At 37.3% G+C, this 121,896-nt stretch overlaps 2 long non-coding RNA genes across 3 annotated transcripts; both read right to left on the reverse strand.

The window, feature by feature from the left end:
• Positions 1-51,952: 51,952 nt before the first annotated feature.
• Positions 51,953-54,348, reverse strand: LOC134486007 (uncharacterized). Its single transcript, XR_010064528.1, has 2 exons — positions 54,264-54,348; positions 51,953-52,340 (listed from the first exon to the last, which is right to left on the reverse strand). It is a non-coding gene; the product is annotated as an uncharacterized LOC134486007 (long non-coding RNA).
• A 23,349-nt stretch (positions 54,349-77,697) lies between these two features.
• Positions 77,698-115,479, reverse strand: LOC102548042 (uncharacterized). 2 transcript variants are annotated; one of them, XR_591401.3, is made up of 9 exons: positions 113,943-115,479; positions 110,344-110,529; positions 98,029-98,178; positions 94,258-94,370; positions 92,199-92,483; positions 89,228-89,385; positions 81,718-81,804; positions 79,317-79,342; positions 77,698-77,785 (listed from the first exon to the last, which is right to left on the reverse strand). It is a non-coding gene; the product is annotated as an uncharacterized LOC102548042 (long non-coding RNA). The 2 variants fall into 2 exon arrangements; XR_005501400.2 differs by lacking the exons at positions 77,698-77,785; positions 79,317-79,342; positions 81,718-81,804 and adding an exon at positions 88,529-88,790.
• Positions 115,480-121,896: the final 6,417 nt, after the last annotated feature.

Raw genomic sequence — 121,896 nt, forward strand, 5'->3', positions numbered from 1 at the left:
TTGTCTTTCTTAGTAATGGAAGACACAAAGAGGCAATGGAGAAAAGGGACTCGCTTTGGGGGGATCAGAAGGCCTGTCACTTTGAAGGCTGGGGCTTTTTAGTTAAAATGTTTCCCTAACAACACAAGCTGGCTGACTAAAGGAAGGCACAAGCATTTAGATAGCACGAACAACAAGACGACAGCCTTTGCTGCTTTTTCCGGGGGGAAAATCAAAGTATAGCTGAGGGTCTTCTGCTTCCTGCTGCTTTTGTTTTGCTAAAAACCCGTATTGATTTCTCCTACCTCGCGGATTCATAAACGTTATTAAAAATGAATGGCAGGCCTGATTTAAATTAAATGTCAGGTGGTTGATAGGTTTCATAATATGTTTTTTTAAAAGTATTAATGACATTCTTGCCTGATTTGGTTTTAGAGGCATGCAGAACATGAACGCCAAATCCAACATGACACTCACCACCAGAATGCATGAGTAATGGCGCCTCTGCTCTTCAAAATTAAGTAGAAGACTGGGATATCATATTTGCTAAGCTCTTCCCAGTGGCACACTGCCTAAACCAGGCCAGATTCCATACATTTGATCTTGTCATTCTTACTTTTACCTTCCTTCAAAAATAAGCACCTTTCACAATGAAGCCATGTCACCTACCTTTTCATGCCTTTTTAATCGGGAGAAACATGTGACTAATATCTAATCCCGTGCTGATCAAGAAGATCCTTATATCAGGCTATAAAAATTAAGATGAAGGGCTACACTTTACTAAAGTCTATTATAATCCCTTCAGGACCAACATCACCCTTCAAAATGTCACATTCGATGGGAGGAGGGGAAAAAAAGTTGTTTTATTTGCCCAAAATGGCTTGTCATCTGTTTTAAAGGTCCAGAAGAGTAAAATAGAATTTTTATGTGCTTCAAGGCACGCCAGTTTACTTCCAATCCCTTTCCTTTGCCCAGATGAGTGCTCACTGGATATAATAACTTCAACGTCATACATTTGTGGATTACACCCACACCCTTCATGACTCTAAGTATCACCCTGTACCCAGTCACTCCACGTGGAAAGCCCTCAATTGACCAAAGGGAAGAAGCGACTTCGAATCTGGGTCTTGACTAGTTTATCTCCGGCAGACAATTTGTGTTATTTTCTCTCTTTGTGGAGTTCACCCCATGCTGCTCCTTGTGATCCAAAGTACCACTTTCATTTTTCTGACAGTGCTTAGGGAGGATGCTGGCACACTCTGCCATCTCCACTTAACTGTGTGCGATTCGCCCCCCTGTGAATTATCTCTGTTGAATTTTCTTTTTCTTTTATCTTTATCTTTTTCATTTTTCATTTTTTTTCGTCCCCTGCTGACAAAACCTGAAAAGGCAACATACATCCTTAATAGACAGAGCGCCCTGTTCCCAGCAGGGTGACACAGACATTCGCTGCTCACACATGTTCATGCTCCCTGGGAAGAAAAACAAAAAAACAAAACAAAAAATAAACAACAAAAAACCCTAAAAAAACAAAATAACAAAAAACCAAAAAGCAAAAGCTGTCTTTTTGTCACAAGCCAACTGAAAAATGTTTCTGCCTTTCAGAGATGCCATCTATTCATCCACACCAATTATTACTATTTTCTACATAATGGGAAGGAAAAGGTGCAGGGGTGCTGCCAGAATTGTTGCCTTAAAATCTACTTGATATGTGATTGTGGTGCAAAGAAAAAATGCAAAAGGAAAATGCATTCATTGCATCTGCCAGGTGAAGAATTACAAGGAAACAACAGCTAAGTGGTTTTGGCAAACACAAGGGCCTTGTAGCTCAGATCTTGGGAGACCACTGACTGTAAGAGGATTTTGGCTTTTATTGAATTTTGGGTCTCCCAGTTGATTATTCCTCCTCCTTCCCTTCTTCAATTGGTCCAACGTGACAATGTATTTGGTCCCTGCTGCTGTCTGGATGCACAGAAATACCTGAATTGTTTATTGCTTGTATAAATGCAGGCAACCCAACATTGTCTGCCCTTTGAAGAGAAACAGATATGAAAGACTAGCCCCGTGTGAGGGAAAGATGCCTGTGCTTCAAAGAAATAGACACTTAATGGAGGGATGGATAAAAGAAAAAGCCATAAAGCCCCTCAAACTCTCTCTCTCTCTCTTTCTCTCTCTCTCTCTCTCTCTCTCTCTCTCTTTCTCTCTCTCTCTCTTTCTCTCTCTCTCTCTCTCTCTCTTTGTGTGTGTATGTGTGTGTGTATGTAGGTGCGAGTGTGTGTGTGTGTGTGTGTGTGTGTGTGTTCCTCCTAAAAGCCACAGCTTCATCTATACATTCTTCCCCACCCCACCCCCCGATGAGAATAATTTCATTCTAGAATGAGTCACAAGGAAATGAAAAAGGGACTGTCAAGAGAGCTGAGTGGGTAGACACCTGCTTCCAAGGTATATGACCCAGCTTGGAACACTGGAATGCACATGGACCAGAAGAGAAACAGCTCCTTCACATTGCCGTCTGGGCTGCATATGTGCCCACATACACATATACACATAAAAGAAAAGAGTAATACCTGTGATTAAATCAAAATGTCCTTAGTTACTCTTCAAATACTTTTTTCACTGTTTTATAATTTATTTTCCCAAGAGAGCTTTAAAATCCTGCTGTTGGAAAACCATGCTAGTAAGTAGCAGTCCACTAATGTTCAGATAACTTTCTATCTTGATGCAAAATGGAGGACTCTGTTTCTCAATGGAGATTCCCTTTCTTCACTGACCTTATCTAGAGGGCATATCTAAACACAAGTGCCTGACCTTTTCTGGAGGATGATCCTGCACAGGGCTTCCTGCAAGCGCTGCATGATTTAGTAATTAGTTCTTCTCAGCCCTTCCCAGTTGTATGATAATAGGTGTTTTGTTATGACCAATCAGACCTTCCTGCCTGTATGATAATTAGGTGCTGGGTAATGGCCAATCAGCCCTTCCTACCATATGATAAATACTGTGTTATGACCAATCAGCCCCTTCCACCCACATTCCTAAGAGCTTGTATAATCCTAGAACAATAAAGACAGCTCTCAGTGAAGCTGCCTCTGGAAGTCCATCCATATATTCTTGGCTAGCTGACTGATTGCTTGCTAATTCTGCCTCCTCATCGCTTGGGGGCCGGAGGCCAATGACCCTGAGGAAAGGGAGACCCCCAGAATACTATTATCTACCATGCACAAAAGAGTAACCTGACAGGTTCTACTAGAGTGAGCAGCATCACTGCTTTCCTGCGTGATATAGAACAACCCTGACTAACGGACTAGAATCAAAAATGTAAGAGGACTTTGTCTTTGCCATTTCTATTAAATATGAACGAATGCAAATTCTTTGATGTGCCATGGGTGAAGATTGTGTTTATGTGTGTGCATGCATGACTGCTTGATGGAGGAGAAAGAGAGAGAGAGAGAGAGAGAGAGAGAGAGAGAGAGAGAGAGAGAGAGAGAGAGAGAGGGAGGGAGGGAGGGAGGGAGGGAGAGGGAGGGAGGGAGAGAGAGAGAGAGAGAGAGAGAGAGAGAGAGAGAGAGAGAGAGAGAATTTGCGTGTGTTTGCAGAAAGTTCACAACTCTTTCAAACATGAAAAAAGAACTAGTTCTCGTGGGGTCCCACTTTTGTCCTCCATATAAATCTTTACAGGGAAATTGATTGAGTTCCAACTCACATTCATCAAGAACTTACTTGGTCCTGGAAACAAAGCCATTAGATATGTGTTCAATACCTTTGAATAAATTGTCTAACAATATTTAAAGTCCCAAAAATGTGAGAGTGATTAAGCGCACAATGAGGCATTTTCACAAACAGTTTGTGCAAAACTCTGAAAAGAAAGTTGCAAAGTCACTTAAGGTTGACTTCTGATCTTGACCAAACTGTCACAATTTTAGCTTTTAATTTGACCTCGTTTCCGGAAAAAAAATATATGGACAATTTTCTGCTTGCTCTACCAGACAGATCTCAGCAGAGTACCTTACCTCTGTGCTTCACAAACTCTTATGGGCTGTTCAAGTAAGTGCCACATGCACCTGCCATCCTTAATATTCACACAAGAGGCTCAAAAATGACAAATACAGTCATCCCTAAAATGTTTCGACTCTGAAGCTACTAGACACAGTCTTAGACTGAAATTTACATAATGATAGGTTTCTTTTTTCACTCACTTGTATGTTTGTCATTTAGTTTGTCTTTATCTTCCTCAGAATCATTTGATTTTAATTTTAGCATTAATTCAAATCCCACGCTACAGCCTACCTGATGAGTACTAGGTAAAGTTCTCAGTTCTGTCATTTCCTCCAGTGCTGTGTTTATTCTGGTCTTGGGTCAATTATTTTAGTCCCTACATTTTTGCCCCACAAAACGTAACTTTTTTTTTTTTTTGCTATTCTTTTGTTCTATAAGCATGAAACGCAAACTTGTATTTTATTCTTCTCCTCATGCTTAAAATACGCCACGGCAAGTTTGGAAATTCTACATTTCTTTCATTTGTCAGTTATGTACCAATTTGGCTCTTCTTAATGGGATGGAATGTGTATGTAGTGTATCCCTGTGTAATGCATGTTGCTGTATTTAAAGTCACCGAATTCTATTGATTATCACCCACTATGTATCTATCTATGAGTGCTACTTATGTGTCCATAATCTTTTGTAAGGTCTTATTTATTTTACTGTACATTTGTGTGAATATTTTCTTTGATCTTCTTCAAGATCACTAACCCTCTACTCACCTTTGCCTAAGTGTTTTGTTGATATCTTCATTTTTGAATACACTTTCCTGCTCTTAAGATGGTTTTGCTTACTATTTTTTAAACTTTATGATGCAGAAAATCAGTGTAGATTATGTATAAAGTATATGTTGAACATTGAATTTTGTTCCTAGAGTAACAATGTCGCAAAATGTATTTCCATGAGTCCTGTCTGTGGCAGTGAGCTACAGAGTAATCACTCTGTATCACACATGTAATCACTAAGGTAAAGAACTGAGAGTCTACAGAGGATAAAGTTGCCAGTATTCTTCAGATATAAGTGTTTTATTAGTGACAAAGCCTATTCAACACTTTATTTTGCATTGTGTTTGGTCATTTTACCTAACTGTCCTGAGAATGTTTACAATCAACAATGCCAAACAATGAGACTGAGTAGATTAAACAAGTTTTTTTTTTCTTTCTTCTTTTTTCTTTTTTTCGGAGCTGGGTACCGAACCCAGGGCCTTCTGCTTGCTAGATTAAACAAGTTTTATATGTAATATTTTCAACTCAAAATAGGTCTGATGGTGTACAGCTCCATTGTAATTCCGTTGTGCCTAGTATGGGACATGTGGCTGTGTTGGATTCAGTGATGCAGTTCCTTACCTCATACTCTGAGAAGTTGTCAAAATTTGGAATTTCAATTAGTAAAAATAATGATGCTGTGTAGAAAACTGAACATATAATATAGCATGGATATGAGAGGAAGGAGATTGAGACAGGAATATAGAAGATTTAATTTGAATTGATGAAAAGATTAGGCAGTGTCCATAGTTTGTAAAACGAATTGCTTGCTTGTTTAGGTGTGGATGGGATAGGTGGTTTATGGATGGAAAATCAAGAAAGGGGATAACATTTGAAATGTAAATAAAAAACATCCAGTGAAAAAAAGAAAACCTCAGTCCTTTCCCAAAGACATTTAAGTGAGTTGAGAAACAGTATTATGTGGATATTAATCCGCTATGAGTAAACTGAACAGTTATTATTGGTCTTTGCAAATACAATCACAGCAGCATCAAAACTGGGGTTTAAGACTAGTCAAGCCACAATAGCCAAGTCTAGTTCAGATATAAAACTAAACAGAACATTAGGCAAACAAAGCTATGAGTATACTAATACTAATTCATTCAAGAGAAAAATAAAATAGCCAATCTAAGAAAAGTGCCATTAAATATATAACAATTATGATAATGAGGGTCACAAGATAATAAAGTTTAACTGATATAAATAAGTATCAGATATTAATACTGTAAAGTTAAAAATATAAACACAGCAAAAAAAAATGAAAGGAATTGGCCTTGCCACCAATGTGGAATTCAATATCACAGCTATAATAGAACAACACAAAAACTAATTAAATGTGAGTGAGAACACTTAAACTTCAAAAGAAGAATGGCAACAAAGGCAACTGAAATTATGAAAAGAGAAATGAAAAATGAAAGAGGCAAGGGAAAGGGGCAGGAAGAATGGTACACACAAAAAGAAAGACATGGAGAAGGGAGGAATTGTAATAGATGAAAAGAAATTGTGGCTGAAATGAAGCTGGTGTGAGGATCAATAGTCAATGCCTTCCAGACTGAATTTTGGGTCAGGAAAGAGACACATCTTAGGTATACCAATGAGTGCATTTCCAGAAGGCTAGACTTGGAATGAAAGCCATACCATGATTGTGAATAGATCCATTCCTTGGACTTCAGTCAGAGAATCAAGAAAATGAGGAACATATATTGAGCACCATTATTGGTCTGTGTTTATTGCTGGGGATGCAATGTGGCCAACTGTTTCATGCTCTCTCCTCCATAATGTAATATATTCCCAAACTGTATCTTAAAATAAACCCATTTTTTTTCAGAAAACTATATTGCATATTTTCCAGTAATGCTACAATAGTCTTACATATTTTTTGCTACATGGAAGCTGACTGAAATCCTTATGATCATATAATCTAAATGATGCATTTACAAAATATAGTTGTATTCTCAGAATAGAAGATAGCTCTCCTAAGTCTCTACAATTTTATATTTTCATTGGGATCTGATGAAAAATACCTAAACTTTGAAAATCCACACAGCTGTGTTCACTTCCTAACTCTGAGATTTTATTTCAAAATTTTTTTAATGGAAATCTCAGTTCCTCAGAGTTCCTACCAGTCAGGCTAGGCCTTACATCCTGATATATTGATTAAAATTGGTGATCAAAGTTGAGGAAGTAGATTTAATCAATGCAACCCCATTGAGATATAGGTGATGGAATTTCATGATCCTGAGTCTGTCTTTGGTGCTCTGACATGAGTTTAATTTAAAGGATCAAAGAGTACAGGAGGTGTTCATAATTAAACAATTTTGATCGAGGTGTAATGTTGATCATTATCTCAATTCTAATTATATAACATGGATTAAAGTAGCCCTTATTGCATGAGGTATGACTTCTTTCCTACAAGGTGATTTCCTCAGCTCAGGAACACCTTTTCCATCACACACCTTTGCTCTCATCGGGCAGTGACCTGATTTGTTTGCAGTTATGAGGCCACCATGGTTACTAAGATACTTATAAAAGACAATTTTACTTTGAATTCAAGTTACCTGCTGAAGTCTACTACAATGACTAGAAATCTTCAGATATTTATGTAAGGACATTGTGAAAAGCTAGATTAAGATTTCCAAAGGGGAGAGGACCAATATGAAGGTAACAACACCGTTTTGATCTGGCATTTTGTTACCAATAGACACGAGTGATCAGTCAAAGCTTTTGAGCAGTGCAGATGTTCAAGCATGTGTTATCGTAACAGATTCCGTTTCTCTCTGAAATCCTGGCTTTTCCTCTCAAAATGTAGATTTCTGTCTGAAGCATGCAGACTATCCTGAATTGATACTTGTTCTCAGTGACCTGTCCAGGTTGTCTCTGGGAAGTACAAAATTGCAAGATATCCTAGCACCCTCGTTAGTTTCCAAGTCAAATGCCAAGAGACTTATTAATGTGATTTTCCATAACATAAATATGGTGAAACCAGACAAATGCATGAGTCTACTTCTCAGACTACAGCTTGTAAGATAGACTGCATCTCTTCTTTTTTCTTTTTTCTTCTTCTATTTCATGGGTCTACTGAATCAAACTCTGGTCCTCATGCTTGGTGGAAAGTTCCTGTACCCACATAAACTTCTCCCATGCTTCCTTCTCTTAGGTGTAATAGATTGTTAATGTATGTTGTTGACACAAGCTGTAGAACTTAGGGGTTTCCCATGAGCCAGGAACCAGCACCACCATTCAGTTTCAGTGCTCCCAACTCTGAATTTGCTTCACATTTGACATCAGAGTCAATTAGAATGTTGTTTTGGTCCTCAGTATCTTCTATGTAAGGTTTCCCCAAGTCGTAAAGATTAAATAGAATGTTGGCTGACTAACATCTCTGCAAGCTCTCAGTTATTCCTCTTTGGCAATATCATTAATGTCTTTAATAATATCTAAGTAATGTAGAAACAGAAAAAGAACTTCCAAGTTTCTACAATTGTTATTCATACATTGGTCCCATGTTAATTAAATATTGAGCTATTTCAGTAATTCAGATTGCAGCTACATAAAGCTTAGAGAAAAATCAAAATGTGGTTTTCCCTGGGAGAGGGGGAGAGAGAGAGCAAGAGAGAGAGAGAGAGAGAGAGAGAGAGAGAGAGAGAGAGAGAGAGAATATAGTAAGACAAACAGTACAGTAACTTAGCTCATATGCACATACTTTTCTTATAAATGGAATATTTTGTTTTCTGCGTCCCCCAATATTAAAGTAATATTAAAGTGAGTATAACACTAGGAAAACCACTATTAACCTTTCTAAAATAGACAATGGATAAAAAGTAGAATTATATTTTATTAATTTCTAATGCTGTATGATTGGAATTTGGCGAGCCTTTAAATTGTCTTTCTGGAGCATGAAGATGTCCCTTGTTCCCAGTTTTCTGCATTTGAGTCTGGACGTTAGGAACCATCTTAGCACTTGTTCCACTGCAGAAGTGGTTCTTCCAAAATCCTGAGCTAACTAAGCTATTTTCATTGACAGGTGAAATCCAGCATTTAAGTCTTTCGTACCTAGAAATTGCAAATATTAACTAAAATTTAGAGCACTAAAGATGATACATCAATTTTCCATTTCAGAGATTAACCACATATTTGGGTCATAGAAATATTACATTAATGTGTCTTAGTACCACACTAGATAATTTATCATATTTGTTTAAGTAGTTCCAGTCTGAAATTATTTTATGTATTCATGTTGTATTTATGTATATATGCACATGCATTTGCATATATGCATGGTTTGTGTGCAAACATGTCCTTGGATGCACACCTTCACACATGCATGGAGGCTGAAGAAGAAGTTTGGTATCCTGATCTATCACTATTTACCTTATTTTCTTGAGACAGGAACGATCAATGAATATTTCCCATGTGCTTGGGGTTATAGGCACACATATGCTCACACCCAAATTTTTATGTGAGTCCTGGGACCCCCAACTCAGGTTTTCATATTTTTGCAACAAATGCTCTTTCCATTGAGAACAGTGAATTGGATCTCTGGGTGGTGCTGGGCTACCATGTGAATGCTGAGAATGGAACCTGGAATTTCTGCAGAACACCGTGTGTCCTTAAGTTCCGAGAGAAGTCTCCATCCCTAGACTAAAGTTATGAAAGGCATTTATCTACTAACTGCTTTGACTGTAGATCCTTGTTGTTTCATTGTTCGTTTGCACATGTGTTGAATGGAAGCTAAAACTGCAATGTATTTGGCCACACACACCCCATACCACCTTGTGCAGATGTTGGGTGGATTTTAGTTCCCCAACAGCATTGGCAAATATTCTCACCAATCATCAGATGACAGTCACGGGATTGCCATCACATGCACATTATTCTGTATTGGGCAACAAAACATGAATTCTTAGTAGAAGTTCATGAATTCTCAAAGTAGAGTCTTCTCTTTCTTTCATGACCTTTATTTCACTTTACCATAATTAGTGCATCTGGAACTTTTTAGGACATATATAGATTTTTGTACTTACTTCATAATATTTGCCAATAGGTTTCCTCAAGCCACTGGATTTTATAAGCCCAGAATATATATTGTTTTGATTTTTTTTAAACACATGCTCTTTCCTGAATTTCTTATAAGCATGTGATAACATTATGACACTATCTTGATACAAAGGCAAATTATAGATTAGGGAATAATATAGCAATTAATCTCTCGGGAGGACACATGAATGTTTGACATTTGTTTATTTATTTATTTATTTTTGTGAACGTACACATTGTTCATGTTGCTTCTACTAACCTACATTACATCTTTACAGGGAAGTGGGCTGTGCTTTGCATATTTTATTGGTTACAGCTTCTGCAGCTAATTTCTCTCTCCCTGGCTGTGTTTTTTTTAGGCTCACTGTTGACTTTGTACATAGCAGAGGAGTTGACATAGATCAGGAGATGAAGCCTAGTGGGGACATGGCTTTCGTAACTTCTTTCATGAGTGTTAAATTTCAACAAAGAGAAATGGACCCCTTCTACTAGTTGAGTATAATATGAAGTTCTTGCGTGGGGTTCTATTTTTCTCAAGTCAGTCCCTAATTTCACCAAATAATCCTGCTTATTTTGAGACTATGTAAAAATGTTGTGGGGGATTTTCATCTTTTAAAATTAAAGTACATATTTGCTCTTTGTTTCGCTAGGCCTTCGGGTTACAGATGATAAAATAGGGTTCGAAGATCTCCCTAACCCTCATATTTGGCACGTCCTATAATCACTACTATACATACTCTACACATGCTGTTTCAGGGGTCCCTAGGTCTGTGATGAGGTCAGGGTCAAAGGGCTTCTCTGACTCTTGGACATCCAGGAGCCACTGGGAGTCTCAAAAGAGCCAAGGGAGTTAGTCCCACAAACCCAGGGCTGAGAGAAGAGGGAGCTTCAGCATAGCTCACAGTCCTTAGCTTGGTGGAGGTTGTCTGGGAGTGCAAAGAGGCCTTCTATTGGAGATTTAACTGAGCCCTGTAGGTGAAAGCCTTGTCTACGCTTCCCATGGTGGATCTTGAGGAAAAAGAGAGTCCATGGTTCTAAACTGTGTATTGGCCGTTAAATGCAGAAAATGATGCAAGCCACACTTCCCATGGTGAAACCAAGATTAAATACCTTTTGCAGGGAGGAAGGTCTGGGAGGGAAAGGTTATTGACTGAGCCCTCAGGGCCTCTACGTAGCTCATTAGCATGGGAAACTCTGTATTGGACCATGTGACCTCAATTTGTGGGGAATCTGACAGGAACAGGAAGTTGTCTAAGTCTAAGGTGTTTGTCCACCAAGTCTGCGGGCTCCACCCACTCTACCCACCAAGCTTCTTGGCATGGTTTTACAGCCCCACATCTGTTGGAAGCTGCTTCTTCAGGATTTCAGTTTATACGGAACGCCAGCTGAAACACCTAACCTAGTAGGACTGAGAAACTACTAGATACTTGGACATCCCATTCACGGATGCCCATCGTGTTAGTTGAACTGCAAACTGTAAGTCATTCCAACACGTTCCCTTAATAAATAGCGACATTCCATAAGTTCTGTGGCTCTAGAGTACCCTGACTAATATAGGCAGCTTCTAGCTGAAAGCTTTATGATGGCTGTACTTTCCACTAAGAAAATAAAACCTTTCCCCCTGCAGGGAAATTGAGACAGATGAAATTTCGTCCTCCAGAGAGAATGAAGCCTTTGCATTATGGGTTCCACCAACCTGCACCAAGTCACAATCTTATTCTTCCTGGCTATTTAGGGTTTCTTTTCCATGAGTCATTTATTTTCAATTTTAATCAGAATTATTTTGTTTTATATTTAACGGCAAGAACACTGTCAACCTATACCTATACACAGTCCAGATATACACTCTGTGCTGGAGCCATTCTGACTCCTTGCCTTGTCTTTCAGACTGACAGTGAATTATCTCAGTGAGTGGAAGGCTTTGCCTGTAATATTACCCAAATTCATAAAATGTCTGCTTTGATTTGTGCTTTGGGTCTCCTGTTGGAGAACTTTTATCTGTGTCGAGAGCATAAAGATGTTCTAGTATTTTATATTGCCGGGCTCTGTTTGATCACATTTTGCTATTTACTACTGGTACAAATATAAGAGAATTTTATTTGCTTCTGTATGGCTAGCAAATGTCACAGCAGCCGTCACTGACTGGCCATCTCCAGCTTCTATCCCACATTAAGGAAAACAGTTATATACTATGAATCTGTCTTATGTTTCTGCTTTTCTTCCTTTAGTTCATTCGTTCTTCCCAAAGGAAATTCCACTCTGATTTATATTCCATATACTGAAAATAAGTCCTGAAAACTAGAGCAACACCTTTCACTGGACTTTTTTTTTTCCATTTTCTTCACCCTCTCAAGATCAGCTTTAGGAATTTTACTTATAATTTTCTTGAATTTTACATTCTCTTGTGATAAATGCCACCTTTAAGAGACCAAAATAACTGTAGCTACTTAATTTCAATTTTCCTCTTTAGAATTTTCCTAAGATTACAAAATAATTGTGTCATTTCTCACTTCCATTTTCCCCCTTCAAACCCCCCATATACCTTAATCCACTCTTTTTCAGATCAATGCTGCCTTTTTCATCAATTGTTGTTGTGTGCATACATGTAGATAAACATATGTATCTGTAGCTATATTCCCACTCAGTCTGCATGTTGTCACTGGTGTGCATGATTTTAGGATGACCATTTGGTAGAAACAATCTGTGCACTCTCCCGCAGTGAAGACTATGTCCCACACTCTTAGCATTCCTTAGTTCCCAGTCGATATTTTAATTATCTTCATGTATGTTAGAGTGACATATGACCATGTCCTGCTTCTACTCCGTCCTCTAGCTTCCCTTGAATCTCTCACATATGCCCACCACCCAACTTCATGTCTTCTGTTTTGTGTTTTCTAATTCCACTAAATCAATTAGCTCATAAATATAGTATTCAGAATTGAAAAGGATATTAATATTGACTACCCACTTGTGATTATACCGTGCTTTCGTTTGCATATTTGTTTCTCAGCCAATCACATGTTGAATGTTGATTCCTGCCATGGTGATATTTGGAGACTGGACCTTTGCAAAGTAATTAGCTGATAGAAATGTCACGAATCAGCTTAGTTTCCTTATCATAAGAACCAATAGAGTAATGGTCTCTCTCTGGAGAAGTCATGTGGATAGACTCCAGGATGTTTACCATTTGCACATTCAGAAATAAGACTGTCCTCAAAAATACAGACTCATCAGTTGTTTCTTTTTAATTTTTTCCTCTCATTTTTAAAAACGTAAAAATGTTTTTAGCCATGGTACCTTTTCTCCGGACCTCAATCTTCACTTTGATCTTCACCTTTCTGTACAAAAGCCTTAGTAAATTATTATTTGCTGTTTATGGGTTTCAATTTCTGATACTTTTATAATTACAACTTGAAGTGGTTAGTGTATGACATTATTATTTATCAATGTTGCTGAGGAACATCCTTTAAAACAACAGATAATGAATGGTATAGTTTATTAATTGTTTCGTATGTATCAAATATTTTATGTACATTTTATTTTGTCCATGAATTTTGACATATTTTCATTAATGCAATCCAACTATAGGACACATTGACTGGATTGTGACAAACTGTATTAGCTAGGGATAAACTCATTGTTATGTGGTTTTGCATTTTGATAGTCTAAATTTTTATAGTGTTAAATATTTTATACACATATACAGATGTATTTATAAAAAATATATCACTGTGTGTATATATACATATATACACACACTCACTCATGCAAATGTTTAAACACACATTCACACACATACACACAAGCACGCACACTCACACATGTACCCACACACACATAGATCTATATATACTCATTCATACCCTCTGTGAGGATGCCTTGTATCAGGTTTCATCGTTTCCCTTTAAGAATGAGATGCTTTTGACATTCCTGAATGGAATATGATCCAATAACAGATTTTGATAGGATCTCATTACAGGCTAAAGAAGGTTGCTGTGTTATTTCTAGCATTACAGGATCCTATTATATTAGACTAGGAAGTCCTACTGAGTTATTATTTTTGATACTACATGTTTTAATCTGTATTCCATATTTGTTGTGTTTTAAAAATCTGACGTTAGTTACATGGATCTATTTGCTTGAAGTGAATCATAGAAAGCTTCCAAGAAGAAAATTTATACTTGCTCTAAATAATAATTTTGCTGATGCTATATGGATATTATGTGTTTAGAACCCAAGTTGCTGTGTGGATGTTCTTTAATTTTTGGTATTCTTTTTTTCTGAAATAAATGTGCATAAATACTTATAATTTTAATTTAAAAGAAGCTATTAACTTAACAGAAAATTTGCCAGGTGAGATGGTATAAAAACTTACATATATATATATATGTATATACATATATATGTGTGTGTGTATATATATATATGTAACTCTCTCTTTTAAAGATGTATTGGTTATTTTATTTATTTATTTATACATCAATTGTTGTCCCCCTTCCTGGTTTCCCCTCTCAACACCCCCATTCCACCCCTTCCCCAGCTTCTATGACAGTACTCCTCTACCCACCCACCCACTCCGGTCTCTCTGCCCTAGCAGTCCCCTAATTTTGATATTCATATCAGATTCTAATATTAAGTTTACATGTCAGTCTCCTTAAAGAACTATCAGTCACTGCAGTTTTTGCAAAGGTTAAAAATGACTGATGTGCAGTAGAAACCGCTCACACACTTGCCAGGCTTTGCTAGATGTACAGAGACAGCACATTTGCGTGTCACCGTGGTTCTATTCGCTCACAATAGCAAGATTACTGAGCATTTTGTGTTTGTTTAGAGCCTGTTCTAAATAGTAGATGGGACGCAGGGTTGAAATCTGCTTTTAATACTACTCCTGCCAACAGTATCCGTGTCTGTATTATTTTATCATTTCAACTTCCTTTGCAACACGTTCCTTATTAAGATCTTTTTAGTTATCAAAACTGTTTATTTTCTTTAGATTTTCTTGACCAATATTGGCTATTTTAGTAAAAAGAACACTCCATATAAGCTTTTGCTAATCTCTATTTTTTTTTTTGTTCTTTACTACTGTTTCAGCTTTATACGCACATATTTTAGCTACGTGTATGTGAAAAAGTATACTGAGTGCTAGGTTTATTAACAGTGAACCGTTCTCTAGCAAACATTTCATGCTCACTTGTATCTCTGTATTCTCTAGTAAACTTCATTCTGTAGAAACTCAGTCCTCGTCAATAAATAGTGTCTGTTTATTCATCAAACAACCGTTTTTGTTTTAAAAAATAAATAACAGCAGGTAGGTTGATGTAATCATGCAGGTGAAGGCAGACACAGGATAAAACGAGCCCTTCCATTGGACGATAAGGAAGGGAGGCGGGATCAAAGCTTTAGAAGGAAAGGGCGAGGCAGAAAGAGGAGGAGAATCAACGTAGAGGCAGACATAAACGATCCTCGCCATGCATCTCTATACAGACCCAGGTTGTTATGAATATTTCTTAAGGGATGGATTTCTATAGGTCAATTTATTTTGTCTAGGTGGGTGATTTACATATTTATCATTTTGTTGTGAGTTTATCGTTTATTGTGGATTGAGAATTTAACATATATATCTGATAGTTAAGTTACAGTCTATTGAGTCTTGATTTCATCGGGTAGTTGGAAGTTTATACTTTAACTGCCAGGGGACAGTTGTTGGGAGTGTGGACAGAGTCCGTGGTGGGGACCCACGATAGGCTAGCCCCATGCTGGACTTCTAGAGAACTGATTTTATCAGGTAGCTGGAACTAGAGAGGTCACAGTTAGCAGAGAGCCGCCAGGAGAGATATTAACCAGAGATGAATTATGGTCAGCTCCATATGCACCTCCGGTGCTGGAGGTAACTAGACAGCAGCATGGCAAGGCGCCACGTTGGAACGGCCTGAGGACATCCTCAGCCTACGGTACTTGGGGGCAGCATGGAGCCTCTGAGATAGAATCCCCTACCCCGCAGTGCCATGTGGCCCCAGGAGTGCCTGCACTAGCACAGGAGAAAAGGTTCCGCCTTTTCTTTAGTATTCACTACAACAACAGCATCTCATTTGCGTGATATGTCTTTATAACACTATGTCACAGAAAGATGTTCCATACATATTATCTCTTGGTTATTGATATATTTAGATTAATTTTCTCGTATTATGTTTCCCCTTTACGCTTTCACTTTTAGAGATCCCATTTTCCGCTAAAACTTTTACTTTCTCCTTTCAGATTTGTGGGTGGTTATTTCAACTTGTTAGGTCCTCTACAATGCAATCATTGTGCTCTTTGTGTTCGTCAGCTATAGCGTTCTTTTCTGCACGTGTGTGATGTGCATGTGGTGAGTTACCTGTGAGTTTGTATGTCTCAGGATATGGAAATTTGAGGAAGACCATTACTACCCTATTATATCACTGTCGGCTTTATTCTTTTGAGAAGACATCTCTCAGTGAACCAAGATTGGCCGCAGTAAGCCTCTATTTCTGCCTTCCAAAGCTCTGAGGTTGTAGGTCTACAAGGCCATTCCTTCTTTTCTATGTGATTTGTGGGGATTTGAACTCAGACCACCATGCTTCGTCAGTGAGAACTATTCCACTGAGTTCCCTCAAGCTTTGACCATTTTCAGGTTGTGCTGGATTCCCTTTCATATTTATCTACTGGATTCACTTCCATATTTATCTATCGATGACTCATTTTTCCTCAGTGAGCATGGGAGAGTTTTTGGGTAATACTTTTGTCAGTGACGAACGTTGTTAGTTTTTTAAAGTTCCCATTTTTCTGTGAACTGTAGACTTCAACAATAAAATAGGCATGAATCACTAGAAAGGTAAAAGGAAAAGTACTCAAAAATAAAAGCTAATCCTTTCCAGATACAAAATTAGTCTATAAAAAACACTTTTATGGTTCTTACTTGCATCCTGTTGAATCATGAATCAAAATAAACACTTCCTCGATTAGAAATTTTTCCACAGTGATAAGACAAGATAATTCAGGTGTCCAGGTCACTAGGAATCTTTAGACTTACAACTACTGAGTACGTTTTATAAAGCCTATGCTATGTCACTATACAGAGCAGTATACAAGTTTATTGATCATCATTGTATAAACAAGGTCCATAAAATTTGTGGTTTTTCCTCCCAGACACTGATAGAAGAGGCCCCTTTGGTCCTTTATCTAGTACAAAAATTAACAATTAAACTATTCTCATAATTTGTGTCCTGGAAATACGTCATCTGTCACATCTTATGGAAAACATTGCTTTTGCCATTTGTCATATGAGATTATACGCATGTGTGAAGGAGCATTCCCTCGGCCTATCTTGGTCAGTGTGCACTCCCACAGTGGTGCATGCGCACTTTTGTCTCACAGGACCTAAGCTGTTCTCCATTCACCTTTTGTGCTTCTCATTGTGACCTGCTGTGCTTTTATCACAGTATTATCAGAGCTCATAACACACCTCTTGGTATTGTTAGCACTTATCCCGGTCAAGCAAGTCGCTGAGCAAACTCACTGGTCTGCCATCAAGGACGACGTTTCACACCGCATTTAGAAATCGCGAACACCTGTGAAGCACCGAGTGAAATGTATTTTTCCAAGTATTTTCTTGACGTTAATATCTAGTTCATCATTTCTACAATGAGTACCGTTCTAATGGCACCTATATCCGTTAACGTAGTGCTTAAAACCATTCGCGAACAACGCTGATATTTCCTCCTTGTTCAGCGCGAATATTTAGTATTGGTGTAGGTTAGGATTTTTGACAGGCACAAAGTTAGGAAGTAGAAGTGCCGTGAGATACCTCAGGCTCATCACTCCCAGAAATAACATTGCATACAGTACAAGTATAAGATGAGGGTGACGACGACGACGACGATGACGATGACGACAACGATAACGACGACGACGATGATGATGATGATGATGATGATGATGATGATAGCAAATCAGTCCTAAAGGAAACAAATGATTAGTTGATGAAAAGTTTTCTATGTAATAGGAAAATCCCTGATTGAACTTTTAATTTCTGGTACTTTGGAAAAGTGTTTTAGGTTCTGCAAGCTGTATGAGAATTAAAAATACATATTTATCTTTACCTTATATTTTATTTGTGTGTGGGGGGGTACATATGCAATGGAAATTTATGTTCTTAAATCAGAATAATTGTTATCTAGAAAAATTATATTATACTTTTGGAGGGAAGTTAGTCAAATGTAACCATTTAATCTTTTATGCGGAATTTGGAAGCCTATTATGCAATCCAAAGAAAAAAGGAAGAAAAAAAACAGATTCAGTTCTGTGGGTTTGTTTTTGGTTTGACTTTTTATTTTACTTCATTTGTTTCTCTGTATTTTGTTTTCTGAGACAGAGTTTGACTGTGTAACCCTGGCTGTCCTTGAACTCACTCCTAGACCAGGATGGTCTTAAGGTTCTCTTCACTCTGCCTCACGAGTCTAGGGATAAAAGGCATCTTCCACTATCAGTGGGCTGGCATTCAGATCTTAACAGACGGTGTTATAAGCCGCAGAAGTAGCTATATTAATATTAGCAAGACAATAAAATGTTACCCAGAGAATAGAGATACATATTGTCCATGTTTTCTCTTTAATAAACAATGGTTTCCAGAAATCTACCAATGATCCAAACTTAGAACAAGGGTACATGCATAAAAAGCCAAGAAAATCCTGATCATAAAGAGTAAATTATTTCAACAGTACACAGTTATACGTTTTAAATTTTATTTATTTATTTTAAAATTTTGTGTTATTTTCTAAATAGTTTTTCTTTCTTGAATTTTTTTATTTACATTTCAAATGTTATGCCTTTTCCTGGTTTCCCATAAATACAGTTTTTTTTAATGAGCTGCTTGATGATGGGCTGTGTCCTCTACAGGAATAGTAATTTCTCTTAATAATTAATAGCTAATCATTAATACTGGTTGGTTTTGTGTCAAATTTGACACTAGACTCATCAGAGAGAAAACAAATGCTTCCATGAGATTTAGTTCTAGGGCATTTTCTCAGTTAGTGATAATGGCAGAAGACCCAGTCCATGGAGGGTGAGGCCACCCCTGGGCTGGCCCTGGGCTCTATAAGAAAGCAGGTTCAGCAAGCCAGTAAGCAGCAGCCTTCCATGCCCTGTGCATCAGCTCCTGTTTCCAGGTCCCTGGCCTGCTTGAGTTCCTGTTCTGACTTCCTTTGGTGATGAACAGTGACATGGAACTGAAAGCCAAATAAACTCCTGATTGATTGATTGATTGATTTTTGGTCCTGATTGATTGATTGGTCCTGATTGATTGATTGATTTTTGCATCAATAGGAACCCTAAGACAATTAGACAGTCTTGTCAGCCCCATATTTTGTATTTTATAACCATCTAGCTTTCTGTAACAAGGTCCTGTGCACAGTCAGCTAGCCCGCGTGTTGCTCATCTCCAGCCTTTCTGACTTTTAGCACCCTGAAACGCTATAGCCTTCTACATTTCTAACATTGCTTTCCGCAATCACTTAACAATGTGTATATGCAACTGATAATGTATTTTTCAGATTAATTGAGGGTTCCTCGTATATCAATAAATTTGGAGTCTACACTGCTGTATTTGATGGAGTAAGAAAAACCACAATCCTATTTCCATCATCCCCAATGTCCTCTTACCTTAACTTCTATTTCTCTGTCTCCTAAACCAGGTGATCTTGTATGTCACTTCCTCAGAACTCAATTTGTACTCTCGATACCAATCTTGAAATTTCACCTAGGTAGAATCTTTCATGGTATTCTAGGACACCGCTATGAGATTCGTGTAATGTTTTAAAACTCTTACCTTTGCAGATGATACGTGGATTGAATACACATACCTAAATTTCACCCATTATAATTTTGACTTTTAGGCACATTATCCTTTCACTGGTCAGGCAAAGGAAATTGTTGTGGACGGCATCCCTGGTAAGATAGCTTGGAAGGATAAAAGCATGCATCACTCAGGAAGCCATAATCGTGGGACTTCCAGTTGGCTGTGATTCCCCCTGAGGGGACTGGAATGAGCTAACACTGGAATGTGGCATCAACATTACCTAACAATTTATTTTTAAATAAAAATATGTATACTAGCTTTCGTGGCAATGGGCTTCTCAATCTTTCATCACAGAAGAACCACAAAGTCAAAGATATGCATACTGTATGTTGACATTTTTATAATTATGAAAATATAGAATAAGAAGTAAGAACTAACCTCTTAGTATGGAAATATGAACAGCAGCATAAGGATGTTTCAAATTTGCACAACTTACAATTTCAAAGTGTTGCTATAGACACTTTAGGTCGATGTACATTGAGGAAAATGTGTTGCTCTCTAAGTTTTCCTTTGCCTATCAGATTAAAAGCAGTAACAGTATCTGCTTGGATTTATTTTAAAGTTGAAACAATGATACAGATATTTGTGGACATTAAAATAAAATTATGCACATTAATGGCTGAACAGAGCAGAGTAGCTGGTATTTAGTAAAGCATCAATGTTATTTGTTGCTATGGTGATTCAGACAGAAGTTTACAACTTATCAGTTTTATACAGTCTGTATTATTGATTTGTTAACAGTGAATTAGGTAACACAGATACTTTATTATTTTTCATTGTGGGAAATTGAAGATGAAAAGTTTATGCCAAAAGTATCTTATATAGCAGAACTCCAAACTGAAACCATTTTTGGTGGACCTGAGAATTAATATATTCATTTAAAATATTTTACAAAATAGTCTGTTTCAAAAAAAAACACTATAACATACAAATTTCAATTTGCACTTATTTGGAATGACCAGACCAATAGTAGTTACAGACACAAAGTTTGAATTATCTTCGCTATTGGTTTACAACAGTAAGTTTTACTCGTTTGCTGTTAGAGTCTACTTCATAGTTGTCTGCTCCTCAGAGCCCTGTGTCTCAGTCCCAGATTCTTTACTCCATGTTTCATAAAAATTCCTGCAGATGGAGGCCTAGGATTGTGGCTGATGCTATGAGACCACAGAGTGAGGTAAGGTGTTAATGACATCAATTGCCGTGAGAGTCTTTGTTGTTGGAGAGAAATCGTCAAGTTTTACCTACATTTCAGATGTCAATGTGTATTTTATGTATTAAGAGTAGGTGTGAATTTTTCATAATTACTGAAATCTGCTCACTTCCCATGTATGTTTTTCTTGAAATGTAAGTCATGTGGTAAAGGAAACCAGCTAGGTCGCCCTCCTGGTCTTCGATTTGGGTTCTTGCTCTATTTTCAGTAGGCCAGCCCCCACTCCTGCTCCCGTGCTGCCCCAAGTTCAATAATTCTCTGACCTGTGGTTAAAATGAAATTAAACGAGGACCTTTGTGACTTGCAGAGACTGCCATAAAGACAATGGCAATGCTTGGTCCTCTCACTCTTCTCTGAGGTCCATGATGCTCTGCTGTCACACTTGACTTGTATTGATCCTTCCAGGCCCCCGTACACTTTCCCTCGATCTGAGAATTCTACACCCTCGGCCCAACCTCTGTGCTGTGGAACAGTGGTGACACCAGACATAACTTTCAGAGAATATCTAATTTCTGAGGAACAGGAGCATCGTCTTAATTTTAAGTGAGAACTCGAGGAAACATAACGTAAATCCTCGCCTAGTCCGTAGGTTTTCCTTTTCTAACGGGATCGATCAATGCTTCCAAAAAGACCTTACGTTCTTGCTGTGTCTTCCTGCGTTTTCTGTCACTGAAGCATACATTTTTAACGTTTTCTATGCCTATAAGTGTCTAAATACTGGCCAAGGCACAGCGCTCTGCATTTAACACATTACATGCGAGTACTTTATTAAATTTATCTTCTCTTGATCCCACTTAATAAACATTCGTATTTACATATCATTGAGAAATTATGACATTGTAATTTTCTAAAGCCTGAGAGAAAATGTGTTCAAGAGTAACACCTTTTCATGTGTAAATTAATTCTAAAATTACTTAATGAAGCCTAATTATGTCCTAGACATTGTAAACAAGAAGGTTAGTGAGTTGAACACAGTTCATCCATTCATGTATTCTGTTTCATGGGGAAGCACATTCTACGGAGACAGAAACAAATTAATTGGGTTTGCATTTGGCTTTCAACAGCCCGACATGCTCAGCTTCCTGCCTCGTTGATACAGAGATAGCTTTTTCTTGCCGTCTAAAGTCTTCCCTGGTTTTGCACTTGGTATACTCTGTTCTCACGCCTTGAGTAAGTTTTCAAAGATTTACTTTCTACTTCCTAGAGACCTTAATCAAGTTGTGTGCATCCTCCTACCAGCCCTCTGCCCCATCCTCCATCCCCCCTCCCCCAGGAGGGTCAACTTTGCTGCGACAGCAGCTTCTGGCATCACTGGGATTTGACCTCAGCTCGGCACATGGTTCTTCTCAATCTGGAAGTAAAAGCCCAGCTCTGGTGTGCAGTCAGAGAGGATGTGCATGCAAAGCCACTCAGGATCCACAATGCAACCCTGGTGCTTTCACCTGACACCACACTGTTGCCAGGGAAACAAATGGCTAAAAGTTGAAACTTCTTTTGTGGTCCATCCACAAGAGGAGCAGTCTTGTTTTTGTTTGTTTGTTTGTTTTTTTGGTTTTTTTTTGCCTCTAAAACTATACACTTTTAAAAGATACAGAAAGTATAAATGAGTGATGTTTTTATTTTGGATATTTGGCTATTTTAAAAATTGGATATTTTAAGTTTCTTTCTAAAATAACAGAACTCATGGTTTTCTATGTTGGGTAGTGTACATTCATGCTTTTAGCAAAATAGTAGTAGGAAGATTAGCTGTCCTTGAGTTAGCTGAGGAAGAGCAGGTGCCCGCATTGGAGGAAGATCTAGAACATTCTATGGAAAGCACAGATTGGATTGCCTGCTGCATTTGGTTGTTAGGGTTTAATCCTATATTCAGATTTCCATCAGAGAATTTCTTTAAAATCTACCACAGAAACAATTGATCTTCACTCCAAACCTCCAAGAATCATTTTCCCATTTTTCACATTTCTGCTGAGGTGAGGAAATGAGCATAAATCTGAGGGCACAGGGAGTTGAATATCAGCATGTGAGGGTTGAATCGGGCCCATAATGGGCAGAGAAATAAAGAGAATAATGGCTTGAGTCCTGTGTGTGCTTAAACGTGTGCTTACTATTCCTGACTGAAAGCGCTGTTCATGTGAAAGCCAATTTTCTTTTTATGAACTGAACTCACAATTAGAAACTTGAACTCTAATAGTCACCAAATGGTGCTTATAAAATAGACATATTACATTTGATTAGATTTTTTGTGTGTGTGCTAGCGAAAGTTTCCTTTGTGTCGTCTGGGCATTTGATTCCAACACCGCAGAAGGTAACTTTAAAATTGCAAGTTGAGGACCGTGCCCTGCTCCAGCACTCAGGCAGGGTCACGGCAGCCCGCAGAGCGCCAGGGTCAATCCCGCCTGCTCTCGATATGCCAATTGCCATTTCATTCTGTCTGGATTTCATTTTAAGTTATTTTTGATTGGTGTGATTGCTTTGTCCAGTCTTAGTCCGAGAAGGGGATTTGCATTTAGAATGCTGTAAAACATACTGTTCCTTTGGGTGTACTAAAGAGAGCAGTGTATACCAATTCACATACATTAAGATAAGAATAGTAAACGCAAAACAATTTGATTAGGTACTAAATGAGAAACATTCCGAGGTTGCGGTCTTACAGCCACCAGGAACTTAAGTCATCTTTCATCGATAGCGTTGTCTGGTGTGGAAATTAAAATGACAGCTTTAAGAGATAAAGGCAAACTTCCCCCATTGAGCTTCAGTGTGCTTGCCGGTGCCTGGGTTAGGAGGTGTAACATGATATTATGTACACATGTACTATAAACACTGAGATTTTTATAGGCAAGTCAAAAGGGGACTACTCCATGTGAAGTAGAATGAATTACAGCCTTGTAAAATTCCACAATTTGCTTTAATATGGGACACTCTTTGATGCATCCGAAAGCCCCAGGAGAAACCGAAGGTAGGTGAATTAAATCTCAGCTTAAAGGTTATCGAACTAGTACTTCACGGTATTCCAATGGCAAGATTAGAAAATCTCCCTTTTATAGAATTGAAGACACAGAAATGAACGCACACACCTATGGTCACTTGATTTTTAACAAAGGAGCCAAAACCATCCAATGGAAAAAAGATAGCATTTTCAGTAAATGGTGCTGGTTCAACTGGAGGGCAACATGTAGAAGAATGCAGATCGATCCATCCTTATCACCCTGTACAAAGCTTAAGTCCAAGTGGATCAAGGACCTCCACATCAAACCAGACACACTCAAACTAATAGAAGAAAAACTAGGGAAGCATCTGGAACACATGGGCACTGGAAAAAAATTCCTGAACAAAACACCAATGGCTTACGCTCTAAGATCAAGAATCGACAAATGGGATCTCATAAAACTGCAAAGCTTCTGTAAGGCAAAGGACACTGTGGTTAGGACAAAACGGCAACCAACAGATTGGGAAAAGATCTTTACCAATCCTACAACAGATAGAGGCCTTATATCCAAAATATACAAAGAACTCAAGAAGTTAGACCGCAGGGAAACAAATAACCCTATTAAAAAATGGGGTTCAGAGCTAAACAAAGAATTCACAGCTGAGGAATGCCGAATGGCTGAGAAACACCTAAAGAAATGTTCAACATCTTTAGTCATAAGGGAAATGCAAATCAAAACAACCCTGAGATTTCACCTCACACCAGTGAGAATGTCTAAGATCAAAAACTCAGGTGACAGCAGATGCTGGCGAGGATATGGAGAAAGAGGAACACTCCTCCATTGTTGGTGGGATTGCAGACTGGTACAACCATTCTGGAAATCAGTCTGGAGGTTCCTCAGAAAATTGGACATTGAACTGCCTGAGGATCCAGCTATACCTCTCTTGGGCATATACCCAAAAGATTCCTCAACATACAAAAGAGACACGTGCTCCACTATGTTCATTGCAGCCTTATTTATAATAGCCAGAAACTGGAAAGAACCCAGATGCCCTTCAACAGAGGAATGGATTCAGAAAATGTGGTACATCTACACAATGGAATATTACTCAGCTATCAAAAACAACGAGTTTATGAAATTCGTAGGCAAATGGTTGGAACTGGAAAATATCATCCTGAGTGAGCTAACCCATTCACAGAAAGACATACATGGTATGCACTCATTGATAAGTGGCTATTAGCCCAAATGCTTGAATTACCCTAGATCCCTAGAACAAAGGAAACTCAAGACGGATGATCAAAATGTGAATGCTTCACTCCTTCTTTAAATGAGGAAAAAGAATACCCTTGGCAGGGAAGGGAGAGGCAAAGATTAAAACAGAGACTGAAGGAACACCCATTCAGAGCCTGCCCCACATATGACCCATACATATACAGCCACCCAATTAGAGAAGATGGACGAAGCAAAGAAGTGCAGGCCTACAGGAACCGGATGTAGATCGCTCCTGAGAGACACAGCCAGAATACAGCAAATACAGAGGCGAATGCCAGCAGCAAACCACTGAACTGAGAATAGGTCCCCTGTTGAAGGAATCAGAGAAAGAACTGGAAGAGCTTGAAGGGGCTCGAGACCCCAAAAGTACAACAATGTCAAGCAACCAGAGCTTCCAGGGACTAAGCCACTACCTAAAGACTATACATGGACTGACCCTGGACTCTGACCCCATAGGTAGCAATGAATATCCTAGTAAGAGCACCAGTGGAAGGGGAAGCCCTGGGTCCTGCTAAGACTGAACCCCCAGTGAACTAGACTATGGGGGGAGGGCGGCAATGGGGGGAGGGTTGGGAGGGGAACACCCATAAGGAAAGGGAGGGGGGAGGGGGATGTTTGCCCGGAAACCGGGAAAGGGAATAACACTTGAAATGTATATAAGAAATACTCAAGTTAATAAAAAAAAATAAAAAAAAGAAAATCTCCCTTTTGCTTTTATTACAAATTAATATATATATACATACATATATATATATATATATATATATATATATATATATATATATTACACGTCACAGGTTAAAAACACTCTCTGGAGATTTTTTTCAAGGTTATTTGTAAATACTGTATGTACCATATGTAGTTTTCCCTTCGTCTTGCAAAAGTCATACGTGTTTTCAACTTGCTACACAGTTGGGATTTTTAAGATAATTTCAGAGAGTACAGTATCTTAATAATGTCCTCACTTTTCTAAAACAGATAAATAATAAACGTATCTATCTAAGACGCATGTTCCAAAGTTTTCTTTTGTCTTTGTGAATCCGTTTTATATATATTCTCATCTTGTATTCTGTGAATGATACTGCTATGGGCCTGATTTTATTTTTAATGTGTAGGAGATGTTTGGCAAGTGATACCATCCCTTTCTTATCAAGTTTTACAGCTTTTATGTAGCCAGTACAACCCATTTAAAGTCATATTCATTCTGTGCCTATTTGCTGTTAGCGAGATTTCTTCTTTCTCTGCCCTCTTATAATTAGAAAGAAGGCCCCGAAGGGCCCAATTAGCCAACATGTGAATGTAATTATAACTCTTGACTTTTTCCTTTTCACTTTTTGTATGTGTGCCTGTGTAGTATATAGCCTAACCTAGCTGGGAGAAAGGCCCAGCCAGAAATAAATTATACCTTGCATGCTAAGCTAATTTATGACAAGTATTCACAGGGTTTCCTAAAAGACTCTGCTTTCTTCTGTCTATTAAGGGAGTTAGTGTACTGGAGCCACTTACATAAGCAACTACGTTCCCAAGGGGAAGCTGAACTAAACAGCCCAGCTCACTCTCATCCTGTGACTGATGTCTCAGCCCCAGTCCAACCTGGGTGCACAGGATTCTGGGAAATACTGAACTTTGGCTGGAAGATTAGGGAAGATATGCTGTGCAATCAGCCAGCAGTTTATTAAAGAAATTAAATTGTATTTATATAAAGATAAGGCTTTGGAGCAATACATAAGGCTTGTTCTACTGTGTTCACTCCAACAGTCAACTTTCTACATTAGGAGCGTGTTATGACAAATTCTCAGGGGTGGCCACAGGCAAACACACACCCCACTCAGAGAATGCCTTCTTTGACCTCTGTGGGCATTTCCTTCTTCGATGGGGTCACTCAAAGTTCTTTTCTAAACAGAGTAAATCTCAAAAAGATGCTGGTCATTACATAGTCACTATTAACTAGAAGAAAACAAGTCAGAAGGCTCGTTTTCTTCTAGTTAATAGTGAGCAGGAAAATGAAGGGTCACATAGATGCACAGGTGTGTAGTGGAATGAGCCCAGTGTTTGCCACCTAGATGGGTGCTTCAGCAGATGCCTTGGAACATCTTCTCTGAACCATACAACCATAGTTATCCCATCACTCGTGGATTTAATTGAGTAAATGTTAAGCACAGACTCTGACGTTAAGGATGTCCTTAGGTCCATAACACTGAGCTATGTCAAAGGGGGTTTCTACTTAGTTATAGTGGGAAAAGAGTGGTTCTTAGTAATCTGTGTGGTAATGAGGAAGTAAAAATCTTGAGTTCTATTCCTTAACATCTGTAACTTTTCCAGTTTTTGTTTTCTCCTCTCTAAAGCAAGAGAAATAATAAACATAAGAGAATTACACGAATTAAATGTAATTCCTCTAATAGTGAATATTTAATACTGGTGCTATAGTTAAGTAGCCTTAATTCTCATTAGTGACTGTCATTTACAAGGCAGAGAAGGCATGTACACATAAAAAGTCAAATGATTTTTACAAAAGCAAGAATTAACGAAGTAGAAGAATAGGCTGAAAACTAGGAGTTCAATTAATATGAAGCATGCGATGGATCTTCAGAAGCAAGAGAGGACCTGCTTCAAAGTAACATGGGAGAGGAGAATCAACTCCAGAAAAACACACACTATATATGTACAAAAACACTCACATTATACACACCACACACACACACACACACACACACACACAAACACAACCAATACACTTAAAAATAAAATTGCAAATCGGTTAAGAGTAAAATCCCAAAGAGTTTGGTGATTATTTCATCAAAATTACTCTCATCAGAGATTACAATCTAATAATAAAAATATTATGTCAAAACCTAGAATATGAAAAATGGCATAAAATATAAATTTTGAGTGCATAAGATATTGTACATAACAATGATAAATAGGTTTAGAAGTAGATTGACTCTCAGAATCAATAAATAGACGTGTGTGTGTGTGTGTGTGTGTGTGTGTGTGTGTGTGCGTGTGTGCCTGCATGGGCACACATACACACACACATGTTGCAAGGAAGCTCTTGCTAAGTAGGAGTCATTGCATAGAGGACAAAAAAAAAAAAAGAAATCAATGGTGCTTTATAAAGAACTAAAACCCAGACTTATTTTCAGCCTGCTTTCCGTGTCTCTCAGATAGTATATAATGGGAGATTAAGATGCTTGTGCAATTACTTAAACTAGAAAAAAAAGTGTACTATAGAATATATATATGTGTATAAACACACACACACACACGTGCGCGCACGCGCGCGCGCGCACACACACACACACACACACACACACACACACACACACACACACACACAGCTGTCCAGGTAGTTTAGCAATTAAAGATACTTGCCAACCAAGCCTGACAACCTGAGCTTGCTGTGCCCCACATGGTGGAAGGACAAAAGCAACTCTTACCAGTTGCCCTGTGACTTTCATATGGACACACAATAATGAGAAGATATCATGTAGTAAAATAAAATTGCATCTCCATGGTTAAAAAAAAACAAAACAAAAATCACAAGTAAATTTAAATGAGAAAAGCATTTAAAAGAAGACAAAGTACAGCTGACCATAAAATCAGTACCTTGGAAAGGAGTTCAAAAAGGATTACATAAACTATCTTGAAGAAGAAAAAATAAGGCAAAAGTAGCTTAAATTAGTAAGAGCTGTATGGACAAGTGAGCAGTGTTCAAAGGGTTCAAACATGAAGACACATGGGAACCACCTGCTTGCAGCCCCTAGCATCATTGTGAACTGGTCAGGAGATAGTACAGCAGCATCAGTGTGAACTGCTCAGGAGATGGTACAGCAGCAGCAGTGTGAACTGCTCAGGAGATGGTACAGCAGCAGCAGTGTGAACTGTTCAGGAGATGGTACAACAGCAGCAGTGTGAACTGGTCAGGAGATGGTACAGCAGCAGCAGTGTGAACTGGCCAGGAGATGGTACAGCAGCAGCAGTGTGAACTGGTCAGGAGATGGTACAGCAGCAGCAGTGTGAACTGCTCAGGAGATGGTACAGCAGCATCAGGGTGAACTCCTCAGGAGATGGTACAGCAGCATCAGTGTGAACTCCTCAGGAGATTGTACAACAAAGGGAACTCATCCCATGGCTGTCAGTTTTGCCCAACAGGATCCTGGTCCTTCTCCTGGCCTACTGATTCCCATTGCAACATCATCTTATTGGTTCATCCTTAGACTTTATAGTTATAGACCATCGATGTCTATATCTTCTCTTGGTGATATTTTTAAACCATTCTTTTCATATTTACAAGAGAAATGTCTGATAAAGTTTGACTAGGTTTTTTCTGTAAAATTTCTCAAAAACTTCTGGAATATGAATAATCTTTAGTACTTAATGAATGAGGTGACATTATTCTCCAGTCATAGATTTGGGCAATGTCATCACACAAAAGCAAATTTCCACCCAACTTTCAGTGTAATATAGAGGAATGATATGTTTTTCTAATTAGATCATGCTTCTGATTCTGAAGAAAATAAGAGAGGGCCATTCACTGTGAAGTTAATATTGACCCTGAGGGATTGCTCACTGATGAAACTATGACTTCTCTATAAAGGAAAACATATTCAGGTACTTAAACCCAAAGAACCATAAAGAAAATCTTGGGGAAATATATCTGTAATTTCATTGTATGTAACGTTGATTAGGGTACAGTGATGTATTGTTTTAAAATTCTCAGTACCACTTGACATAGATGCTCTAATCTCACTGACTTTACTAAAACCAAAATGAAGACTCAAAAGTATTACTAACCTTTACATCATAGGTGATGAATAGATTAACTTCAAAGTTCAAACATTTTATATATATTTTCTTTTCTTATAAAACTATGGTGTCTGGAATATTAAAGGATAACAAAGGAGACCATGTTTTGCTTGAATAAGCCAATTCTATCAAGATCTTTTTATGTGAAGTGTATTTCTGGGACATGGATCGCCAAAGTTCTTATTTTCTCATTTATATAATGCTATTAATTTCAAACACTTAGTTCAAGAAGAAATTTATCTCAATCTGAGTTAAACAAGTGAAAGTGTTGTGTGTCGCTATGTGTAAACTTATGTTATTTGTGAATAAGCTACAGATATTCACACTATACTATACTGTGTAGAAAGATATCTCAAAGTGATTGAGAATGGTGAGTTATTTATAATAAATTTCCAAGCTTTACTTTTATAACTATTGAATTATGTTTTAATCCATTAGTTTTCTTTACCAACAGAAATAATGCTGAGTGAACATTCCCTTCTTGTGATACAACGAATTAGATATACAGAAAAAGGCCTCTGTATTATAGACAGCTAGGGCCACTCCTTTCCATTTTCATTAAAAACGAAGTTCTGAAGCAGATGGCTTCAAAGGCATTTTAAAGATTGAAGTACTAATGCATGGGAGAATTCCAGTGCATACAGTTCCTTTAAAGCACTTCAGTGCAAGCTGGGCTGTAGGAGGGAACTGGAGAGCCCTCTTAATCTAGCTTAGATCTTTCCATTAAGAGTGTCATAAAATTACCTTTAGTATGCATGAGGAAAAAAGGGGTCTAACTGGGGAAAGCTCATCTTTGCCCTGATTATCTTCCATCAAGTGAAGTTTAATACATCATTCTCACTAAAGAAAATTTCAGCAGCAAGAGATGGTCTTGGTTGGAAATTATTTTTTTTAAATATTGAACATTTTATTCTTTGGAATCATATGAATACAGATCTTGAAAATTTCCACAAAAGACAACATTAAAAATTCTCTCTCTCTCTCTCTCTCTCTCTCTCTCTCTCTCTCTCTCTCTCTCTCTCTCAGACACACACACACACACACACACACACACACACACACACACACACACACCTTTGATCAAGGTTTCGCCATTATCCTCTTTTTATCTTCTACATCCAGGCACCATATCTCTTTTCTTTTCAAGCCCCTTATACCCCAATCCTTTACCTTTGTGACTTTTTATTAATCTGCATTCTTTTTAAAAAAATTGTCCACATGCGGTTTTACTTGAGCCAAGGTAATGTGACAGTTTCTACAATACTGATAAGTATGACACATCCCCTCCCCACAACCTTTGATTGTCTATAGCTACAAGTGTTTAAAGGGAAATGTGCTGTTTGTGTTTTAGATAACAATGGGTATCACCACAAATTTCAAATATACGTAAATGTCCGTAGCAAAGTGAATTTGAATTCACCCTAGTTAGGTGGAGAGACATATTTGTTGGTTCTGAATTGTGACACTGCCATAGCTAGTGAGCTGAATCAAGCTGTGTCCATTTGAAGAGTATAATGTCACATAACGATCAAGTGTGGGGCACGTGAATCTAAGCACCAAACTTCAACAAACAGACCATTCAACATAACCAAGAAACTTTCTAATAAAACAAAACAAATAAATAAAAAAAGCCAAAAGTTAAAATACTGCATTTGTCCTCTAATTAAATTCCACTTCATTTTTACTAGTAATTAAGTAAATTATTACAGAATACATTCACATAGTAATTGCTCCTAAGAGACGTCTTCCATAAGCAATAATTTTATTTTATATATTATCTAACTTCCTCTAAAAACAGAGCATTGCATAGTTTGACTATAGAAAATCTAAATGATTTTTAAAAAGCAAAGTGAAATAGAGGTTTGATTTTAGAGGGAATGCATGCCATGGTGCTCTGCTTTTGATTCTTTTGATTTTGTTTTCCTCTTGGATATCCATTTTATTGAAACTTGTGATAGAACAGAGATAACCTCTTAGTTGTGTACTAATTATTGGTAACCAAAGTAATAAGTAGGAAAAAAATCAAACCAAACTCAACAAACAAAAACAAACCCATACTTGTAAATTTATTAGGAATGAATCTCTACATTGTATATTGTGTTTGACTAGTGCTCTATGTAGGCAATGTTACTACATTTTGATTCTTCTCAGTAACAATATAACCTTAGACAGATAGCAAAATGGACATGATCTTTATGCAATCACACAGTCATATTTGTGCTGTGGTAATATTGGTTGAACAAAAATACATAACTTTTTAAGCAATGCTGTTTATTAGCTATAATTGTGCTTAACTCTGAAGGGTCCACTTATAGTCGTCATGGGAATGCATTTTCTCTGTACTTTATAGCCCCTTTCTTCTCTAGTTTATGACTGGACAACATACTCCCTTCTACTTTGTAGAGCAGGGAATCCAACTGTGATAGCCTCCCTAAATTAGATGACTAGAAAAACAAAGACCAGGAATGACCTTCTCAATTCACTGTTGCTACCCACCCATTATCCCCCACCATCATCCCTGATATCAACAAGAGATTTACTTGACGAAGTCCTTGTAAATCAAGTTGAGGTTTTACAAGGACTCTTTTTTGTTTCATAGATTTAAACATAGATTGGATGCTTGGATAAATATTATACCATTTATACAAGATGAGAGTTTAACTACAACACCAATAAATAGTTGTGAACCAATCAATAAGACACATTCCAATCCAGACGATCATCATGTGAAACAACAATCAGATTTATACAGGATTCCTACAGGCAAAAATGGGCACTTTTCACACCACATCCTATATATATATATTTCAATTTGGTTTGGCCTTTGTGTAGCACAGTATGTTGTAAGGTACTTTGTAATCATTTATTTGAAAAACTCTCTTAACTGAAATGCTTATTTCCCCCCGGTATTGAATGATATATTCATCTACCGTATTCTCCCATCATCCTTCAATGGACAGAGAGTCTGTTATGATTTCTTTTGATATCAACATTGCTACAAGAAGAGTGACCCATTCTCCTTTGATTGACTTAATTGATTTTAAATGCCAATTTCTGGTTGTTATTTACTTAAAATACAACTCCTCTCCCCACTGTAGGGCATTTCATCTAGGGTCTCCACCTTTGAGTCCTGAGAGTCTCTCACTTCCTAAGTCTCTGGTACATTCTGGAGGGTCTTCCCAACCTTATTTCTGCCAAGTCACCCATTTCCTTTCTTTCTCCTGGCCCTCAGGGCTTCAGTCCTTTCCCCCCACCCATTACCAGATCATGTTCCTCTCTACCCCCACACCTATCACACTTCTCTTCCCTGTCCTTCCCTCCCCACTTTTGGTTTCTTTTTTCTCCCTCCAAAGGGGGACCAAGGCATCCTCACTTGGGCCCTTCAGCTTCTTGACCTTTTTGAGTTCTATGAACTATATCTTGGATATTCTGGGTTTTGTTTGGATAATATCCACTTATTAGTGAGAACATACCTTGCATGTCCTTTCGGGTCTTAATTACTTCACTCTAGATGATATTTTCTAGTTCCATTCACTTGCCTACAAAACTCAGAATGTCCTCATTCTTATTAGCTGAGTGGTATTCCATTGTGTAATTGAACCACATTTTCTGGATCCATTCTTCTCTCATGGGACATCTGGGTTGTTTCCAGCTTCTGGCCGTTATGAACAAATAAGGCCGCTACGAACACAGTGGAATACGTGACCCTGTGACATGGTGGGGCATCGTTTTGCCCCACCATTCCCAAGAGTGGTATTCCTGAGTCTTTAGGTAGGTCTATTTCCAATTTTCTGAAGAACCTCCAAATTGATTTCCAGAGTGGTTGTATCAGTTTGCAATCCCACCAGTAATGAATGGAGGACTGTTCCTCTTTCTCCACATTCTCATCAACATGTGTTGTCTCCTGAGGTTTTGATCTTAGCCATTCTGACTGTTATAAGGTGGAATCTCAGGTTCGTTTTGATTTGTATTTCTCTGATCACTAAGGACTTTGAACTTTTCTTTAGTTGCTTCTCAGTCATTTGAGATCCCTCTGTTGTGAATTCTCGTTTTAGTTCTATACCCCATGTATTTTTTTTAGTGCTTAGCTTCTTGCATTCTTTATATATTTTTGCTATTAGCCCTCTAGCAGATGTGGGGTTAGTGAAGTTTTTTTTCCAATCTGTACGTTGCTGATTTGTCTTATTGACTATGTCCTTTGCCTTACAGAAGCTTTCCAGTTTCATGAGGTCCTATTTATCAATTCTTGATCTTAGAGCACGAGCCATTGGAGTTCTTTTTAGAAATTTTCCTCCTGTGCCATTGAGTTCAAGACTCTTTCCCACTTTCTCTTCTATTAGAAGAGTGGGTATCTAGTTTTATGTTGAGGTCCTTGATCCACTTGGACTTGAGTATTGTGCATGGTGAGAAATATGAGTCTATTTTCATTTTCCTACATACAGACAGATAGTTAGACCAGCACCATTTATTAAAGATGTTTCCTTTTTTCCATTGTATATTTTTGGTTTCTTTGTCAATGATCAAGTATGCATAATTATGTGGTTTTATTTCTGGATCCTCAATTCTATTCAATTGATCAACCTGTCTGTCTCTCTACCAACACAATGCAGTTTTTTATAATCATTTTTGCTCTTGAGCCCACCTCCAGCAGAAAGATAGGGCAACAAGTGAGGGATGGGGTTGCTATCTCACAGTCAAAGTTCTAACCTATAATTCTTCCTGTCTGAAAGAAATGCAGGAATGGAAAAGGAGAAGAGCCTGATGGAAAAAGTTCAGTGACAGGCCCAAAGTGGGATTCAGCTCAAAGGGAGGCCCCAAGACCTGATACCATCACTGAGGCTATGTGGGGTGCCCACGAAAAAGGGACCTATTATGACTGCCCTCCAAAAGACCCAACAAGCAGCTGAAAGAGTCAGATGCAGATATGTGCACCCAACCAATGAAGAGAAGCTTCTGACCCCTCTGTTGAATTAGGGGAAAGCTGGAGGAAGCTGAGGAGGAGGGCAACCCTGTAGGAGGACCAGCAGTCTCAATTAACCTGGACCCTGAGATCTCTTAGATACTGGATCACCAACCAGGCAGCATACATCAGCTGAGATGAGGCCCCCAACACATATATAACAGAGGACTCCCAGGTCTGGGTTCAGTCAGAGAAGATGCACCTAACCCGAAGAGACTGGAGGCCCCAGGAAGTTTAGAGGTCTGGTGGGGTGGATGGGTTTGGGACATCATTGTGGAGACCGGGGGTAGGAGGAGGGCTGCAGGGTGGAGGTATGGGATGTAGAAAAGTCTGAGAGGATGGACTGGGAGGGTAGTAAAATCCAGAGTGTAAAAACAAATAATAAAATAAAATAAAGTAAAATAAAATAAAATAAAAACTCCTTAACATTCTTGTAGCCTTTATTATGTCTTGCTGACTCTGCTACTTATGAGGCCATTTTTAGAAAAGAGTTTTTGTGTTTCTACCTATGTTCGTTTCTAATTCAATCATTTGGACTGAAAAGTTAGTAAACAGACCTTTACTGAGAACCTGGAATATGTATCCTAAGTGAAGAGTAACAGCTGTTTTGTGCTGAGAACTTATACACTGGGAAGTAAACTGAGACCTACTGTTGAGGTCATGATTAGCTGAAAGTTCTCTTGACCAAATGATTAGCCAAGGGGCTATAACCCCACCCTAGAACATCTGACATCAATTCAGTCTTTGTTGTAGTCATTATCTGGGTGACCCATGTGAATTATACAATCATTTTAAACATTGATTTCTAGGGAATAAGTAACCCCTGAGTCCTAATGGGAAATTCTGAGCGTGCTATCATATGTGTCATAACTTTACATGCATTTTCATACTTTACTGTGGAACAAGCTGTCTGCGAATATATAAGACTACCAATAAAGAAAAAGAGATGACATTTGGCAGCAACTCAATTAGCAGAGTTCTTGACTTAAAAGCAAGACTTGAACAACTTCTCAAGCACCACACAAACCAAGTATGGTTGGGGACATCTATAATCCCAAAGCTTATATATGAAGATAGGAAGCTATAAGTAATCCTTGGCTAAAAAAGTCAATCCTGTCCTAGGACTTAAGGGACCCCTTTTCAATAAATGAACACATACATACATACATACATACATACATACATACATACATACAGTTTAAATAACTGAGTTCCTATGGAGAATAAATACTCCTGCAGAAAGAAACATGTTAGGTAGAAAAATTCATGTTAAAATTAATTTTATTAAAAAGCAAACAGCATTTTCAGAGAAATAAGGTGGTTTCATATGTGCCGTTTCTGTTCTTAAAATTTAAAAATAAATTAAAGGAGAGCTATTTATTCTTTAAAACTGATAACTAGAAACCGGCAGATCCCTGCCCGCAGCAGCTCTCTGCTCCCAAACCCCGTGGGAGAGGGACCTCACCGCCTGGTCAGGTAGGCACTCCTGAGGCTGCAGAGCGGAAGAGACCACCAACACTGCCCACCCCTGCCCACATCCCTGGCCCAAGAGGAAACTGTATAAGGCCTCTGGGTCCCCGTGGGGGAGGGCCCAGGAGCGGCAGGACCCCTGCGCCTGAGACACTGCCGGAACCTGAAGGAACAGACTGGATAAACAGTTCTCTGCACCCAAATCCCTTGGGAGGGAGAGCTAAACCTTCAGAGAGGCAGACACGCCTGGGAAACCAGAAGAGACTGCATTCTGCACACACATCAAGTAGGCTTCATCCCAGGCATGCAGGGATGGTTTAATATATGGAAAACCATCAACGTGATCCATTATATAAACAAACTGAAAGAACAAAAGCACATGATCATTTCATTAGATGCTGAGAAAGCATTTGACAAAATTCAACACCCCTTCATGATAAAAGTCCTGGAAAGAATAGGAATTCAAGGCCCATACCTAAACATGGTAAAAGCCATATATACCAAACCAGTTGCTAACATTAAACTAAATGGAGAGAAACTTGAAGCAATCCCACTAAAATCAGGGACTAGACAAGGCTGCCCACTCTCTCCCTACTTATTCAATATAGTTCTTGAAGTTCTAGCCAGAGCAATCGGACAACAAAAGGAGGTCAAGGGGATACAGATCGGAAAAGAAGAGGTCAAAATATCACTATTTGCAGATGACATGATAGTATATTTAAGTGATCCCAAAAGTTCCACCAGAGAACTACTAAAGCTGATAAACAACTTCAGCAAAGTGGCTGGGTATAAAATTAACTCAAATAAATCAGTAGCCTTCCTCTACACAAAAGAGAAACAAGCCGAGAAAGAAATTAGGGAAATGACACCCTTCATAATAGACCCAAATAATATAAAGTACCTCGGTGTGACTTTAACCAAGCAAGTAAAAGATTTGTACAATAAGAACTTCAAGACTCTGAAGAAAGAAATTGAAGAAGACCTCAGAAGATGGAAAGATCTCCCACGGTCATGGATTGGCAGGATTAATATAGTAAAAATGGCCATTTTACCAAAAGTGATCTACACATTCAATGCAATCCCCATCAAAATACCAATCCAATTCTTCAAAGACTTAGAACAATTTGCAAATTCATCTGGAATAACAAAAAACCCAGGATAGCTAAAACTATCCTCAACAATAAAAGGACTTCAGGGGGAATCACTATCCCTGAACTCAAGCAGTATTACAGAGCAATAGTGATAAAAAGTGCATGGTATTGGTACAGAGACAGACAGATAGACAAATGGAACAGAATTGAAGACCCAGAAATGAACCCACACACCTATGGGCACTTGATTTTTGACAAAGGAGCCAAAACCATCAAATCGAAAAAAGACAGCATTTTCAGTAAATGGTGCTGGTCAACTGGAGGTCAACATGTAGAAGAATGCAGATCGATCCATGCTTATCACCCTGTACAAAGCTTAGGTCCAAGTGGATCAAGGACCTCCACATCAAACCAGATACACTCAAACTAATAGAAGAAAAACTAGGGAAGCATCTGGAACACATGGGCAGTGGAAAAAATTTCCTGAACAAAACACCAATGGCTTATGCTCTAAGATCAAGAATCGACAAATGGGACCTCATAAAACTGCAAAGCTTCTGTAAGGCAAGGACACTGTGGTTAGGACAAAACGGCAACCAACAGATTGGGAAAAGATCTTCACCAATCCTACAACAGATAGAGGCCTTATATCCAAAATATACAAAGAACTCAAGAAGTTATACTGCAGAGAGACAAATAACCCTATTAAAAAATGGGGTTCAGAGCTAAACAAACAATTCACAGCTGAGGAATGCTGAATGGCTGAGAAACACCTAAAGGAATGTTCAACATCTTTAGACATAAGGGAAATGCAAATCAAAACAACCCTGAGATTTCACCTCACACCAGTGAGAATGTCTAAGATCAAAAACTCAGGTGACAGCAGATGCTGGCGAGGATGTGGAGAAAGAGGAACACTCCTCCACTGTTGGTGGGATTGCAGACTGGTACAATCATTCTGGAAACCAGTCTGGAGGTTCCTCAGAAAATTGGACATTGAACTGCCTGAGGATCCAGCTATACCTCTCTTGGGCATATACCCAAAATATGCCCCAACATATAAAAAAGACACGTGCTCCACTATGTTCATCGCAGCCTTATTTATAATAGCCAGAAGCTGGAAAGAACCCAGATACCCTTAAACAGGGGAATGGATACAGAATATGTGGTACATCTACACAATGGAATATTACTCAGCTATCAAAAACAATGACTTTATGAAATTCGTAGGCAAATGGTTGGAACTGGAAAATATCATCCTGAGTGAGGTAACCCAATACCAGAAAAACACACATGGTATGCACTCATTGATAAGTGGCTATTAGCCCAATGCTTGACTTACCCTAGATGCCTAGAACAAATGAAACTAAGACGTATGATCAAAATGTGAATGCTTCACTCCTTCTTTAAAAGGGGAATAAGAATACCCTTGGCAGGGAATAGAGAGGCAAAGATTAAAACAGACACAGAAGGAACACCCATTCAGAGCCTGCCCCACATGTGGCTCATACATATACAGCCATCCAATTAGACAAAATGGATGAAGCAAAGAAGTGCAGGCCGACAGGAGCCGGATGTAGATCACTCCTGAGAGACACAGCCAGAATACAGCAAATACAGAGGCGAATGCCAGCAGCAAACCACTGAACTGAGAATAGGACCCCCATTGAAGGAATCAGAGAAAGAACTGGAAGAGCTTGAAGGGGCTCGAGACCCCATATGTACAACAATGCCAAGCAACCAGAGCTTCCAGGGACTAAGCCACTACCTAAAGACTATACATGGACTGACCCTGGACTCTGACCTCATAGGTAGCAATGAATATCCTAGTAAGAGCACCAGTGGAAGGGGAAGCCCTGGGTCCTGCTAAGACTGAACCCCCAGTGAACTACATTGTTGGGGGGAGGGCAGCAATGGGGAGAGGATGGGGAGGGGAACACCCATAAAGAAGGGGAGGGAGAGGGATTAGGGGGATGTTTGCCCAGAAACCGGGAAAGGGCATAACACTCGAAATGTATATAAGAAATACTGAAGTTAAAAAAAAAAAATCTAAAAAAAAAAAAAACCCCCCCAAAAAAAAAAAACTGATAACTAGTTGGCAACAGAAACTTGGTGCCTGAAAGTACTTGTCTTGAAAGCAGGAGAGTATGGATTTGGATCTCCTGCACCCACACACAAATGTTGGATATGGCTGTGGGAATTCGTTATGGTGTTTCTGAGAGCCAAGGAGGGTGCCTTCAGCTTTCTGGTTACCAAGTTTGGTCATGTAGTCTGCTTTGGGGGAAACAGAATCAATATTCTTATCCAGTTTTGGGCCCTTTAAACTACAAGGCCAACCTGCAAGGCAAGAAATGCCCAATTGTGCAATAGCAACAGTCTTTGTTGGGAGTAACCTTCTGCTGTCTGTCTGGATTTGAGGCTCAATGCTCAGGATGGACTCTATATGATGTGTTGGTAAGTCTGTTCGACAACTCATTCTAGAAAACATCATAGGTTAGGAGGTAATATGAGTACTGGAGACTAGTTGGCATGGTATCAAACTGTCTTCTAAATATTTATGTTTATGACCATAGGAAAATCTGCTCTCCATCTTAATCAGAGATATTTCTCTGCAGTGAATAGTGGAGAATGTAGGGACTCCAACTATCCAAGGTGCTAAGAATAAGTGACAGATGAATACTCAGTCCTAAACATGACATTTATACTATCCTTTCTAAGTAGCTCATAGAACATTGTTTAAGGGAAGGGGCTAGAAATATGGTAGGCGTCTAGAGTTAAGGAAAACTACAGCAAAATGCTATCTTCTCAGTAAGACAACCATGAAAAGAACCTCACAGCACTTGCAAATGCCTGCATTGTGTCTGTGCAAAAATAGGGCTATCAACAATCATGTGTGGATGTAGGAGGAACTCAGCAGGAGACTAGACCTCAGTGCTCAACTGCTTGCTACTGATAGATCTAGGAAGAGGGAGTTATTGGGTTCAGGTCTATACTCACAGTTAACCACACCAGGCTCTAATGGATTGTCCCAACATAATGATCACAAAATCAAAATGAAAGTTATGAATCTGGTAAAGGGTCTGTGCTGGGATAAGTGAAGTTGATAGGGGTTTGGGGAAGAATGTGGATGGTAGATGAAGAAGGGTTAATAAAATGCAATTACAATTATTCACATAGGTGAAATTGTCAAAGCACAACATAATAAAAATGAATTATAGGAAAAGAGGGATACAATGTGCCAGATGAGTTCTCTACACTTTCATTTTAAAACAGTTAGAATATTATTAGCTATTTATTCAAGGAAATATGATTAGCAATATAAGGGCTCCATAGTTGCCAGTGCACATCAAATATCTCTTAATTTCATATGTGAGATTTTTATGGTTTTCCATATGTCATCTTAAACAAATGTCAAAATAAACTCCGCTCAGTGCAGCTATTTATAAATTTCAAGAGAGGAATATTTTAACTATTTACCTAATGAGTCATAATTAGAACTCTGATAGACTCATTCTTGCATATTTTAAGATATGTATTTGAAAACTTTTAGATCTTGTCAGCAATTTATTTCCACTGGAAAAAGTAGATTTAGGTTAACATTTTAAAACCATGATTTATTTGAATTAATCCTAGTATAATTCAGGTCTGTGTTGGAAATTGAATTGTGCATTTCCTCTCTACAATTTCCATTTTCAGTTTATTCTTCTATTCTCTACCCACTGGAAATGTCTTTTTTACTATTCTGTTTTAGGTTTGAAGAGGTCTTTGAAGATATAATAGTTAGTCAATATATGTTCCCAATATAGTTGATGTAGGATCCAAGAAGTTTGGTGTAATTTTCAAAAATGGAAATGTAGATTTTTGTTTATGCCTAGTAAGGAGGCCAAGTGAAAAGCATCAGTAAGCGGGTACTGGGGTAGAGTTCACAGGAGACCATCCTCTCACCACCTGCATCATGCAGTTCTTGACTGGCAATGCTGAAGCAAAGTATTTACATTATATAAGTCATACAATTTGTGGTATTACTTTTTAGAGCATCTCTAATCAACCAAAATAGAACATTCATAGTTTGGCAAGACTTTTAAAATTTCTTAATTGAAGAAAATAAAACTTAAAAATACTCAGCATAACTTCACCTTTTGTTAACTGTCATTCACTGTTATGGGGCTTCTCTCCAGACTATGACAATATTAAAATGTAAAGATTTCCTATTTCATATTCATCTTAGAAAAATAGCTCCTAGATAAAGTATCAGAACTCATGACTAAACCAATTTCATGGTATTGATGATATAATTATTCCATCCTGTAATCAAGATGAGGCATTACAGATAGACATTGAATATCTACTTTCAAACGGAAAGGGTGATTTAGTTTCCTCTTCCTGATGCATTTAGAAAATGAAAATGTCTTGCAAAGCCAAGCTTTACCGTGAGAGTTACTTGAAGAAGAGATGAAGTTGTAGTTTTCTTTCATGTTTTGAATGAGCACCTACATCGTGCCCTTGAACTTAAAATTTAACTGTTTTAAAAACTGCTTAACCCAAAGGAAGGGTGGTTGTAAGGAGTGTGTAAAGTACTCTTAGATCACACCTGTCACTACCAGCTCAAGAACTCTTATTTTAAAGTGAATTACAATTTACAAGTAAAGTCTATACATCCTATGTGCACACCTTGACAAATGGTCATTTTAGTGTCATGAATTCCATATAGTCTGCAGTCTTGAATCCCTGCTCCCTGTGCTGGCTGTAATCTGGGGATTTTTTCTACATCCTAGAACACGACTTTTTCTTAATGTATAGCATCCCACTACATAAATGAGATGAAATGCATTATTCACAGGCATGTTGAATGTGAAATTAAATGTATCAGCAAAGACAATGAGTCATCAAGGAACAAAAGGAGCATTTTCATAGCATTTTAAGTCTTTCCTAAAATGGACAGAGTAAATATTGATCACGAAAATAAAACATTAGACTTATTTATAATCTAGATCATTTTACCAAAACCAAATCTTTCAAAAAAAAGGTGCATGAAAAAAAAAAAAAAAGAAAAACTAAGAGAAAGTTCTACAACTCTGGACTTAGGTTATAATGTTTGAAGAACTTTTGTAATCAATAAAAATGATGAATGGTGTACTTAAAAGCTTATCAGAATACTTCCAAAAGCATTTCTCATAAGAAGTCTTCAAAGAGCCAATGGTCACATAGAAAGGGCTTCACATAAATTACCAATCCAATGTACAGATGCAGAATAAAAATCTGTAGAAGTGTAGCAATGTAAGTCATGTACACTGGATTGGCAACTTAAGTTTGCCATTTAAACCCTTTTAAAGCAAACCTATTTCATCTAGAACTGAACAAGCCATCTCCCTAAACGATAACAGAATCAGAAAGGGGGATGGAAGAAGTTCGGTAAAGCACTAAGGAGTGGTTTTCCAATTTAGGGAATGTTTAAAAGGTATGAAAGAGCAAGTGGAAGAATGGAATTAAGTTTAGTAAATGAAAGGACAGCAAGACAAAAAGGATACTATAATGATTCACTTTCTACATGGATTCCTAAAACCAATACAGATAAAAACGTGGAGAAAATTCAGCCTCGTCAATGACAGTAGAAGCTATTCACAATCCCAACCTTGTTTCTTTAAGAAATTGCCATCAAGCATCATAAAAGTTAGACCCAATCAAGGACAGCCAAAGGAGAAGACACACATCTCTATAAATCTTGGACAAGTACTGTCTTCTTCTGGATTCACAGACATAAGGGGTGACTAAGTGTCTTATTTGCATCAATAGTGTCCTTGAGAGGTCTGGAATGAGCCTCGGCAATGTAAATCAGGACAGAAGTGCTTGCCCGTTGCAAGGGCACATGGGAAGTAGATGGTTTATTGGGGAGCATGGAGACTTTTGCTGTCTCCATAGAGAATAATTGTAATCAGAGAAACAGAAAACTTTTTGAGAAAATAGCTCTGGAATGAACAAAAGAAATGATAAGAGTAGATAGCTAGTAGAAAGAAAGGAGAGAGGTCTAAGAGAGCTTATGAAAGCAAGATCAGTTCAACCCTCTGCAAATGAAGCATCATTCACTGATTGTGAGTATAAAGAATGAGAATCTAAGAGCGCATGTACACCTTAGGTTTGAAGGCACACCTAAGCACTAGCACACCTGAGCTGATCTGAATGACAACTACACCAACACAAAAGATTAATATAAAGATGATTGCCTTCACATAACGTGTCAAAGGAATTCCTAGAGAGTGTTGGCACATGTCTGTAGGCTGGCACTTCAACTACTTGCTTTTCTAGGTCACAGAGACAAGCCACCACCAATCTTACAGACAGAACACTATCTCACAACCTGAGACAGTTTCTTCTTTCCTTAAACTAAGGAAAGACTCGACAAGCCACACACAACAACAGTTCAGAATGGTCAGAAGAAACAATTGTGTGTTTATTTCCCTAGATGATGTATACCAGCCTAATTTTTAAGTATTTCCTTTCCAAATATAACAGAGACTGATCAGAAATCTGTAACATTGGTGAAACATTCTTAAAATTAGTTAGATTAAACTGTGATGGTGGCAACTCGTGTTTCACATTCAATTTAGCCAGGCTTTTTCACACCGTCCACAAATCCCCATGGTTAGTTCTGTTGTCTTACCTGGACTGGGGAATCATCAAAGCATGGGGCAGAGATAGCCCCATATTCCCCAATGTCCTGAAAGTGGAAACCAGTCTTTCGATTTCAGAATTCTTATATGGAAAATAAATTGTCCCTAGAGGAGTCAGAGTACATTCTACACATTTTTACTTTTATACGAAAAATACAACAGGACCCTCTTGACAAAAGCTGGTAGCTCAGAGAGTTGGAAAAAGAGGGGAACGTTGGTGGAGATGTTTGACCTTTTTGGAACAGTGATGGGAATGGTTCATGAGCTCAAGGAATTGTATGCAAGTTTCTGTATCCTGCATCATTCTATACCCAAGTCATTCAGAGTGTTTTGAGTATTCAACAAAGGGAAAGCACATAATTCTGAATATTAATTTAATTGACTTGTGACCTTGTGAAAAGAGGGCCAGTTTATTAATTAGAAGGAAAATACATGAAAATGAAACATAGACTTCTGATGATACAAAAGATGGGGGTTTATATACTGGAGATAGAAATGTCTACGGGATTGTGTGTGTGTGTGTGTGTGTGTGTGTGTGTGCATACATGTGAGCGCAGTTGTATAACAAATGCATTTTAGCTCTAGAAAATTTACCTGGGGCTGAGTATCCCCGAGAATCATAAGATATGCTTAACAGTCGAGCATAGCATAGTTTTGGGTGTGGCTGCTCAACTTTACTGTTATATTATTTTCTAATTATAAAAATTAAGAGTTTAAATTGGTCAAACACATGAAAAGTCAAGGAGAAAGTGTGGTGAAGGAACTCAGGGGAGGCAGACAATGTTCTAGGAAGAGATTTAGATGCTACAGCAGAAGAAGTAAGGAGATTGATTCCCCAAGTGGGCCAGCCTTTGTTTCTCTGTTATGGGCGAGACAATTCTGGAGTCAAGGACAATCAAGTTCTATGCCACCCTTTAAAGGAAAACAACAATGTTTATGCAATTCTAGTGTTGTAACATAAAAATTAGTACAGTTTGTGATGTTTAAACACAACTTTGAAGTAACGGCTGTTTCTTATAAGATTCCAAATGTAAGAAAATCTATTGATTAATTTCTATTAACAATGAAACCAAAAAATTCACTTCTTCAAGGTCTGACTTTATTCAGACTCTTGAAAATTTGAGTCATGATTTATAGTGAGCAAAACTTCATTAAATGGTCTTTCAGGAGACATACAAAATATTCTGTCACTCGTGGGACTCCTGTATAATATAAATAAAAATTAATAATGACATAAAAATAATGATATAATATGAAGAAAAATAATGTCTAGTTAATGAACTGTTACCTATTAATGGCTATAGAAAATACATATGCATATTTTCAACTTGCATAAAGCAGGGACCACTTTCATCATGACAAATACTTAGAATCATTTATGTCAAATCTTTACTGTCCTGTACTGACTCTGTTATAAATGTATACATTTTCCATGTATACTTGAGGTTCTTTAGCTGATTTTGTCACGTCATTCTTTTATTTATTTCATATTTCCTTTTTTTATTGAAGACATATTCTTCTCACACACAATACCTCTTGACTACAGTTTCCCCTCCCTCTACTCCTCCCAGCTCCCCCAACTCACTTCTCCCCTGGATCCAATCTAACTTCTTTCCCTTCAGAAAAGAGTGGACTCCCAAAGCACAACAACCAAAAGTGAAAAATATGACACAATAAGACAAATTAAAAGTCCTTATATTGATCCTGGAAAAGGCAACCCACGAACAGGCAAAAGAGTCAGTCACACCAGTGGTCAATGTTAGGAGTCTCACAAGAAGACCAAGCTATCTATCTATCTATCTGTCTGTCTGTCTGTCTGTCTATCTATCTATCTGTCTATCTCTATCTATCTATCTATCTATCTATCTATCTATCTATCTATCTATCTATCTATCTATCTATCTATCTATCCATCTATCTATCTATATCTATCATCTATCTATCTATCTGTCTATATGTCTATCTATCTATCTATCTATCTATATCTATCATCTATCTCTCTATCTCTCTATCTCTCTATCTCTCTATCTCTCTATCTCTCTATCTCTCTATCTCTCTATCTCTCTATCTCTCTATCTCTATCTCTCTATCTCTCTATCTCTCTATCTATCTATCTATCTATCTATCTATCTATCTATCTATCTATGCAGTGGACTGGTGTAGACCTATGCAGGCATCAAGATTCCTGCTTAGGCCTCTGTGAGCCCCTATGAGCTCTATTGAGTTGATTCAGTGGACCATGTTCTCCTAGTTCCCTCCATCCCCTCTGACTCCTACAATCTTTCCTTCTCTGCCTCACAGATTTCCTGATACCTGAGGGGAAGAATCCAATGAAGACCTTCCATTCAGACATTCTCTCTCCTTAATTTTTGTCCATGTGTCTCTTGACCTACTCCTATCTGCTGTCTGAGGAAGGCTCTCCAATCACAACTGACAAACCACCCATTTATAAGTGTATCATTAGGAATCATCTCATTGATTTCGTTCTTTCCGTTTTTCTTTTCCTTTTTTTGCCAGTTGTGTTTGTTTTTCAAAGATACAAACCATTTCAGAAGCTAAATGTATATTCTCCCAACATGATCACTTATTGACAATTAAATTCCACTTAACATATTGAGAGTGAATTGCCTAGACTTTGAAAGACATTGACTGAAGTCTTTGGTAAAAGCATAGTTCCATTCTCCAAACCTGAGGAAATAAATTTAAAACCCAAAAGTTTACCTCGTGTGCCAAGTTAGTGTAGGACAATGATCAGAATGACATCCGGTTCTCGTGGGCTGCCTGAGAAGCTGCCAAGCATTCTGCAAGGGTGTCTCAATGGAGATGTAGAATGTGGAACAACGTGGGGAATTGTTTTGACAACACAATGTTGTCTGGAAGATAGATTTCTGAATAAATCCCAAAATTGCTGAGGGGTGTTTTGTCATTTGCTTCTTTATTCTAGAACTTATTGCTAACAAAAACAATATAAAAATAGCAGTTACTGTTCCTCACCACTGAGTATTATGATATCTGGCTTTGGTAATTGTAGTGTCAGATTTCCCAAACATTTCATTCCCTTGTATTTTGTGACCTTTTTTTTTCTTAAAAAAAAATAATGGCTACTGCAAAGAAGAAATGCCATCCAATATAGAAATCGTAGCCTTGAATTTTTTAAGAAAATCATATATCTTTAAAGATTTTGTTGATAGGAATGGTAGCACATCCCAATACTTCCGGCACAGGGTTTTGGGGACAGCAGGGGCAGATAGATCTCTCAGAGCTCCAGGCCAGCATGATTCGTATAGACTTTTAGACCAGCTATGGACACAGTGAGACCTTGTCTTAAAACATCAACAAAAAATATGGTCACACTTATTTATTTAGGCAAATAGGGGTTTCGTGGCCTGTATTGATCAGAGGACAACTTGCAAGAGTCCATTCTTCATCATTCTGACCGTGTTTATCCTGGCGATGGGATGCAGACCTGATCCTTTCCTCTTGGCCTCACCTTCCCATTGCATCCTGCTCAGAGGGGACTGACCAACCCACCTTCCACTAGTGTCTCGCTCACAGCCTCTCACTTTGGAGTCTTCTGCTTTGAGACGTCTTAGAATTGAACTCATTTTCAGCTTCTGAAAATCTTTGGCTAAGTGAATTTTCCCATGATCTTTCCATGCAACATCACACCATCTAGCATTGAGCACTATTCATTCTTCTGGAATATTGATTCCTTTCAACCATGAGTAGTGTTCTCTACACTGTGGCTTTTCCCTTATCAAAAATGCTGACCGCACACAAAACATATAAGGAGTATTTGTAGATTGAATGAAGATCCAGTCATTGAACTATTTCATTTGCATCATTAAAATATTAAACTATATAAATAATTTTATTTAAGAAATATCTTATTTTTATTAACTCACTGTTTTCCTTTATGAATAAAACAGCAATGTACTGTATTGTGTTTAAATATAGTGACATACAACATATGTTTAAATAAAATCATATTGTTGTCTTTAGGAAAATTCTAGAACATAAGATTTTGAAAAATTATGTAATTACCCAGTCATTATTGGATAATATGAAAAGGCCTATTATTTTTTAAAGAATGGGTATATTCAAAACAAAATAATTTTCAGTTGGGAGGTTGACTCCATTATTAAACTGCAAATTTCATCTCAACCTATTTTGGGATCATTTTTCTGCTTTTGGTCTTGGATTATGTTGAATGTAGTCTCATTAGACTTCCTCCAGTCTAAATTCCTCAGTATAATTTGTTTAGGTAAAAAACAAAAGAGTGAGTTTTAATGTGTATAATGTATAAGCCTCAGGAAAAAAAGTTTTAAATCTCACGTCTAAAAATCCAATAACTTTTTTTTAAGAATCTAAACAGGAGGCGTAAATAAGCCACCCAGCGTGATCCATCCACTACTGTTTGACTGGGAAGTGGATTAAAATCTTAAATTATTGCTGAAGTTATCTACATTAAAGAAAGACTCAAGCCTCAGAGCTGAGAGCAATCACAGCTCTGGTGTCAGCTGTGCTCTTTCCCATGGAGCTAATCTATGCGAGGAATATTTATCATTTAAACAGTCCCACCTCAAAGCCCAGGATGGCTTTATGTTGCCCAAAGAACTTCTAACTGACAGGTAATACAGAAGGGAAGGAGAAGGAAAGAGGGAAGGAGGTTATTCACACTTAGCCCACATTTTAAAATAAAGATAACATTCCAAATTCGACACCAACCCTCCCCCTCCCCCTTTTCCTCTAAAGCACTGTTTTAGTTTAGAAAGATTTTGAAATTGACATTTAAATGGTGGTGGGGCAATTCTCTTTCTCCACCATGCAGGATGGTCTCTGGAAATGTACAATTATGCTGTCATCCCCAGCACTCTGCATTGGACAGACTTTAATTATTAATGTGTTTCCCTCGGAGAATGACTCGATCATGTCACAACTCTAGACAAATACAGCAATGCAAAATCATAAAATATTCACTTGAATACTGCTGAAGTGACAGGAAGTTAATTCTATGAACACTTTTGATATTACCAGAAAATTAGTTTCAAACGCACAAGACTGAAATAAATGTGCTCATAATTTGCTCAAGGGTAACGCTCATCTTGCAATCAGTCGGTGTCTTTTTATAAATGTTACAAGTATTCAACATGGCTTATGATAAAGAGGACAGCTAATGTGATGTATTATTTGTAGACAATGTTTTACTTGTAAACAGCAGGGAGTGAAGAATCGCTCCCTCAGAAATATTTAAACTCCAGTAATATTCTGCTATTCATCATTTTGTTGGGCTGCAGAAGTGCTATCAAAAAAAGAAAACGAAGACACAACAAAAACTTTTTATTTTAGATAACTCTTCCAGCTTATATCTAACAGCTGAGAGGTAAGGATTAAATCTTAAGCTTATTTGTTGGCCAACATTGAAAAATATGAAGATTTATAGTTTTTAGGAACTAAAAGAGATGCTTAATGAAATATTCCCTCTTCTGTCATGGCCCAGTGGTGTTTGCACAGCACATCAGTGCAATTGTTTGCATATGTATTCTCAAACTTGATCAACTAAAGATCTCTTAAAGGCCAACACACCTACGACTTACCACTTTCAAGCACGATCCACAAAAGCTTTGTCCATACACTACTTGATGTATATAAGATCATTAAATACAGATAATTTTCATGAAGAGAAAAGAATTTTTCATAAGAAATTTTTATTATCTAACTTGAATAAGCTTTAATTGCCCCAAATTTTCTGCAAATTTATCATTACTGATCCAAGTTAAGCTCACAAGACATACTGTGACCTTCTTAGAGATGAGTTGTGTATGATGAAAATCTTTAGAGAAAGGGCTAAGATCCTGGCAAAAATGTCACATTCCTAGTGTCATCATGAGTGTGAACTTCTCTTTCTACTAATGAAAGTCTCCTTCCACTTTGGGTGGCCATACACCCTGTCTATTATTAGAAAACAAAGAAGTTTAATTCATACAATTCTATACAATAGAAAATGTTTTGACAGTTTCCTACTTTACTGATTTTATCTTTTTAAACAAGTAAAATTAATATATTATAAACCTCAGACTTTCTAGACCATGTATATATTTATTGTACATGGCATATAAGAAAAATAATATAGTTAGCCTTGGACGTTCCTTTTTGTCTTGTCTGCAAAGATGATGTAATAAAATAACAAGAGAATGTAGCTACTAATGAACCATTAGCAATTTTTGTCTAATCGTTTTAAAGTGTAAGACATAATTTCACCCATTATGACCTAAAGGTATTCCTTAAGATAACAAATTGCACAGGAAGTATGATTTAAATATGACTGAATAGATACAAAGGAATAAAAAGCATGAAATTGAAGACATTTTAAATGTCTTGGATTCAGAAAAAAGATTGGATATTTTTCAAACATGTGCAGTAATAAAGTTTTCCCAGTTAATTGTCTGAAGATCAACATTACATGCATGTATTCTTTTTCGGGAGTGGTCATTCATTCAACCAGTAAGAACTGTGATGTTTAAGTATTGGATCCAAAGTATAGTGCCTGTGTGGCAACATTCTAGCAAGCAAGACAACTATCATGGCAAGAAGGATTTCCTGTCTCCAGTTAGGATGGGGAATGTTCAAGAAAACCTCACCTAGCTGTCACAGTGTGACTGAATGTGAAAGGAGACAGAATTTAAACTATTAGAATGTTTGGATTAAAGAGATGGGGAATTTTAGCAAGTTAAGGAAATTATGGAAGGATCCACTAATAATGTAGCCTTAACAAGATAAAATGATCACTAGATATTCATGAACGTAATGCCAGATACCAGGTTAGGAATGGCACTATTGCCAAAATATGGGGCAAATTCAAATCCAGTACCTTTCACATGAATCAGGAGCTAAAGGAAGCCATCTTCTGCCACTAATAAACCAAATTCCTGTGTTAACAAATACAATTATTTCTACATGTTTCTGAAAAACCAGGAGTTTCGTTTACATTGCTATGTATATTTCTTCAGTCCCTGATATCTCCTAGTTATGCCAGTAGGTATTGTTTATAATTTAATCAGGTCACCAAGGAAACTCGCATGAGTACTGAGTGCGATTATTTCTAATGAACAGCAGTTTATGAACATTGAGCCATTCTCTTTTCTTCGGATCTCTTTTTCATTTGTCATCTGAGTAAGCCTACATGGTTGGATTTAGTTTTATTTTAATTACTTAATTAAAATAAAGATGAATCAGATTCCAATTAATAGTTCAAGTTAATTGATTTGTTTGTTTGTTCTCAGTGTTTCTAACATTTTTCCTTGTCAATTCTTTATCTGACTACCGTTAATATATCCTCAGAAAACCAAATGGGCTAAATCGTCACATGAAAAAAAAAAAAAGAAACCTCATGAATTTGTACTTCGATTGCAAACTTACCTCTCCAGCTGCCTTTTAGATATTTTCTATGAAATAGATCAACGTTCTTTCTCTGGTATCATCCCAAATACACACTGTCTATTCTGAACCTTCCAAATTAATTCCACTTCATTCTCTCTCTTACTCAAATGAAAATACGAAGTGCCATTTCTGATTGCCTCTGGACAGTCGTCCGTCTTTCTCCAGGTCCTTAGCATGCTAACTGTAAGAGGTAGCCACAGCCTGATCATTTCTCCCAACTTGTACGTATCCTTATCTGTGTCGGACATCTGCTATTCTTGTTTCTCGCCCTGCTTTCTTTCCGTGAGTTGTCAATTATTTGTCACGGTGGAAACACGAATCAGATGCTCATCTTTTCTTCCACAACTACGTAAAAACACCCATTTCTCTCAGAACAACGGCCGAAAACCCCTGGATCTTTTTCCGCATCGAACTCTTATCTTAGATAACTTCATGTTTACTGCTTGGGGAGGCGCCCAGAGAATCTGTAGTACACTTATTCAATCAAACATCAATCTATGTTTTTCTTTGAAGGATTTTTGATGTGATTATCATCTGAAGTCAGATGGTTCTCAGGGAAGAGGATTACTCTGGATAATCTGGGGATGGCCCAGTCACTTGAAAGGACTGAAGAATAGTATTGGGCTTTCCTTGAAGAAGAAATTCTGCCCACGGATCACACTTCGCTTCCATCCCGACACATCCCAGAGGAGCCTTTCATATTCCAAAGCTCCTAGTTAACAGAAGACTTCTCATCACTCCACACTTTCTTACCCTTCTCTCCTCGTTGTGTTCCATAGAGTTTCTCTTCTTGGCGCTAAAGAGATGGGACCTACAGGATTAAAAAATACTCAGGTAATTCACCAAATATTAATCAGTGTATATACTTATGTCCTATGCTTCCTGTTTAGAGATACTTTTCCAAATTCATGTTTTTGAGTCATTTAGTTTGAAATGAAGGGCACTATAACTTAGGGCAATTTCTTCATGTATTTTGAATACTAACCCTCTGTCAAACTCTGGGTTAGTGACTCTTTTCACAAGGCTGCTGTTTCGCCCTATTGACAGCTCCTTACAGAAGCTTTTCAGTTTCATGGGGTCTGATTTATCAATTATTGATCTTAGAGCCTGAGCCACTGGTGTTCTGATTAGGAAATTGTCTCCTGTGCCAATGCATTTGAGGGTATTTCCCACTTTCTCTTCTATTAAATTTAGTGTATCGGTTATATGTTGGAAGTGTAGGGTGATGAATATAGATATATTTGCATTATACCTTTCAAACAATAAGGTTTCAAAAAAACAGACAGATACATGAAAAAGGCACTGATCAGATTATGAGGAGCACATGTGTTTACAGAACACATTCTAGCATAAGTGGTCACAGTCTGGTTAGGACTGATTTCATTAGGAGATTTGGTTGGGTTTGTTGACTCAAATACTCTTACTACTTTATATCTTGGTGAGATACCATGAAGATGACATATTTATTGATTTGTATTATTTAGGAAATTTCAAATGCATTCGGTAAGTACATTTATTCTCATAAAATATACAGATGAAGAGAAAAAGAAGATACCACCCCATGTGTACATAGGAACCAACTTCTCTGTGCTCCAATCCATTGGTATACTTACAGTGTTTTTTAACTACACATGTATTTTCTAGCATTTGCCATGTTTAAGTTTGTATTGTATGTTTATATAGCACCTGTATTCATTACTTATTCAGCTTGCTCATTGTCTACTTTGATTTGACGTAAAGCACTAAAGGATTAATATATTCATTCACTGATATGTTAATGAGTCTTATAACGATGTGTATTATCATCGAAATTCCAGAGTATGTAGCCTGAACTACATGTACATCACACACACACACACACACACACACACCACGTATACAAACGCTTCCAAAAACATACATATGCACATAATGCACATACATATATATTGTGCTGGCATTCTATGATTATACATGATAAAATTATATACTGTGTAGTAACTGTGGTTCTCATGTCGCATGACTGGTAGATATGTGTACTATTTTATTACGTTACAAAGTTTTATATTATAGAATTTAAGTCTGTGTGGAGCTGGTAGAATACACAAATATATATTAACTTATTTAATGTTATGATGATATAAAATGTTATATTTTAAATTAATCCTTTCTTTATTGCATAATAACTCTAGCAAGCTCATACACCTGAAACACATATGCACATGGACACATACCCAAAAGTGACTTCTTTGACTTGATATACCAACAAAGAAGATAATATAATTCGTTTAAATGAAGTATTTCTCTCTGATGTGTATATATATGTATATATATACGTATGTATATATATACATGTGTATATATATATACATGTGTGTATATAATATATGTATACATGTGTGTATATATACATATGTGTGTGAGTGTGTTTGTATGTATGTGTGTGCGTGTGTGTGTGTGTGTGTATACTATTTTTAGGCATACATATATGCCTCTTATAAAAGCTATCATTTTGCTATGTCTTACAGTAGTATTATATGAATTGAAAATGAATGACATCATAAGATGCCTGGGTTTCTTTCCAATCCGTTTTCAAATGACCCTTGTGGGTAGTCGAGAATGAAGATGAAATCCATAATTGTGCGTAGATTGGATGATGTAACCTGAAATAAACAGTCATACTCCCTCCACTATTGTCAACTTTTGTGTCTTTATAAACTGAGAGAATAAAAAAGTGTTGAAGATAATTTCTTACTAATCATTTAGCAAAATTAGAACTCAGTCATAATCCAGATGAATTCTTCAGTGGTCAGAGAGGAATATCACCTAATTATGTATCTATGGGAGAAAAAATAAATCATTAATAAAACAATTATATGTAAAATAAATGTAATAAATATATTCAAAATATATGATATATTTATAAACATAAATATAATTATAGTCATGAAAATAAATATAAAAATATAGTAACAATATATGTCATTTCAGTAAGATCTACCTTAATGCTTTATAAAAAAAATTACTTAATATATGTCTTAATTTTTTCACGCTATTATTAACTAAAGCCTAATGACCAGATTATCTTAAATACAGGACCTTCAGTATGAGATCAAGCTCCGGCATATTTAGGTTTTTACGAGGACAAGCTTTCAGGTTTTATATAGTGCCTTCCTTTCATTCTTCATTTTGTGTATTAACACAGAGACCTAGATTGCTATGTCCTTAGGAAATGTACTAACTCCATCCATTTGAACTTTGTTTTGAAACTCCCCTGTCCATGTGAGCTTTTGTTTCAATACATCTGAGGCAACACATATATTACACCCACAGCAATATGCAAACATGTGCAGATGTGACTCTCTTTCTTTGAAAGGAACAATTAGAGGAGATAGATGCAAACAAGATCTGCAACATTTGTTTCACTAGCACTGGTATATTGATAACTACAGATGGAAAAGTGAATCGTGAGTATCAATATATGCTAACATCTCTAATTTGAAGAATATTCTAGATATTAAGTATTCTAGAATTTAAGTATTAAGTACTAAGAATTTAATATGAAAATTTCAAAACGTACTAAATGAACATAAAAACTTAATGTAGGACAAGTAATGTGTTGGAAAACAATAAGGACAAAATCTAAGCCCGGTTTTACAAAGGTTTGTCTGATGAGTGACAATTAGAAAGGAAATGTGCTCAGATTTTTAATATACAGTGAATTGGAATAGAAATTTGGTAAATTAAAACAGTTGTAGTATTAAAAGCTTTAAGATCAGAAAATTTCCAGAAATGTTTAGAGACATCAAATTCCAGATCTAAAAGACCGGAAAACCAAAAGTACAAAATAGTAAAATTAATTAATTTAAGCTTAACATACAATTAACAATCGTAAAGTCCTAAGTGCATCCAAATTATCCTGAAAGCTTATCTTCATAGAAACAATATTAAGATGATGGCTAATATTTTTAGGAAAATGTTTTGAAAGCAGATTATGATATAACTATGTCTTTATAGTGAAAACCAGACTATGATACAACTATATCTTTCTTTCTCTCTTTTTCATTCTTTCTTTTTTTTTGCATAGAATAGACTTTATTCAGGGTATGGGGAGGGGACTTGAGTGGGTAATAGTGACAGAGAAAGGCAGGGAAAGAGAGAGAGAGAGAGAGAGAGAGAGAGAGAGAGAGAGAGAGAGAGAGAAAGTAGAGGAGTAGAGGCCAGCCATGAGCAAGTGGAGAGAGATGGGGAGGGGAATGGGGAAAGAGGGGGAAGGGGCTAGAGGGCAAGGCAGGAGCAAGAAGGCAAGAGAAAGAGAATATCTTTATAGCACTGGATTGGGGAGGAAAGCAGGAAAGACATTACAAAGTGAGAATAAGCAAATGGTGTTTTCTAATAAAACACTAGAATGCATGTATACTGGTGGGATTGTGATTTGGTAAAATAACATTGAGAAGTCATATTTAGACAATACAAGTTATGGCTAAAAGGTGCAATTTTTCGGTAGTTTATTTTTCATAACTTTTTAAAAACTTTTTTTTGCAAAAGTGGGGATATATGACCACCAAAATACAGTCATGCGTAAGCATGCACTTAGCTTCATTCTTTGTACCCCTCCTTCATGTTTCACAAAGGTCACTCCCCCTACCTGAAAGCCTTAAAAGCTGTAACGTTAAAAATAAAATCCCTGAATTTTACACTTATAATTAGGGTATTTTTGCCCATTACCATTTCATGTGCAATAAAATATTTCAGAAAGTACTATTCTTTCTGTTAACGAGGTCAGGTAGTCTTCTACAACTGGTCAGCATAGATGGGTCTCTTCTTTTAGCCATTTTTAAAAATAAAGAATATAGGAGTAATTGTTGCTCTGAGAACGGCACTCTGATGCCAAGGGAAGGCCTTCTTCATCAGAGAGATGATGCTTTTGGTATGTTTTCAGTTAATTCAAATCAGGTGAGTTGAATTAAATGAGGAGATTAAAGAAAGCTGAATTTGAAAAGTTTGCATATGTTTTTAAAAAGCTTCTTTTGAAAGTATTACTCTGTGTTCCCGAAATAACCGGAGTTGGGTTAAATGGTTATGCTTCCAAACTTGAAACTTATGTAATCACGGGGATGTGGACATTAAGATGACTGAGTTGTGAGTGTAGGACTGGGATGTAGATCCAGGTCCATGTCAGTACCGTGACTTGAAATGCTAGTTCTGTTTTCAGTGAGGTCAAAGTTTGAAACAGATCAAGTGAGTAAATAATGAGGACCCTATCCTAAGGACTCTTAGTCGTTTAAAAGGGTGAAAATAGATTATCGCCAATTAATAAAATCTAAAGATCAGCGGCTCTTTCTTTTGTTGTTTTTCCTCAGGTGGTGAAAATGAGGACCTCAGGATTCAGCAGGCTTCAGGGACGACACTAAAGTCCCATCTTTATAGGCTGAAAGGACAGCACTTTGCAAAGGGAGATATCACACTATGATATGATATCATAAAGACCCGCCTTCATTCCATCAAGTTTAAAGTGCAGGTAAAATCCGAGATTTAAATGACAGGAGGCTTTGCCATTTATATCTGTGCACGGACGACTGAGTGAATACAGGTAAGACTAGAGATGAAGGCTTGAGAATGAGACAAAATACTACCTGGGTGGCACCGCACTAAGTGGCACTGACTCATAGAATTTGAATGACCCAATCTCTCCAGGATACATCACTGTATCCAAGTGGCCCATGGAGACCAACAGCTTAACTAAATCCTAACTCGTGATCTGACTTATCCCATTTCCTGAAAGAGCATATGGTGGAAAGTTATCGTGACAAATGAGTGTCTCACTGCTGTGCCTGTCCTTGAAACCAACCCCCAAAATCCTTCCTCTGTCTCTTGTATGGTTCTGACTGGATGTACAAACACATGCAGCAGTCTTACCAGTCAGTGTGGTTTATCCGAAACCCTTACTTAGACCTTCTCCTTCTGTTCACTGTTTATCGTTTAGCTGACTTTTCTGACTTTGACAATTTGCCATTAAAACTAGGCCAGTGAATACCATTATTCCTTTGGTATTGCCATCGTAAAATAACTGAAACTGGGTAGGCTGTAAAACATGGCAACATATTTTCCACAGTGCTAGAATGAAGTTCAAGGTTAAGGTCCTCTTGTCTCTGCTGCTCAGTAGAGCTGCCCTCTGCTTTTAAAAGGACTCATGGTGACTACTTCATCCTCTGATTCTGTGTCCATACCTAGTCATGTGGATGAATTGGCAAAATGGCATGTAGACTGTGTTCTCCGGATCTTAGGTTGCTAACACTTTCCATCCAAACATCTCTTTCCATTTCTGATTTAAGTATCGAACCTTGCCAATCAAAGTCATTTCTAGGCACGTGGAGTCATGGTAAGTTTGAGATTTCAGCTCAGTCCAGTTAGAACTGCTATAGTCATCAAGGTTTGAAGTATAGTATTCTCCTTTCTCTCTTCCAGTTGTAGAAGGCAAGAAGGCCTTGCTTTTTATGCTTTTAAGGATGGTCTCTGGCTCTCACATGTAGCTTAGCTGCATTACTGATCAACCAAACCCTAGCATTGCCTTTTTCAATATATCAAGAGCACCCAGCGTCCAGTTTCATAGTCTTCATTTTACTGCTTCTTCTGCACCTTTCAAAAGCCTGTGTTAACGTAGCCTGCAGTGAATTCTGTATGCCAGTAGCCTAGTCCGGTTTATAACCAGTGACCACTGTAACAACGGCTTTACTACATGTATGGTGGTTTGGTTGCAGCATCTCATCTGGGATCTTTGAATTTCAAATGGGAAGGTCCTCACTGATAGCCAAACAATTGGTGATCCTTCTTCAAAAATCTCATTTTTTAAATCTATTTCTAGGACCACTACCACTATTCTTGTATCAAAATGTCTATACAGCAAACTCCAAAACCTAAATTTGCTAATTTAAGAGAATCTTCTTTAGTATTGGGATTAGCTCTTGATGGATAAATGTGGGGTAAAAGAGAACCGATTTTCTCCTAAAACTCGTATCTAAATGTTGAATATAGCAGGCAAGCAATCGTCACTCTAGATACAAGTCATTTTAGCATTTAAACATCCAGTAGACTAGTGTTAACGTTATTTTCTTATAAACTACTTTCCTGGAAATCTTAATCTGAAGCAACGCAATTCTAAGTGAAACCTACAATAGCCAATTCCAAAAGGATTTGATTTTTATTATTTTAATTTATTTAAAATATGAAAACTTATTTTTAAGAATATTGTATGAAGAGATTGGAAATAGAAAACACTCTATTCCTGGATCCTTGTGCTTCTAAGGTTAATCAAAAATAGCTACAAAATCTTGGAACATCAATTTACTTGAAAGTTCTCTCTTTGAAGAGAACTATCTAATGATTAGAAAAACATTATTATCTATTGCTACTCCCTGTGAAGAAATGACGAAAAAAAGCATTCAGTTCTATTGCTCCTTTGTGATAGACTCACGCTATCAGCAAGGATGAGGGGGGAGAAAGCAGAGTAATTAAACATCTAGTCAATTTACATCTAGGCATAACACTGCTACCCCACACAGATTCAAGATATAGAAATAATATGGTGCAGGGTTTTCCCACCTTAAATCTGTTAACTTTTGATCTTTGAAGAATTAATTAAACATCTTCAAGAGGCATGCAGCTTTAAGTGATGGATTCCGGTGTCTAGGTGATCATAGGAGTGAAGAGGAACAAAGTTAAAAAGGTTACCATGCTCTGAGTTCCTTTTAAAGTTCAGTCTTCAGCAGGAGTTGTCTGTAATGCAGAAGCTGTTAAGAGTCACTAAATGCCCAACCTCCTCTGCTCAAGCAGCAAATTCCTTTCATATTCTGCTTATGTTTCATATCACAGACTTTAGGCTATGTTCAAATTCTGTTTATATTTAGTGATCATACTCTTCAAGATGCTTAGTTAATTGAGTTTGCAGTTCTTAAATTCCAGGTAGTTCCTGGACTTTTATGAATTAAATGTTTATTACTTCTGTTTTCTAGGGGAAAGATCAAATGGTATTTTTTTTCCTTGCATTATTTTGGTTGTGGTGTCTTCTAGCTTTTAACCTGTAAATTTACATTATACAGTGTGCACATGCCCCTGAGTCTACATTTTAAGTTTACAATTTTGCACTTCACAAGGCTTCAGTTATAGAGCCTGTTTGCCAGGCATTCTCGTATTGATATGATCCTAAATGCTGTTTCTCCTCTGTCCCAACAGATGGTAAAGTACTTCATGAAGGAGATTGCTTGTCCTGTCTCCTCACTGGTTACTAGCCAAATAATAATGGAAGCATTCAGATTCAAACCAGTTTTCAATTTTAATTCGTGAAAGGCCGATAATGAAACCCTGCCCTTCTTTCTCTCTCTGTCTTTCTCTCTCTGTGTCCCTCTCTGTCTCTCTCTATTTCTCTGTCTCTGTCTCTGTCTCTCTCTCTCTCTCTCTCTCTCTCTCTCTCTCTCTCTCTCTCTCTCTCTCTTTGTAATTTATACCTGAAGTGGAAAATCCCAGTGATCTTGATTCCAAAATTTTAGGTCAGATCACAATACTTTGGAGAGTAATTAATATTAAATATTGCTTCTAAGCCTCATATTACCAGAACTGAAATTCATAAGAGAACTTATTTAATGAAAAGCCAAAAATTCCATAAGCTATAGATTTTCCTGAAAACATGAAACAATGATAATTATTTCACTAATAAAATTTTGGAGATGCACCACATAAGTTTAAATACATTAATGCCTGCGTTATTTCCACACAAGTGCAGAACGCTTGAATGAGCAAAGTGCTGTATCACCATAAACAAGGTGATTATTGATTTGGACATTTGTATGTAACAGAATATCGGTTAGGTCTTTGAGTCTGATCATCTAATTCTTCTTTTTCATTTCATCCTAATGATTGCCAAGCCTGTCATGGCTTTAGTGGGGACAAAGTGACATGGTTCCTGCTCCTGGGACAGGGCCCTTAGGTGTGAGCCTCCACGTGGGCATAAGGCTTGTTTATGTAATAACATACATATTTTCTGGAACCAATGCTAGCAATGAAGGACTCTTCTGAGGAATGTCCTCTCTCTTAAGGTTAATGACTTCATGATAGTTAGAAACAGCAGGAGTCCATGAGTTGAGGGTGTGGCTATGTCTGAGCAAAATGGTAAACCATGAGACCTCCAGGACAGCCGTCAAGGCTACCTGCAAGAGCTCTAAATGCATGAATTCAAACCTATATAATTTCTCATCTATGAAGAAGATAAGGATGCAATATGAATTATATGGGGGGCTTTGCAAATCTAAAAGAACAAAATCAGCTGTGTTGCATATAACAATTTGTTAGAATCTTACTAAGATAAAGAGATTTAGGGAGTGGTGGCTACAGGAGATCCCAACCAGTTAAGTATTTTTGTTTATGCTTACAAAGGCAGATAGTTTCCAAGTTCAGGATCAGCCTAGGACAGAGCAAGGTTAGGCCCAGGCAGTGTGGAAATGGTAATTTCAGGGCAGGGGTCCAACCAATTAGCTTATACTCTGTTCTGAACTAGGGCAGACAGATTACTGAATTCTTTTGCAATGATAAGAAATAATGTATGCTAGCTTTCTCTTAAGAATGACAGGTCTGGGATCTGGGGATGCTCATTCATAAGGTAATCAAAAAGAAACCAAGTAAATGGCTGGATTGATATGTAAAATAAAAGACTGGACCTGTGTTCTGCAGGAGAAGAGCTCTCCAGATAACTTTTTAGGATAAAAAGAGAACTTCTTGGAGAACTGCCACAGAAAAGCAGGACGTGGACAGCAAAGTCTCTTGGAAGAGTAAGCAAACAGCATGTGGACACGAGATCTCCAGAGAGAAAGCAGACTGGAAAAGCTGTATCAAGCAGAACACAGGTCATCGTCAGCTTGAACCCACGATTTGACTTTGAGTCAGTTTTTCCCCCTCTCGCAGACACCCCTTTCTCAGATCCTCACCTTAAGCTGAGCCTGGTCCTTGCAGGTAATCTTGAGCTGATTACCATCTATAAACATTACTAATATCTTATTTTTAAAAACATATTAGTAATTATTGAAAGAAATTGTATAATGGAAAGGAAGTCATATAAAGGAAAGAAATTATATCATGGAAAAATATCATTGATCATGAGCTTACTGTAAGATTTAAATAAGCTCACGGATGAAAGTGTTCAACACATGGCCATGATGTATCAAGGGAAGAATCAAAGGTCTTGAGTTATATCAGAAAGAACTGCAGAATCTATGAAGGGCTGCCAGATACTTCTACATCTGTTTTCTTCTTTGTGCCTTATTCATTTCTTGTAACTTCCACACTCTGGCAACATGACTTCCATTTCCATCCAAACATCTCTTTCCATTTCTAATTTAAGTTTACAGTTTGTAGAAAGTATAGTCTGTCACACTACTTGAAAAGCATTCATTGATTTGGATGTAATTTCTTGAAGTCCTAACCTTTACTGTGGACAAATCTGAAATGGGAATTAAATTGTCCCAAAGCTGTAAGACACACCACTTTTGTGGTGCTAATCTTCACCAGGTTTCAAACACGTATATTAATTGAACCATAGTCTTTGAGTTACCTATCGAAGGCATCCCGTACTCTACACTCACTGAAGGTTAGCCCCTCGGGTTATATCATACCATTGGCAGTATTGGGATGTTTTGTTTTCATTCACTGTGACTTCATTGGTAGCCATGTATACTTCTTCTCAGATTGATTCCTTATATCCATGGTTATTTAAGACAGCATCTAAGTATCTCGATTATTTTACATAGGACAGTAACAGTCATGTTAGTGCTAAAAATGCCTTCTTATGTATCTTCAGAGGAATCCAACAGACATTTAAATATTAAATGTGAAGGATAAGCTATCTGCCCTTATTTTGAGAGCTAGTGATGTAATCAGTGTTTAATTATATACATTGTAATAATCTTTAGTGAATTTTCAAATGCAATTAATTTTTTTCAACAATTTAGATAGAAGGCACAAGAGGAAATTTGAAAATTATAGTTTTATTCATAATATTTTACTGTTTATAATTTTTAGCCATTATCAAGACCAAATACTTGAATATGATTTAAAAAACTACATAAGATGCACAGGAAGTTTGTTAACAATTGTGTTAAATAATACTCTGCTAAAGATTGAATATCAAAATCATCTCTCCAAACATCTAAATGAATAATCTGACACATGTGGAATCCTTTACCATTGGATCGTATATAATGATAAAGTAAACCAACGGTTACACATCAGATTCTGAGTATATGAAAAAGTTATTATTGAATATGTTGAGGTTACCCTCCACTTCCAGCATAGCTATAGCGATTTGTTCCAGGCCTGACAGCTATCTCATATTGTTAATATTATGCCTGCCAGGCATTGATACAGAAAAGTTATGACTTGGAGCAAATCATGCTGATCACATATCTTCTCTGTGTTCTGTGTGAGATTTGTTAATCTGAAGAAATTCCACAGAGCTCTACACAGGACCCATCAAATTAAAAATCAGTGTGAACCGTCAGGTCTAAAATGGATTGAGTCGGAGCCACCACTGGGCAGCCCTTCTTGCACCTGCACATCAGCTCATTTTGGTTTTTGTGTTTTTCTTTTCTATGTTGGCAGAGAAATATTTTGGTGGGTCAAATCCTCAGACATTTCTGAGCTATGTATCTGTTCTAATCAGTATTAGGGTGTGTGTTCAATAAACCATTCATATCTGACTGAGATTGGTGTTGGTAGGGCAACTCATGGACCCCAACACAAAATACAATGAAATTTTTCTGTCTGAGCATGTGAATTTTGAGGAAGAAGAAATAGTTGACCAAAAGAAATATCATTAATGCTCAATATAATTCTTAAGATGAAGGAGAAATGTGGTAAAATAAAACAGAAAAACGATAAGATTCAAGACTAAGCACAGTGATATTTACAAATGATGGTCTAGGAATTGAGTTGGGTAATAATTTTAAGAACATGTTGTTAAAAACAATTGATATCACCATTAGAAGATGCAGTACGTATGTGTGTGTGTGTGTGTGTGTGTGTGTGTGTGTGTGTGTAGTGGAGCAATTAACAGAGATGTCATCACTAAGTTTCTTAATCAGACACTGATGCTGACAGACCAGTCATATCAAAGCATGGAAAATGTGACTCAATTTGATACAAAAAGAAGAAATTCACAGTGGAAGCATATGGAGACAAGCCAGAGAGCAACAACTGTCAGGAAAGAGTAACGCCTGCCACTGTACAGTAAAGATGGCTCGGCAGCCTCCAGTGGTGCATACAATGTGTAGGAGGGAAATGGCATTGAAGATCAAGGAAAACAGAATATTGACTGGTGCTGCAATTTAGAGGTCATAGGCTCCTCTTAAAGGTCAATTTCAGGAATTTATTCTTCAGTGTTGAAGTGTTACAAGAGAACTATACTAGGAATTAGAGTTCAGTGAGTATGTCCCTTAGTAATATCAGATAGTTCTTGCTAGTTTCTGTGAGAAGATTATGTTAAGACATAACAGTTCTGAGGTAGGAGCAGTCTACTTCTAGACACAATTGGACCACTGCCATCCTAAAATGTGACCATAGTCATTTCTTAACTGAGCAGAGGTCAAGACTATGGCCTTACACACCTAAAACTGAGCTAAGTTTACTGTTTCCTTGAAGGCTATCCTGTCTCTGATGTTTCAATATATTAATGTAAAGATAATTGAAATGCTTCAATCAATGTTTTTCTTGAAGAGTTTTCTTGAAGAATGGGGCTACATAATGCTAAGGAAGAAAGGTATGAACAGAGAATCAAAAATAGAGTACAAATCACTGTTTCTGTTATTAAAAGAATTAAGGCACTAAATGAAGTTTAAAGTGTATAGAGGCATGTTAGAGAGTGTCAATGTTAAAGAAATGAATGTTGAACTTGGGCTACTAGTCTAGAAAAATTGATAAAACTGATTATGGACATGGAAGAAAGACAAAGAAATGTTAGGAGAGGTATGTAGCAAACAGAAGTGGAGAACACCTGGAAGGAGACATAGCTGAAAAAAATGCAGAGAAAACACTGAGTATTATAAGTTAGCTCAGGGGAACAAGAATTAGTTCAGAGAATTCTGAATATTTGTGACATCTCATTTAAGTTCAAAACAAAAAAATTACAACTATAATATACAAGATATTTCAGTTTCATTATTAAGTTAATTAAATTATTCCTAGTCATTTAAATAATTGATTTTTTTGACAATGAAGATGAAGGTCCTAAAGCTTATATGTTGCAAAAATTCCATTTTAAGGTAATTTAAATGAAAACACATGTGTGAAACACAAAACATAATCATGGAAACAGAAAGCAAAACCTGCAGAAAAAATCAGGAAATAATTATTTACTGCCTAATTATCATAGCAAATTATGTATTTCACAATATAAAATATATTTATGGATAGAATGGTTCATATTGGGGTACATATACATATCTATTTACTTCTGCATATAACATGAATCTATAAATAGTTATGAACTATGGAAGACATAAAAGATATTATAACAAAATATAATGCACTGTGTCCTATAGTTTTAAATAAAAAACATGGATAATGTGATTTCTAAAAAAAAGTCTTATTTTTTCCAAGTTGGAAAAATATTAGCTTTCATTTAAAGAACAGAATCCTGTGTACGTGCTCTTAAATACAAAACAACAACAAATCTTGCTTTCTTTCAAGTGAATTATTTCAAACCCAGAATACAGGAACATCTGTTTAAGGAAAATGGCAAACATCTTAATATTTGGCAGCAGAAACTACCCTCATCACAGTACATAATGTTTTCATTTACCTCATACTAACATAATAATTAAAGAATTCTAAAGAGTTATGTTTAGAAAAATGGTGTGTGTTTGAACTCACAGTACAAAAGTGCTCACATAGGTTTTCTTTTCTGTTCATTAGTTTGATTTAAAATTTTTTTCCAGAATTACAAAATTCAAAGTAATCAGAAAGAAGGCACAAATAATTGTCTAAAAGCTGCTCTTAATAATTTGTGTTTGCATACTAAGTTTCTGGGTGGTCTGTTGGTTGGACATTGTTTTCCACATTGTATAAATTCTATAATGCAGAATACTTCTGTAAAGGAATTTTAATCCAGCAATGTGGCTCCTCTAGCAAGGGATCATATCCAAAGACCTAGATCTGTGTGAGCATTCTGGAATGCTGACATGCTACACACCTTTAACCCTCTGTTTGGAATACAGACACATCCTTAATGCATATCTTTAAGGTTAAACATGTAGTGTGTTGAGTCAGTCAGCTGGGAGTCAGTGCACTGGAGTTGAGTTTGTGAAGTTCTGTGCAGGTCAGCAGAGTCAGCTAAAACCAGAGAATAAGAAGGAGCCAGAAGATTGGAATAAATCGCCAGAGTTCATTTGAGGCCAAGGAAAGCAATTCAGTGAGAAGCTGAGAGAAGCCAGATTGAATCAGTCAGCTTAGAGAGGAGTTTGAGCCATAGCTGAGTTAAACCATCAAATCAGAGTTGAGAAAGAACTGGAAAGGTGAGTTTATTCAGGAGTAAACCTCTGAGACGACAATTTTATCTGATGGATAAAGTTACTTTTACACTCATTTTTTTGTGACCTCCTATTCATGTGACTAAAGGTCCTAGGGGATCTAAAGTATCTTTTTTAAGGGGAGATAAAGAGCTGAAAAACAAGGATGTCCTTTGTCAAAGAACTAGAAAACTAAACTAGATATTACTCTAGAGAGAATGTTCAAAGGATATACATTTCTAGCATTACCTTCCCTTCATTTGTTTGTGGTAAAATTTCACAAAATAAGACTAGCTAACTTTTAACTATCAACTAGAGATATCAGAGAAGAGAATTTCTAATAAGGGATTGCCCACATCAGATTGGCCTGAGGGTACATCTTGCGAGCATTTTCTTGAGTGTTGACTAAGGGAAGGCCATAGTTACGCCCTGCCTATTGTTGGCAATACCATCACCAGGCAGTGTAAGGGAGATAACCAAGGGGGTGAGCCAGCAAGCAGTCTGTATTCCATCATAGTTTCTACTTCAAGTGCTTTCTTGAGTCTGTGCTTTGACTTCCCTCAATGATCGAATGTGACCTGTAAACTGAAATGATCATTTTTCCCCTTATCTTTATTTGGTCCAAATATTTTATTAGAAAAGCAGAATGAAACTAGGGCAGGGCAGACACACACCGATGTCTTTCACCGGAAGACGTTGTTATCTTAGTGAAGGTAAAAGGCAGCAGTAATTTTCGATGCTACCATAACAAAGGGAAGAGAAGGAGGAGACATGAATAAGTCAGGGGGTGAGAACACACCCTGAGCCCATTGGCAGTTCACTCAAATACTCAACCGTGCCAGGTAGACTTTATTGTTCTTCTGGAAATCAAATATCCACAAAAGGCCCATGTGTTCATAAATATAGTCTATAATGTTGACATTTGAAAATTGATTGTGTTATGAGGGCTCTGAAGCAATCAGATGGCTGATGCACTCCTAGTGTAATAAAATATTGCAAAGTGGGAATGCATCATTGCAGACTTTTCTTTGTTTCTTCTCCCCAGCCTTTTCCTCTGACTTGTTCTCTGCTTCCTGCTAAAGCAGGACGGGCAGCCTCAATGCACCACCTGCTCACAGCTATAATGTTGAGCCTCACCTTGGGACCAAAGCCACAGCGATGAGAGATAAAACTTCTAAAACCATGAGCGCCATGAGCCAAGAATAATCTTTCCTACTTCAAGTTGCTTTCTCCCAGATATTTGTCCTGATGGTAGAAAGCTGCCTCCCACAGTCTCTCTGAAAGACCCTTCAGAGTCTTGCCATGTACAATTAAGTCTTGGTCAGTAAATATGAGCCAAAGGTTGAAAAGTACAAGTACCCAGTGTGCCGGCTAGGTAATAGGTCCTCTAGCTCCAGGAAATCACTTCAATAGATCATGAGGCCAAGGTAGGTAGCGCTTTAGAAAGGGCGATCTTCTGTTCGTTTCACACTTCAGACAGCCAGCTGCTTTCTAGGCAGCCGCTGTGTTTAGAAGATAGCAATAGAGAATGGCTATTAACGTGACCATACGGGTCTGGCCCTGCTGCCACTTATTCATGTGACTGTATTCTCAATCAGGCTCACAACTGTGATTCCCGTTGCATGTGTGATCATAAGCAGACTCCAGGCAAATTGGATGGAATGGAAAAAAGGTTTTTCTTTTACATTCAATTTGCTATGGTTATAGCGACCCAATCATTATATCTTTCATGATGTGTTAAAAGGATTTGAGGTACAAGGGCTATTGTGGCAGGTGTCATACAGCATTCAGAAGGCACCGTATTGGGAGATTCAGAGACCTGGAAGTCCCACCACTTTCCTTGATCTCCTATGTTCATCCCATCCATGTCAAGAGTCCTTGTTCTTGGGTCTCTTCCTCATGGGGAAACACAAAAGGCAATGCATAACCCATTATTCCCACAATAAGTTTTAGTCTCGGTTTTTGTCTGAAAGTGAATAGCTATTTTGGAGCCAATTTTCGAAGTCATAGGTGCCAGGCCTTGTTGTCACTTACTGTCTGAATCTGGGTAAGTCACTTAACCTCTCTGAGCTCCAGTTATCACATCTATGAAATTGAACTAATAATAGCTAACTCACAGAGGCCATGGGTCAAATGCAGTCCTGCAAGTGAGCACGGATGCGGACTGCGAAGGAAAACCTATTACAGAGCATAGTTGCTCTTCTCTGGTGTACCAGGTATGGAAAACTGAAAATATTTCTATCACTTCTTTTAAGTAGGGTCAGAGTTTGCTTTGGAAGACTTGGTTTCTATTTGGTTTTCTAGAAGGATAGACAAGGGATTATTCCAGGATTTAACTGTCTCCATTTTATCTTTTAAAACATACACGTGCATACACACACACACACACACACACACACACACACACACACACACACACACACTCATGCATGCATGTGCATTTGATCTCCTATGTCTCATTCTATTCATGTCAAGAGTCCTTGTTCTAGGGTTTCTTTCTCATGGAAAAATACAGAATGTCACACATAAGCCATTATTCACATAGTAAGTTTTTAGTGTGTGTGTGTGTGTGTGTGTGTGTGTGTGTGTGTGTGTGTGTACAAGGAGTACAAGATGATTTATAATATCTAATGGGACAAATTCATTTTGAATTGAGGAATATTAAAATCTTACACCTCCAATATCCATACCATGTTTTATCTCGTCTACACATGAGACTGAAACTTGAGGTCATTGTTTGGCTTTACTACATGAATCCCTTGACCTTTTATTTTTGTCATAAGGGACAAAAAACACTTGAGTGAATATCTGTGGTCACAATGCTTCCACCACATAACCATATCATCCCTATTTTAATGACAATTCAACTTTGACTGCAGGGATTCTCTTCCTTTTCAATGAAACATTTTCCCATATTCTGCTCCATTACTATGATGGCAACACGTGTCATAAATAGATTATTGAGTAAAGAGAATGAAAGAGAAAGAAAGGAGGAGAGGAAGGAAGGGATAACGCAAGGGAAAAGAATGAGTATATAACTTGTTCAGCATTGTGTAACTCACTCCTTCTGAGGCTAGAAACATTAAGCCCAACAAGAAAGAACAGAGAGAAGATCTTGAATGGATTCACTTGTCACAAAGAGTTGGAATAGCTCCTGAGTATAAGAAATTGGAAGTAGGGGGTAAGTTGATGTCAGGAATGCATGATATTTAAAGAACAAGAAGCAACATAGATGTTGTAAGAGAATCATCAGCACAATGTTTTTATATATTTTAAACTATAGTTATATTTGTGAAAGTGCAAAGAGGCATGGTGCATGATTCCAGGCACATTCATTTGGCAATTGCTTCCCTGAAAACCTTTCAGGGATATGAAGGGGAACATCTTTTAGTAGAAGAAGTTCCTTAATTCTCCAAGATATTTGCAATCTTTCTAATTTAGTGATTAGTCACCATGCCTAATATAGTCTTGTTTGCGAAAAGTTTATTTTCTTACTCTCTCTGCTAACTCACTGAAGTGGTCTCAAGTTATAAACCAATAAAATCAAAGGCATTACCAAAATTAACAGTGGATAAAACTGTACTCTATTGTTTGTTTAAAATATGTTCCATTATATTATACAGGATGTAAAATTTTGCTTTGTATACATTAGTTAAACAAGATTAATTGTTCTTTCTGCAAAGTCTAACATCTTGCTATATTGCATAAAATGTTGATTTTATTAAACGATTACTGCCAATGCTTGTAAATTTCTTCTTACTTTGTAGAAAACACTGTCCATCCAATCCTCTGAGGTCATTTAGTTCACTACCACTGGTCTTTTATTGAGTTGAGACTAGGCTGTAATCCCCAGAAATTGGAATCAATGAAATGACTTTAAAGTGAAAAGTTCTACATTATAATACAAAATGGTTCTTTAATGTATTTACTTCTCTGTATATTCCATTTCATTTGAAAGTACATTCATACTGTAATTAAGTCAACAAATTATTTTCTAATTCTAATGCTCAGACTAGCTGGTAGCAGAAATATTCAATGGATTTTTCCCACCAAATGAAAGTAGTAATTTAACTTAATTCAAATACATGAAAATTTGTTTATCCAATAAAGAGATTCAAACTTGGAAAATAATATCCATGCCATTGAAAAAGAATATTTCTGCTAATGAGGAATTGATATTATAACACTTGTATTTCTTGAACAATATTCAGACCAATTATAAGTAACTGGAGACTAAACAGGTAGTGATTTCTCTCAATACTGTGTGTTTCACATTTATTTTTTCAGAGAACATTGACCATCCTTTTAGAATAAATATTCAGTTGCCGAAAACATGAAAAAACTAAAGGATAGAAGCGAACATTTCCTGTCAGAAACCTGTATAAGTTTCTCCCACTAAAAAGAAAGTAAATTACAGAAAATTTTATGTGATAAACTAAGAATATTGACCCTCTGATGACTTTGAGACAGAATTCTAGAAGACAAACTTCACCTTGACTGTGATTTAAGCTTTCTTTTGGAACTGTGCCTTGACTTTACTGGCGTATAAAAGCTCACATCATCGTTTCTAAATAGAGTTTCCACTGTAATGGGTTATTAATATTGCCAGTGCTGTTTGACTGAGAACCTGAATGGGCGTGAGTGCACTGTAAATTTAACACTAAGCATTGGCTGACTGTCACCGAAAGCTGCTGTGTGTGAAGGAAGTCCTCACACGTGGGCGGAGACAGTTCTGACCTTGTTGCTCTCTTCTCTTTGGCTGCTTCAACCCAGAGGCATTGTCAGTGTCAGTGCTAAGAAGGAAATGAACTGATCATTGCAACAGACTTAGGCTAGAATTAGTAAGTAAAAGTGGGAACCGTGGTATGTATTAAGAACGTCATCTCTCTGTGTGTGTGTGTGTGTGTGTGTGTGTGTGTGTGTGTGTGTGTGTGTGTGTGTGACACAAAAACAGACGATATTGTGAGCTATAAAATTCAGGATCTGAGCATGCAAATAGGGCTAGGTCGTGCCAGGATCTTAGAGCTGGGTGATTTCTGGCATTGGCTGGTACCTTACTTTCTAAGCACACAGTCAGCGTCTCCAGTGCTGCGGAGAAATGTGAAGGACTTTCCGATCTTTGTAATCAAAGCCCGCGATATACAGCTGAATCTAAGACATGTATTGTCCAGATTATATTAATAGTAATGCTTAATTGATAGTAGATGAAATACAATAAATACCGACAGCAGTCTTTCCCTGGAATGTTGTAGAAGAATGTCTGGGAAGAGGAAAACATTTCCTCCTGCCTGATGTTTTTGTTCTCTGTTCGTTAGAAACCTGGGGCTCACTTATTAACCTGGATCCCTGATATCTCTCAGACGCTGGCCCGGAAGCACACACCAGCCGATATCAGGCCTCCAACACATATACAGCAGAGGACTCACGGGTCTGCGTTCAGTCAGAGCAGATGCACCTAACCTTTAAGAGACCGGAGGCCCAGGGAGTTTAGAGGTCTAGGGGTAGGTGGGGTGGGGACATCCTCATTAAGAGAGGGGAGGGCAGGGAGGGGGTATTGGAGGTGGAACAGTCAGAGGGTGGACCGGGAGGGAAATAAAATCTGTAGCGTAAAGGAGAGAGAGAAAGAGAGAGAGAGAGAGAGAGAGAGAGAGAGAGAGAGAGAGAGAGAGAGAGAAGAAATCTGGGGCTTAGTTGTTCTTTCTATATTGAATTTCTTCCTCACTCTTATCCTTTTACTTTAACTTTTCTCACTTTCAGAAAATAGTTGCAGCACAACTTTCTTTCTATTTCCATCAGATTCAGAATACTTAATAACCATTTCTTCGTTTTATACACTCATAAATGTTGTGCATAGCAAGAGCCTTTAGGAGTGTAGACATTTAGGGAAGAGATAGGGTAGCATTACGTGCAAGAAGACCCCTGGGTTCAATCCCATTTCCCCCACCCACAACCCTTTTCACTACAAAAAGTAATAAAATCTATGGCTCTTAATTTTCTTAGCTCTCTAATTCAGTTACATGTTGAGCAATTGTTCCCTCATGATTTCATCATTTTAGAACACTCTCTCCTGGTGAAACTCACTCCCTTTTCCTTTCTGCTCTTTATCAAATTCGGGGACACTTGTGGCTTGAGCATACTGCCCCTCCATGATGCCTTTCCTCCTCCCTGCTGCTTTTGGTTCAACTCTCACTTACCCCTCATTTCATGTTCTTTTACCGTGATGCTCAATCAGTCACTTACTAGCCTGGCTTCTATCACAGGCGATGAGGTAGGAGAACAGGTTTTGACCAGTGGCAAGTTTAAAATAGTCTACAATGCCTGTCACCGCTAAGGTTGCCACTGAAAAGCTATCAGATCACATGTGCCAGTCTGCCTCCCTGCATGCTCTCCTCTTGCTTTCTTAGCTAATTTATTTTCTGAGGATATTTAGAATGGTAACTTCAAACTTAAATTTCAGTCTTCCTCTGTCTCTCTAATTTAAATCCCTAGAGTTAGTATTTGAGACCCTGCTGTAAGACACAAGTTTGTACCTATGATGCTAACTTCTTCATGAATTAAAAAAGTCCTGCCCCTAACCATATGGCACCTTTGTCATCATCTTTATTGTCTATTATATATAACTTATAATATACATGCTATAATATATAATTATATGTAATAAACTTATTGTGTATAATACATTAAATAATATCTAAATATATATCATAATTATATTATAATTATAAATAGAGAAGCTATATAATAGCTTCTATAGTCTATAATCTTTTCCTGGTTTTACTCCTCCACAACTGTTTCCAAAGCTTATTACCAGCCTGATAAAATTTCATGATTTTTCCCTTGACAACAAAAAGTACTTTTGAGATAATGACATCATGCCTCTGTTCTCTGAATGTGATTTAGTCATCACACAAGTTTTAGCCTCCCTCAGACAGATGAGGATTTTAAAAGTCATGTTATGTTTCCTTGGGGTCCTTAAGCGGTTCACTTTTTTAAAGTATAATTTCATTTAATTAGAGCATTATTTTCAGTTATAAATTCTCTATTTCTAAATAAGATAAAATAGATCATAATGGGATTCACATATTTTACCTGAAATTGCAATTGCTTATTTAGTTTGTCATGTCCTCTATTAATAAATCATATAATTATTTCATAATAAGAATTATTTCAGCTAGTATGGTAGACATTTTATTCTGTCATTCTATTATGTTGGAATCAACAATTATAGTTTTCATGAGAGAACAAAACAGGAATCATTTCCAATAGGAAAAAAAACAACGAAAATTAAAAACACACTTGGTGATTTGATGTACGTGGATTAACTCATGACACTTGGGTCGATTAACCCTGGTCAACTGAGATTTATTATGACTGGTGGGCACTCTTAAATGTCAGTCACTAACTGGACAGGAGAATGGTTGAGGCCCAGGACATATTCATTCTGATGGAAGCCCACTAATATCATCAGAGAAAATGGCAGACAAAATACTGAGTTTTATTATTTAGACTTATCATTTAAAATACCTTTCTGGAAAAACACTACAACTTCTTAGTGCATTCTAGACAACGTGTGTAGAGCTATCTTATTTCTAGTAACATTCTCGTATAAGATTAAGTGCGGCAGTGGAAGAATGCTAACTTAAGTGGCCACTATTGACTCTAAGCAGGTGTGTGACCTTGACTAGCCCAATCATTGTTCAGCAGCTTGTTTAATCTCCATAACAACACTATAAATGTCTGCTACTAACTCTCTGAAATAACGTCAGTGAATTTTGCATTACACTTTTCTAAATGACATCACCTTTCAGTAAAGTATTTCCAGCACCGTTTGTATTTTTGTAAGATATCCTTGTACCAGAAATTACTATAAAATGCCACGTATTGGGAACAAAAGAAAAGAAAACAAATCTGTTCTCTCACTCTCGAAGAATGTGTGCAAATGATTCATTGAATGATCTGGCCCTGACAGAATGCAATCTTCTGGCCTTTGGCAGAGCCTCGGATATATTCGTCTTTGGCAATGAAGTAGGGCAGGAAGTCCCAAGGGCTTAGAGAGGATGGAATGTCTTAAACTCAGTGCTACAAAGTTCCCCTGTAGAGAACACATGTGTCACAGAAGAAACAAGCTGTTAGGCTTTACAAATTCTACATTATTTTTTTTACTGTATTATTTTTCTCGTTTGATAAGCTGTCAGTGTGTAAAAGCACACAGAGAAATTTTGGTAGAGGCAGAAAAAGGGAAACAGATAAAATAAAGTATCTTAAAATCATTGTGCTTCTGCAATCTACAATAATATATTCATGTGATAATCTGACTTGCAAATTTTTACAGCATTACATGAGGCATTGAGATTTATTTCACAGTGGTCTTTCCTATCACTAAATAACATTCTTCAGGATTCAGAAGTATTAATGGTATATTCCAAACTTTTCTCTACACCTTTTTACATTTACATAATAATGATGACCTTTGAGACTCGGCACCCTATGTGTCTGAGGGTTGAAATGTAATGTCTAATAATATATATTGTGGCTAAAGATATTTAAAGACATAGGCAAGGGGAATGGTAAGAATTATTGCATCAGATTGCCAAACTGAAAAATTGGAAAAGCTATAAGCTACAATTTCTTATATAAATCATTTAAGTTAATACAATTAATAAACAAACAAGCTGTACATTGCATTGGCAGGACATAAATTCTAACCATGCCATGTAGCAGTGGCTGCTACATATATGGCATTTAGTTCACCTTTACCAAAACATCATGAATATTTCCTCAGCAGTGGCATTGTTATTTGCATAAAGTTATAAAATGTACGGTAACTGCAATGTGGAATATTTTCTTACCTTGAATTTGAAATTATTCTCCCATGCCCATGTGTTTTACTACATGTTCTCTAGTTGCCAATGTACAGAGTTTGTGTACCCTCTGAGATATAAAGCTGAACTAGAGTGTGCAGGTCACCACCCGCAGGCCAGTCAAGGACAGACACGATCTTAGCCGTTACTGCTGCTTTGACTCCATTGTTTCCAATATATGAACTGCTCCTCTTACACACTTGTAGAATGAGGTCATTATGCAGGAAGGCAGGTCCAGGATAAGACAGAGTCTATCATTGTAGGAGAAAGAAGGGTAGGCTGGGCAAAGTCTAGGAAGGAGAGAGGAGAAGGAGGAGCGAGGGAAAGAAGATGGAGACAGGGGAGGAGGAGGATTCCGATCCAGTAGGTCAATTTTATCTTGTCTAGGTGGGTGGTTTCCATTTTCTTAAATTGGCAGTGAATTTGTTTTTGTTCTGTGGATGCATTGTAGATTGAGAATTTAACACATAAATCTAATTGTTAAAGTACAAGTATCTAGAGCTTTGATTTTACTGCGCTACAGGGAATGTGAGCAAAGTTCCCAGCGGGCAGAGAAACAACCTGTTTCAGTTCTGGAAGTCATGCTAGGCTACAGGATTACAGGATGCATGGGGCTAGTGTGTGAAGAAGGAGTCTCTCTCTCTCTCTCTCTCTCTCTCTCTCTCTCTCTCCCTCTCTCTCCCCCCCCCGGGTGTGTGTGTGTGAGTGTGTGTGTGTGTGTGTGTGTGTGTGTGTGTGTGTGAGAGAGAGAGAGAGAGAGAGAGAGAGAGAGAGAGAGAGAGTGGTCACCAGATCTCCTGGAGATGAAGCTACAGATGGTTGGGACATGCTGGATTCATTTTAATGGGATTAGATTTGCTTTTGTAGTTACACTTATTTTTGTGTGTGGGGGGGGAAGGGGTTGGAGGTGGGAGGTGTGTACTCTCCGTGCTATTCCTGTGTAGATCAGAGGACAATCTGCTTGATACAGTTCTATTTTTCCAGCATGAGTGTCCCAATGATTAAACTCAAATAACCAGGCAAGTGTATTCTTTTCTGAGCTACCCTGTTGCCCTAAGGGATTAGTATTTTTTGAAGGTAATATTTAATTATTTAAAATGATAAAATAGGACACTTAACTGTCGGATGTTCAGTACTTTCTCTCAGTGTGCCACAGGAGACTAGAACGCATCCTTCTAACTCACTAACCCCTATAAACCCATCTGGACAGCACTAGAACAGGTTACAGAGGGTTTCTGAAGAGGATAATTGTGTCCTACCTACTTGAGGTAAATGCTTGCTGACCAACAGAAACTGATTAGTTTGTCCACAAACTAATGAGTGAGTGAAGTTCTCTGGGAAATCTCCTAGGAAATTTAGGTGATAATGTTAATCAGAGATGTAAAGTTTGCTTCTCAACTACAAAATTCAGCTCCCATTAGAGGCTTAGTTGAACAAACATCAAAGAAGAACATTCTAAATGCACCCTCTTGGGAATGACAAGGTTGAACTGGTTTCCCAGGTAACAGATGGTTACTGAGAGACAGGTGGTTGTAAACCATCTTGAATGCCATTCTACTCAAGAATGTGGCAACAGGAATGAGAAATCCAGGCAGTAGGCTCTATGGAGCCATCGTTGTAGGGAACAGAAACTGAACAGTCCAGGGAGTCATGAACTACAAGCATTCCTTATAGATCGCTAACAGATTCACACCACTGTCATCATGAAATCTAAAAATGAAATCATTGCTGTATTAAAATCTCTCTCTCAGTCATTTTCCCCCTCTGTGTGAATCCACTCATTATTCTTAGTTCTGCCTTGAAATGAATCAGAAATAGCAAAAGGCCAAACATATTTTCTTCTTTATACAAAATGTCTGAGCTGAGACAAGACAGCAAGTACTGATGGAAGGTGTCTGGAAAAGAACACTCACTCATAGTTGAAATTTTCTCTACAACATCACCTCACAAGGAAAGGGACACCTGAGCATATCAGAAGGTGGCCTTTGCAAAACAAGCTGTTTTCTTCGTACTGTTGGATCTACACATTTAGACCTTTCAAGAAATGTGTTACTTGTATAAACAAAATTCTTCTGCAAGATAGCTGTCTCAAAAATGACTGTCATTGTCCAAATGGGAAGTGCATGAAGGAAAACAGAAAGCTATGAGTAATTCCTCATTGTTACAAAAGACGACGCAGGGAAACAGGAAGGCTGGAGGCATGGCCACTTGTCTCGGGCTCTGAAAGCCACTCAAACAATTTCTGTTCACTCTCCCCAAATTTAAAGTCATTTTCTTTAATAGAAAAGGATGGCAAGGACGTTTGCAGAGACCTGAGTTTTTACTGTCATCTCTACATAGTAACATTACATGGTTTTTACCTGGAAATAGGCACATTTCTTCTTCATTATCTTGGTTTTGCTTTCCTTGCAAGTATATGTTTGTTCATTTTATTTTCCCATTGTTTGTCTTGTTAAACATTTTGCCCAACAGGTATTTTTCTTGTCACATTTTCTTGTGAAGTTTTATTACTCTTGAGTTTGCCCTTTTTAAATATGTATTGACTTCTACAGTTTGCAAACAGATCTTTTAAAAAACTAACCTCCCTGGAAACATATCGAAATCTCACTGAATGTCCACATTGATTTAATAGTTCTGCATAATTCTCAACAAGATTTTTCAGGATTTCTGTTTCTTACCATTCTATTATTTTCTAGAAATTTTCATCATAGGTTGAGAGTACAACCCATTTTCTTCTTGTAGAATGTGACTATCATAAATTGGGGAAAAGTTGAATAAATTTACCATTTTGGTTTCTTTCTTTCATGTCATTTCTTCAGACTTTTTCTGCATATGGTTTGGTAGTTTTCTGCTTTTAAATTTTCCACCTATGAATCACAGTTGAAAAATCACAGTCAATATGCTTGTATCAATTTTGTCATTTACTCTTTTCCTACTCTAATATTGAATCCTTCGTTCTCCAAATTAAAACACTCACTTGGCCATTCTCTTAAGATATCGTTTTATCAGACTCCTTTTTAAGGCTCTCATGGTCTCTGATTTTGAAAAGTGGTTCACTGTGCTGTTTGTAATTTTATCAGATTATGTTTAGAGACTCTTAAATAGAATTTTACTTGAGAATGAATTATAGTTTTAGTTTTGTCCAAATACATTAAATAACAATTAATATATCAGGAATGATTGATGCATTGTTTTTTGCATACAGGCACACAAATCTTCCAAACAAAATATAGTTGCTCGGTGTGCTTAATTATGTAAATACTAATTAGTTTCTTCTACAGTGAGGACTAGACTGGGGCTTTATCTAATAGCTGTAATTTTAGTTATCCTCAGATGTGCAGATCATTGTTCAATCTTTTATGAACAAATCTATTTAACAAAACACAAAATACTCTGATGTAAAAGAAAGTATGTTGGGGCTGTAACATTTGTCCCCTTCCAGTTCAGAACAAGCAGATCTGCTTCAAGGATCCTCAGACTGAGGCTGACATCTGGGTTCTCCTTCCTCCTCCAATTCACAGAAGTTAGATGATGGGATTCCTAGAACTCTATGATCCTCTAAGCCAATCTCATAATTCAGTTCCCCTGCATGTGTATATGTTATTCACAGTTCTCCTGATAAGTGTTTAATCACGACAGAGACAGTATCTACTCCATGCAGTGCCACTTTAATATCCTATTAGGATCCTGGTTTTCAGACTCTTGATTTTAATTTTTGAGAGACTTTAGATCTGGAAAACGAAGACTCCAAAAATTCACATTTCACTGCTGGTCTTTGTTAAGAAGTTTTGATATCATCTATGATTATGTAATTTTACATATTTCCATATTGTTGTATTTTTATTTAAAGAATACATTTCTTCTGATGCCCTTAATATAGGCATTTTAATTTAAGACCCAATCAAAATAGCTCACTTTGCTCAAATGCCTGTATAATTAGTTAACTGCTACTAGATTAATTCATCAGACCAGTTTCATTAATTCACAATGCCTAATCTATCAAATACATCGTATATATATTTTCTCCCTGTACACAGAATTTATTCATTAAAATACCCCATGTTTCATATTCCTGAATACTGGAATGCTGATTTTGTTGTTAGATGATATTGAATTGTACATCGACAGGCGATGAATGAGCACACCAGTATTTATTTCAACATTGACGTCTTCCCATCAGAAAACACGTCATGAAGAGTAGATGTCTTTTGAAATATTGTGATTCAAAGAAAAAAGAATAAGGCTAATCCATCATCAACCATAGATTACAATAACAATTTTCAACAGATTTAGCTCAATAGTTGTTTACCTTTTGCATAAACCACAACCATAAGTAAAAGATGGTGGAGTAATTAAAAATACAGTTTAAGAATATGGATTTAAAATCAGAGAGTTTACCTTGTTCAATTTATGAAGAATAAACCCTAGCACAAAACAAAAGAGACCAGAATTAGTCAAATGAAAGCACAGTAATTACAAAAACTACAGCAAAGCCTTAGGGACAAATCACCTACAATTGTATCAATGGCTTCCGCCCACTGCTAGTTCTTTCTCTACCCGTACATCAGCAATCAGCCATAGCCTTTTCTATTGGTGTAAGGATACTATTTAACCTCTAAAACACGCATGAAAAATCCAGGTTCTTAGGAAAATAGATTTTACTTAGAAAATCATTTCCCCTTGCTCTTAATGGTAAAACACTTGCATTCGATGTATCAGCCAGCTTATATATTAGAGAAAACTATACTACCAGCCATCTTATATGTTAGAGAAAATCTTTTTAAATTTTTGGATAGATAGTGTTCTAAATCAGTAAAATTATATATTCTGAATTTAAGGACTAGGTATTTTGCAAAGATCAAAAATTTTTATGTTTTTATTTTACTTGATTTGAGATACTTTTGTGTATAGAGCATTTCCTTATTTTCCTTACTATGTAATATGAAACAAAAGCTTCTGAAGATTGAGTTTGGTCCTTACAAAGGAATGGTGCCTACATCACTGGCCTATATCAAAACGTCAGTTTCATAGCTTGGCTTCTGAGGGGGACATCATCACACTTGTTTACTTGGTTGATTTTAAATTTAAAATGGTAGTGTGTTGCACTGGAAAATATGAATCAAAAGCAAACCATTTCTGGGAACCCAGAGAGGAAAAAAAAACCACATTGCTACATAACAAACATAGAAGTTTAGTAGAACGATATACACTCTTCAAACATTATTTGGAAGATTACATACTGGTATTCACTCAGTAAAAGATGTTTAGTGATGCCTAGTATAGACCAAACAATGATTTATACATGTGAGACGAGAAAAGAAGAACAAAAAAAGATGTTTTTTAATGTTTAAATTATAATCAAGGGAGACGAGAGCTCACGAGCATGAGAAATAAATAAGTTTTCAACAGGATGTAGGGCAGTGGTAAAGTTTATGGGAGTTGCAAAAGGAGAGTAGAGTAAGGATAGATTTACAGAAAGAAAAAATTGTTTTAAATACTTTAAAAGTAGGGACTCAAATTGATTTGCCTCTCAGGGAAGACATTCAATGAAGCTTAATGACATTGAATGAAATGGGAAGCAGCTCTTGGATTTGCTCAGGCCTCAAGTAAGTGATATAAATGAGTCTCAGTAGAAGAATGTGTGTGTGTGGGGGGGTGTTGTTGTGTTCACCCAGGCATGAGGAAAGAGACCAGCAGAACCCTATAGACCGTTGTAAGGAATCTGCACTTGTGTGTACAAGTCTATATAGAACTGGATTGACTTCAACTGTGAAGGTTGTTCACGTAACAGTTAGCTTCCCTTCTTCTTTTACAACAGCCTCTCCAGCTTTGCTAACGTAGTCATGGCTACCGTGAGACCATAGTCCCCTTGGTTGTAGTGTTCTCTAACATCAGGCCCCAGCTGTAAATGTTAAAGTACAAGCATCCCAGAGGACCCATCAAGACTTCCCAGTCCCTTGCAACCTCAGTATATACTCGTGTTATTGCATACTACCTACATGCTCCATGGTCTTTGCTATATAGACTAGAACAAGTTGATCCTATGGTGTACAGAACTTTCTGCTACCTCTTGAAATCCTAGGCAAGTCAGATTCCCTCCCTCTGTTCAGAGTCTCAGAAAGCTATCCTCCATGCTAACTCAAGCTATCCTCATGCTAACTCATGCTATCCTCCATGCTAACTCAAGCTATCCTCATGCTAACATGAAGTCATACATGCCAGCTGTCTTTCCAACGTTTCCACGTCAACTCATTTTTCCTCATTCGATCCTCTCTTCAGGTTTTGGAAGGCAAGGTTCTCTCCATCCATGAGCCCCTCATTCTCCATCTAGTATGATGCACATTTACTAATGCTTTTTTCCTTCTCACGCACATCGTGGCTCAATCCTATTGGCCCAAGTGGCCCTGAGGCTCTCTACCAACAAAGCTCACTCTGAAGGACCACTTGCTCTTTTCTGAAAACAACATGTGGCTTATAGATCAGCTGTAGTATTTGTACTACTGTAATGGAGAAGCTTGTCAATTCCATTCATAAAATCCATGACTCTTTTATATTGATACACATAGAAATAAGATCTGATTTCACTGAATGTCATCCTTGTATATGGTTATTAGCAACACTGTAGCCATTTTGGGTTTTGCTGAGTTATCCAGAGGGCCATGACAAAGTGACAAAGGCATCAGACATCATAGTGAAAAAAATGGGGAATAAGTAAGGGCTACAGAAATAGCTTAGAAATTAATCCAGCTTTAAATTCTTGCAGAGGACCCAACACTCAAACTGTAGCTCAAAAACTAACCGTGACTCTGGTTCTAGGCGATCCAAAATCCTTTTTGCCCTCCATGTAATATTGACTGTAGACATGGTACACGTTCAATCTTGAAGTCTGTCATTCATGAAAGTAAAGTAAAAATAAGTAAACCTTTAAAATAGACTCTTAACATCTGAAAAGCTAAATTACCTAAAGGATACTTCATATTTAAAAAATCACATGAGGTAATGAATGTTGATTATTTCTTAATCCAATCTAAGTTGATGACCTATCTGTCAACAATAACATCTTGATTGGTAAGAAGATCAAGGTTCCTAGGTTCCCTCATTACGTTATTCCCTCTGCATAAATACAGTGTTCGTTTACCAACACTGCCACCCTCATTCCCCATCTTTTCTCCCATCCTCAGCTTAAATCCAAAATTTAAACAATCAGATATCAATTACTATAAATGAGTGTAAATATTTTAAGCTACTAGATTAGTCCTATAATCCATTTTAAAACAGCAATCAGCCTGGTAATACAGTACTTACGGTTGTCTCTCAGTCTCCATCAAACTCTACATTTGATGGATATTCACACAGTGCAAACTGAATCTGATTGTTGCTTTGTTCTACTCTGTGTATCTGATGATTTTAGTCCACTTCAACACATTAAATAATGAGGCTAAAATAACATAATATGTAATTCAACATTTAAATTCCTGTCATATTCATTAATAGATCATCATGGCTTGTGCTCAGTGTATGCTATTTTTCTTAGTTTGGCTTCAGATTACTGAGTTATGTAAATACTTTTTGTGCATTCATTTATACCACGGAGGTTAAGCCCATGCTTGTATGGATACACATGCTACAGATTTCCAAAATTGAGGTTGTTATGCATGTCAGTGAATATTCATTTAGTGCTTAAATATATAAAGCAAGGCTCAGAATTATCATACCATAAAAGTAACCTGATTGGACAGTCAAGTTTCATATCTAATATCTTATACTTTTATGTATTTGGAACTGGATATTTCAAAACATCAAAATCTGCTATCTCAGTTAATGAATTTGGGTCTGCAGACAACAGCACAGTAAGCAAAATGCCTATTGTATGAGCATAAAAATTTGAATTTGAACCTCCAACATCTGCATAAAATCCAGGAGCAGTGGCACATGCCCACAGTTTCAGTAGTGACAGTCTAGTCTAAATGGTGGTCTACAAGCACAATAAGAGACACTGTCTAAATATTAAGGTGGGAAGTAATGTAGTATGGTTATCAGCCCCTGACATCTTATGTAAAGCAAGATACTCAGCAAATACACGAACACAAATAATGAAACAATAGAACTGATTTAGTATCATTAAAATGCTCGGTATAGAACATTGCATCAACTGAAGCTCTGATAACGTCACATTATCTGTGAAGGCAGAACTGGGCGCAAACAAGCTATAGCCCTTTCTTTGTCTGAGGTATTTCTGCCTTTTCTTCATTGTCATTTTAACATCACTGCTGAAACCGTGTAAATGTAGGATTAATTTTTAAATGCACTATTCATTTTTATTCCATGCATGTGTTCACCTGCTTGTGTGTATGTGCATATGCTATGTGTGCTCTTGTTGTACAAAGAGACCAGAAGACAACCCCTGGAGTTGTAGTAATAGTCAGGTGGGAGCCTGATATGTTCTATGGGATCCACAATATGGGAACCACAATCTGGCCTTCTGCAAGAATAGTGACTGTCCTTAACTTGGGAGCCTGCCTTTAAAGTTTTTATTATGTTTTCCTAATGTATTGGTCTTATAGCTCTACCAAAGAAAATTGTGAAATTCAGGAAACTACTCCTCTCCTAAACAAAACAAAAACAACTAATAATTTAAGCGATCGTTTACAGCAACTGTATTCAACATGTCACTCCATTTTAAGACATCATGGGAAAACGAGCTTGAGTTAGACAGTTTTAACATCTCAGGTCCTCAAATTCCCAATCCTGACGCGCTCCATATATCTTTGGGATGAGAGCAAAATACTGACTTTGCACTTAATGTGTGTATTTAGGCATTATTACATTGATTCAATACTCTCGGACGTTGATGTTTTCAAAACACAATTATATTTTGTATACCCTATGAGCTTATCTTTGTTGAGAAGAAAGATCGTTTTCTAAGACTCCACAAGGCCTAAATTAGACACAAGAACAGTGAGCAGTGGTAGTCAACACTGTGTGAGTTTTCATGGAACCTTTTCGCCTCAGTCCATGGATTTATTTGCCTAATTATTCCCAAGATGTCCTGGTTTGAAATTCACTTTCTACTAATCATTGTTTATTAGGGATCAGGAAGTGCTGACCTTGTAAGCTCTCACGAGACCCTTTCCTTATTACTAAAACATGGCCATTTCCCTGGTCCTCCACAGAGGAGGCTAAATTTACCAGATTCCCAAGTGCAACTGTGAAATAAGTAAACAAAACAATAAAAAAAAAAAAAACCAAAAAACTAGGACTCTGCACATCTTCAAGTATGTCTGCCACTGTATGATGTGAACCTGCCCTGAATTGGTAACAGAGATGGGATTTTAAAGTGCAGGTAGTTTTCTATCCATAACTGAAAATTCTAGTAATGAAGTTTTGGAAACTTTTTAAATAAAAAACAATATAAAATAAGTATATGTCAAGTATGAAAGTATATTAATAAAATTACAATGTTACTTTTATACCAAGGTGTGCTATTAAATAATATAGAAGTTACTATTCACAGTTATTGTTATATTGCATAATGCATTTAATATGATAACCAACATTATCAAGAATATCACTAAGTGATGAACCAAAAAGAGTATTTAAGTTTTGGCTGTATAAAACAAAGAATTATTTTGATGTCCTCAGAGGGACAGAGAGAGCTGGATAATAGAGGTTTTATGGGTCTTTAGAGCAGTTTGTAGTTGAAAACTTATACATCTTTTCCTTCTGGAATTTTCCATATGTATCCTTGAACTACCAAACTACAGATAAAAAGGAAAGACTGTATTGATCATTGTACCGAAAGAAAGTTCTGTGTGTAAATGTCACTTTATATTAGTCGATTTGTTTGATGTTCAGGAACACAGTTGTATAAATATTTTGTATTGTAATCTACAGTTCACATGTGTATGCCAATAGATGATGTTTAAAAGCTTTAAATGCTATATGTAGATTGCTAATTGTTTAAGTGAAGTAAAGGGCTTGGTGTTATATTTCATCCATCTGGCTAACGCTGCTGGGCGGACACTACACAGTGACATAAAATATTCTTGTCTTTAAAGAGCCAGAACACGTTGTTAATAGAGCCTATAATGAATGTATGTAATTGACCACCACAACTATTTCCATCGATATGATAAAATACTGACAAAATTAACACGAGGGAGGAAATATTTATTTTATTTCATAATTCCAGGTTACAGCCCATTACTTCAGGATATCAAGGCCGAAGAAATTAGAAGCAACTGGTTACATTATTTCCATAACCAAAATCTGTGAGAAATAAACTGATGTCTCGTACATGGTCTACACTTATACCATCTGAACTTCTGTGACCAGGGAATGCTGCCACCCACAGTGGACTGTGTCTTCCCATATCAATTAAAGGCAGCAATTCAGACAATGCTTTCAAGATCTGCCCACAGTTAGTAGACTATTCCTTACTCCTCTCTTCTCAGGTGATTCTTAACTGAAAGGTTGACATTAAATTATCAGAAACACTTATACAAAGATGGAAAACATATACTCTTCTTCGGATAATTAAAAATTTGGCGAATATAGCATTTACTTATAAATAAATAGAATGAAATGTACGTATATTTAATAAAATATGTTATGTACCTAGACTGTCATATTATGTGTAAATTATACAATGTTTTGGGTGTTTTTCTTAAAGTAGGTATTGGTGAACAATGCATCTTATCCTTTAATGTTAGTCTTAATTTAAAAACTATTTTGTTTTATGGACAGCATGAGACTTTGTAATAAACAAAAGCTATTAAAGCAATGAAAATTGGTAAAGAATTTGAGAATAACCCTGGTGCGAAATTACCAAATATACAACCCAGAATCAACTAACGCATGGGCTTTAAATAATGCTAAATATTATATAGTATACAAGTGTTTAATTTTAACATTGGTTGCTATGGTTAATTTATCATGCCCAATTGATAAATTAGTCCTCATTATGGGCACTATGATTAAGATAAAATGCAAGATAAGCAGATGCCTGGCTTCTGATGGTTCCACTAGAGAGGTTTTATTTTGTTAAACTTTCCAGAAATTTTATAAGAAAATTACCATGTGCTCCATCTCACAGAGCTGTGCAGGGCTCAATGCTATCTGCTGTTTCCAAAAGCCATAAGATATGCATCATTTCCCACATGGATAAATAGAGACAAGCGAATGGATGAATTATATCTTTATTATTTATTAATACCTATTAAAATAGAAAATAATAAACTGGAGGATGATTAAAAATGTAAACAATATAGCATAAAATGTTCTTTACATATTAATTTAACAGTAATGCAAAAGAAATGACGTGTGATTGTGAAGTTCTAATGTTGAATACCACCCTGACTCTCCCAATTCTTTTTTTTTTTTCTCGGAGCTGGGGACCAAACCCAGGGCCTTGTGCTTGCTAGGCAAGCGCTCTACCACTGAGATAAATCCCCAACCCCGACTCTCCCAATTCTTAATCTAAGAATATTAAATGTCTCCATGTACTGTGACCCCAGGGAGTCAAGGGCAACCCATGTTATAGAAACTTGAATTTGCACACTATTTTGGTTTGTCACACACAATTTGTGTTACGTTGGTTTCGTAATCCTACCACTTTGGAACATAGTTTCCTCATTGATGAGAACAGAATAATAAAATAGTTAGCAGGACATAATATTTATCTTATTAGAAATGGCCTTTCAACACAAAATGAGTGCAGTGGTGTTCAGCGTTTGCTTATGTTGCCGAGAGTAAGTCAGGGACATTCTGCAAATCTTGGTAGACGATATGACTTTTTAAAAAAGTGCCTTTATCAATAATTCATGAAATGTCTCATAGTATGCAAATTGTTTGTTAGAATAGTGTGTTTGGCTGTGCAAACTCCTACAAGGAGAAAAGCAGGGTCAAAAGGATGGGGACTTTTTGTTCCTGGAAAACCTTTCTGATGTTCTTTCTTAAACGTTGCACAAGAAGAGAGAAGGTGATACCAGTGCCGCCCACCTTCTCTTTAGCAGACAAAAATGGCAACTCACGGTTTATTGAAAGTTAACTGCTTTGACTCAGAATAATTAAAATTTTCAAGAAATCACTTGACAACCGATTCCACTTTTGGCTATTATGATCTGTATCATTACATGGTATATAGAAAAATAGTTTTATACTGCTGTCTAGTTTTACATAGCTTCTGACAGAAGTCACTCCAGTTTGAGTCAGATTAGGCAAGAAAAGTGAGTTGAGTAATTTTCAGTGTGCTGTGCCATAATTCATAGTAGCTTGTTTTGAAGTCTGCGTTGTAATGTTACTACAGTGCTATTTAAATGAAAACATGTTTGATTAAGGAGTTTCAGGACACAGAGACACAGCCATCACCCTACTTCTAATAAAGTATTATGACTACTTTTATTCTCACCTACCAGTTTGTTTTTTACTCAATGTATATTATTCATAGATGACCTCAAATCAGGTGATACAAGGAGAGGAAAGCTGAAATTATTGACTTACAAAGACAATGGCAGTGGAAAAATGGGTATTGTAGCAATGCTTAATTCTTTAAAATGATTAAAGCAACCCTGTCCTTCGAACTCTGAAGTGCACACAAGCCATCAGCCCTAAATATCAGGATGTGCTGAGCTTATGCAAAGTCAGTCAGTACCTGCTGCTTCACACCACAGGCAGTGTAGCCATCCCTACCCCCCACACTCTGTTATCACCTCGTTCATTACTCCTTCATCACACTTACTAGTTCCACAATTTTAACTCATTATATCTGTTTCTCCCACAAGACGCCTAATCCTGGAGGTCAGGTCTTTCCATGGCTTATCTGGCTTCAGTAGCTGGCATGAAGCTTCACTGTAAAATGAGTAAATGGTGAGTGGATGACTGGCCACAGAGACAGGATAGAGATGCTGATAAGTACAGCTTGGAGAGTAGTATATCTATTCCTTTGTCTGAGACTAAAGCAAAAATTCTGGGGGGACATATGGTGAGAACTCTAGTCATTGATAGCATTTTTTTCGCTTACTATAAACTATTTTTGTGTATTTGTAGTTTTATATTTCTCTTTTATTATTCCTTGTGCAAAATAAAATTAGATCATAACAAGTCAACAAATTGAAATATCTTTTTTATTGTGGCCTACTAAAATGATCAGACTTAACTAGTGCTTTATTTTTACTTTTTTAATGGAGTGACTCTTTTGACTTACCTCCAGGCTAACGTTTTTGAATATGCAAATGCATTAAGGTTTCAATTCTAAGACCAGAGGATGGCCTGTATTGTTTGAAAACTGAATAGGAAAATCTAGTTTATGGTTTCACTATAGTCACTGATACAAAATAAAATGAATACTTACAGACATTCAGGGCTTAACTATATTTATCTGTTTTTATATAGTGTTTTTTTTTTAATGTTGGTAATGACCTTGGCATAAACTGAAGGAAAAAATCTTCTAGAATGACCTGAAAATATCATGCAAGCTTGTCTGAAATATCATTTCAGAAATATGTTTCTTTTGTAAGGTATTTTAAACAGCAGACAGATTTCGGGGCATATAGTTTAAAGTAACTTCAGAGTCATAACGAAGCCTTAATGTGCTTTTATTATTCAAGCTTTACAAGTAGTTCAGGGAGAGCTCGATGGTATTATCACCACTGTTGAGAAAAACATGCCAACATGCCGCACTTTACCAGGACAGCAGGAACCCCTGCCAGCAGGGCTGTTAGATGTGAGGCTCCCCATCGCTCCATTCAGCTAACAAGCTGCTTTACAGGGGCTCCTAATGTCTGCCTTGCATCAGGCCAGTTCTATCCTGTCGACTTTTCAGGCATATTGCAGAGAGCTCTTCCTCAGTTTTCAGAACTCCTTTCTATTCTCCTGAGAAACCAATAGGTAGTAAACTGCAAGGCTTTAGCATCAAACCTCTTACATACTTAAGCATGAGCCCATGGTGAGTAAACATATCTGGCATTCCTTTGAGAGCATATAATAAATCTTAGATCTTATTCAGTATCCACCTTGAATGCTGCCCCTATAATCCCCCCATCATAATACAAAAAAAATCCTTATTTTAAAAAATAGGTCTTTGAAATTACTTGATTACATGGTGATTATTGCCTGGTCAGGTACACTTTGTTTTCTGTCTACAGTTTTTGCTGATGAGTGCTGTTCAGTGTTTGACGTCGGTGACCACCTTTCTGTTTAAGTCTTGGGTCTGTGGTTTCCCTTCCTGAGGAGGTGTGCGAGGCTGAAATGCCTTATTTGCTGGCTGAGTAGTTCTGAAATGTAAAGCACAGTCCTTAATATTAATATACCTGAAAGTGACACCAGCCATCCATGCCTCTGATTGATACTGCTGAGGTGTTCTCTCCTCCAGAATAGTGCACTGTTGCCTTCCCATTCTTTCTGAACGTTGTCTTCGCAAGACTATTGTGAATAAATATCGCTGCAAATCAATGTTATTGGGTGAGATCTGGAAAAAGATACCCACAGTCAGTCATCTCACTTTTAGTGGGACACACGCATACAGGATAAATAAAGTTGATACCAACTTATGAATTACTTTATTGAAGGATCACATGAAACCAACAATTTTTGTGCACCATAATGACAATGTTAATGTATTCACGTTTCATTACAAATTCCCAACAGTCGTAAAAGCTCTGCTTGACCTATCAAACTACCATCATGGAGGGAAGATGCAGAGTCCTTGAGGTTATCATCAATGATAAGATCAGGAAATATTGGAAGAGTGTTGGTTTGCATCACAACTTTACAAAGAATGTGGCAATATTCACAGTGTCAAAGTTTACTACACATTTAATATGGTCCAATCATGAACACTCACCGCTCACTGAATTGCTCTGGTATTTGGTGTCCAGAAATCAAGTCCGTTTAAGTAGAAAAAGCATATGTGTGTGTGTGTGTGTGTGTGTGTGTGTGTATGTGTGTGTGTGTGTGTCTGTGTGGGTGTGTGTCTGTGTGTGTTTGTCTGTGTGTGTGTGTGTTGTGTCTATCTGTGGTGTGTGTGAGATATGTGTGTGTTGTGTCTATCTGTCTGTGTTGTGTTTGTGTGTTGTGTGTGTGTGTTGTGTCTATCTGTCTGTGGTGTGTGTGTGAGATATGTGCGTGTGTGTGTTGTGTCTATCTGTGGTGTGTGTGTGTGATATGTGTGTATGTGTGTGTGTGGTGTGTGTGGTGTGTGTGTGTGTGTGTGTGTGTGTGTGTGCAAAGAGGAGGAAATATTTTCAACTTAAGTACACAGATCCTGTAATTTTATTTTCACAATAGTTTGGAGGGGTGGTAACTAGATACTCCCATGTAAAGTTTGTTGGGGTTTTCGTTGGAAGGGAGGGTTTGTTTGTTTGTCTAAGAATATGGTATGAAGGACAGCATCTATCATACGCTCAAAACAATAATGTACAACTATATCAGACCAATCCACCTGAGTGTACTTATCCACGAAGGGGAAATATGGACGTGTGAGTGCTGAACTTAGCTTCATTAATACACTTTGGGCTTTCAAGCAAACAAAACACAGTCAAGAACCACTGAACCGCCACTCAGAAAGGGTCTCCTTAATAATGAAATTCATGACCTGAACAGATTAATAAAGGAACAGTAATTTGGCAGGTAAAATAAATTAATTTTGCATAGAAATAGCAGTGTGCTTCAGGTAGGCTAATCTATCTTATGGTCCAGCCAATATTTCACACTATGATGACATGTATCCATTTTATATTCCAGTGCTGTACTCAATACAGCGAGTGTTACACTCATTCATCATCTGCTACCATAATTGTACTTCCCAATTATGCCCCCTTGGTGGGGGTCTTTGTAAGAGAAATAATGGCAATAGACACCAGAGCTTTAATTAAAGAGCAAAATATATGAGTGCCCAGCTGAAGAAACACTGTGTACCTTGAATTCTAATGGGAATTTGGTGAAGACATGCTATTAATTAATTTTTTTGTCATAGATTGTTTATAATCTTTAGGTTATTGGGATATTCTGAATAAGTTAATCGCTTACCTTTGAATGTTACTGGAAGGAGTGAGGTGTGGCATTAGAAGTGAGAGGAGTAAAGAAATAATGAAAATTAATTTTACCTCCTTCCTCATATAACAGTAACCCAGTTGAAAACGTAAGTGAAGGCTGTCTATCTGGGGGTTCCTATAGCTACGCTAAGACCTCTTAACAGTATCCTCTTATCACAGGAGGACGGTCTTACCTTCTACTTCCAATGGGTTCATTGCTATGCAGTACAGACCCCTCTGGAAGGTCGTGCTCACTTCCCAGCTGAAGAAAGTAAAGAATAAAGAGACCTGCTCTCTTGCCTAGGGTTATAATATAAGTTAGCGGCAAAACGCATATTAAAATCCAGGTCTCCAGAGTCCCAGTGTTTTAATTAGCTTAATAATCCATGCTAACTTTCATGATTGTTAGGGCTTAGGTTTTGGTATTCTTAGCGTTGTTCTCAACACCTATGAAAAATGGCTGCCCTTCAAAAGGTTAATGTGAACTATGAGTTACACCAATTATGCAAAGCCTAATCTTTGCTACTTATCCACCTCCAGGGGGATTGTTGCAGTGTGAGCATGGTTCCTCATTCTGTACTCAAACGAACTTTGCTGACTTCTTTGAGAATTTTCCTTTCATAGTACTAACAATGAAACAATGAATTGAATGTTTCCACATACAAACTTAAAATGAAGTAGTAATAATTGTAAAAACTGTAATAAAAAACTTAATGTTCACTGGCTTGTAGACACTTGCATCCTTAATACAAAATGGAAGAGGTATTAGTTCTGTGGTTTGTTTTTTTTTTGTTTTGTTTTGTTTTGGTTTGGTTTTTTTTTGTTTTGTTTTGTTTTTGCAAAAGAATTATAGCATATGACTTTTTTATTTCTAAGGTCAATTTGAAAATGATTATTTTATATTACTTGAATAATCAATTATTGGATTTATCAAAATTATTCATATATATATATATATATAGTTTTTTCTCAGATCCATTTTTTACTTACTTATAATTCATACTGCAAATCAGGTCTATGCCTGTATTAGTTTATTCACATAATTATTTGGTTACTGTTGAGTCGGTTAAGGAGATTAAAATCAGGAAATGATTTTAAGTAGCATAATTAAACTTTTAGAATGCCTACTGTACATGGACTTTAGATGTAGTGTTGAAGTGTTTCTCTTGAGATGTATTTTAATGAAACTCGGTGTTGAAGTTTGGATGGTCATGCCAAGGATAGTTGGGGACCACAGTAGAATACAAACCTTTACTGAATTTCTACTCAGGAGGAGAGCTGGAAACCAAGGCAATAAGAAGTGTTTAGTACACAATGATAAGTCCACAGAATACCAAGTGTGAAGGCATGCACGAGTGTGATTCTTCCAAACTAGATGCCCTGGAATTTTCACTTGTTGGGTTCAGGCCTGTGGCTCATATTAAGGTCTTGGTGTACCCAATGTGTTTCAGGCATTGCTCGACTTTCTCTGCACCTCGGCAGTTACATCTGAGAACAGAACTTCAAAAAACCAGTAGAAATGATGATACTATAGCTATTAAACAAACAAACAAACAAAAAAACATTGTTTAATCTGCAATCCAGTAATCTCAACTCTACAAGTTATGAATAAAAATCTCAGCTAAGGGTTGGGGATTTAGCTCAGTGGTAGAGCGCTTGCCTAGCAAGCGTAAGGCCCTGGGTTCGGTCCCCAGCTCCGGAAAAAAAAAAGAAAAACGAAAAGAAAAAAAGAAAAGAAAAATCTCAGCTAAAGCTTTGAATGCGAGCATTGCAGACTGTAAGCTCCTTTACCACTCTTGGCGTAGTTGTATAAATTTCTTTTTATTGGTATTTAACAAATTGCCATCATTTTGCAACTAACAATGCAAAAATTTTATAATTTGTAAGGTCATACATTCAGAGTCACAAGTCCACAAATATGTGTTTAGGTTTCTACAAGGACAAAATATAGTGGGAGCTGAAATTTCATTTGCCAAATTCTTTCACTTCCAAAGTGTTTATTATTTGGTCTATTTTATAGAACTGAGGCCTATGTTTCCTTTTTCCACCTTCACTATGCCATGGAGATATATCATATATATATATATATATATATCATATATGGTATATATATATATATATGATAGAATTTACATATAGAGTCTCTTGCCTTGTGGTCAAATTAATCTATACTTCAAGCAGAATCATTTTCAAATATTAGCTCCTTGATTCGTGATTTTGTTCTTTATGCCCAGAAAGACTTAAATTATTAAATGGTGTCCATTCACATGATCTCCTAGTTTTAGGATTCACTGGTGTGAGACATTTATTGCATATGAAAATCCCTCTGTGCATCTAATACCAAAAATCTTGGGAGGTGGGTAAAGTATTACATCACTGGGTCAAATGGAGCTGTTAGAATTCTGGTTGACACAGAGTCTCAACCTTTGTTTGTCTCCCTTGACCCAAACGTCCAATAAGTGAAAATCTTAGTTAAGTTAGACCCTAAAATAACATTGAGATTTAACACTTGAGCCCATTATTTAATTCATAAATGTTTAAATCAAACATTTATCACAATGTCATCATTAACTAACTAAATTAATGAGGTGAAATTATACCAAGGATTGGAGAATTACATACTAGAGAAGACACTGAGGGAATTGGGTCATCTAAGCAAATACAGAAGAACACATCCTACTTTGAAGGTATATAATTTTCAAATACTAAATCAGCAAACACAATACTTCTTCAAGCCAAATAGACACAAGCTTTAATCTTGACTGTAGCCTCATGTTAATCACATGATCTTATAATGACATATTACTTGAATTAAAGATGGTGCTTGAAAGTGAGTTCAAGGTTATATGTCTAAATAAATATGTGAAAGATAGTTATTAACTGAAAGAAATAGGACATTTAAATGCTAATGAATATTGCTAGCTTTAATTCTTGACATTTTTATGATGTTTCTATTCAAAATTTGTTCATTTTCTACTGAAAATTTGCTCCAAAACTGTTAAAATACTGGCACATATGTCCTGTTACATAAGACTAGAATAATTCATTTGATTTTATACAAATTGGTTTATCAATCATTGCCCTTTCAAATTTAAATTTATCTTAGCATTAGTTCTGTACTGTTGCTCTAATCTTACATGGAATATAACTGTCAGATATGAGTTACCTTTAGATTTAATTCCATATCATTATTTTTACTAGTGAAACAAAGGTATCAGTGGGAAAATTGCTATACACCTTTGGAATCTATACTCCCACAGCTAACTGACCACTTGAAATATTTTTTTCAGTTGAAGACAACTACTTACGTATGTTATCAATCAGAGAAACTGAGCTAGAAGCTTCACCCTGTGAACCAGTTCTCACAGTGCTGGAAGGTTCTTAGATCATTTAGGAGTAGAGAAGTCACCACCATTATAGCCTAAAAGAGGGAACAGATACCCATACAGTAGTGGCACAAATGTTATGGAGGAAAATAACACATTTTAATTGGACTTAAGTCCCATTCCATGAGACAGAACCTATAGCGGACACCACAAAATTGGCCAAGCACCTGAAACTTAGGTAATGGATCCTAATGGAAAACCTACAGCTATTATTGTGTTAAAGGAATCTAGCAGCAAAACAATTACTAATGACATCCTGTTCTAGCCATAGAACAGTTTGCCATTCATTCTTCACAAAGAAGCATCTTCTTGCACTACACAGAAATGAACACAACCTCAAACTGTTCAATGTGCAGGAATTCTCCAAGATACAGCCAGAACTCCGAGACAGCGCCATCGTGCATGTACACAACCTTTGCAGGTCCAAACCAGACAAATTCCAGCACAAAGAGAAGGAAGTGGACCTAAGAAAGCCTCCCCTCTCACCAAGAGGCTATTCAAAAAGAGGCTGCTAAGAAAGAGAAAATTAGTTATTTTCAATGGCATGTCATTGAGTATGCCAACGACATTCCAGGATGGGCACCAAGCTCAGAAGTAGTTTGCCTACACAAAACGAGATCAATGATTTTATATGTGTTTTTTTCTTGTTTTATCTAGTCTTTTCTTTTCTGTCTTGTTGATATTTGTTGTTGTTTGTTTGAGATAAATAGATTATAGATAATAGGTAACAGATAAATCATAGATAGTGGATAAAAGATGATAGATAGATAGATAGATAGATAGATAGATAGATAGATAGATAGATAGATAGACAGACAGACAGGCAGACATGTAGGTAGGATAGATTGACAGACAGACAGATGGACAAATGGATGGACAAAGAGAAATACAGGCAGGCAGACAGACAGGCAGACAGACAGACAGACAGAATATAAAGTTAGGTAGGGATTGAGAAGGATTTGTTAGAAGCTGGAGTACTAGAAAATAGGATCAAAATACATTGTCATTTGATAGAGTTTATGAATGAAAGTATCTGGTACAAAAAAAAATCCTTTCTAGTGAGTGGTAAGGCTTTCAGATCTTTCCCCAGAGTGAGATATGCTCAGTAAACTGTCACCTGTCAATTTGTAATTTGCTCCATGAAAGGCACTATTTCTGTCCTTCCAGGTCAATTTCTGTGCAAAATCTCAGTTATAGATAAAAGTCAAGAGCCATCTGCATGGCCTATCCCTGCACTTCCTCTTTGGAAGAAAACAGCTACCAACACATGGATACACATATTCCTAAGAGATTAAGAAGCACCTTTACCTTATAAGGTATCAAATTTCATATACCATAAATGTCATTTATCATTTACAATATATGTCCCTATATGTACCTATAAAATATATTGTTTATACTCACTATTGTCTGAAATTTATATTACTAATGACGTGATACAAGTAATGCATAAAAATCTCAGCTAAATCTTTGGGTGCAAGCACAGCAGACGGTAGGTCCTCTACCATTCTTGACATTGTTACTTTTCATTTGGTTTAATACATTTAAAAACTATTTGAGAGTTTTAGTCATGCATACCACACACCTTAATCAAACCCACCACACTGTCTTTTTCCTCCAGTTCCTCCTGACTTTTCCTCCCAATACCATGGGCTTTACTCCTACTCCATTTAGCCTGTAGAGTTTTCAGCCTATTTGTATGTAGGATGTGGTAGCCTCTGTCTGGATCGCAGCCCTGAAGAAAAGTTACTCTTGCTCAGTTGGCACCCATCAATTGCCAGTAGCTCTTCAGCTAATTGTTGGATTAGAGACCCACCACGTCCATGCTGGGATCTCAGCTGGCTTAATCTTGCACAGGATTTAAGCATGTTGTTAAAGTCACTATGGGGACATCTGTGTTGTAGCCCTTACAAATACTTCCTGCCAATATAGGCTTTTACAATCTTTTGTTCCCACTTCCTAAATGATCCCTGAGGTTGGGATGAGGGCAGATATAGATGGTCCTCCTTAAGCTGAGCACAACAGAGTCTTTCATTCTCTTCACGTTAACCATTTATCCATACATCGGTCACCACATGCTGTGGTAAGAAACATCTCTGAGGCAGACTGAAATATGTCTTAATCTTTGGGAATGAATATAGAATAGGGATTTTTCTGACACCACTTTTTAATTCACATTTTGGTTGTGTATTTTCTAGTCTTCAGATGTAGGGGAATTGGGGTTTTTGTTTGTTTGTTTTCACTTGTTATTGGTTCTTTGAGAGTTACACATCATACAGTCCAATCTCTCTCATCTGCCCTTCTGCTCATACTCACCCTCCACCCTTGAAAACTCTCCCACTAACAGAGAAAAAAAGAATTTGTTGAAGCTGTAATATGTTATAGTGTGTCCCACAGTACACCCTTTTGTCCTTACTTCTTTGCTTAAAAATATTTATTCCAACGGACTGGTGATCATCTCAGGCTAGCTCCCTATCTGGACCCCATGGTGCTTGTGAAGTTCTGTGGCCAACCCATCCAAGTGGCCTCTTGCAAGGGTCTTCAGTCTCAGGTTCACCCCAGCCCGGGCCATAGGTTCCAAATAGTGTAAAACCATGCACGCTCACAGTGGAGTAACTACGGTATTTTATAGTATACGAATCAGACGAATATGAAAATGCCCAATAGTCCAAAGGGTTTGGATTGTTTGTTGTGGAGGAAAAATCTTCAAAATATTAGATACTTCTATTATCATGGTCAATTAAAGATTTCTGTATATGCTTGCATGTGGCTAAAATGCACCAGGAAGAACATGTATGTTGAAGAAGTGCTATTCACGTTTTAGTGCTGATTGAACACAAGATCACCAGACCTGTCAAGGGAGGACTGGATCCACTGCTCTTGGGAGTATCAGGGTTTCTCACGTTGTCATGAATTGCAATAAAAGCCAGTCTTTAAGCAATTTAAATGAAATTAGTTTATGCACTTAGGCCAAGTGGCAGCCCACTGTGGAAAGGGAAACAGGTCAGTTTCCAGCTGCCACGCCATAGGGTGACAGTGCAGACAAGGAACCAGAAACTATAAGACAGCCACCTGAGTCAAGACAGACACTGTCAGGCTGCTGTCAGGGGAGACACTCCAGCGCTGACCTCATCGTGCAAGTCAAGTTTGCAGGTCAAATGTTGACTGTTGCTTTCTGCTCTGTCATTTGTCTACTCCATGGGCACATTTTCTGAGTGCAGTTACCTCACATTTAATGAAAACAGACTTTGAAATAGGAAAATGTAATGACATTGGGTTGTGTGAGCTTTCTGTGGAACAGAATACTGTCAAAGGAGAATGCCCTGAGGAAGAGAGACCTGGGATGAAACTGTTAAGACAATATTTGACTTCTGTGCGAATTTGCCTAGTTCAGGACCTTGGATTGCCCAAGAGATGACAACTCAGTGGTAACCAGCGAAAGCTGTGTCACAAGAGCCCTGCCGCAGACCCCAAGCTCCCACTGTGACTTCTCAGCAAAGCTTAACCTAAAACAAAGAAAACAAATTCCCATGAAAGCCCAGTGAAAGGTCACAGAAAGGAGAGGCAGAACTCATTAATTTTTTTTCCAGGCCTGAGGGTTCATTCTTTAAAATGTGTGCCACACTGGCACGTGCTGTTCATGGAGTGGGGGGTTCCTTTGTTTGAAAGCTTACCCTCTCCAGGTTGCCTTACCCAGCGCTGGCTGCCCTTCAGCTTCGTGCCCTAGGGTTAGCTCAAGCCGCCTCGCAAATTCAAAACCTGGAGACTTCCAGGTTCAGCCCAGGTGTGTCAGCCTCTTGAGACTTGACTCCTTAAATAATTTTATGCTGGTTAATTATTCACCTAAAATAGAAGAGAGTACAAACAATAAAACCCACACCATCACCTTACTAGGCAAATTCTTTTGTTTTTGATAGCTACAACATTTACATTGAACATATGGGAGGGTTTTCTATTTGGGAAGAATCCCAGTAGATTATTATCCCTGATATTTGTATGTCGGTTCAGGCATTAGAGTCAGGCAATGATTTGGAAGTGCTTACACACCTAAGTTTGGACTTTGTTTTGCTTCTCTGGTAACTTTGTCTTCTTCCTCTGCTTTTCTCCCTGTCTATGTCTCCCCTCTCTGCTTCCTCCTTCTTTCTCCTGTGTGTTTGTGTGGTTTATACCTGTTCACTTGCAGAGTTCAGAGAAGGGTGTCTGAGGTTCTGTTCTCCCACTCTCTGCTTTACCTCCTGGGGACAGGAGCTTCCTCTGCATTAGACCATGGTAACCAGGTCCAGTCTATTCTCCTGCCTTAGCCTCTGACAGCACAGGGGTTAGAGGTGTGGGTGACTGTAGGGTTTTATAGGTGGGTTCTGAAAATCGAATTTCCAAGTCTACTTTTCGTGTTTTCTACCAAGTAGAGAAGAAAGTGTCGAAGAAAAGTTGGAGGAGGAAGAGCATCTGGGGCAGAGGGAGGTATAGTAGGTTAAGTATGGTAACTTCTGATTTTTTCCCACTCTGTATAAATTTTCTTAGGTTCAAGGTAGAGAAAATAATATGTTCTGATCTTGGAAGAGAATAGGTCAGAGTAGGGGTTAAAAGCGGTATTTGGTTGTTGTTTTGGATAATTGTGTGGGGGTTTTTTGTAGCAATTTTTCCATTAAAACGAAAACCCATTTGAAAATAATAAAATGATGATAAACACCTGCTCAAGGCATCCACGGATAGTAGCCTTACCTACACGTGGAGTCTATGTAACAGATACAAGCACGTGAAATTAAAATGAATGGAGTGGAGGAGTAAAAACATCTTTTAGAAAATATTCCGTTCTACTTATCAGTGGTATTAAAAACTTTTGAATGCTATTAAAATTTGTCCTTGTGATGTGATTAATATTACAGTATCATTGTGAAAATACTGACTCAGAATGTTGGAATGATTTCCAAGTCTGCTTGTAAGCCGTGTTTATTGAGACATTGTTGGCGGGCTCGATGACTGTCATCGTTGGCAAAGTCAAGTGGTAGAAATTCATCGATCCAACTGGAAGAAGTGCAGATTGCCTGCGTTTCTGAACTCTTGAGATTCATATTTCATGCTTATGCAATAATAATGCAAATATTTTATAGATTTCTGACTGGGAGGATTTGTGTTTAGCTCATTTCCATCAACTATTCTTTCAAGAAAATGACTTATTTTAAGTTTTGTCAAATATTTTATTTTTCTAACTCTGTGCATCTGAATGTTGGTTCTTACAAGTACATACGTGCCAATTAGTACCAAAGGAGGGTATGCGCTTCCGTGAGTTAAATGGTGTTCTCAGTGAGCAGCCAGTGAGTGCAGAGCTCTGAATTCCAGGTTGCTCTATGAGCAGTATGAACTCTCAATCATTGATCAATTTCTCCAGCCCCATAGTCTCATATGTTTTCATGTAATATGCATTTTATTGTGAAGATCCATCATCAAGTTATATCATTAGACGTACATTGTAAAGCAAGAGCTGTAGACCTTTTCGTTAGGAGCATTCTTTTCATCTTTTAGTCCATTGAAAGAGGAATACATTTCTCTGCAGAGTATGGGGTTCTATAAACAGCAACTGTTTCATAACTTCCCATTAAAATGTGAGAATTCTGAAGTCTGAAAAGTTTATTTTGTAAAGGAAAGATACAAATTATTTTCAGTGTATTATCACAAGAGAAGTAAGACATCTCTTGTTGGCATGCAAGATTTATTTTCACACTAATCCTCATTAAACATTTGTAGGATTTTCAACATAGATAATGCATTGTCTCTATGTTCATCTTCATAAACTGCAATCTCTCGAATACGCTGACAAATAATGAAGTAGGAATGGTACCTGAGTGCACAGCTTCTTCTTTGCTGAGCATATAGTAGTCAATATAATAGTCAATATAGTGGTCAATTTCACAGCTCAGAAAACGTTTGCCTAGAGATTTCTCTCTGCATCATTGGTGTACTTGCCATGCTTTTTCAAAACTATGATATATTTGTATACACACACACACACACACACACACACACACACACACACACACACGCACAAGGTGTAGAGCTAGTATATAGGGTACTTTTTACATAGCCTTGACCCAACTTCTTCCAATGCTGTCACTGCCCAAACATAATAAATTTGTCCAAACTAAGAAGTTAACAATGATTCAGCTCTCAAGGAAATCAGAAGATCTTTATGGATGCCCTGCTGCTTGTTTATCCTCAATGTTGCCTTCTCTGCCCTGACTGCACCCCCTAATTTCTAAGTGCTCCTCATTTCACACTTTACGTTCCCTGACCTGTTACCTGTGCTAGTTTCCATTCTTTGTGATCTTGATAATTTTGAAGAACAGTTTCCTTTCAGATGGTTCTTTTAGTTTATCCATTTTTTATGGATTGGTGGAAGAAGATCAGAAAGAAGTATTCCTTTTCTCCTCCAGAAATTATTATCCCTGATTGCTCAACTAGATCATCTATTTCTGAGAAATTTCTTTACCACAGTTATTGTTAGCTCATTTAAATTATAAGATAGCCATCAAATCTGGTTCACATTTGAGGGAAGGAAGATAGCTTTCTTTGAATGTAAGAAATGTGGGAAGGTAATTTGGGCTTGGTAATGGCTTCCTAAAATGTCTTTGTTATTCAAATCATGTTGTGTTGCTGAATCTTTGGAGGATTTGTGATAACTGAAAGGAGATGTCTTCATGGTAAATGTATTTCACTCTGAGAGTGGATCAAAATGAACTACAACGCAGACAAATTAGACTCTATTCATCCCACATTTGACTCCTTAATTTGAACATAGCTGGATTAGATTATTTCCAAAGGAAAATGAGCAAGAGAAGAGAAATGAGGCAGGGTGAAGGATGATGATCCTGTTCTCAGAGTTCTGTGAAAGCAGCATCTAAGATTTCTCCATGCAAGAAAGAGACTCACCAGATACATTATTGCCACATAAGACAGGAATATTCCTACCCTCAACCCATGGCAGAAGAATACCTAGAGACCCTTTCCACTATGGTAACATATGGAAATTAGTATTAAAAATTAAGCTGAATGGTGAGAAAAGACTGACATGGTTTTTAAAAAGCATTTGAGTTTTATGAACGGTTGCCATTATGAAGCTCGTCCCTCTGACATCAGTGTGACAGTGGTGTCACATCATATAGATGTAAAGTCTGTCTGTGCAAGACTGGATGGATACTGGTCCACTTCTTACACAATATTCATGCTGTGCTTTTCAGTCAGGCTATGGAATTTCTATTATCAGTGTGCTGTTGCTCTGAGCAGGCATTTCCCAAGACCCAGTAGAGATGGACACACAGGACTAGGGAAGAGAGGATAACTGATGCTGATGAGAATTAGTTAGTGCTAGAGTGTGAGAGACTGAGATTTCCATCTGCCATCACTGTTCACTAACCAAATTGCATTGTTGTATTCACTGAAATTTTATAAAATTTGCTTTTAATCATCTAGTACATAAAGATGGATGCCTTATGGGATTGTTTCAAGCAATAAGTGAGATTCCATAGGCCAAGTGATCGGCAAGACACAGAGAGTTGATTCTTTTTTTGCCTTGGGTCATTGAGTGTTGATCGTGGTGATGCTTCTGATTATTCTGAATCCCAAATTCAACAGAATCACAATAAATGAGGCAAATGCATTCGTAACCTTCAATAGTAAAGAAGAGTTAGGGTACATAACATTTTTTGCGGTTAATCTTAACTATCCAATTAGTTAGATTTGCCTAGAAATAAGTACAATGTCCCCAGGTGTGTCATCGATGATGCTTTCCCAGGGATATTAACTAAGACTTGTGTGGAATGTGTGCAGCCCCATCCCTCATGCTGCGGTCCTGTGGGACTCAAAAGGCAAGAAAGACAGATAATATTCCCTTCCCCTGATTGTCCATATTCTCACCTATCATGATGAAACCCCTCAAAACAGGACTTCAAATAAATGTATCCTCAAAGTGAATAACACTGGGAAAAGAGAGTGAACAAGATAATGAAGATAGCCATTCAACCTAGACAATACATAAAAAGAGAAATGTGGGGTGTTAACAACCAGCACACAGAGGTTAAGGCAGAAGATCAAGAGTTCAACATCACCCTAAGATACATAATAAGTTTCAGGTAAACCTTGGCAAGATAAATCTCTATCTCAGAAAACAAGCAAACAAAACAAACATAAAGAAGTCATATATATTTGTTTTATAAAGGGCACAGAAGGGGCTAGGCAGATGAGTCACTGGTTAAGAGCTGTGGTTGCTGTTCCAGAGGACCTAGGTTCAGTTCCCAGCACTCATGTGTTAGAGCAAAACTATGTGTAACTCCAGTCCCATGGGATCAAATACCTTTACCTGATCTCCACATGTGCCAGGCATGCATGTGGTGCACACATATCCATGAAGGCACAACGCTCTTACACAGATAAATCAAAAAAGAATAATATTAAAGATAAATTGGACAGTTTCTTCAAACAAAATTTAGCTAGTGTGTACCCATGACTGAACATCCTTTTGGAGACAGCTCATGAACAGCCCTGATAGCTTAGACATATCTTGAAAATTTTGTTAAAGAACTAGTAATATTAGAATGGGGAACAACTCTATTTCATAGCCAAAATGATTATTTTACTTTAAATATCTTAATTGATATCAAATACTCATTTTAATCACATTTAGTTTCAAAAGATAAACACGGTTATATAAATCAGTTGTAATATTTTCAGCATTATAATTCTCATGGACCTCTCCAATAAAGGGACAGGGGAAGGATATCTTTCAAAGGAATGCTTAGCTCATAAATGAAAGCACAAGGTTTTTCAATCTCTGATGTTATCAACAAAGAGTTGTATTTTTGTAATAGAAGCTCTAAGAAGTTGCTTGGTAAGCTTAGGATTACACAAACAATGATATAAGACTCCTTTTGGTATCATTTACCTACTGAAAAATCACATGATAGTTTTCACTTTACTGGTGGCCAAGACATACTACCCTAAATTCATACAAGAAAGATAAGAGAAAAGAAATTCTAAATCTTTCATTTAAGCTATACTTCTCTCTCATCAGAGAACCTCACAAACTCCCCTGTTGGGTCAGTAATGCCAGAGAGTTAATTTCTCTGCCCAAACAGGATGTACAGATTTGCTGACATTTCAATATCCCATGTTTCAATATCCTCGAGGATATTAATAAAGTTCTATTTCTTATGGGAATCTCAGATTTTTTTTCTCCCCAGGAAAGATAACAGATCAGTATTTGTTATCTCAAAATATTAAGGTAATTAGTGCTGGGTGAATTAAAAAGCACAGCGCGGCATTTACAGCGTCCAGATACATTCTGAAGCTCAGAGGATGCTTACTTGAACTTTTATCAAAACTAACGAAGTTTTAGTGTTTGCAAAATTTGAAGTTGTAAGTCTCAGGGGAAAAGGGCTATCTTGCAAGATTTCTAGAGCATCACGTTGCTTCGTTGAACTGAAAATACTATGCGCATGGGCATTTGGGTGCTTTCTCAGCAGTCTGAATTTCCTTAAAATGAGATGAAAAACCTTAGAAGTGTGCAGACCTCAAAAAATGGAAAAAAGAAAAAAGACCCAAGCTTTCAAATACTCATTAATTGACTTTTGTATAATTTAATAATCATTGCATGTCATTACATTGGTTTCTGTTTTGAAGAAATTATATGTTGAACTGTGTAACTTGTAGCTGTGCAGACCCTCCGCCTCCGACCCCCCATTCACTAGTGCATTAGAAGGAAGAGAGGCCCAGGGAGTACAGACCAAACGAATCCCTGGGATGGCACTGGCTGAGCGGGGTCTGGTGCATGATGGGTAACAGCATATGCTGGGCGACAGGCCCCACGTCCACAGTGCCTAATTTACCAGGTTGTTTAGTATCACATCACATACCATAGTTCCTACTTCTGCTGATTGTCCTTTTCTGGTGCTGACAATATATGAGATACAGATAATTTAAGGGAAGGCCAGCTGGTTTACACAAGGCCGTCGCAGCAGTGAAGAGCCTGCTCCTTTCGCATTCTGCTTCGACTGTCTTGAGTCCATTTCTGAACCGCAGCCAGCTCCCACTGGTGAGCACTACAATGTTGTCATGTCATCAGCTCAGTCAAGATGTTCTACCATTTGTGTGTGTGTGTGTGTGTGTGTGTGTGTGTGTGTGTGTGTGTGTGTATGTGTGTGTTTTAAAACTTGCCAACTTGGCTGTTTTCCCATAAATTATATGAAACAATATTTCAAAAGAAAATATTTTCTCTCAGGAAAAAAAATCAGGTCCAAATTTGTGACGTTGAGCAAACAGGATACTACCATATTCTCTGGTTTTTATTTACATAATAAAATGAAATAGGAAATAGGAAAATTACAATAAATACTTACAATAAATAGCACATATTATAAGTATCTACCAGGGTTTCTTAAATGAGTTATATTTCCTCACTCCTAAGTGATATCCTACTTTTTTGACTCTCTCTCTCTCTCTCTCTCTCTCTCTCTCTCTGTCTCTGTCTCTCTCTCTCTCTCTCTCTCTCTCTCTCTCTGTGTGTGTGTGTGTGTGTGTGTGTGTGTGTGTGTGTGCGCGCTTCTCAGGCATCATGTAAGCATGTTTCTCTTATGAACAACTCTGAGAAAAGAATGTAACAATATCTGTGATGTAATTGACACTAGAATGTTAAGAGAATAGAATAGATTCTTTTCCCTTAAATAATACGCAGGCCTAAAGGTAGGAAGGTCTGAAATAAGCTTGGGCTTGTGCAAAGTGGAGGAAGCGTCTGTGGGTGGGCTTGCTGATTTGAGCATATGGTCTGAGGAAGCAGGCGAGCATTTCTAATGATGTCAGATCACATCATGTTGTGTTGATTGAAGTGACACGATGCAAGAACAGCTGATTTGTAATCAATGGACTTTCTTCAAAAGCTCAACCAGGGAGGGTTGGAGGTTGCAAGCCTGAGAATGTCCTTCCTTTGGAATGTTAAGTCCCTGTGTAACAACATCTTCAGTAAATTCACGGAGACTTTTTTTGTATTTTATTTTCTATCTAGGACGAAGTGGCGACAAGTATGAAAACGAAGTTTTGGCAGAAACCTAACTGTTGCATTTATGGGGATGATCTTCCACATCTAGGTGTAGAGGAGGAGGCTGGCAGTGAGGTTTTGGTCTTAAATGGATTACACCGGGTGCTTTGGGTGGAGGATGGGAAGCAGGACTACAGGACCAGACACCAGAGTGCACTGCACGCTGAGGTGGTGATAAGTGCCCCTTATTGCTTGCTTAAGACATTTCCCGTCTCATCTATAACAACCCAAACTCCATTTCTACAACAGCAACAGCAAAAAAATTCAGTAGGCTTGGCTGCTCCTGTCTACAATCCAGACCCCAGGAAGCAGAGGCAAGAGGATGGCTAGGAAGTCGAGGCCATCCTGGGCTGAACCATACATTCTGAACCAATCTGGCCTATAGATGAAAACAAGAGTATACATGGAGGGAGCCAGGAGCCCCAGATACATATGGAGCAGAGATGGCCTTATCTGACATCAGTGGGAGGGAAGAGAGGCTCGATGCCTCAGGTTGGGGGAACACTAGAGTGGTGAGGCAGCAGTGGGCCAGTGGGTAGAGGAGCACCCTCCTAGAAACAAAGGGGAGGGTGTGGGGGGCTGGATTGGAGGGTTATGGAGGAATAACTAGGAAGGCAGAATCAAATAAAATGATTAATAAAAACTATGTCAAAAGTAATAAGTGAAAGTAAATGGGTAAACTTCAAAGTCTATTGTTTTTCTGTACAGAAACAAAGCAATATTTAGCAACAAACATCACAGAGCCTACATGGGTATACACTAAGTCCTCTCCATACACACTGTTTAGTTTGAGGTGTTTGTGAGGGTGGGGGGATCTTTGATGCCTTGCCTGATTGGGGACCATTTGCCCACTACTGGGATCCGTCATCCGGCCTTGACATGAGGGTTTGTACCTGTCTTATGGCATTGTGTTATGTTGTGTTCAGTTGACAGCATTGAGAAGCATGCTGTTTTCTAAAGAGAGGAGTCTTGGATCTGGGGAATAGGGAAGTTGGGGGCTCTGGAAGGGGTGGTTTGAGGGGAGGATGCAGTAGAGATGTAATGAATTAAAAAATATCATTTTAGAATATTAAATAATATAAAGCATTGCTTTCAAGACAGAGGAGATGGTTTGATGTTTAAACTGACATTTATGTAGGCATGAGATCCGGAGATTAATTCTCCACAGCCCATGAAAAGCTGGGGTGCTGGGGTGTGGATGAATGTTTCTGTGATCCAACTATTTCTACAGGGACGTGGACGATGGACCGGAGAGAATTCCCCTAAGTCTGCAGGCCTGCTAGTTCGGAGGATGAAGGACTCAAAGTAGAAACTGATTTGGTTAATACAGAAGTTGTCCTCTTACTTTCCCATCCGTCATGACTCACAAGCACCCATTCTCTCTCTCTCTCTCTCTCTCTCTCTCTCTCTCTCTCTCTCTCTCTCTCTCTCTCTCCCTCCCTCCCTCCCTCCCCCATCCCTCTGTTCGAAACTCAACGTATTTTATGTAAAAAGTGTCACTTTTTGATTACTATACTAAATGTACTTTCTTTTAATTTGAGGATGTCATCTAAACTATCATTCATCTTTGAGTGAATAATATTTAAGTACTGCATAAACACAGACCCACCACACACACACACACACACACACACACACACACACACACACACACACACACACACACCTAAATCCATGAATGAAATAAAATTAAACACTGGTGTGCTCTTTATGTAGAGCTTGCCATGAGACAGCAAATATTGTAAGATATATAAAGGATGTCAAAATGCCCGAAATTGTGCTACGGCAGGAGAGTGCATGAATTATTTGCCTAACCAATTTCATACGTGAATAAGCAAATGAGAAGATGGTAATAGAGGGGGTGGCAGGCTTACCCGTTATTTTCAACACAAGCATAAAAATAAGTTAGAAATATGAGTTACTTCATGTTATGTTGTCTAAATACGGAGAAATAGCAGATTTTATTATTCTCTTTAAGAACGCTAAGTGGAGAAGAAAATCCATTACTATTTCCAATTAGTATAGATAGTACACTTATTCTAGCAGGGACTCAGTTAATTGCTTTACATGGATTATTTAATTGTATTTTCATTAATATCCCATTTTAGATTTTAGAAGAAGGCAGAGGGGGTTAGAGTCGATAAGCAATTTGTTTGAAATCAGTAGCTAGTTAATGGCAAAACAAGAACTGTAGTCCACCCCTTCCCTACGCCAAAGCCTCAGGACACAAGGGAGGCAGATGATTGTGACAACTGTGTGTGGTCGCTAGGATGCATGAGAAGAAAATATCGGCATTGGGTAGATTTTGAGGCCTGAGAGGAACAGGCAAGAATGCCTCAGTGGGAAAACAGTGAGTCCATTTGTCTTCCTTTGATTTGGAGTAGGCAAATGCACAGTGGAGGACGAGAACATCTACTGTCCGATGTGCATGTGTCAGCCTTGGGTTGAAGGATAGGAGAGAGGAAGCCAAGGGAGCAACAGAAGAGGAAAGAACTCAGCAAAGACAACAGCCAGACATCAGGGTTCAGGCTATGTCTCCAGAAGAGGGCATGTAGGTTTCTGACAGAGACATTTGCTGATGTTTCAAACAATGTTACCCACTTTCCACATTTAATTATCCAGAGGAGTAGGGGAAGTAACTTTGGACCCAAAGGACTGATTCTTTACAGGTGCTTTTTTTTTTATAGCCAGTTTTTAAAATTCTTTTCTTCTTCTCTTTCTTCTCCTCTTCTTCTCTTTTCTTCTTCTTCTTCTTCTTCTTCTTCTTCTTCTTCTTCTTCTTCTTCTTCTTCTTCTTCTTCTTCTTCTTCTTCTTCTTCTTTTTCTTCTTCCTCTCTTCCTCCTCCTCCCCCTCCTTCTTCTTCATCTTCCTCTTCCTCTTCCTCCTCCTGCTCCTCCTTCCTCTTCTTCTTCTCCTTCTCCTTCTCTTCTTCTCCTCCTCTTCCTTCTGCTCCTTCTCCACCTCCTCTTCCTTTTCCCCCTCCTCTTCCTTTTCCTGCTCCTCTTCCTCCTCCTCCTCCTTCTTCCTTCTCCTCCTCCTCCTTCCCACTCTGTGCTCTAGTTTGAGAGACTTGTTCTACTAAATAATTGATTAACATATATGATAGCAGTTTTTCAAATTCTTTTTCTAAATTAGAAACAGTTTATTGATTCATTTATTTATTAACTTACTAAACCGAGAATGCCATACCTTCTACATACGTGGGTCAAATCTGCCCCTTTAGCTCCTACGTCCTCTTTCTGCCCTATTTCCTCTACCACCCCTCCCTCCCATTTTTAGTTAGTTTTATCTAAGCTCACTGTCCACACAGAGCAGGCTCTATGAATTTAGCTGTTGTTCTATCTACAGGAGCATGGGTAGCCTTTCAGGGGCTGCATCCTTGCGGGGAGGACTCTTTCTTCCCTGAAGTTATCAGTTACTAATACCTTCTTAGCTAGGGGTGAGACTTTTTGTGTTATTCTATTTTTGAGCTGTCCACTGCCATCTTGCTCATTTTCCTACCAGCAGAAATAGGCAAAAGATGCAGAAGGAAGGAAACCGTTTACATTTCTGTTATATTTTAAGAATGACAAATAGGGAAACTTTGAGTGATTTTTCCCTCATAGTTGAAAAGCTGAACCTTTATCCAATGGCCTGGAATGGTGGACTGTGAGAAAATTTACAAGATCTCCAGCTGGTCAAATAAAAACAGGAAATTTCAAAAATATCACGGAAGCAATGAGACAATACTAAAAAATTGTTAACAAGGGTTTATTTAGAAAATTATACAATTTTATACCCTTTCCATTGTTTATTTCTATAATTGACCAAAAGTCCACTTTTCCAGAGATAATTACCCTATACAAAGAATGAGAAGATAAGGTGCTTTATCCAATTCTTGAAAAGTATCCAAGTAATTCTTTGTGTGTGTGTGTGTGTGTGTGTGTGTGTGTGTGTACATAAGTTTTAACAAAATTACCAAAATAAAATTGTGCTATCATTGTATGAGTCCATCTAAACAAATTTAATTCAAACAATATTTGTCAAATAGGCCACCTATATTGTATAAAATTCAGTACATAAATTCTGTAGGAGAAAAATAATGAGGTAAATACTAATATTCACATCATTGGTGCCAAGAAACACAATTGCTAGCTAAAGTTAAATTTTCCACTATCAATTTAGGATACCGGGGTCTATTTTATTTATAAAGCGCCAGCCAGTTTCTCTAGTAGTCCATGCAGTATATTTGAAACCTTGTATTCCACAAGTAAGTCAATATTTCTGTTGACCAATTATCACCTTGTGTTGTCTCAGTTGTAGGAATAAATAGGGAAAACTAGTCTGATTGAAAACAGTGAGGGAGAGCTAGTGGGTTTTAATCCTTTAATCCTGCATTCACCAAATGTACCACTTCCATTTTCAAATGCTGAGAAATGAACTCTTGTTCTGGAAAAATAGTTCTGATTTGGCAGAGAAAGGGAAACCAAGTTGTGACTTAATGGTTCTGACTTTGTGGTTTTATGTTTTATTGAATTTGACCACTGGTTCCATTTGGGATGAAATGAAAAGATCTCACTGGAGGAGTGTCCCCCAAATGTATCCAGCCTGATAAACGTCACACTAGATATCAGGGCATCTTCTTTTTTCCTCTCTCTTGCCAGAAAATCAAAACAAATGTTTCAGAGATAATCCCTCAGTCTTGATAAGGCAGTTTAATTTAAAATCATAAGATGATATAGAGAATCTCATAAAAGTGTTTTATGAAGGCTGATTTTTCAAATGGTTCGTTTTCTATAAAAATGTTTATGGATTTTTAATAGTCTCTAGTGAGTCATTTCTTGAGTCTATTACTTTTTATGCTCTCTGGCATTATGGCGTCACTTTCATTCAACGTGAGTCTTTGAAGGAGAAATAGTCAGAGTTGAAGTCTCTGAAAACTTACCCAGTTGTTCCAGTTAAGATGGTCGCCAGTCCAGATTGTTCACGTGAGAGGAGAAGATGCTAGTCATGGGTAACTTGACCACGATGAGTAGTGCTTGAGTCTCTGCCACACCAATGTATTTCTTGTAACATGTAACATGCATGACACTCTCACATCTTTCTTCTTCTTGCTTTCTCCATAGACTTCCTAATTTCAGTATGGGAAAGTGATTTATGAACAACAAAGTTAATATAATTCCCAGTACTAACCAACATATGGGGCGAAGTTTTGAGGTACACATAAAGTCATAAGTATATGCAATCTGCTCTCAGTGAGTTATCAGAGTCATGTACACAAAGGGGTCAGGGGTACCCCCTTCTGTATCATAGACTAAATTAATTGATTTTTATGTGTACTTTTGGTCTGTTCCATCAATATCTTGTTTAATTATTATTTTCTCGTCACCTGCTATTGTTTAACTTTATTTTCTACAAGCTCAAGGCAAATCATTAGATGACCTATTTGTGACATTTCCTGAGTTGAACGTAATCGTCTCTATCCTAAATTGTCCCAGAACTCTTTCAGCAGTATGTCCAAGGCTTGATCAAATGGGTTCTCATTTTTCTCTGAGTTCTAGACTTCGATTCTTACTTTCACTGATCTCTTCTGTCCCTAAAATTCATTCAAAATTACGTTTTGCAGTTTTTATGTATTTGCATACCTTTTGTGATTTGTTTGTTATCAGTTTGTGGCTTTTAATCTACTATGAACTGTTAAAATAAAATGAATTTTTTATATCTTATTTGATTTTCAAATTTTTCTTTTTGTCTTAGAATAGGATTCATTTTAAAGATGGTTCTACATTCTACTGCTGTTTAAAACAATGTGTATTCCCTATCCTTTGTTTGTAATATTTTGTAATCACACCTGATAAATACAATTTATTTGTGGTATAATTTAGCTCGTAATTTGTCTGGCTTATTTTTGTTTTGGAAGGGCATCCAAAAGTGAAGGTTGAGAACCAAAGCCCCTCAAGATTGTTGTATCAGGACGTACCTGACATTTATCTGCTTTTGCTTTTGGTCACTGAAATTTGGAGCCTCAATATTTGGTTCATAACTATAATCATGATGTCTTCTTTTTTATTGGAATTATTTATTTACATTTCAAATGTTATCACCGTTTCTGGTTTTCAGTCCATAAACCCCCTCTCTCACCCCTTATGACTAAGGATGTTGGACATTTCTTTGGGTGCTTCTCAGCCATGTGATATTCCTCAGTTGAGAATTCTTTGTTTAGCTCTGTATCTGGTTTTTGAATACGGTTATTTGATTCTCTGGAGTCTAACTTCTTGAGTTCTTTGTATATAGTGGATATTAGCCCTCTCTCAGATGTCGGATTGGTAAAGATCTTTTCCCAATCTATTTTTTGCTGTTTTGTCCTAATGACAATGTCCTTTGCCTTCTTGATGTGCTCCCCAACTCTATGCTCTTACTAATTTGTGGTAGCATTCTTTATCTCTTCTGAAGGCATTTGCTTGATGTCTCCTCCATCATGCATAAGCATTGCCATGTGAGCTTAGTCGTGGCCTCTATCTGTTTGATACTTGGATTCTCATCCTTCTGTCCAAGCCCACAACTGTGACAGGATCTATAATTATGATTGCTTTTCTATCATTGTAAATGTAACATATAATAAGAACAAAATCTGTTCTTTCAGAAATGTCTTGGACCTTTTTTATTCCCTGTCAATGTTCAAGAAAAGAAGTTTTCAGTTTTGCTTATATTACATGAATTTTTACAGATGGACTTTGAAAAAGATTACAATTTAACTCCATGTCAGATTTACCTGCAATAATTTAATTTGTTTTGTGCTACTCGTTTACTGTCATACATTTTATTAATTTTTGATCATTTGTTCTTTCTAATTTACAGAAAACTTCAGTCATCAAACAATGAACATTTTAATTAGCTGTTTTGTTAAGTTAGGTTCGTGTCAGAGTTAACATTAATTAAGAACATATTTCTGATTACCGAGGTAATATTTTCTAATTGAAGCAATTCTGTATAATAGGAAAAAATAGGAAGGAAAAAATATCTACTGTCAGTATTTTTTAATTCTCATTAAAGATTTGCATTATGGGTATTTTCTGCATATGATAATATAAGCCATACATTTGTTCTTTTAATTTTGCAAAATATACATTGACCAACTTTTATTATCATAAAAATGTACAGTTAGTATTTTGTTCATTCTCATTTATATCGGTTATCTTGATTTCTGCCTTATTTTGAATAATAGTTTCTTAGAATGTCTGAAGAGAAACTTTACTAGCTCTGTGGGATTCCTATGTACAGAAAGGACAGCAAACGGTGGCCCACAGTCTGTTCTTCTGGCTACTGTTTTATAAGATGACAACACGGGTCACGTTTTATGTTTTTTTCCTAAGGCATTTTATATGATACAATAGCAGAGACAGAACGTTGAGAAAGAAGCCAAGAAGCCTGCCGGTTCTAGCCTTGCTAGTACAGAATGAGATGCTGATGTCTACCTTAGAGTAAAATCTCAGGCATGAAATAGTTGGCTATTGTGTATGCATAATTCCATAAGGGCTATATACACATACACGATGCTAATTTTATCATATGCAGAAAACACCCATAATACAAATCTTTAATGAGAACTAAAAAATACTGACAGTAGTTTTTCCTTACTATTTTTTCCTGTTACACAAAATTACACAAAATTATACTTTAGTTATGTTGTGTAACAAAATCATTGAAGAAATGTAAATTGTGTAATATTTTTGCCATTGATAACAAAATATAAAGGCTTTTTAGAAATGTATTTGTCTTTTAGATGTATGGATGCTTTGTTTGCAAGTCTGTCTGTGTACCACATGCATATCTGGTGCTGGGAGACATCAGAAGCGGATCTCAGATCCTGTGGTACTACAGTCATAGAGGATGGCTCTGAAGTGTCTTGTGGGTGTTGGGAGTTCAAGCACAGTCCTCTTGAAGAGCAGACAGCTTTTCTCCCTGCTGAGCTATCTCTCTATTCACCAGAACGTTCACTCTCTAGTGTTGGACCTGCACGAGAAGGACTGGTGTCTCTCCTATCTTTATCCACCACAATGATGTCACAGCTTTATCCACCGCAATGATGTCACAGCTGGTCATTTGCCTGATATATTTTTTTTTTGATTGTCACATCTCATTTAATGTTTTTGAAATGCATTCTCCTAAGATTAGGTATCTTTCTTATCACTTTGGTGTTCTGATTCCTGACTTGCTTTGCTCCTCTCAGAGTAAAGGATCGTTATTGGTATACATTACAGAAGACAAATGTTTATGCTGTCTGAATTTGTGGTTTTGTCGTGGGACCAAATAAATCTTTCCTATAACGTATTTCCACCTCAGTCATGCCGCTCATTCATGGAAGTAGTTCTCAGAATGTCAACCTGTTTTGTGGGGAGATGATACATTTCTCTGAATCTGAGGGGTGATGGGAAAGTGGGATTAAGGTTTATTGAGAACTCTGCATTTGAAATGATTTTAAGAATCCTTTTTGAGATCACCTTCTTCCAGGAACCTTGCCCCTTACTGTAACCCATTTCTTACCTGGAATGTGAAAAGGAAGGCTTATTCATTGTGTTTGCATTTCCTCTGTTAAAGTCACAGTGATGTCCATTTATAAGAACACGAAAGTGGCTCCTGGAGCTATGCCCTGCATGGAACGACATTTGCTACCTCAGACCATATCGGGGGTCTTGACTTCGGATTCCAGTGGACAGAATGCCTTTTATCGCCCCACGGTTTTGCCTGCAATTATAAGTAGAAACCATGTAGAACATAATTATACCATCAGCTGAATACTCATTAACTCTGGCTTTCTAAGCTACAAAATAATCTTTGCAACTGACCCCAGCAGTCTACAATATTTACAAAGTTCCTAGGCATGTATGACGACAGTGAACTATCACTTCAGGAAAACAAAGAACTCTGATTTCCACGACCTCTTTTAATTTGGAATTTAAGTCCGCAATAGAAAAAATGTTAAGCTCTGTGCCCCAATTCCATCTGCCAGAATGTGTGAAATAAGAATTTTGTACTGCAGTTTGGACTTTCTTCAGAGCTGTAATTAAATGTCCTACCCAAAGCAACGTGGAGAATGAAGGGTTTCTTTTATTGCTCCAGGTTGGCTCTTTTAATGAGACAGGCTGTTGATTCCAGTGACAGAAGTTTGAATTTTCACTCAGATACTAAACCAGTTCCTTGGCTGGCAGCTCCTAATATGTAGATTTGTCTCTGTGTCTCAGTAGTCTGGATCCATAGTCTTACTTCTGGCAGCTAAACCACAGCCCTTCGGTGTTCCCGATTGGTGTTATCTAATTCTTGGGGCCCATTACATAAGCATTTCAGCTTCAAGAATGAAGCAATTAGGAGTTGTCACAAGACGAATTTCACTGGCTTGAACTTTGTAAGTTTGTAAAAAGATTCGCCATTGTTAAATATTGTCGTCCTTGCCTTGAGATTTATAAGATTCCAGTTATTTCTTATCCTTTACCCACCAAGAGAATCAACCACAAATGGTCATTTACTGGCTTTGGTTTTACAGATGAAACTAGGAAAACGGGAAAAGCCCTTTGAGTCTGGCTGCTGCAATTCCTCAAGAAAAGTACAGATTGGGCCTCGGCACCATTCTCTTCACGACTGATGCAGGCGGCTAATACCTTAGTCTGGTGCGGTTCATTCAGTCTCATCTGCAGCCTTGCCCCGAATTGATGGCGTTTCATGAAAATATGTTTATATTATTTTTTCAATATCCTAAAAATAAATGTAGCCTCATTTACATTAAAGCACATCATAAAAACTTAAAATAGATGAAGTGAAATTTATAGAGTAGAAGAAATTCCCTGACAGTGCCAATCTTTACTGAAATGACACAATACAATAGAACGCAGGAGCTCTAATGTTTACTAACGAGCTATTTGTTGATATTAAGTGTAACAGAAACAGTTGATGGTATACCTGGAAATTCATATCATATTCATCCTACTTTTCTTCTATGGCAACTAAATCTTAATGTCATATGAATCATCTTTAATATCTAAAATCATCAACGGTTACCTAAAACCACAGCACAGTACTCATGTCCTCCAAGTATCACCCTTTATAACATTTCCTATGTAGTAAGAGCTGATGCTTCTTTGAAAACACAGAATTTTGGCCCAGAAAGCACTTAAGTGGCTATAGGTATCAATTCTGACAGCATTTCCTCTCATGCAAGTCATTCCTGGATAATAGATACTAGACATGGTAGTTCCCCATGCCCAGAATCCTACAGCTCCAGGTTTATTCAGCTGCCTCTTACTCACTCCGCATTTAATGTGAATCTGTCTCTATCTAACATTTATGATTTTACTGTTTGACTAGAAAAGACACTGGCAAAATATGGCCAATGAGTTAAATCCAGATCACCTTAACTTCTTATACAGTTTTATTGGAAAATGGTTATTTGCATCATTTATATATTTTCCTCGGGCTGTGTTTGCATTATAGCCTTTGGAATTTAGTCCCTTTGACAGAAATCATCTAGTCTGTGTGGAAACCTAAAAGTCTTCCACAGCTGCTGGGATCTTCTGTGATAGTTCTCAGAACTGAACACTGACCCTGACTGGTTCCCATTGCAGCCCAGCTTTATCTACCCTTTCTTACAGCTTACCCCGATTGCTTGGCTTCTTAGAGAAATCAGTAGAGCAGTCCCCATTCAACGTGCTAGAGAAAAGCCATCGTCTCCGGGGCTTATCAATTAAGTCACATATCTTCAGGAGTTTAGCTATGGCTTCCTCAGCTCTGCTGGGTGAGTCATCTGACAGTGATAGGCGAAGGACTCATGGGAAGAGGGTGTTTTGCTCATCTGGAGTATTTCCTTTTTTTATCCCATGGCTTTTTTCCCTCTGAATTATTTTTCTAAGAAAAGATAAGCTTTATTTGTTTATTTTATTGACAATTTTTATTGGTAAACTATTACTATTAACCTCTGTGTCACGGTGTCAAGTTACATGCACATGGTACCACATTGTACTGCCTGAATAAATGACCATGCACATTCTGGCCCTGTACCATTTTTTCCGGGTGGGAGGCAACTGTAGGTCAGAATAATGCACTTCAGCCTATAAATTAGATATCTGACTTCATTCTACGTGCTGGCTAATTTGTATCTTAAGGCCGTGTATGTGTGTGTGTGTGTGTGTGTGTGTGTGTGTGTGTGTGTGTGTAGATCTGCACATGCACATACAACAGAGCATATCTGAATGTTAGAGATCAATGTGAGTTGTTTCTCTCGTCCCAACATTTAGGACCTGATCAAACTCAGGCCTTTAGAGTTAGTGACAAGCACCTTTGTCCATTACGTCATTTGACAGACTCAATGACATGGCTTTAATTAAGATTTGCAATGCCTAGAATTCTATTCAATTCAGGCATTTAGAAAAGGTCTCAAAGAAACAATTCCTTATGAGATAAGCAACTTTCTTGAAACCCTCTTTCTTCCCAATGCTAGAACATTGGATTTGAAAGGAGCACATTAGCTTTTCATTTTTGAAAATACCCTGAATAATCCATCCATGCTTAAACTCATGAATTAAGTCTAAGTGGAGTAAAATGCACTGGGTAGATTCAAGACTACCCAGACTCTGTCTGGAGTTGGACTTCCTATGATAACTTTGGCTTCTGGACAGGTTACAAAGCTTCTTTGAACCTGATACACATAACTGTACATGAGACAATTGTATCTCCACGACAGTTTTCCTGGGGTTACTATAGGGGAAATAAGAACAAAACTTCAAAGGTACTGCCCTAACTGCTAAATGACATTCGTTATTGTGCATGGGAATGCCACTCCCATTATTGTATGTCTTCCATAAAGTATCAAGTTCTGACATTCTTGCTTTGGTATGATTTTTAAATCCTGTGATCATATTTTATTTTTATAGAATGGGAGTGATGTAGGAGTTCTTGCTTATTAAGTCCCTTTCTTTTTTGCAGGGGCTCACATTGAAGAGCCTCAGAAAACTTGGGCCTTTTGATTTCAGAGTAGAACTGGGACTAAGTCAACGGGAGCTTCTGCAGTAAAAGGTTTTTACTATGAAATGGCCACTAGCACATGACCCAAAAAGTCCCCTATATATTTGATCTTTAGTCCTCTAGCAGTGATCCTGATTTGAAAGGCTGTGAAAAGTTTTAGAAGCACAGTCTGACTGGTGGAAGTTGATCACTTAGGATGGGCATCCAGGTTTGGTAGCTCTAGGTCCTATCTGTTCTACCTCCTGACTACAGGGGCAGCGTCACCATTGGTCTCAATCTCTTTCTGCTATATCATTGCTGTTGCAATGGGTTGTAACTCAGACTAAAATGAAAGTCTATTTTCCTTACCTGTTACAATATTGGACATTTTGTCACAGCAGCCAAGAAGCAACTAATACATCAGCTAAATCTATGTTTTTTTATGTTTTATAATATTTTAATTGACATAGATGTTACAAATGAGATTTCACTAGTCACTAGTATTTTTTTCATTGCGTTTCCCACCTATTTTATAGACATCCATAAGTAAGTTCAGCTAACTGAAATATTGTCTAATCATCTCTGGGACAGCTATCTCTTGCTCTCAACTGCATTTAAAATGTCTCATACGGGAATTTCTTTAAATGGAGTCCCTCCGGATCCTCGGCTTATAAAGGAGTCAAGTTAAGCTCCCGATTCAACAGGTACAAGTGGGAGGGTTCAAGGCCCTGTCAGTCATCCTCAGAACTCCGCACCCGGTATCAGACACGGGCTCTCACATCCTAGTTTCAATGAACGAAGTTCTTGGGATCCTGTAAATGGTGATTTCACAGCTCATCTTTCATGAAAAGATGGCAAACATTTTCACTATTGTCTTTTTACAAAGGAAAACATATGCGTTGTTTTTGAAGATTTTCAAGGATAGCATTAAACGATCAAAAGAGCGGAAGTATAACAAACACGATAAACTTGCTACAAATAGCATTCACCATCATGTCATTCAATATTCATATTAATTTAAATTGTGTAAAAGATATTGGAGTTTCAGATAAAAGTGAGTTCAGTTAAGATAGAAATAAAATCAACTTAGACACATTTTAGCACGCTTAGTTTTTATAGACTATTATCTATGAATTCTTTTCTTTTTCTTTTCATTTTATTTCAGTCACTTGTTGGTTGTGAATTGTGAATGGGGCATTGATAAACATGACTCAGCACTTATCTGGAGAGTAAAATGTTGAGTCCTTTGGGCCTATACCAAAGTGCATCTGAGTCGTATAGTAGATTTATTTTTACGTTTTTGAGTATTCTCCACAATGATTTCCTTAGTGACTGAATAGATTTGCAATTACACAACAGTATAGGTTACTCTTTTCCTAAAATTACACCAACATTTGTTATCAACTGTTTCCTTGATCTCAGTTTTCTGCCTGGAATGAGATAAAATCTCAAGGTTGTTTTATTTTAATCTGTGTTTCCATAACTGCTGAGGATATGAATCGAACACTTTTTGAAGTATTTCTTAGCTGTTTCTACTTCTTCTGTTTGTAAGTCTCTGTGTAAACCTTATTTCATTCTCTTGTTTCCTCAACTACTTGTATATTATCTATGTGAAATGTCTGTCTGTTAAATGATTTTTCTGTGGTTTTCCTAGACATGAATACATAATTTGACTCAACAGAGAAACAATGTTCAAAAGGAACACAGATGCATAGCTCAGAGGTACTCTCCAGATAGAAATAGCAATGTAGCTGTCATTTGAAATGAGAAACAGTACATAGTGAGGGAAACCCAATTGAGGAAGCAAGAGGATGTCAACCAGTGGGACAAGATTAAACAAATGACAAATAACACCAACGTTGTTTGACAAAGCCTCAAGGAGTCATATTTTGTGTTTCCCTAAAATTATATATAAAACACATGTAAGTTTATTTTATGCAGAGACTGACAGACAAATATGTTACATACACACAGATACACCTATGCACACCCACACCCACACCCACACCCACACACACACACACACACACACACACACACACACACACACATGCACACTTGGACTGACAATATTCCTGGCAAGAAGAATAGACTATCAAAGCCTCCAATACCAGGCAAAAAAACAAAAAACAAACAAACAAACAAAAAAACAAAAACAAAGACAAAACCCCTTTTGAACAGTAGCTCATGGTCATTTAAGTGACTCAATCTAGATTATAAGTTTAGTCCCTGGTTGCCTTTCGTGTAGGGTAAGCCTTATTTATGACGATATCACACATTTGAGACAACGGACTTGGATGTTTCAAGCTCATTTTAGCAGAAAGTCTCATAACTGCAGTTTCGCTTGCATGATTCGAGAAGATACTGTGCAAGCTGCCAGGGGAGGAAAGCAATTAAATAATCCTAACCAGTGGCAATATCTATGATCAGTGATGTCCAACATGTCCAACATGGCGTGATATGCATAAAGGGTGAATAACATAGGTGGCAACCAACAGATGTCTAACTGGACTAAGTAAGTCTTAATGGAATAAACATTTTATTATGCTCTAGAAAGTGTATGTACGATAAATATTAAGTCACAACAAGAACTAAAGCATACATAGTACCGGAAATCTAGCTTTTTCTCCTGGCTAGTGAAGTTATGGACCTTTGAAAATAATCTATTATTGCCGTGTGGATAAAATGCTTAATTCATTACTGTGTTATAAATCTTGTCTTTATACCCTCAGGTAATTATGGCTACCACTGGTCCTCAGAGAAGGTTCTTTTTACAGCAAATGAAAATCATCACAAAGGATGACTACTGAACACAATAAAAGAACCAATGCATTATGAGGTGCCAGTCTCAAGGGATGCATCTGCATCAACGCTCCTGACCTCTGACTAAGAGAACATCCATAGGCTTAGAGGGAGACTGTACGAACCAGAATATCAGGAAGCCCACTCTCACAAAGTCTCTCTTAGAAATGGCTGCATAAAAATACTGAAACAGTTGCATTATTAATAGATTTCTTAATGTTTAAGCAGGGAAGTTTCATGGAGTCCACACCTAGTCCAAGAACTATGGACAACAAATGACTGCCATGCAAAGGAGAAGTAGCCTCTCCAAGGACTGACAACCTCCTTATTTTGTCCAATACACAAGAATCTCCCCTAAAATCATATAAACAACAAAACCAGAAACGGACTCAGCAAGTCATATGTATGCACACATGTAGCACAAGTATATTTGTGCATAAATATGCACATATATGTATATGCACATATATATGCACACACATATATATTATATATGTAATATATATATATATATATATATATATATATATATATATATATATATATATATCTGTGTATGTGTAACAGTAATTGAAGAAACCGAGGCTATTCCCTCAAGATGGAATCATAGCAGGAGCTGAAGGGAGGGAGGCTGAGAAAGGCTAGAAGGAGGAAGGGGGTAAATGATGTAATTCTATTTCAATTAAAACATTTGAAAATAGTAATAAACAAAAAATAATAAAATATAGGACATAGAACAATGGTGAAAAAGTTGTATTTATGAGTCATATAAGGAGCTTCAATCATACTGCATAAATTTTACATGCTGAATTTGGAATAAACATTTTATTATGCTGTAGAAAGAATATGTACAATAAATATTTCATGACAACTCATAAACTCTGTTATTATTTGTATTTTCATAATACAATAGACTTGTATCACAAGAGCATTTTTACAAAGATATGTTTTTCCTTTTGTTTAAAACACAAGCATCTCTTTTCTCAGTAAATCAATTTTGTACCATAACCATGCATACCTGATGTGAGCCCTAAATAGCTTGTCATAAGATCAGCATTTAAACTCTTTCTTAATGCAGAAAATTTGATTTACTAGAATATATGCCTTGATTGCCATAGGAAAATGTTTACAGGAGTTTTTTGTAGTGTTAAAATTGCATCTGATTTCTTTGTACTTAAGTGGAAGAAGAGTTCAAAGAATAAAGATGAATAGTTGAGTAATATGGAGGTTCATTTTGTAGCCCTTGGACACACTGATAAATGTAGGATGTCATCCATTAACTCTATTCATGTGTAAGTGTTAATGGTTTGTTTATCTTATGTTGCCTAGGACAAATTACAATATACTAGAGAAGTTTAGTCGACTTCCTTGATGATCAGACACAATGCTTAACTAATCTCAGCTTTGTTGATAAAAGAAGTCTGTTACTAGATCAGGATTAAGCATGAACACAATTATTTTAAAATGCTACAATCCTTTTTCTTTGTAGTAATTCTTCATTTTGAGTGTACTGATTTATCCAACTTACCTAAATTTTGGGTTTGAATGTGGTTGGTTAGCTCAGTTGGTTGGAGTGTGGTGCTAATAATGCCAAGGTTGTGGGTTCGATTCCCAAACAGGCCAGATATGTGGTGAAGTTCTATGTAAATTCAAAAGAAAACTTTGAAAGTACATGATTGAGAGCTTCATCCAGGATGTTACTGTT

This window comes from Rattus norvegicus, chromosome 2 (assembly GCF_036323735.1).
Source record: "Rattus norvegicus strain BN/NHsdMcwi chromosome 2, GRCr8, whole genome shotgun sequence".
NCBI classification, from domain to species: domain Eukaryota; kingdom Metazoa; phylum Chordata; class Mammalia; order Rodentia; family Muridae; genus Rattus; species Rattus norvegicus.